Here is a 144,179-nt window from a genome sequence, read left to right as displayed (position 1 = left end):
CTTCCAAGATACTTGAATAAAAATCTGAAAGTAAAAGAATAAAAACAGGATTAGGTATTATCAGTAACCAGCGGAATTAAAAATACTTTTTTTAAAACCTTAAATACTACTGCTGCCTTTTTTATTTATTTCCTGCTTATTTTTCAAGAAAATGTTCGCTTGTGTTTATTGAATATCCTTAACAATAACTTCCAACAATATTTCAATTCCTTCTCCCCTCATTTTATTTATCTTTTATTACGTGGCTACTTCTTATCAGTTATAGTAGTTAGGTAATGATCTCTGGTTTCCTCTTTTGAAGTGTGCTGCCTCCCAAAAAATTCTACAATATGTATTTAAGAGTAAAATTTATAATATAAAATTCCAGCTCAAGTTAATTTTAAGTTTAGGTTTTTTCTTCATGACCTTGAAATTGGTTTCTTACTTTCTTAGCTATAAGGTCTGTGTAATGTATTAAACATGGGTGTTACCCATATGTATTTGTTTTGTGTTGCAGAACTTAATGCAAATAATTATGTATGACACTTCAAAAAGGTGGTAATTAGCTAAAGGATCCCTTTCTGTGATTTTTACTTGAATGACAATATTCAAATAACAGTATTTTCCAACAAGGATGAAAGTTTATTAGACCTTCCTCAATATATTGATAGTATAGTTCAGTCCTTCAGGGTCTCCATAGGATGCCAGTTGTCTTGAGGAAACAAACTTTTAATGAACTATGATATACAGACTTAAAATACTATTTTCTAAAGTTGGATGATTACTGATCTGAATGACAGGAGAATTGAAATAGCATCAAACATGTGGAAACAGATGCCTTAAAATATTCACTGTCTTAATTAACCTGTTAATCTTTAAAATTTGTTTTATAGTTTTTAAAATAAATATTAAATAAGAATTAGATAGTAGGAGCTCAAGTGATCATTTCTGCCATAACATCATCGTATTTGTGATACTTGGACATGTTGTACATACAAATATATAATTATACATATGCTTAGCTATACAACAGGCTTTAGTACCATGGAACTCATCATTGATTGTTCATTTTGAGGTATTTTATTTTGCATAAGTGCAATGGAGGAGGAAAAGAAAACAAGATTCTCCCCTCATTCCCAGGAAGAAAAGATGACTATTCTTCCTAAAGATTGTGAAATCATTAATATGAGAACTAGGAAAAGCAAATAACTTTCATAAAACATAGCATTATAGTATTTGTCGGCTGACTCACAATTTTTTTTTGAGTTGCCAAGAATTTTTTTTTCTTGGAGTTTTGATTTTTTTTCCGTTATGAGAAGCATCTATTTAGAACTAAAAGGTTTCCACCTCTTTACTTCTTTACAAGTATATACCACATTTATTATTTCTGGAGGCTGAATTTTTGATTTTCAGAACCAAAGGATCTGTTTTGATTTCTAAAATGCTTGAGGCTGGAAATATTAGCTCTAGGATTTAAATTTTTCTTGCATTGTGGGACCTGTAAATACATTTTAAGAAAACCATTTAGCATCAAACAGAACCTTTCCCTTTTTCCTGTCTTGCCAGTAGTCTCTAAGGAGGAAAATACAATTAGAGTTTTATAAGTGTCCAAACAAACCATTTTTTCTGCCAAAGGACACCATGGTATTTCCATTTCTATATAAAGACAGAGGTAAAATAATAAATGGAGATTAGATTCAAGGTGAAGAAGAAAAATTAATTTACACATATATATGCTCGCCAAGAATAGAATAAAGCACTGAAGAGGAAATTTTGTAGAAGATTCCCCCCCGATCCTCAACTTGTACCAATGATTTTCCCACAACTTCACCAGTGTTTTTCAATCACTTAAATGAAAGATGAACTCCAGTGACCAGGACTTTAATCCAGATTGACAGAGGATGCAAAGTACAGTGCTGCCTGGAGTAATTTCATCAATACAGTGCTCCCAGACCAGCAGTTAAGTTTAATGAGAATCCAGTTAAGTTTAGGAGAAACCAGAAGCAAGGAAGGAAAGAGATTAATATTTCAAAATCTCTCTTGCCTTCTGAGCTGCTGTACTTCCTTGACTAGGAAGTGAATAAGGCAGAGATATAGTGCAATATTATATATTCATAAATGTATTATATATTCACCATATATATATTCAGTGTACTATTAATGTGTTTCTTCAGGTGAAAAAATGGATCTGTTACATTTGCAGCATCTACTTAATGACCTTCTGAGATTTGGGAAGCAGGAGATTTTCTATGAAAAATTGAAGCCTAGGATTTAAACATGGGTAATTGGTTCATTTATTGATGGCATTGAATTTAATGCTTACATTCATCTGGTATAATCTCTTTCAGTGGTAGTGAGGCTCAAAAATCCAGTCTGGCATCCCATTAATTCCTGACAACTAACAAAAATGTGTAAGGTAATGAACTCTGAACTGGTGTCAGACGTGTGGAAAGCTTCTTTAGCTATTAATTCAGTAGGAATGGTTCATTACCTGCTCTATGCCTGTCACCTTTGGCAAAAGTTTGGAAAATGGAAACCAAGATTTTTTTGAACATTTTTAAAGGCTGATAGCAACTGTTCCAGGCTTTTCAATTGTGGTTTGACAAATGCTTGACTCTAGTACTTGCGTGGCACAATTTTGTGAGTAGTCAGAGTATTTATTTCAAGTTTTTTACCCCTGTTTAATCCCATTGCCATGTGATAGCTAAATAAGAATTTAATTTCTTGGTTTCTTCTACTGGGTTCAAAGGTGTAGAAAATAATGCCAAGATAGTTTTAAAAGATCCAAGTAGGATATAAGATTATTGCAGGCTTTTATAGTATAAAAATGTAGGTATGATGGATACCTACATAGATATCTATAGACATAACTACATGTCTATATTGCATACATGTATTTCTAACAGTGCATCCAAAAATAATAGAATTGCTAGAAAAGACAGGAATTAATTTGAATATGAAAAAAACCTTTCACTCAGTACATTTGCGCTATTCAGACACATCAAAATTAGGCAAAATAATCTATGATCTTTAAGTGACTACTTTAGTGGACTTTTGGTCTGGAGTCAAAAAAATACCACCAAGAAGCCAAAACAAACAAGACCTATAACTTAATTTTGCTGTATTGTTACAAACTTTCTGAAAAGATTTATCTCAGTTTTAATCTGGAATATACCATACACATCACTACTACTTTTCTAAATTTGTGTAGATAAAAGTTCTACATTTGGGTCTCAGTTGTCGAAAACAGTACACATTTCCCTGTGTGAAACAAATCTGTCTCTGCTCTCTATCATTACATAGGTGATAAATGTATATGTCATATAAGCCACTTACTTAACACGGATTTGTGGCATGTAAACAATTACTCTGATAATTACTTTGTGAGTAGATGCCCTACTGTACTATTTGTGTTGCAAGATCAAATTTTAGATGCATGCCAGTGTTTGAGCATATGTAAAATAGAAAACATTCTAAACAAAAAATGTATTGTAAAAAACAGAATTATGTCTCTGGGTTTTTTCTTTGGTTGGCTGTTACAGGACCATCTGTTGTGGAATTTGCTGGGGTTTTTTTCCTTCTATATGTTGTAATTAATGCATAAATTTGGGTCTGTTTTTCATAATGCAATGAGATGTAGAACACTTCATGACCTGATACAGACATCGATGGCAGGATGGGGTCTTAGCTTGCCATCCAATTCACTGGTAAATGCTCCCAGTGTATTATTCTTATTCTGAGCCTCAGAGGGACAATGCATACTAATGATGGCTAGAAGGGTGAGTGAAAGTGATAAAAGATCAAGAATTCTCTTGACTGAGATTTTCTCACACTGAATTACCATGCTGCTCAATTTTCTTACATAGAAAAGAAAGCTGATAACATTGCAGTCAATAGTAACAAAGTGTTTGCCTTTCTCTTATTCTATGCTGTAACCTTACACTTTATTACAGACTCTCCACAACCTTCAAAAATTGAAACTTCCTCAGGCTTTTTTTCCTGTTGAATATGTTTAAATGTATCTTTCTTTTCTCAGCAAGTGTGTGTTCTTAAAAAAATTAACAGCTAGCACTATCAATTTGGTATGATAAAAAAATCCAAGACATCAAAATGCAAAATTATTTCTGATCAAGCACACTAATTTTTGTTTTCATATTGTAATAATTTTAATCAGCACAATAGGGCTCTCTAAGTACAAACGTATAGAACAGATTGAAATAGCTTTAAATCTCTGTGTAAATAAGGCCTTTATCAGATCAATACTGATTTTCGGCCATATGCATTTTACATTTGTTTTAAAAATTGTTGAAATACATTCAATAAATGCAGAAATATCCTATGGGAAATAATCAAGCAAGTCAGGCAAATATTGCCCTCATCTTCAGGAAAAGCAAAAAGGAAGACTTAAGGAACTGCAGACCAGTCAGCATATCAGTCCTAGGGAGATTTTTGAGGAATTTTTATTGTAAATATGTCTAGGCATAGAAAGAAAATAAGGAGTTTTAGGAACAATTAGCATGAATTTGCCAAGGGCATAGACCTCTTGATGAATCTGACAGTTTTCCATGATGAGATGACATACCTAGTGAATAACAGAACACTAGATGTTAATTTAGAAATGTAGAATGCTATAGGTAAAGAAAACTCTATGAATTTGCTCTAAATGTTAATAAAACACTGTTAAGCTCTTAATCAAATCAACTTAAAAATACACTCTTGTATTGCAAATCAATTGCCCACCATAAAAACAAAGAACAGATTTTAACGTTTACTTAAAAATCTGAAAGTATTCCAATATAACAATGCTATACACATTTGCTCTAATATTCCACTTTTGATTTGTTTATCTAGACATTTTCAAATTTTGGACTGATACTGAGAAAATATTGATTCTTTCTATTTTTTTAATCTAGAATAAATACAGATGCCATTCACAAAACCACAGAACAATTCAAACAGATGTTCATCTATCTATATGATTAATGTTTTTCCTTGAATGTTTAGAGATTATTTACTTCTAGCTTTTGAAAGAATAGAATGTTTATAAAAATTTTAATTTAAGATATGCTGACTAAATAAGGGCATGATTTATTAATGATATGAAGTGCCTACAATTAAAGAAAGGTTCTGTTATGGCCCCCTGGTACATCACTTAAAATGTGTATCAAGCTGGAAGATTAAAAAAACAATCAGAGGTTTATGAAGCCATAGTCTTCATTAGACTAGAAAGTATTATCAATTATATGCTACTAAATTTGTTCTTTCAATTCATCTTCTAATCTTCATGCAATGCTGAAAAGGTCAGCTTTAACACAAAGCTTCCTTGAAAGACTTAGGGGATATGTGTTGATGGGTGAAGATGCTGATGTAAGTAGCCATAAATGTTAGAAGGGAAAATATATTTTACAGAAGAAAATGCTGGTCCAAAAATGCAGACAGAGAAATTGACTGCCTGCTGGTGGACTGTGAGCCTAGGAACTAGATGTGAGAACCAGAAGAATGCAGCTGGCATTTTTGAATTGCAGCTAGGTACCAAGAACCTGGACACATCCTGAGAAAGCATTGATAGTCGTAAAAAATACACAAAACTCTAAAAAAAAATATCTCAAGTCAGGACACGTTTTTTCCAGGCTGAACAACACCAGCACCCTCATCTGCTCCTCGTAAATTCTGTGCTCCAGAATTTTCACCAGCTTCATTTCCCTTCTTTGCACATGGTTCAGCAGCTCATTGTCCTTGTCATGAAGGGCCCAAATCTGAAACTGAACACAGCTTTGATGCAGCTGCAGCCTCATCAGTGTCTATGACAACAGTACCCTGGTACTACTGGCCATCTACCTGTGCACACCTGAAGGCTGGATGACCCTCTAGGCCATAAGAGATGCAAAGGGAAATTGACAGATTTCTGCTTTTTTTCTGAATTTCACATTAGAATTACCTCCCCAGAGAAATTATGAATGATGGAAATTTTAGCAATTGATTGCTAAATACTTGTGATTGCTTAAACGTGCTACTTGTTTAAATGATTATAGCTCAATAAGCCACGAAGTACAAAAAAAGGGTTAAAATACTTGATATATAAAAATTTTTAGAACATTTAATATTTCTGTAAAAAGATTACTCTGTACAAAGAGTGGCTCAGGAGAGGACTCTTGTGGGTATAAAATGGAATTTAATAGTTGATACCTGTTTCCTGCAGTATTTTTTCCTGCAGTATTTTCAGTGAAACAGAATTTAAACTGTTACTGAGCAGTGGCATGCAGCCTGCCTAGGCATTGGGGCTGCAGCAATGTGTCAGCCTGTAAGCACCAGATAGCCAGAGCTCCATCATGAAGCACAAAGTAAGCAAAAGCAATAGATGCCATTTTATGCAGGGACTGCATCTGTTACCTCTAAAAAATGATGGAAGCTGTTCTCATTTCATCATTATGGTAGTTAAATTACATTCAGAGCTGAAATAACAGGTATAAACAGTAATGAGAAAGGGAACAGTTGTACCCGTAAAGGCGAGCAAAAATCTGGAACAGTGGAATCTTTTTACTGAGTATTTCCAACATTCATGGAAGAAATACAAAAATTAGAACTGAAAATAAATCATTGTATGAATAGTTTCAGTGCATAGAATAGTAAAAAATTCTGTTGCAATTTCATATTTGGGAATAGAAGACATAAATCAGAAGGCCCTTTACTAGATACCTGCTATTTTTTCCATTTTTTTTTTCCAGGAAGGACTTTGATTTTTTCATTTTTAGTATTTTTTTTAATTTCAGATTAGATGTGGCCTTATTAGAGAAGATAATTAACTATATGTATGATTAAATATAAACCAGAATTTTATAAAATCTTCATTTAGATTAACAACTTGAAAAGGCATGTGAATTGTTCTGTTAATTTTTGATTAAAGGAGGAAAAAAGTGTAGTTAATATCAGATGTTTTATGGCTAAGTTGAAAAGATGTTTTGTTTTTCCCTAATCTTAATTAACTCTTATACAATGTATGCCTATTATAAATTTTGTGGGGTTTTGGTGTTATATACCAATACTCATTTTTTAATAAACCACTGGGTTTATTAAGGGCCACTTTCCAAATTTCAAAGAATCTTCAATTCAGGACTGAAACTATTTCACTGTGAAAATCCAAGTGCAGAATGAACCATATAGCATTTTGCATTTCAGTGACTTTGGACATAGATGAATCATCATCATTCAGCTTTTAATGTGCAGAAAGGACATGCTTTCCTACTGTGACAGAGGAGGTGATGTCTACAGAACTGAGATGGTCTTTTGTCTCCCTTGTGGAACCCTGAAAAAGTCACCAAGAAAGAACAATCCTTAGAGTATGTTCAAAAATACTAACGCTGCATATGTGCCACTGTCTTTTTAAGCACATTCTCAAGAAAAATATAAGTATTAGTGCTGATGGCTATAGTGACTCTTGAAAACAGTTTTCAAACAGGATATAGGATGCATTACAGCTCACCAGAATTTGGATGTCATGTCTCATGCGGAAATAATATTTCAGATGTATTTTTTATAATGACACTAGTAGAAATTGAAGTATTCTCATTGAGACAGGTCTATGGAATGACGATACAAATTTGTTGGTTTCTGAAATTTGACAACTTGACTATATGCATATTTAACATTTGTGGAACCTTCCCATTCCAAGGAGGCTGACCTTAAGACTCCTCCCATGGGACACCTGATAAACCCCACAGCCCTGGGTCTGCTCCCACTCGGCTCTTGGCTCTCTGGGCTCTGCTCAGGCTCCCGGCCTCTGCCCCTGCTCCCCCCGGCATGGTGGGGGAGGGTAGAGGAATAAAATGGATTCCCCTGCTAAACAACAGAAACCTGTCAGTTTTCCCTGCTGATGGTAGTGGCCTCCCTGGATCACAATCAGCACTGCTGCCACACGCTGCTACAAACATTTATGTATTCCTTTAGAGAGAGGACAGAGTAATTTTCAACACACCAGTAGAAAAATCTAAATGTACTATCTATATAATGTATGAGCTTCAGAGAATTGGCAAGATGAATCTGGGTCATAAATGACAGAAAAATTCTATTAATCCAAATTAACAAACACAAGTGTTCAAAAATATAAAAATAATGAGGGTCTTATCAGTTTGGTGGGTTTTGCTTTGGTTGTTTTTTTTGTTTTTTGTTTGGTTGGGTTTTTTTTAGTTTTTTTTTAATATAGAAGAAACTGAAGCAAAATTATGAAAAAAAATTCACCACTAATATCTGGTTTTAGTGTGGCTGTCAAATATGTGCCTCTAATTTGAAACCACGTGGTGGTGCCTAACATATTTGCAAAATCTACACATTTCCTCATGATATGAATTCCTTGTGTTTATCATCCCTGTCATCAGACTCCTGAGCAGATGTCTACAGATCATTTCCTTGGATCATTCATAGGGCAGTTTGGGTTACTCATAGGCTAATAGAGAGAAGACAGCATCATACAATCTAAACCAGATTTTTCAAAAAGTCTGATGTTTAAATCTGAACTTTCTCCAGAAATCCTCTATTGTCCTTTATATTTGGATGAAGACAAACCAGCAGTTGTAGAGAAATGTTTATTTTTTTTAATCTAATCTTAAATACTTATACCAACATGAAGTGAATCATTCTTAAAAGTATGTATACTGACTGCAAACAAAGCTTAGGGGGTCTAGATCAGGCTTCTGTGGACTCATCATGTGCAAAAGAATTAAAACTTTAGTGCTTCTGCAGAAAACAAGAAGCACTTTTTTTTCATAGATCATAAATCCTGAGTTGGCAGGGACCCAGGAGGATCATAAATTCTTGACTTCACACAGGGCAACCTAGAAGTTAAACCATTTGTCTCAGAGCATTGTCCAAATCCTTCTCAAGCACCTACAGACTTGGGCCATGACCACTTCCCTGGGATGCTTGTTCCAATGTTTGACCACCCTCTCAGTCATGGTCCCGGACAGCTATAAGCCATTCCTTCACATCCTCCTCTCACTGAACACCAGAGAGAAGTGGTCACACATCCCTTTTGGCTTCTCCTGGTGTGGAAGTTGTAGACAGCAACATGTCGCCTCAGTTTTCTCCTGTCTAACCTTCTAACCCTAGACTCATAAATCACCCTCTAGTTCTTTCATCATATGTGCTGCCCTATTTTTTGATACATTTTAATATTGCTGTTCTAATCCATTCTTCTTACATAGTGGAACAACAAGCTGCACACAGTACTCAAGGTGAGGCTGCAACAATGCTGAGTATAGCTTGGCAATCTCTTCTCTTCATCAGTCAGCCACACTGGGCCTAAGGCACCCCGGGGTATGCCTGGCTGCCAGACTGATGGCTGCCAGGGCAGACTCTTGACTCATATGGACCTTTCAATCTATTCCCAGAAAGGGAACTCTCAGTTCCCTTTCTGCAGGGCTGTACTTGAGGCTCTTGTCCTCCAGCCTAGAAGTACATCCAAGATTACACTGACCCAGGGACAGAATCCAGTATTTCTTCTTCATTAATTTCATACAGTTAGTTATTGCCCAGCACTCTAATGTATCAAGACCCTCCCTTTAAGGCCTCTCTACCCCTGAGGAAATCAATGCCTCCTTCCTAAATTACTATTATCAAACTTCACGTGCACTCAATTGAAGAGAACTGACCTTAAAACCAGGCCCTGGGGAACATCAGTAGCGACTGATCACCAACCTGTTGTCACCCCATTTGCTACAACACTTTGAGACTGGCCATTCAGGCATGTTCACCCCTCATCTGTTTACATGCCTGGCCGTATGCTGGATAATTGATCCAGGATAGTCTGAGAAGAGACAGTATTAAATCTTTGCTAAAATCTCCCTCCCTTGCCTCATATCCGCTACATTCCCTTCATCCACAAGATGGGTAACCTTGTCAAAAAAGGTTATTAAGTTATTAAAGCATAACTTCTCCTTCATGAACCCATGTTAGCTTTAATCAATGACTGTCTTTCAAGTGTTTTTTAATAAATCCCAAAATAATCTTCTCCATAATTTTTTCCAGGCACTAAATTATAGACAATATGGATTTCCAACATATTAAATACAGAATATGGCTGTACTATATGATAGTCTTGTAATAAATTAATAAGAGGTAAAATATTCTTTGGGGTATAGACTCAAGCATAAAAGTCAGAAAAGGAAGTAAAGAAATAATACACTTTCTTTTTCATTTTACTTTTTTTTTTAACCTTGGAATCTGTTTTTACCTTTGCCTACAAGGGATCAGAAAAGTAGTTCTTAAGTAGTTCAAGAAGGACACTGAAATTTATCCTTCAATGTATGTTTTCAAGATCAAGTTAGACACAACAGTCAGGAAATGTTTACGGATCTTTAAAGTAAAGGTATATTTCTCTGATTCTCCTTGACATTATGAGAGTTTAACTAGACTGTTAAGCTCTTTATTTTAAGGCTTGAATAGTTGATCATTAGGATATATATACTTAAAATTATTTGGAATGACAGATCCCATATTTGTGAACAAAGAAGTAACTTTTTGTATTTCTGCTGGAGTGGCTAATATAAACTGGGAAATCAGGAAAAGTCTGGCACAGACTTTGTGTTTAAGTTTTGTTTTATAAGAGAAATAAAATTGGATACATGATAATATGACAATAGATAAAGCAATACTAATAGTAGAATAATGAGAAATAGATTTACATTCTCTTCACTATTTATCACAGGAAATAAAATGTTAATCATTGGCTGGATTTAATTTAGTCTTGTTTAGATATAAATTAAATAAAAAGTTCATTACTGATGTAAGAGACCATGAAGTAAAAACAACTACCTTATGTTGTAGAACATATCTCCATCAAATCACTTTGATAGTTAAAACAGTCTACTGAGATTTTTAGTGAGTTAGTGTGATGGGGATAAATAACAGCATTGAAATGAACTTTTTTATGAAAAATCCTAATTTTCAGAATCATAATTAGAAAAATCAAATAATAAAAATGTAATGTCATGGATGTTACAGTAAAAAAAGGTCTTCATCAGTTATTGAAAAAATAAGAAGTAATGCTATTTTTGACATACTTTGGGTTTTATGTTTCTAATGATGACATTAGAGGAGGCCCATAAAAACACAATCATGGAGTGTGTGTTGAAGTTTGATTCAGCTTAAATTATACTGAAAAAAAAAAAACAAAAAAACAAAAACAACCCAGGTCTGGAATTAATACTTTGGATTCAAGTAAAGGGCAAGTTTGAGACACCAAACAAAAGAAAACCTAAACTTGAAGTCCTAAAAGTGACATAATAATGAAAAAAACCTTCAAATTGTGGGTCATTTGTACCCAGAAGGCATTCTCTTAAATTTCTGTAATGTTCTGGTCTTTAGATTGATAATACAGTAGTATATGTTAATACACGGTCTTGGATAATGTGATAGGAGAATGAAATAATAAAGATATAGGATTACACATTTGGGACAGTACTTAAAATATTCTTATCTTTCCAAAACTGGGATTGAGATAGGGATGTAAGTTTCTTTTAAAATGAAAGAAAACATTTATTTTAAATTGAAGAATGGTGCAATTAAATATTACCTGCACATTAGGAAATCTAGATATTAAATTAGAAAATGTTTGTAAAAATCAGATTCCAGAATGGTGATGCCAACCCAAGAGAAATTAAGAAAGTCCTTACCTGTGCTTAAAGTTGATTTACAGATTTCCACAAAACTATAGAAAGTTTTATGTGGCTTACTGAAGTTTGAGAATTTTATTGAATATCAGTGTAAATACCTGTTCATGGAGGAGGCAGAAAAACCTAAACTAGACTAAAAAATATTAAGTCCTTTGCACAGACAAGTTAAATTATTTAAATTATTAACTTCCACAAAAAATCAAGTTAGCATAACTTGAATATGAAGGCAGAAAATAAAAAAAGTTTGACTGCCTAAAGCCTTATAAGAGACATATTTTTGTTTTCCCCAAACTAGCAGAAATTTCAAGAGCACTGCAAACCAAAAGACTCAGAACACAAACTTTGTAAATTGGCAGTACTATGAATGCAATGAGAGTTGCTGTTTTCTCACAGAGGAAATATTTTACAGTGATTTAAATTTTGATATAGAGAATATTAACAAAGAGAAAGTGTTAAAACAGTTAGTGTAGTTTTATACCAGCTAAATTAAAGCAGCACCTCTACAATTTATCTGAATCCTGCACTACATTTATTACATCTTAGGAAGAAAAGAAAGGAAAGAAAGCAGTATATAATTCAGTTTGTTAGGTAAATAACTGAAAGTGTTTCAGTGTTTTCACATCTGCAAAAAAAATCAGGAAGCCAGGGAAAGCATTCAAGTTAAATGTTCTCACCCCTAAAACAGGGATTGTTTTCTTGCAATTATATTTACGCACTGTGTTTTCATACACATTTGGAAGAAAAACCTAGCAACCTTGACAATGGTTTTCTACTAAATGCATTAGAAGCAATGATTTATGTTCCAGGAAAAAAAGGAACTACACACATTACAGTATAAAGATTTAGAGGTGCAATGAAGGTGTCTACATTTTAGCAAACACCAGATTCACATAACTTAAAGGTGCCTAATCATAAATCACATTGTCGTGGTGCTCATGCTTATGGAACAACATATTTGCATGATCTTCATTCACTTTAACTCTTCCAAAAGATTTTTATTCTTTAGAAACATTATTTGAACACTACTAGTAGAGTTTGTTTTATGTTTTCTAAGATAGGATGTTTTGTTTTGTCCTGTGGATTTATGAGTAATTCAATTTCATGAATCTTCAGCATGGAAAATCTTGACTGGTGCATTACAATACTGAAGCATCACATTCCAGTGTATATTTTGCATTCCGATGTCTTATTCATAAACCAATATCAAACATTCCCATATAGAAAATAGAATTGCTAGCTTCTTTGTTAATCACAAAGTATTTCAGCTATTTTGCCAAATCTTATTATTTTAATATTTTTCATTTATCTGTAATAATAAATTTTAACAAAGTAAGAACCTTACAAGACACGTTCAGAGAAGAACTGTTTCTGGGAGGTTGTCAATATCACAAACATGGCAGAGTATCATACCATATGTTTACACATTTGCATGAAGAATTCATGTCTTAACTTTTGCTCTCTTTTTTTTTCCTTAAAACAGATCTCTTTTTAAATAATTCATATTTTCTTCTTCCTTTTTATTAAAAGTATATTTTATTTGTTTTACTAATGACATTTTAAATAGCTTTTCTCATTCATGTCTCATTCCCTAGAAAAGGTATTTTTCCTACTTCTTACCAGCCTTTTGGCAGCTTCAAGGCTACAGAGATGATTATTTTGTAAGAACATGTCTCAGTAGATTCACAGGTTTCTAGGTAAAAAACGAAATATTGAAAACAAATTGTTCTGTAGAAAGTTTCAAAACACAGTTATCTAAAAATCCATTTTGAATATGATAGCGAGCATGTGAAATGGAAAGTTACCAGAAAACACATGCTGGGTATAATAACATTAATTTGTAGACTTCACCTAAGTATCTTCAAAACTTGTGTTCATATTATCATATGCAAATGGTACTACCTTGAAAAATTTCAAACTGATTGCATAGCTATGCTCTTTTAGATAATTTTAAGATCATTTTCAAGTATCATTTGTACAGTTGCTTTTATGACTTGAAAATATTTGAGAAATAATGGCCAATTAAAATATAAATTCTCTATCCATGAATTTCTAGCTTTCATGCTTTGAGGCACTTTTGTATGTTATAAAGAATATGCATTTTCCAAAACATCTTTAATTGTTTTCTCAGTGGAAAGAGGAAATAATTTATGATCCATTTGGCAATATAGATAGAATTTTAGATTAGTGAGTTATATTGTTTTAAGTGTAGTTGAAGCTTTAACAGTAACATTTTATGTGCATTTTTGGGTGTTGTGGTTTTTTAACTCATTATTGTAAATAATTGTTCTCTGTGCAAACACATTGAGGACAATGATGGGTAGTACTACGTTTCACTTTGTATTTGTGCACTCCAATGTAAATAGTCAATAATACACAGAGAGATGTCTATAACATCTCCCTATTAGTTAGATATTTTGTATGGTCTGTGCAGTGCAGTTGCTGGATTTGACAGAAATGTTCAGCACATCCTAAAATGCATGTGCATGTTTGGTGAGTTGTACACTTTTTTTAGGCAGCACTGGACACTCTGTATTTGTTCATACATTACCATCTAGTAGTGTTTGATTTGTCCTGTGTTTTCCTGCTTGATCCTCGTTTGCTGTGGACAGGTAAACTTAGTTGTCTGAATTTGAAATTGATTTCATAGAAAGATATTGTAGCTCAGCTTTGGGCTTAGACCATAATAAATTTGAGATTAGATAAAATACAATTTTGCTTCATGGAAGTTGACAAAGACAATTGTCCCTATCTTCAGCTCTTTAGAAAAGAAAATATAGTTATTCAAGCATCTTTTCATTCTAATAGTGATTTAAGGCTTTACTCTAAGATGTTTTCTAAAACAATTCATAGTTTTGGGACTTAAAATAATTCATAAGTGTAAAATATGCTCCTTAGGTCAAATAAATATGGATTTATCTAAAGCAAGTGGTTGGGTTAGGGATAAAAAATGAAAATAGAAAATGAAAATTAAAATAAAATTTCCAGAAAAATAAAATTAACTCCAGATATTTAGAGGTTTGGATGAAATTTTTTCTTGTGGATTCTCTAATGTTGGCTGGCCAAATTATTTCATCCTTATGGAACATAATGGGTACAGGGTTTAAAAGGTTGCAGATTTTCTCTCTTTACTCTTCCTTTTTATGTGGTTAGCTTACCAGTTTCAGATTTTTCTGCCTAATACCAGAATTTTTTTTGCAAAATTTGTTGAACACATGCTCTTTTTCCAGTCTTTCCCACAAGACTACTGTGAGGATTGCCTGAAAACTTTCCATCTGATATGAACACACAAGCAGCATGCTAGGTCAGCAAGCTGCCTTAAAGACTGTTATCCTATTTCTAAGCTACTGACATTGACTAAAATATTTCAGGTCTCTTTTGAAAGGTTTGCAAAATTTCTCCTCTCTTCAAGAATGATTTGTCGTGTCATCATGGTTCAAACTCCACTTAAACACAGAGTGATTTGGATCTTATCAATAAAACAAATGCTATTTTAGATTTTTTTAACAGCACATTAAGTTAAAAAGTAATAAAATTCCTGAAGGCATCCCTTCTTGTGCTTATTTTTATTGCTTGAGTTAAAAAACCCTTAGTCTGAGTAATGTGATTTTCTTAAGAAAATGTCATATACATGTTAGCACATTTATAATTGCAATTTTAAATATGTTTCACTGAAGATGTAGAGTAGCAAATCTTTATGTTCTGTAAAAATACAAGTTTGCAATCCTCCATTAAAGATTTAATTCTACATTAAAAAAGAAAAATAGTCGATATTTTCATTGCTTAATATTTAAAAAAAAAACAATTTTCTGATAGCCTTGTGAAAAACAAATAAAATAGACATTTTAAATTAGTGAAACCCTTTGACAATTACATAGAGAAAAAACAAGACAAGATAATTAGTGTCATAGTTTCTGAGCATAAAATAATGTAAGAGCAGTTATAGCTTTTCAGCTTTATTCCTAAGCTTTCATATTTTATCTTACACAACATATTTAATTAGTGGTGCCTGTATATTTACTCTTGTAATATTCTTTAGCTTATTTGAGTGGTTTATGCATTAGTAAAAGGAAATCTACCAACAGAATGAAATAATGATAGCTATAATAACTATTATTAATAATAAAGTCATCTTAAACCAGGACAAACATTAATAAAGGCAGAGGAAATTGAATAGAAAGAAGTGGCAGCAAAAAATAGAGTTTTGTAGTTGATTTAGTTTTAGGTACTAGGAAAAATCTGTACATTTCTGTCCTAAAGTATGACAAGGAATTTTAACTTTTGCTACAGTGATACCCATAAGGATTTAGGTTTATGCCTAATTGTGCATGCAGTTTACAATGTACTCCATCTATAAAAAGGTAGTATTTTAAAGCAAGCATTCTCTCTGTGGCTTTGAAGAATAAATCATGTCAAAATGTTATAGTTCTACTTTTAATTCTCAGGCAATATTATGTATCTTTTCCTATTATGCCTACATGAGGTATCTTAATATTGTTTATTTTGACTTACTAGAGCTCTGCATGAATAAAACACTCATTCAACAAGGAAACCATATGGCTTGTTGTTTCCAACTGATTGTACACTTACAATAATGCTTTCAAGAAAGGATTTTAATGTTTATAAAAATCACTTTGCTCTATTGCTATGTTGCTATCATCTGGGCACAATTGCACTATTGCATCAATATGTACTGAGCTACTTGCGACATGACATTTGAGATTTACAACTGATATTGGAAATTAATTTTATGATTGCTTTTTTGGGGAATGTGATCAACTATTATATCGTGAATATAATCATATATTGTCAGCTATACTGTCTTCAATTTGTAATTTATAGGGGATGTGATATTTGGGGCTCCAGTACTGTTTTCATTAATTTTCTTCAAGGGCATGAAGGTAAGTGAGAAAAACCTAGCAACATAAATTTCTCATAATATCTTTTCATTCTGAGTCTACGTTAGGTGTTGGCCATTATGATATATGAGATAAGGGAACTAGCACAGCGTATATCACCATGTTGAGGCTTGTGTCCAAGAACATTTCTCTGGCCTGAAAATACTCCATCCAAAATTTCTACATGAAAGAAGATAATATGAATAGCTTGTCCCCTTCTCTGCAATTACTGCATAGGCTGGATGTCTGAAGAAGGTCATCATGGATTCATTATTTTTAATTATATGCACAAAATCCAACATAACTGGTAGAAATGGCTATATGACTTTTATCACCAATAGCTATATTGTCACTACCTTCTGGTTTGTTTGTGGTTTTTTTGGTTCTTTTTTTGTTTTTTTTTCCTTTTTTGCTTGATGGTTGTATTAGCCTTCCATAACAATAATTATGAATTCCAATATAGTTCCAATGAATAATTTTGTACCTCAAGTTTCTTGCAGTTTAAATTACTTTTTTTCCCCCACAGCTTTCTCATTTTCTTAAATCAGTTTTATGGAAAGCACTTCAGAGAAAAACCATGCATTTGTTCCGGAATTTAATCCCAAACCAGTCTGAAGACAATAAAACTCTTTCTTATACGGAGATCAAATAAAAAGAATCAATTGCTTTATGCCATCCTTGTGGGTAACGTCTCTATTTTTAAGTTGCCTAAACAAGGAAAGAAATTGAGGTATTCCTCCTCTCTGAATTATCAATACAAATTAACAATACAAATTAAATCTTCAGACTTTCACCACAAATCCACATACCTTTAATACTGAAAAATAAGGTTCCATGTTTTGATTTCAAGATTACTGGAAGTATTCATTATGATCTTTTTCTTTAATTGATGGAATTAGACTGAGTTATGTATGAAAAAGGAAAAGATAAAATTTATAAATAATCAAAATTCACAATATTTCCATTTAATAGTGGCTTATAATTTTTTCAACATACCATTACTATAACTAGAAATTGCATCTACTTATGAATGTTCCTGTTCTCATTTTGGGGATAGACTTAATTTTCTTCACAGTAGGTCGTATGGGACAATATTTGGGATGTATGCTGGAAAGAGCATTGATAATATAGAGTTATTTTTGTTGCTGAACAATGCTTGCACCCCATTAAGGCCTTTTCTGCTTCTTGTACTGCCCTATCAGCCAGGAGGCAGCAGATGCACAAGAGATTGGGGGGGACACATTTGGCACAGCTGAGCCCAAGAGACCCAAGGGATATTCCAAACCAAATGGTGTCATGCTCAGTATATAGCGGTGAGGGAAGAAGGGATGGAGGATGTTCAGAATGATGGTGCTTGTCTTCCCCAAGTCACAATTAGGCATGATGAAGCCCTGCTTCCCCAGGGATTACTGAACACCTACCTGCCTGTGGGAGTCAGTGAATCTCCTTACAATACAGAACATGCTTTCAGTCTTACAGTTTCCTTCAAAGTCAGGTCATAATTTAGGTAGACTTCCTGGCAATCTAATTGCCTAAGATGTCTAAGAAGTCATTATTATTACTCCACAATTTTCTTTTCTGAGCAAAATATTAAATCTTATTTTAATTTGTCTATTTTTCCATTTCCACTTTATTATGCTAAAGAAGATTTTTTTTTTTTTTTTATGATTTAGGGCTGATTTCCTAAACTTCATATTTAAATGAAGAAGATTTTATATTAAAGAACAAGAAAATATAACCAAAAAAAAAAAAGACATAAGAATAGCCAGTATGTACAGTAAGTGGGGAACTTACTGTGCAGCAAAGAGATTCTCTATACAGAGCATCCATAAAAATGGTATATTTTTCATAAATAAAACTCTAAAACTTGCATTTTTCTGAAAGGGCTGTTATTTCTCTGATATATGCTATGCAATTGATGCCATAAGTTTTAGCTTTCATATTTTATTCAAGCCCAAAAAGTGCAAACAGCAGCAAAGTGAGCAGAGCAAACTGGAAGGGCCTTCATAATCTGAAGCTTATTGAACAATTAACCCGAATATGTAAATGGACCAAAACTTATAAAAGTGTAAAAACTTGTGACCAGTCACCCATCTTGGGTCTCTCGTGGGTAGAGCCATGGCCAGGATCTTGTACTGCCCAAGGTGTTTCCTTTGAAGGCTTTTCAAGAAATACTTTATTCCTTTAACCCTGTCTAGCCTTGGTTCTAGGTAGCATCTCTAGGCATCACAATGACGTTTGAAATAGATAAGACATGAGTTTGCAGTAATAAATCAATTTCTTCCTTTGTTCTTTCACTGCATTTTTTATCTTCCAGATTAAAAAAAAAAAAAGTCACAATAATCATACCATGTCAACACTAATCAGTGAATCAGTATGGAACACAAAGAGTTGCTGAAAATAGTTGATTTAAATAATGACTTTAAGAAGAACAATATTCAATTATGCTTTTCCTCTTTTTCTAAGTATGTAGGATTTCTACAGTACTGATTTAGTACTAAATATCATAATATATTAAACTAGTTATATTTAAGCTATGAGTTTAATTCTGCTAAACATCAAAATTCCTAGTTTTATTCCCCAGAGGGGAATTTAAAATATGTAATTTCACTCTTCTATTCACTATATAATTAATGAAGAGTGATAATCATCACATAGAAAATCCAGAAAGAGCTGAATGATGAAGGGGGAGCCACAATCTTCTTTCTAAAAGGAATGCTAAATAAATTATTCTTTCTCAAATATTTATTTTTCCAAATGCCACTCAATTAACTTCCCATATCCAAGAGCTTGGGCAAATTTTAGCCAGCTGATCATGTCTAGATGCAATCAATGAGCATGCACCAAACTGGGCTACACCCTCTCCTTTGAATTTCTTAAACTAAAAGAAAAGAAAGAAATAATTAGGCTTTTAAGTTAATTGTAAAACATGGTAATCTAGGTTCTGCTCATTGATCTTAATTATTTTTATGTGCTATACACCAATTATCATATTTTTAACTCTACATTAGGGTATTTTCATTACTGTCAAAAATAAAATGTGGATAACACTAATTTACACTTTCCCCTTACATTTATTCACAACAAATGTTAACTGGACCCTAAGTCAAATCCTCTTCATTCAAACACCTGTCAAAGAAACATGTAAGCTGTTATAGGAGTAGAAAAGCAATTCTGAATATCATGGTGCCCACCCACAAAGATTTAAAAATAAATTATGATGAGACATGAAAAGTTGACATTGTGGTATGGATTTTTATTGAAAAAGATATAGTTTGTCTATGCTGGCATCTGCACTCTTTACATTCAAAACTGTATCTGGTGAGTTTGTTTTACACTTTTCTTTGTATCACTTTTTCTGAGAAATTGGATCATAGAATCATAGAAAATGGTTGGGGATGAAAGCCAATTACAATGTTCTCTAATTACCTGAGCTCTCAAAAAAATTTAAAAGTTTCTATTTTTGTATCACCACAAAGTGTGAAAATAGGCACATATAAGACATGGTTCAATTTCTCTTACTTTAGAATTGACCCTTTAACCTTGATTATAAAGAAAATATTAGCTGACTAACTTTATTGTGTATATTGAATCTTTGGACTAAGTTTCAGGCCTTTGAAATGAGAAACATACACTTGACTAAGGTGCCCGTTACTGTTAAAGTAAATAGAAGACCCTAATTCTAAGTCTGCAAGATAAAGTAATAATTTTTTCAGATATGTTCTCTAACATTAAGCACAAATTCTGTGACCCCAGGAAACTCTGGAAGGTTGGTTTCTTTCAATCCATACCAAAGGATTTGTAATGTACTAAATTGAACACCTTATATGGATTCCATTTACTGTTTGTCTAGTTTGGTTTTTGTGTTGTTTGGTAGTTTGTCTTCTTGGTTTTTTCATTTAGGTTTTTTTGGGTGTTTTTTTGGTTGTTGTTTTTTTTTTTTAATAATGGAAGCTTAGTTCTCATTTCAATGCTGTTTATCACAGTCCTTGTTTGGCCATTCAGACTCAAGCACAGAACCTCTGAAACATACAGTTAATGTGTCCATGCATAGGACAAGAAAAATTAGGATCTCTTCCTATTAGTCACATCATATTAACCCTTGTAAATTCCAAGTCTGACAGGATCAATAGGTGCGTACACAAAATTATTGCAGGTTGAAATTTTATCTTATACCTTAGATGAAAATATTTGACCACTTACAGGCATGGACAGCCTGTACATGCACTGGACAATACTTTCTTTTTAACAAGATCACACAGTAATGAAATTCCTTGCAACTGGAAAGTAGTATAAACAGTAGATTATTTCTTTCAAATTAAGGATATACCTAATTAAAACAATGCCAAAATATGACTATGTTAAAAAGGATTTAAAAAAATCAAGATTTCAGACATATCATACATATATGTATACATATTTATATAAATTTTAATACATATTTACATATACATACATATATCATACATGTATCATTACATATATTTCCTCTTTTTTGTTTTGCTTAACATTCTTGATTCATTCAAATCATTACTATATATAATTTTTCAAAAAAGCTTTAATTTTTATATTAACTACCCTGGAGAGCTTTGACAAAAATTAACTTTTGTATGTAATTCAAGCTTTTTTTCTTTAACATCAAATATAATTATTACCCATGTGTGTTGTGTTATTTTCAACGATAAAAGAGGAACAAAAATAAATAAAGACAGGATTAAAGAAGAAATGGGGAATGTAGTGTTCTGATTGATTATTTTTTTTTTTTTACTATAAAAGTAGTAGAAACAGAACAAAAAAAGTAATTTAACTGAGGATTTAACCTTGGACCAGGTCTTAGATAATTTATGTCTGTAGCTTCAGGTTATGTCATAGGAGGCAAAGTAAGAAGTCATTCTAAAAATATTATTGTAGAAAATGTTCACTTACCAAAAATATTAATGAAGATAAATTAAAACGTCTAAAACCAGAGCTTTCAGTAGTATGACTTAAGTCAGCTCTAAGACTAGAATGATAACTAACAGAATTGTGATCCTAAGCTCATGCCTCATGGCATACCTCATGGGGTGCCTCGAATGAGAACTTTTAATGAGTCACTTTGAGCAGTCTGTTTTCATTTGCATCAGAAGTTTCCAAATTCTCCTGAAAGATTCCCTTGTTGCTGTTCCACCCTACATATTATGCTACATTTGATTTAAATGAGCACATAGATCTACAACCTCATCTAACACAGTTCTGAGTCTCCTGAAGAAAACATCATTTCTAATCCTTGAGACGAGTGTCAAGTTTACAGCTTTTAATGGAAACTCATGCCAATTTATTGACTACATCTTCCTAAGAAAACCTGTGTGAGTTTTTAAATGCATGAATAATTGTTTGATTTGTCAAAACTACGCTGAAATGTACTTGACTATTGCTTCACTCTAATAGGTTTTTGTTTTTTTGGCTTTTTTTTTGCCTGAGTTTATTTCATTTCATTAAACTAATTCTGGGAAAAAGACCTGAAATTGATGAATGAGTGATGTCTTGTTATATTGATCGCATTATAGGATTGTGTCTTTTGTATGATTATGTATTGCATATGATAAGTAGATAATAGACATGAAAAGAGGGATTCCGTTATTTGGGCTTGATAGATTCAATTATTTGGGCTTGACAGAGCCAAAAATGACATTTATTATTTAGATTCCATGCAAAAACACTGAATCCCACTCCTACTGAATTATTTTAAGTCAGGTAAACCAAGGAGCAATGTAACTGTGCATTCTAGCAAGCAATGTTCACTGTAGCAGTTCTGGCCTGCAGCCACTGCTCCAAGGACTGAAGGTATTTTATATCAAATTTCAATGGAGTGGAGTGCAGAGCTCCCCCTAAGGAGACACACCAGTATGAAATCTACAGCATCATGTCTGTTGTTTACTCTTTCTTCTGCAAGGAATGTTCAATTATTTCCTGCAAATTTTTAAAGCTTCAGCAGCAGCCGCTGTAGAACAGCCTGTAATTTTCCTCAAGAAAACAACTTGCTTTTGCTTATTGGATTTTGAGTTTAGGGAATTCCCCTGGGGAATTTTCTGACATCCTTGGTTGATTTCATACAAGAAGCATAATGACGATTGCTCTACATTCTAAATAAGCAATTTAGGATGTTTTTAACCCTTGAAAATTAATATGGTGCTGAGTTTCCAGAGAGAGTAGGAATATAAAAATGGCAAACTCATTTAGGTTGACATGGAAAAATTCCAAGTTTCATAATTTTTTAGAAATGCTATTAGGTAACTGAAACTGATAATAAGTAAAAAGATTTTGTATTCATAATGAACAAAGTTTGGTATAATAATGGAAAGGACAACTAAATCAAAAGCAAAAAAAACAAGCAAGATAGAAAACCAAAACTAGGGACTTAAACATAAAGCTTTTCTGTATTCATTCCAATCAATACTGAGAAAAAATGCACAGGAATTTCTTGAAGATATCTGAATTAGAAAAATCAGGGAGGCTATAACAAATAGCACTGCAAATAAATGCCACTGTTTAAACCATCTGAGTGAAGAAAATATTAATCTGTGCTGTTGGAATAAGGTGTAGACAAATGGAAAAAATCAAAACCACAGGTCAAAACCATTTGAATTTTGAAAAAATAACATTTTCCTGCCTGCTGCTGTGAGGCAAATGCTGGAGCTCACCTTGGTGCTGAGCAGTTCCCTTCATAGAGTTAGAAGTACTCTACAGAGTGGAGGAAATTCTCCTCGTTGTATTAATCTGGAAAAAAATGGAATCAATTCCTCTCAAAATATTTCAAGTATCCAATAAAAATATGTTCCTAACCTTTCTCTAGCTTTATATCATAGTGGTTTTGGTAAGAGAAAGAAGAAAAGGGCGGGGAGAGGCAGAAAGAGGGAGGCAGGGGGAGGGGAAAGGAACAGATTGTAATTCAAAATATGATCCTCAAATTCTGCTGAGTAAGAGACCAACTTGGCTAAATTGCAAAGTTTTTTTTTTCAATCTTAAAAAATCTGTTAACACTTGCATCTTGAAAACATGAATAGACAAAATAAATAGGCTGGGGATATATGAGATATCAATATCAAGGGACTACGAACAGCATTTTTTCCCACATATATCTGGTATTTTCCATATCTATCATAATGTACCATAATAATAATAAGAAATTAGCTTCTGACTTCCCAGAAAGATGAATAAAAAATGCTGTGAAGAATTTCATGCTGCTTTGCTGCTTTTAATTTTTTTTCTTTTTTTAGTCTTCAGGACATTACTTATAGCTTTTATTTAATTTAATGTGTTTTCAAGTTCTGTGAAAATTCATTCTTGACCCATAGTTCTCATCCATCGGGGATGGGGAGCAAAGGGAATCAAAACACAACAGCATTGTGAATAAGCCTACTCACAAAATTAACAGACTAATACCACAATATCTCACATTGTTCCAAAGATTAGCAGCATGACCTGAGCTAAACTTTTGAGAGGCCAAATAATTTTATTTTAGACAGTTGCATTGAACACTGAATTACCTTACCCAGTCAACAAACTCAACAGAGCATCTTGAAATCTTTTATTTCCTCACTTCACGATCCACTTTTATCTTACACTTTGCATAACATATATTTTAAATGAATTATGTGAATGAGTTAGGCATTCTCTACCAAGTTTGTAAAACATCTAGGTCATCACTACAAACTGACACTGAAAACTGACAACTTACATGAACATTTGCTGAAATTAAGAGCCAAATGGAGGTAAACACAACATATTCAAAGCTAAAGGCTTTAATTCTAATGTTTCCTCACTTTTTTTTTTAATTTTTCAGTCATTTGCTATCTTATGCTATCTGGTGTCTTCATTGTTAACAATATCTTAGCATGCATCCGTATTCTTTAAAGCAAGAAGTGATCCAAGTTCTCAGATTACGACCCTCTGTGCTTGTACCATCTCAACAATGAAAAATTGCAGTAATTGAGCCAAACTCGAATTTATATGAATGTATTGCAAATAAATTCCTCAAGAGAACTCCTTGTAGAACACCATCTTCTCATTTTTAATTTCATGTTCTCTACTGCATAATAGAGATTGCCTTTCTGTTACTTTAAATAGCAACTTTTAAAAATTGCATGCATAAAATGAAAAGCTTCATATCTATCTACTAGGCAGAAAGGAAGCAAAAGTAAGACATGCAGGTTGTCTGTGAATTAAGGTTATTGGGTTTTGGTAAAAATGCATTCACTTAAAATTGTGAAAGCATAGCCTATGAAATGCTGTGGACAGATAAAAACTCTGGAATTTTCCATTTCACATCAAATCAGAGCAAGAGCAAGAATTTTCTGTGTTTATTCAGAATAAGTCAGTATTAGTTTCTAAGCTGAGAAACATGATCCTTGACTGAGGTCATTGTAGCACTTAACAAGAAGTATGTATTATGCTGCAACTCCCTTCTGCAGTCAGCTTGCTTTAAAGAAAAGAAATCTTTAAAAGAGATATGCCTTAACATCTAATATGTCAAAAACAACAATATTTTTATCCTATATTGTAATATTTATTTGGATTAATATAAACCAATATGTTTTATTTATATGAAATAGATACATGTATTTTATACATTCATAGAAAACAATAGAATGTTGTTATGAATATATATATATATATAATATAGATGTAAAAAATACACTACAACCAAACCACATAGAATTAAAACATGCTTTTCTTTATTTTTTTTTTTTTTTTTAACAAGAGAAATTGAAAGTTCAAAGGTTAATTTCTGAGAGAAAAAGTTAGTGATTAAGACTGGGGAAATCTGTGTTGTATTACCTTTACAGACGATCACAAAAACAATTTTATATTCCTTACTGTTATGCACACATAATAAACAGATTTTTACAAAATTCCTGAGCAAAGATACCATCTAAGTGTCAGGAGAGTACTGTCTCATATTGTTTTTTACCTACAAACTAAGTTGTCCCCTCAGGCATTACAAAGAACTTCATGTCTGTGGTTTAGTTCAGGCTTTTAAATGCATAAATTTCTTTTTCTTTACTGTAGAAAGGAGATTCAGCTGTGAATCAGCCTTTTTTCAACACCATATAAGTTGCTCAAGTTACACCCTTTAGATATATTGAACATAAAGTACATCACAAAACATGTAAATATCTCTTGCTGCTACATTAAAATGAATGTTCCTGACATTTGCACTTTTCTCAAGCTGAACAAATTACTTAATTGATAGCAAGTACGCTTCCCATGATGTATTCTCTACATAAATTACTAGGAGGTTTGAATTCCTCTTTCTAGGATGTCTTTCTAGATGAGTTTGTTCTCAATTCTGTTCATAGGAAACAACAAACAAGGTGATTTTTTTTCCTTTTGGAAAGTAGATTCTAATGTCACAGGTATAATTTTAGAAGAACCCTTGTAAGTGGCTTGGACAAAACTTGCGTGCTTAAAATCATAATAGCTTTCTTTTAAAGATGGTTATTATTTATACTTTGTAAACTCTTCCCTTATCTTTCACAATTAGACTACCTGAATGTGATGATATGTTCTGGTTTTCTGCAAGAATATAAACTTTATTGTTTGAATTTTTAAAACTGTATTTTTGAAACCCACGCAGAAGAACACAGGATTCTGCAAAGGGTAGCCTTTCACAGAGGGTATCTGTCTTGGCAACAGATTTTGTCCAATGAAAGAAATTAATCTGTGAAATCCAAATAGTAAACCAATAAATGCTACTCATTTTTCTGTGGAGCATGATCTCACAGCATTCATTGTGGTGCATACCAGGGGAAGTCAGTCAGAAGTGCAAGACTGAAGTTATATCTTCAGGAGTGTCTGTTGAAAATCCCCACTTCATTGCTGTTTTCCAAGTCAAAGCTGACTGCCGTCTAAGGCAAGTATTTTAAATAATGAAATAATGTAAATGAAAACTTTTGAAAACTGTTTAAAAGTCTATTATCAAGATTAAACTGCTTCAAACACAGTAGAATAATTATGTATAAAAGAAAATGTATTCACTACAGTAATTTACTGAATAATAAAAATATAATGTCATATTTTGAAAAGTAGAAATTTGGAGTACAATAGAAATGGGTTTACAGAGTAGCTTTCCTTGAATTGTGAAAGAGTTTGGAAAATGGTACCATTGTTATTCAGAATCCAATTAAATAGTTCTGAAGAATAAGGGAAATAAATGAAAAATATGAAAACAACAACAACACAATAGTTTCTATAGGTATTTGATTCAGTTCAACCTGATTATGTCTGAAGATTTTAAGTTTTCCATAAAACTAGTGACTATTCTAAATAACTGTTAAGGCAGTTATTGTCTCCTTTCAATGAGTAGAAGACCAGCTATTGTGTGAATCACTAGGACAGAGAAGTTACTAGAAGCCCATAGGAGGGGTATAGTCTGGGAGCATTTCCCAGGTCCAGAAACAACTTCCAGTTTCCTCTCAGCTTCATCCCCAGCTGCTCAGTTTCTGAAGGAAAACAAACAAACAAAATGTAGCTGATATATGATTCCCTTTCATTCAAATTTTAGACAGCAGGGGCCAAGTCACTGGGAAGTGTCTCTGCCTTGTTTATATATAAACAATAATGCTATTGCTTAGTATGTACTTCAGTCTCTCGAGACAGATTCCAATATAAGTCCTATCTCTTCAGGACTTCTCCTTTGTTGTGTCACATTTATTCTAGCCACATTGCTGTGCTGACATCAAGAAAACAGACAGAATTATAAATCAAAAAGTGAGATTCTGAATTCTTCACTGTAAAGCTTTATAAAGCCTGTGTAAGTTTCAGGATTCTGAATACAATTATTTCAATGAATGAGTATAATTATTAAAATATTTGAAAACATGTTAAAGATGTAGTAAAGGAAGGACAAAGATGATATTTTAATGCAAAATATTAGTCAAATATGGTTTTATCACTTTTTGTTTTGTTTTGCTATGGTTTTGTGAATGTATGTGAAGGGATTCGGGAGAGTGTTAACTGTGTGGTTGACTTTTATTTTTCTTACAAAGAAAGGAAGGCAACAAATTAAACTTTTAAATTACTTTACATATGATAATCTTATATTGAAAATAAAAGTGAAAATTATAAGGTGTGGCATAACTCCTGATGCTTATGTGCAAATGTCAGATCCAGAACAAGAATTTATACTTCTTATTTCTGAACTTTATGCATCTAATTGTGAATAATGAACACATTCCAAAAGTTATCAGCAGTATGTGGCTAAGAGATGCTTCAGTTTTGCTCATGGCTCAGAAATATTCTTCTGGGACAGTTCCAATGTCAACTGCCTGCACAAAAATAAACTCATTCCTGCAAACCCAAAAGCATGAGACTGGGAGGGTGTATGAAAAGCAAAGTGAATAGTATCTCCAGGTCTGTCATAAAATTATCCACAAATCCCAGATTCTGGAAATCAGCATATGATGATGGAAAAACAGGTTCAGGGAATCTTGCCATGTACTTTCATTCAAGTCAAAGTGCTTATAAAAATTGGGTTTGCTATGTGTAAAAGAGGATTAGTTACATAATTATAACTCACCAGGGTGCTTTTTTTTTTTTTTTTTTTTTTTTTTGGGAAAGTTTAAGCGTTGTCACAGTGCTGAAGAATATAAGTCCTCAGAATAACTGTAGTCTTAAGAGCTTTCATTCATTCACCAGTGCTCTTTCTATTTTTCTAGGGGACAGAGAAGGACCCTGAAAATCCATATTCAATATCTCTACTATCTATTTATATCAAGTGATTCAGTTACTCTGTGCAGTCTGCTATATTTCCTATCACTTAAAACAGTGTCTGTGGATCGGTTAAATTTGTTTTTGCTGTTGTCCTGCGCCCGGCTGTGTCCGTCCCGGGCGGGCTCCCCGGCTGTCCCGCTCACCGCAGGGCCACACGCTGCGGCCGCCCCGAGGCTCTGCCCAGCCGGGCCGGGCCGGGAGCGCAGCAGGGACAGAGACGGGGAAACCGAGGCACAGCAGCGAGGGAAGGACACTTGGCTGAATCTCCAAATCTTTAATGTCAAAGTCAGGGCAGAGCAAATGACAAATCTGATCCTGAACAGACTACTTTTATAGGGTAGGGGGAACACGGGGAGGACACAACCTGTGACCAACAGGAGACATTAGGGGAGGGGTGCAGGGTTAGGGCTCCCCAGAAGAAGCCAACAAGGGGAGGGAGCAAACCTCACATCCAATTCTGCTCCGAGGAAGGGATGAAAGACAGGGAACACTCCAGAACCAAAGGAGTGTGCTATCTTTGACAGATAAGGGTAAGTCAAGGGTACTAGGGAGGTGTACAGGCGAATTGACATGTGGATTGACACACATTTTGGCAGAGAAACTGTGGTAAACAACTCAGGACTGAACCATTAGGGAAGCCAAATGGGGCTTCAACCATTTAACTCAACCATTACAAACTTATAACAAGGAATATCAAAACCTACTACAGAAGAACCAGCTGTAAGATAACCGACTACCACATTTTCCTATCTAGACTAAATTTCTGAAACTGCTCATGATGAGAAAGGAAATGAACAAGAAAACAGTGATACCACAAACAAATGGTCATCATTCCTGAAAGAGCTCCTCCCCAAGGCTGAGATAAAATCGCCTGTGGTACAGAATGATTGAGGGATTAACTTAAACTCTCTGTATAAAGGGAAATGCTTTCCTGTCTCTCACCTCTGCCCGAACAGCTTATTCCTTCACCTGCTCCTCAAGGTCAGAATACAGGTTTCAGTTTGCCTATTTATTTTATATATTTTGTCATTGATATATTATTTTTCTCAAGACTAAAGAGGAATTATCCCCTGAGCTTCAGACTGACTTTTGAGTGAAATAAGGAGGTTACTCTGTTTTCTCTCAGAAGACTCTGGACTAAGTATACAATTTAACAAGCTTCAGGGACTAATTTCAAAAATTGAACTATTTCCTAATAGCGCTCAGAAAAGGGCTGAGAAAATAGTGTCTCACAGGAACAGCAAAGAGTGGTGTAACAACTCATGCATGCAGATTCCTTTTCCTTGTATAGCAGAAGGTTAATGTGTCCTAAGCATGGGCTGAAAATAATCTTTCTGAAAAAGGAAGAAGTAAAGAAAAGAGTGAAGGCCTGTGTTACTACATTAATTGATAAGGGTACAGGTTAAAAAAACTATGTCACTCACATCTTTTATTTTGACTTGCAAATCAGAGACAATACCAGCAAGCCATTCTTTGGAAAATAGGAATGTTTGGCCAGGTTTGAAAACACTCCCTAAAAAGAGTGAAAATACTTTCTGAAGGGTATAATTTTCTTATTTGAAAATGATACGTATTCTTAAACCATCAAATTGAAAGACTGATATCCCAGCAGACCATGTTTGATTATTTGCCCAGAGTGCAACAAAAAGATAGGCTTGGAATTCTTTTATATTCACAGACTGAAGAGACATAGTGAGGAGCTGAGTGTTTCACTTAATGTATTTCAAAATATCTTGGGAGAAAATCCTATCCTTTAAAATTTTGGCTCTGAGGGTTAGTTGGAGGACAATAGTACTAATAACAGTGTAAGAGGCTCCGTGTCATATCCATTTGTGTGGGATTTCACATCTCATTGTGAAAAGCAGCTGGGTTTTGATCCGATTTGATGCATGCTTATCAAAGAACAGTTAAAAAGATATGTTTATAGATAAGATACCTTCTTTGTCTCTTTTGAGCAGTGAAATCTAATCTTACCTACTTATTTACAGAGTGAGACAGAAGTATTCCTTAGTGAATTACACAGAGAAGCCTGGGCATTTTGCCAAAGAGTATTGGTAGGTCTTCCAACTGGAAATGTATATATATTTTTATAATGAACATCTACTTTTTATAATGCACATCTACTTGCCCTTTCAAGATTATTAAAGTTATTCAAGGAATCTTCTTGCTGTCTTGTCTGTACAAAACTTCAAAATTACAGCTGAGCACCCTGTGCTTTAAACCAGTGCTTAAAATACAGTCATGAAAAAAATTATAGGAATGAAATCAAATAACTAAGTAATTAAATGCATTTTGAAATATTTCAATTTAATTTACAAAATTAAGCCTGTATTACAGTATTTGCTAAAGAGATGATGATGAATTAAGAGGCACAAAATGGCTGCTTCACTCCCCAGAACAAAAACAAAATTTTAAAAATGCAGTCTTAAGTAGAAATATGTTTAGTGTAATATATTTTTTCCTTATATTTTTCATTGTTTATCTCCACTTAGAAGGTCAATTCAGATTCTTTTCATCATTGTTTTCTACATTCAGCAATCTAGAAAGAAGTTTTTTCTTAAATGAGACGGAAAGAAGGCAGAGTTTTCTCTAGGTGAGTATACCCATATATATTTGATAACTGAAGTGAGTATACCCATGTGCATCTGAGAACTAAATTTCTAAATGTATGCTAATAGTTTAGCTAACCTAAAAAGAGAAAATGACAGATTGTTGGTTAATATCCACTTCTCATATTTACAGCAGATTTCAATTCTACACAGAATTTTTCTATTTCAGAAAAATATTGGGTGTATATATAAAAAGGGAAATGATAGAGGACTAGACCACCTTCCCTATCAGGACAGGCTCAGGGAACTGTTGCTATTCAGGGTGGAGAAGATAAGGCTCTGGGCAAATTTTATAGCAGCTTTGCAGTACCTAAAGGGGGACTAGAAAAAAGTTGGAGAGAGGTTTTTCACAAGGGCCAGGAAGAATGACTTCAAAATGAAAGGAAATAGACTTAAATTAAATATTAAGAAGAAAATAGAAAACCTTTGTTATTAGCATGGTTAGGCACTAGAACAGGTTGCCCAGAGAATTTGTGGATGATCCATACCAGGAAGTGTTCAAGGCCACGTTAGATGGGGCTTTGAGAAACCTGGTCTAATGAAAGGTGTCTCTGCCCATGGTGGTATGAGTGGAAGCAGATGATCTCTAAGATCCCTTCCAACACAAAGCATTCTATGTTTCTAATATTCTATGTGTATATGAATGTACTTGTTTATAAAGTTATTTCACTGCTGTCTATTATATTTCATCTAGCATTTTTTTGTAAGATACTATGTATTCATGGTAAAAACATGAATGCATGGTATGTATTCATGTTTCTGAACATCAACGTAGCTGTTTTTATTTCTTGGTATATGAAATTCAGAAAGAACATCTAATATGTGTTATTTACATTACGCTGTTGCACAAAATAAATTTGAGGTAAAATCTGGATTTCCACTTCTTAGCTAAAGTATTTTTAAGATTATGGTTGATTCAAACATTTATTCTTTCTCACCTACAATTTATTAATCTGAAAATGGCACAAGGAATCTATAGTAGCATGAAAAACAGTCTTTTGATTTCAGTAGAAAAGAATCTAAACATTTCTAAACTCTCTGATGGAGAATGTGGGGATGATCTTCATATTCAGGTTTCATTTAATAGAAAAAATAAAATATTATTGTTTAACTTGGAAAATGGCAATCAAACTATTCAATTGGAAATCATCTCTGTTTTACAGTATTTAAAACTCTTTTACCAAAGAAGAATTTTCTTATAAGATCACTTGTACTGGAACAAGGAGAGCTGCTATATGTAACATTAAAACAAACAGAACACAAATTTTCTTGTTAACTACACTAAGTGATTGTCTCTATCATATATTGCATAATGAATTAAATTTAGTAAAAAAAATGTAAAAAAAGCTTACTTGTTAAAGTTTCTTAAACATGGGTCTTTCTCTTCAGTCTTAGAAAAAAGAATTCTAATGAGATGTTTTTCTTTTGTGCTTACATTTGCAGTTATTTTGTACTTCAAAATTAAATTCAGAGAGGTTTTAACAACTGTTCATGTTGCCAAGCTTAATGTATCTCATATAGGTACAAGAAAATAGATGAGAAGCTAGAAACAAAATATTTTGTTGTTTTAAATTCAGAGGAGCTACTGAATTCCAAAACTGATATGGATTTTAGAGAGTTTAAAAATGTCTATCTATATCAACTACATCCAGTAAATATTTTATGACTTCTTTGTTTCCTTTCCAATACAAGATCCTATTGGTAGGGAAAATACATTGCATTCAAGCAAGCCAAGAGAATACAAGAGATAAGGTATGCAGAGAAATATTAGTTGGTGTTTCATTTTGGCTTTTAAAAAACTCAGTAGCTTACACTTATTAATTGCTTTTGCATTTTAAATATCATGTTTTCTTATAAATTGTTATTGTGATGATAATTTTTGACTGCTCCTGACTTTTCCAAGCGTACACAATTGGTTGTCGTAAGGGAGAGAGTGGGGAGGTTATGAAATATCCTCTTTTTTTGTGTCTGAGAAGAAAGATATGAAAAGTAATGTAGTCTGACAATCTTTATAAACCAAACTTCACTGAGGCAGTAAGAAAAATGAGCAACAATGTGCCTGTATGGCAACTCACTCAATGCCCTGCCTGCATCGGACTGCCAGGACACTTAATGTTCTTCATTGTCTGAGAGCAGCTGGCAATTGTGCAAATGCACTTTGAATGCAGATAAGACTCACACCACCCCTTGCTTCCACAATGTCAGTGTGATTTGACAATCCTACCTTACATGGATAATGTGGGCAGCATCTTGCCTACACTGACAATGGCATCAAGGGGCAGAGGGGCAGGAGGCAGGGTGTCTGTGACATTGATCAAGGGTCAGGGAGATAAGACACAACATTTGTCTGTCATTACAAAAACACTTTCAAATAATGAAGAAATGGAAAAAAGGTTAAGTACCCATAGATGTTAAGTGTATTTGGATGCGTTGTAATATATGACCAATTTCCAGAGTGCAGACTATTTTTCATATCAAATATGTCCTAAAAGAACCATAAGAACCACTCTAAACTAAGCAAAAAAAGCTGTGGCAGCCTGAATCACTCTGTGACTACTGAACAACAAACAAAATTATTTTGCTAATTAGATAAAGTACAAATTTAAAGGTGTATAAGGGTATTTGTTAATAAATATGAAATACTTTTTGAGATAAACTTGTGGTTAAAGCTCATGGGGAAAATTCTCAAGTTATTTATAATGCTTACAACTAGTCTGAGTAGTTAAGCCACTGATTCTTCTAATTATAAAAGAAAAAAAGTCTTTATTTGAAAAATTTATTTGTTTATAAACTTAAACCACCAGAGCAATATGTCCTTAATACAAAGGTAGGTATATATTCCCACATTTTTTTAATTTAAAATTCTCAGTCAATTTTTCTGTGCTGCAATTATTAGGTATTTTCTTTATGTGTATATGTGAAAATATGCATATCTCTGTATATTTTCTCTGACATTTTCACAGTCAAGATTTATAAGCATGGCTTATAAAATCAACCAGCTTAATTTTAATCTTAAAATAATCAAATAATTTCAAGTTAAATTATATTTGCTTAACAGTCATTCCAAGAGTATTTCTATCAATATGAAAAGTAACCTGTATAAATGGATTTTTGGAAAAGAAGATGTAGAGAGGTGTCTTTCTTCTACATGTGTACTTTATAGATCCTGGTAAGATATCTGCTCACTGGTGCGAGCAGTCCTATTACTGTGTTTTGCTGTTCTATGCTGAATTTAAAAATACAAATATATTTATATGTGAACTATGCTTTTTGATTTATGATTAAATAGCAGAGTGGATTTCACTTACCTTTTCATTTTTACTAGTTCTGATCACTCATCTGGTCATCTGTACATAATAGACTACAAATAAACATAAGCTTCTGATAAAGCTAGACAAAAAATAACCTTCCAGTCGTTCATCTTTAGGATGTTTCCCTGTGACATTGTTACTATCCCTTATTTCACTGTAAAAGAGTATGTATGGTTTTCTGTTACTCCCCCTGTAGATTCCTCTAGTGTTACACCTATAGTTTTCAATAAAAGAGCAGATGCAAGAAATCAAACCTTGGACTACTAGCCCTTCTTGCTTGTCAATGTAGGAGTTAATGATACAACCACGAGAGACCAAGATTAAATATATTATGGCTCTGGGATAAGGCTAAGGAGGTCAGGTCAGGGACCAAGGCAGTTCTCTATTGTTTTGTAAGTAAGGCAAAATGCCTCAGGTAGGAGCAGATATATTCTGTAAGCCAACATCTGAGTTCACAGCAGGTGTTACATGCAAAGCTTTGGTTTTCACACCACTAACGCTTCTCTGAAGAATGAGCAATTGTTGGAAAATAGAAAACCCCTGACAAAGTAAAATAGTGTCCAGTTTGCCAGTAGGCCTGCTAACCTACTGATTTGGAGTGTAAACTAGGTCTGCCTAGCGCCTAATGTCTGAAGAAAAGTTTAGACTCAAAACATTAAGTCTCTGGAGAAAAGCATTATTGGGGATGATGTTTCAGGTTGCCTGAAAAAAAAAACCTAAACTATAAATCTGTCACTGAGGATGAAGTGAAAAATGCCTGGTTAACAAATGGTTGCAACATGAAAAAAATCAGTTGGACTTAGAACTTTGTGACCAATTACAGAGAAATATTTGCCTGATGATTATGGAGCCATTGTAGAATAATACTTGAGACTAAGATTCTGCAGTTGATGGATAAAAGTAATTTAGGAAGGACAAGACAGGAAAGCAGGGATTCTGCACCTTGCAACTGGTATAAGCCTGTCAGGAGCTTGCTTATAAAGATCTGAGGAAAGATTTAATCACACTGTTTTTTTGCTGAAAGGATAGCAGTAGTCACGGCTACGAAGATTTCTACAATGAGTCAAGGACAATTTTTATGCAAGTGATCAACAGACCTTTAGGTAGGGCATTCTGTTGAATTTACTAATCATAAACAAGGAATAATTTTTCAGGATGAAAAAGCAGATGGAAGCATTTACTGTAATGAACTTAAGGCTTAACATCCTAAGAGAAGTGAACAAGGCCAAAACAAAATTGGAGTATACTATATAAAAAACATTATCTGAGAAATGTCTACATTAGAATTAAAATGAAAACTGGAAAATAGTTTAAATTTTTTGACACTGTTTTATTATCTTTATTAAGGAGGCAAACTAGAAAAGAAAATTCCTCAAATCTACTTGGAATCTCCTAATTTTGCAGTTAATACTTTATACAGATTTTCATTTTGAAGATGCATATCTAGAGAATGATTAAAAAGAAGAAATGTAGTTACAAACTGGAGCAAACCATTCTTGGAAATATGGCTAATATTTTGTCAGAACAAACTCACAGATTCCAGATCTAAAAAAGATGTTTGGGCTGTTTTCCAGATCGACAATCTACATATTCTGTCCCTATGTTAAACAGAGTAAAGACTCCATTATATTTATGTGTTTTATCACAACAGTAGGCAGCAGATCCTGTGACAGGTGAAGCGAGGAATGAGATTTCTGGGATTATTAGTTTATTCTCACAATCATATAACATTAATTGCATAAGAATTTGTAAACTGAGATGCTTGTGGCTTGACTTGGTTTTAATGAATGCTGCATTCTTGTAGTGGTTTTGCATTTTGGGTTCTAAAAATAAGATAAAATGTAATAGTCTCTGTAAAAAGGCAAACCAATACAGGAGATAGCACCCTAATGTGGTCAACATCTTCCATTTATGAGTGGGTCTGCCTGCAGCATCAGATTACAGATACATGTAGGAGTTCATTCACTTCTTGATTTTCTGATTGAAAGAAGAAATCTCAGCCTTTTTCCTTTCATCAAATCATGTGCATAGCTGAAGAATGACAGACATGCTGATATTCTGGTTTTACCCTTCTATATGTAAGACGTGAATGTTTATTTTTTTGGCCTGGCTCATGACTATCTGTCTGTTTGGTATCATCAATTTTGGTGTAAGTAGGTTTGACATGATCAGTTTTTGCAAACACCCTCTAAACCAGATTTTACTGTCCTGTTCATACACGCTTCTGTATCCACATTTGGGTCTTACCAGACATAATTTGTGTAAGAGGTAGCTCTCAGGTCAGCCATGCAAAGAAAGTTTGCCCTGAGAAGGAGAGAAAAAGAAGACAAGATAGAAATCATAAGGGTGGAATAAATGAAATAAACTATGACCATAAAAGATTTGGAAATAAATACTTGGAAATAAATCCTGAGAGTGAAAAAGATTTCTGAAGAGAGAGATAGCTTTATAAGAGAGGGGTAGGTAGTGCATATTTTGTTGCAATAAAAAAAAAATTAGCTAAAATGGGAAACTTTGCTTTCTTAATGCAATATTTTTTCTCTGTTTTGAATAGAGAATTTTGTTTGAATTTAAACATGTACAATATTTTCAAAGAAGAAATCTTTCACAGAAGAATCTGTGAAAGAAAACTGGTGATACAACCAGGTGTTGAATAGCAGGTTTTTTGGCTATTATTTGAACTACTTCATGCTCTGAAGATGCCACTTTCCAATGGTAGAAAGTGGTAGAGTTCCCCAGTGAGTCAGCTTTCTCTCATAGATAAGAGCTATCTAAATCTGTGACCAGACAGTGGTTTGGATGTGTCTTAGAATATACTTTTTGCATAAAAAGAAAGTGCAAATTCTCAAATGATATCCATTCCAGATGAAGGGAAGTATCTCTGTGTCGTTTGCCTACAGCTCTTAAAATGGTTTTTTGGCTCTTACAGCCACCAAATAGTGTTGCCTGAACAGGACAAGTAATCAAATTTTCCCACAAAACAGAAATAGGAGGTTTTCTAAAATCTGTCAGTAAGTAGGTACTACTCCTTAAACAGCTACACAGGGAATTATATGTTTGTCCATAGATTTTAGTGAAGGAATAGTATACGGATCAATATATGTCTTGTATACTACAAGAAGTATTTTAGTACAAGTGGTCTATTTTACCTCAAAGAATTTAACAGTACTCCTAAAAGCTGTGTAAAGTTTATATGGAAATATACTCTGTTTTTTCAGCAGTTTCCTCCATTCCCAGATGTTCTCAGATGCCTCATACTTTGAACAGAATGTGTCATGGTATGTTCATCAATTTGTATATACCATTATACATAAATTGTATTTAAACATGATTTTAAAAAAGAGAAAAATTAGGAAAACCTTAAATGTGAATACATCATTATGCATTTATACAGCATAATATATGTCTTCAGAAAAAAATAATTAACCTGCCTGAAAAACACTCATCATTGCAATATTTCAGCAGCATTTGACATGTGAGTCTGTTAGTAACAATAGCTGGATAAAAATTGCATTGAGGAAGTTGAATGGTTACTTCACTGCCTTTGACTAAAGTTTGCTGATGTGAAGTTTCTAATTGCCAGCTCTAAGCTTTAAGAGTCAGACTGAGTCCTTTCAACTTCCCAAACCATCACCAGTAAATTGGACCTTGTCAGCCATATTATGGTCTGAATAATGTATTTCTTTTCCTAATAATTTCCTTCTTCAATAAAATTCCAAAAGACTTTTCATGAAAAAGCCTCATGTGTTTGGTTTCCAGGATGCTGACTATTTGTGAAATCAAGCTAGATACAAAGAAATGAACAAGTGAGTAGAATTCAACTGTTATGGGGAATATTGCTGCAAAATTATAAGTTAACTCCAGAGAGCAAAGGAAGATCTCATGCTATTGAAGAAAAGGAAAGGTCTGTTTCCCAGAGCTTCCTGCTTTCATCAAGTAAAATCACTGGGCTTGGAAAGCTTTGCATTTACCAGCACAGCAGAAAAGTATTCAGTCATTTATTATATATATTGCTTCACTGTGTAATCTCTTATTGTTTAGCAGTAGTAGAACTGTCAGATTAAAAATAAATATTTCATGACTTGTAACAGTAATGAGTTCTTGCTTTGATGTATAATCCATTATTAAACTCACCAAATGTTTTTTAGGCTAACGTATGTGGGTCAGCATTAGGCCTTTGTAAAATACAGCTTTCTAGCCAGATGGTTAGAGGTTGTCATTAAATTAGCCTGAATCAGTCGGTATCCCATCAGTTAATCTTGTGTACTATAAATGGCAGATGAGTTTTCTTTGTACTGATTATGCAACTTACAGCATCTGCCCATTTTCTGCTTGACTGGGTCCTGTCTGAAATGGTCATTTCCCTAAACCTGCTAGAGCCAATCAAAAACCTGCCCAGTTTGCAAGAAGACTGCGGGCATATGGCTATTCAGCTTATATTTTCACCATAGGGTACTTAGCTATTATGTATGAGTATGGGAAACTATGTACAATAAAGTCATTAAAGTGCTGAACAGGAAGAATTACGGCCATGTTACACATAACCACAGCACTGCAGAAAACGCTCATTTTGTAAATTTTCCAGTTGAACAGTTATTTTATGAATGGCACGTAGTTTCTTATGATGTGGGAGAGGCTGTCATTCCTGAATTATTTGATTCATATGAATGTGGTTAAACTTTCTTGCGATCACAACGTTCTTGTTATGCCATTTGGGAGCATAGATTTGTAGTGTGCACATAGATTCCTAAAATAAAATCATGCAATTTGAGAAAAAAATTACTTGAAAAATAGTAAAAAAGCTGGATGCAACCATCCTTGGATGGTTGCTGCGTAAATAACACACCATCAATTATTTTCCATATTCCTTCCGCAGGAATATTGAACAGATGCAAAACTGCTATATGGATGCTAAGAATACAACCTTAACAAGACAAGTTGCAATCTTATTAACAGAGATAATTACAAGTACTTTCCATATTTTATTTTCCTTAATAATAACTCTTAAGTAGATGTTAAATACCAAAAAAGGAATTTCTGAAGTATGTCTTCTCTTATCCAAATATCGTACTTCCACTATGGTACAGTAGATAGAGTAATTGCAGTATGGTAGCACTCAACAGTCATAGTGGATTAAAGAAGCATTTATAAGACAAAACTGTTGAACTCCTAGTAGAAATAATTTTTTAAAAAAAGAAAAAAATTATGTACTTCCTACTTATATTTCTATCAAAGAAAACAAAATAAAACAATTACTATTGAGTAGGACATAATAGTTAGAGAAAAGACTGTGGTTCAGAGTTCTTAAGATTTATATGTTACATAGTAATTAATATAACAGGTACATGTTGTAATAGTGCTGTATCTGCTTTTAATTAAGTTACTGGAAATAGAAAGCAAAATTTTTTTTCACTGCACTTCATCCTTGGAGCATAAAAATGTCCACAAATTACATTCAGAAGTTTTATTCATATTATTGAACAAATGTGTCTATTTTCTTAAGAAACAGAAACAGACACCTACAGAAAGATTCTTTAAATTTTGAAATTCCAGAAATAAGGGTTAAAGGATTAAATTAAAAATTCTTAGCACAAGAACAGTCTTAGATTGCATGCACATTGAAAATATAACTTCATTTATGCCACTGCTTTCTCTTCTGTGGCAGACCAGTTATGTGGATGAGATGTTTCACAGAGAAATGTTTTTATCCAAAGCAGAGATTCATAGAACAATCTGCCTAAAGGAGACATTGTTGACTCCCAAGTTATACCCTAGAGTAGGAAGTTTAATAACACCTGTGATTCATTTTGTATAATTATTATAAATCAAACTAAATTTCATTTCCTGACACTTTGTGTCTACATCAAATGTCAAGAAATTGCAAAATGAGATAACGAGGGAAAAGAGCTCCTGTATTCCTTTCCATATACTTATTGACAGAATTGTAGACAATAATACACTCCTGCTGGAAGCTTTTATTCCACCTCAAGGATATCTCAAGTAATTAATATTCCAGCTACACATTCACATTTCCCCCCCAAAATCAGTAGTAACTTAATCTGTTGATAAAGTAATGAACTTCCAAGCCCATACCAGGTGGGACTGAAGGCGGAAGGGGTATGAGGAGGCATGAGAGCCACAGAATCATATGATAGTTGAGTTGGAAGGGACCTTAAAGATCACCTAATTCCAACCACCCACCAGAGCATGTTGCTCAGAACCCCATCCAGCCTAGTCTTGAACGTGTTGTATAGGTAACCTGCATGTGAAGGAATTTTTGTGAGCCTTTTTTTCTGTTGCACCATTAAGGAAAGTTCTGAGGAAAACATCCACTGATCTCTGGCATTGATCCTGAGAAAGCTCTCCCCTCTTTTCTTCCTCTGTTCTTTGTATCACACTTCTACTGCAATTCTAGGGTAGTTTTCAGAGGTATTCACTCATAACACAGAAGGGACACATCCTGGACAGCTTTCCCAGGACAGAAATAGATCATGAACACAGCTGCTTTGAGAATTGAGCCCTGAGGGAGCTGAGCAGAGACAGCCATGTCTGTGGTGCCTACAGGGTAACTGCAGTCTGAAGGATAGGAATGTCTAACTGGAGAAATAAAACATCTGAATATATTGAAAGTGACTAAAAAAAATACAGTGTATGAAAATATGTAAGATACTTTAAATCTTTTCCCCAAGATTGAACCTATATGGAAAAAATGCTTTTTCTATAACATCCACAGCTTCAATGACTGCTCGTTAATATACAGATATACATGTAATGTAATATAACCAGAACTTCAAAATCAGAAACAGTGCAATGTGCAGACAGAAATGTGTTCCTGTGTGCTGTCAACAGAATATGAAAACAGATTGTCATCTGTAAAGCAATGCCACCTTATAACAACACAACAGCATACAAATGTCAGCTCTGCTGCACCTAGCAACATATCAGCTACTCCTGAGACCTGATAGTGAACAGTAGAAAATAGGAGCCATTCACTAAAAAGAGATAATCCCCTCTTTGTCCTGATCCAACTCATTTATATTAGGAGTGTATTTACCCAAGTTTTTTCTTGGGTAACTCTCTTTTCCATATGGATACCTTTGATTTTTTTTTTTTTTTGTCTAGTTTTTTTGTTGAGCTTCTCTTAATAATATGATTATCACATATTTTACCATGCTATGACATATAAGAGTTGTTATCAAAAGATTCAAAATTTTGATGGTTTTAAAAAGTCTCCTTTCCTATTCATACAGCAAATGAAATAATGAAATGAACTTATGCAAAATTTTGTTGTTATTAAGCAGATACATAATTTATTAGAGCTTTGTTATTCTTGCAGCTAAATTCACAGAGATCCCAGGACTTTGAAAAATTCTCATCAATAATAGAGAGCAACTAAGAAAACCCAGTATCAGCACAAAAGATAAAAGAATGCAAGAGAAAAAAGTTACTTTCTTTTTGTCTGCTGAAATGAGGAAAATGACCTAGATTAAATTTTTCATTAAAAATTGTGAAATATTAAGTTTTGCTAATTTTTAGGAAGGTATGTTTAAACTCTGTAATTTTTTAGGAATCCATTTAGTGACAGACATATTAGATCAGTCTTACAAAAATCTTTCACTATTTTTAAACTTTATCTGCAAAAATAAATTACTTAAAAGAATGAGCAAAATTTCTTCCCTCCTATGGGTTACTCTTTTCCTACATGACTTCCTCCCATTTCACACTCTAAAATATAAATATTTATTAGGTATATTTAATATTATCCTCTGAAATTATTTTTCATCTGACTGAGGCCTGAATGCCTGAGTGAACTTAATTTTAAGCTCTTAATGAGTGCATAAATTAGAATACTTAGGCTCAAAAGAGAGACTAAGGTGACTAATAACAGGAAGCAGCTTTATAGTATCATACAACAGTTCAACCCATTTGAAATCTTATTCTCCCTCTAAAAGTGATTTATTTTTCTTCACTAGTAGAACGTTCCAAGGGCAACTGTGGTTTTTTTATTTAAGTGTCTCAGCCAAGCACTTCAAGGTAGATGGTTCACTAAAGTGTGTTCACCATCAGGGAGTGAGTCTATTACAATGAAATTGCATTAAGGTATCAATACCACTGAGAAGAGAAAAGCTTTTTCTAATGAAAAGCCTCTACCTAGAGAGCAAATAAATTTCCCGCTTTTCAAGAAGATTTTAGAAAAAGTGACAAACTGCTAGGGACCATTCACAGGTTGTGATCATGAGCAGCATCATGTGGAAGTTAGAATTGGTACAAGACATATGGATTGCTGAAGCTGGAAGAGAAAGTTGCTGAAGATGGGCTAGGTCATTCATTCTTTCACATTCTGTCTGCCTCTATCATTTAATCTGTAAGAAATCAGGTGAACATTCATCTGTACATCTAAAAATAAAATCCCTCATCAATTGGGTTTTATGCTTAAAACCTGCCATCATTATTTTAATAATATTCAACTAATTTAATTTTAGAAACTTGCGTATGTACTGCTTGAAAATTTGGATTTGCAAAAATTCTGACTGTAATGTCAGTATAATAGACAGTCATTTAAGTTCTAAGTCAATTGCTTTAACATGGTAAAAATCCCAACTGTTTTTAGACTCAGCTTTGGTTCCAATTCAAAGCAATAGTTACTCTGAGTAGTTTCATTAAAACCAAAAGTCACTAGTGACTGTAAATTTCCAGTGCCAGGACCAATATCTCGATTACCCAAGTAGTCAAAGTCTAGCATATTGTAAGACTCCACAAGATACTGAGAATCTCTTAGTATCTTCTCTATTTATCTCCTTTACAAATTTTAGGTTATATAATATATGAATACATTGATTTACTAAATGGACAACATATAGAACCTTTAACAGACTAATCAGAAATTATATAACAGTGGCAAGCATCACAAGTTTTATTCTGACAGATATAAATAGAAAAATCTTAATAAATGATCAAAGAAATAATCTTGGGCCACAAGCATGAATAGCATAATCTTGAGCAAAGGAATGCCAGAAATTGTAATATTGCTATGTTATTTTTTATTATTAAAAAACCAGCATATCCAGTACATTTATCCAAATTTCAAGTAAAGCATGTAATATAGCAGGGCTGAATAAATACCTTTACAGAGGTATAAAGTGTATGAAAAATAATAAAAGAGCAGTGGAAATATTTGAATTGTCAAATTTCTTGAAGCCTTAAAAGTAGAAAATAAAGTAAAAATGGTAAATTATTTTGTTGAACAAAGAAAACCATGTGTAACTTTTCAGATTCATAAATAAGAAGAGAAGACATAACGGTGAGATCAGTCACAGTGGATAAAATAAGATGGAGTTTAATCCAAGTATACAAAAACTACAAAACTAGTATTTTACCTCACGTATGTATATAAGGTAATATTTATCTACATGTTAAAATATATGGGTGTAAAACCATTTCAGAAAAAAACAGAATAACTGCAATTGTGAAAGACAGATTGAAATAACATTCGTATTTCTTAATATTACAAAATAATAGTCCACTTATAGAATGATAGTAAGGACTTTTTATGAAATCATCAATTTCTGCTGCCTTACTAGAAAATCAAAAATATTTTTTGCAAATATATAGCCCCTGAAAAATTACAATGCTGTGAATTTGACTTCAAATCTAGCACAGTCATCGAACATATTTTGAATCACAAAGGAATAGACCAGCTGGGTATGAAGAGAAAAGTAAATTACCTCAAGAACGTAATAAAACATTGATGACATTACTTTAACCTATGATTGTTCTTTAATATATTAACTTGTTAGTAATAGTAATCTGCCAAAACTTATCTGGAAATACTGATGATTCAGTCATACTTTCAGACTGGCAGGTAGCTGACACTTCATCTAGTGGACTTCTCATCCCAGTTGAATGCATCCTCTCTGGACCTCTATATGTACAGTTTGCATGAGTAGTCCTAACTTTACTTACTTCACATTTCCAAAGAACATCTTGGGAGGTGCAGAGGCCTGCAGGTCCAAAGGGCAGGCTTTAGAGTGGAAATCCTTTTTTATCCAGGTACTTGGAGTAACCTTCCCTGCCTTTGACATTTCTAAGCTTTGGTTTATGTTCAGTATCTTTCTATTCCTCTTAGGCTGCTCATCTTTGCTTTCACCTTCTGGGAACACTAATTTTTTGATTAAACCTTTCCTGAAATTCCTTGCCCACACTTTCTATTATTTAGCCATGTGTCATGGTTTGACACTGGCACAATGCCAGTGCCCCCATGAAAATGTGAACCCTCCCTTGAATGCTGTGAAGTGGAATCTAGAATAGAGAAAAGCAGGCCCAAGCTTAATAACAGAAAAAAAACTTTATTAAACTACTACTACTAAAGAAAAGAGAAAACTAAAGAAGGGGAAAAAAAAAACCACACAAACATCAAATGAAAGCCTTGCAAAACATTCCTCCCCCCACCACCCAACTCCAACAAACCACAGTGAGACACAATCTGGACCCCAATCAGGTTTCCACCCTCCAAACAACCGATACTCAGTCCATCCATCGAGGGAACAGAGTCTCTCCTGTGCCAAAAACCCCCCAAGAAACACAGCTGCCACATCCTGTGTTTCCATGTCACACGTGGCACCGCCCGGAGAAAAAGTTTGCCATGGTGACCCTTCTCCTTTCCATGCACAGTGCTCTCACCACAATGCATGGATGGACAGACTGCTTTTAGGATTTTTCCTTTCAAGGATGCCCTGCCAAGAGGGGAGAAAACAACAGTTCAGTTTTTCATTGTTTGGGACCACAGTCCCCCCCATTTTCCCCTGGGGCCGAGGGCTCAAGAACAGAGATCTTCTTTTCTTCTCTTTCCTTTCCAGGGCAAGGGGGCGCCACCACAAACCCCCTAACCTTTTCTCTGTTCACTCCAATTTTGTCTTTTTCCCAGCTGAAGCAGGTCTCTTGACTCACTGGCATCCTCCCAAAACACAGTCCCTCTTGAAGGAGAAGATTTGGTTCAGGTTGTGGCTAACACGGAAAAGTCCAGCCAAAAGCCACTCCTTGTCCCCCTCCCATCCAGAATTCCTCCTTCCAACATCCCATCCCAGGGTCCAAGGTGTCCCTCTTCCTCTCTTTCAAACCAAGGAGGGGAAAAGGAAATTCACAAAGCTTTCATTTCTCAAGAAAGGGTTAAAGGTCCGAACTCCCAGGATGGCTCGATGCCCGGACATCCAGCAACTCCCACACAACTGGGCACCTTGCAGCAGCTCCCCCCGTTCCTCCTTCCTTGCGGCTTTCTCTCTCCCTCTCGGGAGAGGAACTCTGGGGGGAGAAATGGAGACATCCTAGATTTCTTCCACCCTTCCATCTGCAGGGGCCAGCCCGGTTCCAGTCCCTCCACCCTTCGGAGTTACCTCCATCAGGCCATGGGGGCTTCCCCTCCCCCACGCAGCTGGGCAGGGGAGGTTTGCACTGCACGCTGACCAGAACCAAAGAGAGCGAGTTTCCCTGGGAATTCTGCTTTCAACCCCTCTGTGTTCTCAGAGGCGTGTCTACTTTCAATTGGTCGACATCTAAATTGACCTCTTCCTTCCGGAAAAAAATTCTCTTTCCGTGTCAAACCACGACACCATGGATGCATGACTTTATGCACTTCAGAATGTACCTTTTAATTTGCAAAGATTATCCTTAAAAATTAGCTCTGGCTTACAAGCAGTCAAGACTGCACTGTCTTCGATCATTCAATCAGTTCATCCTTTTCCCTGTCTGTGTTTAATGGCCTGTGTTAGTATTCTCAGCTACTAATTAGTAAAGTGTGTGTATTTTTCATCAGAAATAATGTCTCTGTCTTTCCTTATTTTATAAAGCACAGTTTCATTCTTACCTTAGTACACCTTAAGATAAAAGATGAAATTGCTTTACAGGCATCTCCTCCATAATATTTCAAATTGGTCTTGCTCTCTGTCTAGAATTAAAATTTCTGAAACTTATTTGGCTCCAACTTGGTTTTCACATTTGGTGCCACTACACATAACACAATTAATAAAATAACAAATAAAACTATAAAAGTACAAAACTACCATTATGACAAGAGTTCTGTTGTCATTCTGTGGAACACATTTTTATAAACAGTTCACCCTTACTTGGATATTTTTTTACTTTACTGGTTTCTCCCTCATTATTTGTCTGCCTAGAGCTATCAAACTGCTAGATTTTTGCTCATTAAAACTGATTGTTCTTACTGGACTGAGATCCACGAAAAAAAATGTTTAAAGGTCTTTTATCTGTAGAATTTTTTTAGTAAAAATCAGCACATGTTTTTCTTTTTTAAAAAAATCAGATCTGGTACATTTTTAAAACTTATTTTTATCATTGCAAACAAACAGAAGTTCCAATGAAATGAAAGGTATAATTATAAGTAACTCTTCTGTAAGCATATTTGTTTGCTTATCTTGTTTGATTTTGTCTACAACTACTTGAGTTTCAGAAACAGGTGTTTTTTATATTTGACCTTGTTAAGTATCTCTAGATGGAATCACTTAATAAGATTACTACTTTATTAACAATACCACTAATATTATAAAAGTGTAGCATTGATACATCCTGTAGGAACACTTTCTGTCAAAAAAAACATGAATAATTTGTATGTAGGCCCAACTAAGAAAAGAAAAGCTAAATATTTTTTGAATTTTCGTATAATATACAATTTTCAAAAAGTTTAGTTTAATGCGAATTGCACTGCATTAGCATATTATTCTAGATAATATGTTTTACACTGAGACAGTCTTTTTTTCTTTACTTCTGTTAAAAAATTTAAATGTACTTTAAATTTAAATCATGTAATTTAGAATTTTGCCAAATAAACTTCAGCTTTGAGGAAAAGAGGAGGCCTTTTAGCCATGGGCTGTTCCCTATATAAAACAGTAGTTTGCTAGTCCAAATCAAAGACTTAAAAGGTTTAAAGAAAATTGGAATCAGTGAGTATTGGAATATATCTTTTATACTATGATAATTTCAGTGCTTGGAATTTTGAACTACTTTCTTAAAAAAAGTAAAATTATGGCTTACAGATATAATTTCAGATATCAACAGTTAAACTAAGCAAGAAAATAGGAGGCCAATATAGATTAAATTATTAAGCATCTGAATTGTTAACACAAATATCAATGGATGTGCATGAATAGATAAGGAATAGTCCACATGAATAGGTGTGTGCATTATGATTATTCTTCAGTTGTGTCATTGTTTGTGTGCATAATAGAATACCACAATACTATTTAATGTTGCCTACCGCAGTTCTCTGATTAAATTACTTATGCTTTCGACTTTGTACCTTTTAGTCTGTATTATGCTGTGAACAAAACTATTAAGGTTTACTTTAAAAGTTAGCTGACTCTGACCCTAGCTAAACAGTGTTTATTTTATTTGTCTTGCTTAAATTTGTAGGTACTATGTACACATTTAAATGCTTTGCTATTTATTTATACATACTAAATGTCAACTTTCCAAGTCTGCTTATATTTATACTCAAAGCAGAATTTTAAAAAAAGAGAATTATATCAAAAACAATAACAGCATGAATTTTGGAGGCTGTCTTCTAATAATGTTTGGGCATATATGTCCAAGAGTTCAATCAGTCTAATTCCATTCAGTTAAATAAATTTTATTTATTATGTGTTTCAAGTATCATGAGATACACAGCAAAAAAAAGCATATGACAGAAAGAAATGGTGAATGAAGAGTTTATTCTTTGGAAAAAAAAATCTAGGTGACAAATTCTGTAAGGTTAAATTTACAGATAATAAGGCAATCCCAAATACATTAAAACACAAGACTTTTCCTTTGATGCCAGATTAAAATTCTAGGACAGAAATTCAGGTCAACAAATCCAGGTCTGACAGAGACCCTGAGGGAATCTACTGTCTTAACCAATCAATTATTTGGTTTTTTTGTGTGTGATATGGGAATGTCTTGATGCATAATACTTTTAAAAATGAAGACACACAGGAGAACTACCAGTTAGTCCATAATGTAAAGTTTTTAGCTTTGACTTTTTAGCCTGAAGACTTTAGTCTAATATCTAGTTAATTTATTTTCAATGCCAAGTGAAGGGAAGAATGGAATGATTTGGAACAAAGATGCCTGAGGCATCACTTGCAAATGCCTTCAGTAGGAATCTACCTAGGACACAGACCTTTCCAGTCTTAAGGTACTTGCTATGATAAACTTTTTCCATGTTGCTGTGGTCACTGGTAGGAAGCAAGCAGGAAGAGTGAAACTAGTAGTTTTAACTGTACAAATAAGTTTCCTTCATAGAATAAAAAAAATAGATAGAAATGGTCAAATTAAATGTATCAGCTAATGTAGTAATTGATAAAAACCTCAACTTTATATGGCTGGAATAACCCGCCACAGACTCCCAGACTTGGAGAGCTAAATCTAATGTGCTGTAAGACAAACTACTATGATTTAGATACAGTGAAACAGATACATATAATTTTTGCCTTTTAATTTATATAGTAAATAAAAGGAAATAAAAGCCATTAAAACTAAAAAATGACACATTATTAAGTGGCAACACTTTTAGTCTAGTGGTTAATAGCAAAACTTTTCTAGGACAAAGAAAATGAATACTGATTTAGGAAGGAAAACAAATCTAAGGATAAAAAGGAAAAAAAAGCTGTGTTCCTGAACTAAATTACATAAATATTTCAGCATTTTTTCTGTAAAGCATGTGAAAACATGTTCAGACCAAATGCATTTTTCTTTATTCTAGATAGAATCATAACAAACTTATTAAACTCTATGTAGCCAAGCCATAAACATCATTATATTCCAAGTTCTCAGTAAGCACAATATTTCTACATTTTTAAAAACACCAGACCTCCTGAGGTTGAGATTATACGGAAGAAACAGAAGAGAATTTATTTACATGAACCACTATGGGTTACATCTTTGTAGCATGAAATTGAAACGCCCAATAGTTTTTTATTAAGAAATGACTGGGTGCCAGACATATATCTTATGTTTTGATATTGGTAACCAATGCTATTTCTCTCAGAATGCATGAGCTGGGCATCTCAATAAGTGAGATCCTCTTCACTTAAGATGGGTATTAAATTTCCTGTCTAAAAGGACATAAGTGACAGAAAAACAAGGTTTCTTTAGCTGCCTATTTATATCATATTTGAAGGCAGAAAGGAAGAAAGTCTAGAAATCAGTGTGGGAGGAACAATACTCTCCACATTTTGTGTTTGAACCAGTATATTTGCAAAAGGCATCAAGAGCAGAGTGAGACAAATAGTTTGATCATTACACAGTAGTTGTATTGTCAAGCTGCAATTTTTTGATATTGGCTTCCAGCTACCTGACATATTTATATATTAAAAAGAAAAAATGAGGGGACAAAAGCAGACAATTCTAGAATAGTATAGACAAAATACTGTATTGCTCCTCATCAGAGGCAAACAAAATGACCTTGCAAGAACTTCAGACAATTAATTACATTATTTTTCATGTTTACATCACCCAGATTAATTAAATTATACCCTTCAATCATAATTGTATGCTGACAACCCTTTGCAATGTTGTTCTAGCCTGTTTTAAAAAATTAAAGTATCATCTTTCCCATGAACTGTATCTTTCTATAGAATAAACTCCATATTTTCAGATACAGATATGCTAAATACTGAAATGGTAACTCTTTGATTTCTAGCCCTCTTTGATACGAGGCATGAAATATATGTACTATTCTCAGAGTATATCAAAGTCCAAGGAAAGCAAAAGGCTGTGAGATTGGTGCCAGGCAGCTATTGTAGAAAATTCTGTGGTTTATAGGTCATGTTTCTGGAAGCAGTGTCAAAGTGAAGTGTTTTCAGTCTGCCTGCTATGCCTTAGGCTCAGAATGAGTTGATTGTGAAAGGGCTATTCAGTCTGTAAAAAATCCCCAACCCATTGTGTCTCTACAGGAGTGAGCACATTTAATTAAAGAAAAATAAAATTACCATAGGGAGCACCAAAAAATGTTCCCTATTCTCTTGAGAGCCTTAAGAAAAATATATCATTGAAGCTGGAGTGATATAATCTTTTTATTAAAGAAATTTTAAAAAAATGAATATTTCAATTGCTTAAATCACAGTTCCTATGTGTACATGAAAACATATAATCTTAACTTCATGTGGAATGTGCTCCATAATGGGAAATAGAAAACTATTTTCTTTAAGGCATATAAATCTGCCAAAGCAATATTAAGATAATATTGTGAATAGTAAAATTAATCAATTTGAAATTTCAAAAAATTTTAATTTTTAAAACTTAGACTCGGTTAAATTAATAATTCAAATTTAATTTAAACACAATATGCTATTCAGGAGTATGGCTGACATTTTTCCAAAGAACTCAAACAAATATCATTATTGTACTATGCTTAATTTTTTCAAAGCTTCATAAGAGATATAAAATGTCTTCAGTTGAAGTATTTTTTAAATTTTCCAGTATATACATAGATATGATTGTCTCCTGAAGCAGTTTACATGTTTCTGTTATTTGGTTAGCAGCATAATCTTTTTTATTTCAATGTAGTACAAATATCCATGTAGCAAACCCCTTTGTAAATATAAAAGGAGTAGTAGAATAATAGCCTTCCTAAAAAATTGAATACCAAAATTTAACTGCATTAAGACTAATACTAGGTTCCTGCTTTAATCCTGTAAAATAGGGACATTCTAGATTACTTTAAAAAAATTCTAACAAGATTTCTTCCTATATATAACTACATCTATCTATCTCTAATGTATCTATCTATATCTATCTATATCTATATCTAATCTATCTATATCTATATCTATATATCTATATCTATATCTATATCTATCTATATCTATATCTATATCTATATCTATATCTATATCTATATCATCTATATCATCTATATCTATATCTATATCTATATCTATATCATCTATATCTATCTATATCTGGATCTATATCATCTATATCTATATCATATATATCTATATCATATATATCTATCTCTATCTCTATCTCTATCTCTATCTATCTCTATCTCTATTACATGACACCTTTGTGAAATTTACAGTCTTTTTGAAGAAGATATTGCATTTAGGATTTTGTGGTGGTGTTTAATGAAAAATTAGTTCAAAATGTGTCAGTAGATCAATATACAGATGAACTCATTTATTGATCTTTCCTGCTAACAGCAAGTCATAAATAGTAGTCTAAAATTCTGAAAATGTAATTATTGTATTTGAATCTAAAGATGATCTCATTTACCTGTGAGAAAATTTTATCATTCTTGTATGATGAAGTATTTTGCTTTATTTTTAAATTATTCATTTCATTAGTTGATTTGTTAGTTTGCTTGCATGTATTTATACTGTCCTTAATATTATCAAAATATAATATTATCATACTATAGTGGCTTACACGCTTAGATGTTCTGACTGAGAATTAAACTAGAATCTTTACTAATTTGTTGAGCTTTGCTTCCTTAACCAGTATTTTCCTTGCTGACTTCAACTGAACAGAAAGTCTGCCCTTCCCTCCCCTATTCCTGTTCTACTCTCCTCCCTCTTTTTCAATTTTTTCTTTTTTCTATTGACAAAGGCAATTCCTGCTAGATCTTGCTTGTGGATACAATCTTTTATCATCAAATTGAAGAATTATGCTATGTCTTAAACAATAAAACAGGCTTTTGAATCTCAGATAATTGCACTTCATTTTATAGAACTGCATTGGCAATATTTCAAAGCCATGTCTGCAAGCATCTTAAAATCTTTCACACTGCTATGATATGATGCATAAAACTTCAGGTGTTTTGGCTTATGTGAAAAGCAGGTGGTCCTTTACTGCAACCTTAATTACTGCCTGAAAAAATCATCCCCCTGAGAGCAGTGAATGAAAGACTAGCTTCTAGAGCTTGCTGTCATGAGGAAGAAGGAAAAAAGAGTGAAAGTAAGAATATTTATGCAAGAACATTGGAACAGGATGGGTACAAAATGTTTGAAAGTTTTGCTTAATTTTGAAAATCTTTAGATTAGCTACTGACTTGTTTTGACAGTCACCATACGGTCTGCTTCTCTAATCCTCATACAACTGTGATTTCGAAGAAACTAACATCTAAATAGAAATAGAGATATAATTCTCCTATCTTAATGATACTTTAAATATTGTGACCAATATAGCTACCTTAGTGTGCTCTTTAAGTCCATTGGAAGGAACAAGACCACAGAATCACAGATTGCTTGAGGTTGGAAAGGATCTCGGGAGGTCATCTGGTCCAATCACTCTGCTTAAAAAAGGCCAACTAGATTTAGCTGTCAAGGACCATTTCCAGATGGATTCTCAACCTCTCTTAAACTACCTCTGTAGGATTCAGTCACCCTTCAATTCAGTGAAAGAGTTCTTCCTGATATTCAGAGGGAATATCCTCTTATTCAACTTGTGCCCATTACCTCCAGACCTGTCACTGGACACCTCTGTAAGAATCTTGCCCTGTCTTCTTTCCAGCCTCCTCTCAGGATTTTGTATGCACTGAAAAAAACCATCCAAGTCTTCTCCTCTGTAGCCTAAGCAGTCCCAGTATCACCCGTTTCTCACAGGGTGCCCACGTCTTGTATAATGAGAAGCTTGGAAATAGACACAGGACTCCAAGTGTGGTCTCATCAGTGTTGAGTAGAAGGGGAAGATACCTCCCTCAACCTTCTGACATCACTCCTAATGCAGCCTAGGATATCATTAGACTCTGTGTGGCAAGGACACATCACTGTCTCATAGTTTGTCTCCTGCTAGACCTTATCTACATTTAAAATTAAAAACTACAATCTAAAACCTCATATTCCTCTCAATTGACAATAAAGAAAATTTAAAGTACAGTAGCAGATATTACAGTATGTAGACAACTTATTACTCTAATGCCAGTTGAAAGTTTGCCTGTATTTCAGAGCATCTCATGTGGGATTAAACATCTGTTTTTAAACACTGAATGTAGTCAGTTGCCTGCATACAGAAATCTCATACCTGCACTATAGGCACCTGATACACCTGCAGGAGGGCATAAAGGACTATTCTCTGGAAAAAAGGATGGTAATCAATGAAAATATTTTTGATATCTAAATTGATCTGTTTTTAAAAAATATGTCTTGATGCTTGGTGTGAAGGTCCAGCAGGTTAAAACTAATATTTCCAACACATATCAAAATTTAATCAACATTCAACTGCATGTGCTGGAGAAATATTATTTTGAAGATGTCCACTGAACCCAGCAGATCTGAATCAGGATTTGAGTAAAACACTTACCTCACAGCAAGGAAACCTGGAGTAATATTCTAGGATCTTTTAAATGGCACTAGACACCATTTTCCTGCAAGTAATGAAATCAAGGAATAGGTATTTATATTTGAGCTCCAGAGGAGAATCAGTCACAGAAACCTGGCTGGTCTCCAACAAGCTTCTCCTCTAACTGCTGCTCCAGAAGGGCACAAGTTTAACATAAATCTTCTGCTTAATCTATTTTGAATAATTCAGACATCTCAAGTAGCACTAATGTTTTAGTCAAAAGTGCGTACATAATAAACACTTTTACCATTTAACTTTTCCCTAGGATATCTGACACAGGACAAGAAGATAGTACTTGGTATGTATGAGAATATCAAGGGAAGGATTTATCTTGAGTGAAACCTGGCTTCTAGTCAGTGCCCCAAATCATCTTAAATTGCCAGAGTATATGTGATCAAATTAATCAAGCCTGCAGGAAATACAGGCAGTAAAGTAAAAGGCTGTCTCAATCAGTTTCATCACAGAAACTATTTATATGCTATTAGCAGCTTTGTAGAACTGTTGGCAGAAGTAAATGTTAGATTAAACCACTGATTTTAGTTGATGTATGATGGGTGTTCAAGACCACAGAACATTACTAGACAGAAAGTTAGGATTGCTACATTCTCCTGGGCAGCAGCTAAAGGTTTGTTAGGATAGCCCACCTCACCCGAAATGGCTGGGCAGATGAAGTTCAATTTTGCCTTAAGTTCATTTCATTACCACTAGACACCTACAAATATGCAACTGCATTGAGCTCAAAATACTGACAAAGCAGGAAGTCAGGTGAATTGCTTGTAGGCACCACTGCACAAATGTATCTTGCTTTAGGTGTGTTTCTCTAGACTTGAATCCAACCCAACATCCTACATATTTGTATTTCTTCAGAAGCTGACAAGAAATTGCTGGTTTATACAGCAAAATCTTTACAAAATCTTTCATTTATGCCTACCTTCTCTACCTCACTGGAAAAATCATACACCTGAAATAGATTTATTTTATTCTGTTGGCAGGGGGTTTGTTTGTATGCAATAAGTGATATTAATAGTAGTGCCAACACTATGAAATTTATCAAAATTTTTATTGTAAAAATAGATTTATTATTTGTATGATGGATGCCATAGTTGCAGAGGCTTTTTAGTATTCAGGTCTTTTTCATAAAAAATTATCTCTTGAGATACTTATACATAGGTAAGGGAAGATGTTAACTTTTCATTTGACAGGGATAAATTTTGGATGTCTCTGTCACAGCAAATTTTTTTAGTAACTGTTACTATCTTATCTAATTTTCTAGAAAAGACAGGTACTCTAAGTAAAATAAAAAAAAACATTTTTTAAATGGCAGCATTCCCTTCCTTGTATTTCAAGTGGCAGGTGCTAATCTTATTTTTAAAGGCAGTAGGTACTTGTTAGCAGGTGTTTGAGTGAATTGATTTGAACTATGCCAGCCTTCTAGTAGAGCAATTATATGCCTGTGGTTTTTTTGATGGCTACAATATGCTAATTAAAACAATATTCCATTTTCTCATCTTATATCAACAATTACAAGACAAGAAGACATGCAAGTGCTTTATGTAGCAGTAGTTATTGTCCCTAAAAGTGCAAATACTTTTATAATATATGTATAAGTAAAAGGCAGAATTTGCTATGTGAAAATTTTCATGCTGTGTCAGTCTATTAATCCTAAAAAAGCTAAATTTGGATAGAAAGCATGCCAAATACCATTATAACGTTAGTTCTTCCAGACCCTTTAGTGCCCAACTAAGAAAGTATTAACTGAATAGACACATGAGAATGTCTCTGAAATTACTATATACTTGATCAGATACCTTTGTGGGGCCTGATTCTAAATATTAACAAGTTGACAGGCTAAAAATTCATTTTGAGTAAGCAGAATTCTAAGGCACATTTTCAGATGTTTCATTTTGTTATTGTAAAGTTCTGAATGTAAATTAGAACATAAACATAGGAAAAATAACTCATATTATTGAAAAGGCATAAGCAAAAAACCCCCAATAAATATGAGATGCTAAGAAATGTTGTACAAAATATAAGTAAACAAAAACTCTGTATAAGGGCAGATATAAATTTTCAGGCTCAAAGAGAATAAGAGTATGGACAAAGATGAAAGAAAATAGAAAACTGATTTAAATTGTTAATGTTTAGGTGTTGTTTGAGAACCAGTACAAGTGATCCTATCAGAAACCAATTAAATTTACTACAGGTTATTTTAGAAGGTTATATAATTCAGATTAGTTTACATCATTCAGATCTAGGAATTTCTAAGTGATATCAAAGTTGAATATCATGAATTTTTAATAAAAGTAAAAGAAAATATCCATGGCCTCAAAAGACATAAGTTGTTAGCAAGCGGTGACTGCAGGCAAGATTCCCTGCTCCATGGCGCACACTTCTTTTCTTTTAACTATAGCTAGTGTGCAAAGTGGGAAGAGTAGTCAGTACTGAATTGTATCGAAGCACACATACCAGTTTTTTGTACAGTAGTCAAGACTTGACCAAAGTGTTTAAAACAAGAAGACAGTATGCTAAAACTAATTAGCATGTCCCCGAGTTGGTGGTCATAACAGCCCAAACACCCCCCACCCCTGACAACATTGGGTGGCCACCACTGATTGGACAGCCCTTCTGTCTGATCCAGAAGTTGCTTGGGCACATTCTTCTGCCTTCTCAAAAATGTCCTGAGGCCATTTTCACAATTCTTAGGGATCGTTATAAAAGTGAGATTAAAAAAAATGTTCATATTATGTTGACAGTCAGGCATCAGGACCCAGGTGTGAACTGAGAAGCCAAGTTATTTAAATGTACCGATTTACACTTTAATATACTCGTTCCAAAGTTCTCCAAACTGTAGTGTACAGAAGAATAGTGTTTGGCATACCACCATACTACTGACACACTGAAAAATACAGGGCAACAACCTGAACTCTGGTACTGATGTGATTTTGATCAGGACTAAACTGGATAGCCGAATACAGAAAGTTATACCAGCTGACCAGACAACAGCCCCTAGCACATTATACACAGTAGACTAGATGGAATCTTGCAGTGTGCTTATATGCGCAGAATGAAAAAATTGCACTTGTAGCATCCTATTTATTTTTATAAGGCCAGTACAGTAATGCATGTAAGGGGAAGTCTTTAGTTGTCTGTTCAGATGTGTTTATCATTTTTATCTTTGACACTTTAATATATTGTTCCATTTATTTAAAACCAAAAATGTTGTATTGCTTCATTACAGCTACTACTTAGCAGCACCTCTACATCTCAGTTTTGCATATGCATTTGCAACTATTACAGTAGCACAATTAGAAGACCTTGATTTCTCTGATATATTTTAATAACCTTACCCCTTTCTTTCTGTTTGGCAAGTCAGCTACATTTTTACATTAGGAAGAGTACAAGGCTGCTCATTAGAATCCCTTAGTTATGCAAAAAAAGTGACTGATAAGCATCTTAAATACAATATCAAAATTGAATATAATCCTCTGACAGGTCCCAAAACATACACTGTCAGCAAAACTTATAGAATATTTAAGTGTTTTAGTATAGTCCTGCTACCAGAAACCTTTAAAGTGAGTTGAGTTTATGTTAGGTTAAAAGATGCACCCAAAAAAGAAGGCAGAGAGAAGCACAGGAGCAATAACTTGTTTAGTAACAAGTCCTTATTGTCCTTATTGCTCCCAGGCTTGCATAGGAGAGCTACCACCTCATAAAAGGTCTTTTTTCACAAACCCAGAAGAGCACAGGGACACAACAGCAGGCAGAAACCAAATTGCCGACTCCCAAGGAATAGGCGCCTTATCTGAGCCATTCCCAGTGCTGTCTCAGCAGATCCATGAACCTTGTAGGCAACCCATGAAACCCATCAGGGTGAATCATCAGAACCACCTTTCCAGTGCACCTTGCCACCTTTCAGAATAATGGGAAGGGTTATGAGATATATCGTGGGGTTTAAGGAAAAAAGCACTTGGAGATTATGCAGAACTAACTTTGGGAGGCTTAAAGGAGACACCAAAGGTGGAAAAAGGACTTTGGGTGCATTTTGGGGATCAAGTATAGGGAAACAGAGGGATAAAAGGAGAAAAAAATGTCCATTTCCATTTAAGAAGAGTCTGAAGAGACTTCTTGTTTGACCATGCCCTATCTACTAAAGTTGCGTGTCTTCCTTTAACTCATTAAACTCCACCTTGACTATTTTCTGGCAAGGAGTTCTGTACTCTCTATGCTCTATTCATGTGTGTGCATGAAGTGTAAGGGGGGGATGGTCTATGCTGTCAGCAAGAGGAATTAATTCAGGTCTGTGAGTTAGTCTGTGATCACTGCTGGAAGGAGATAGTGGGCAAAAATACCTGGGAATGGGATGGAGTGTAGGTCCCTGGACCTCTAAGAGTGACAGCATGGTGGAGGGTGGGTAGAGAGGAAGATGGATTTGAATTATAATAAAACTTTGCAAATAATTTAAAAGCTATTTTTCTGTTAACAGGAGCATCTTTTCAGTTCATACATGTCACTATGAAAACATTGGTAATTTATAACACAGGTATTTTTGTTGCTGGTGCATTTCAATTTTAGCTTCATTCTTTGAATATCTTGCAAGGTCTACCCATATTTTAGAATATTTTATGAGAAGCTGAGGAACTAAGGGTTTATCTCTTCAATTGAAGTGAGTAGTCATTCTGCATGTCATACTATATGTAACTGTTTATAAATCTGTGAGCAGATGGAGATATTTTCCTCTTGACAGATTGTTGTCCTTTCCTTTGAGTAAAAAGCAGTTTAAGACACATCCTTAGCATTTCCATTTTCAACTGACTATATGAAAGGGTGCAGTAGCCTCTCCTGCAAATGCCTTGGAGCACATGACTTGTCTAACAGTGTATATGTTAAATCTTCAAACCATTTCCCTCTTGGTAATTTTGTTCTTAAACTACATCAGACAGCTCCCTCAGTATATTGCTTTTTTTGGATCTTATTCTAAGGCATTTAATCCTTAACTGAATTACAATGACCTATCTACTTATCATGAACACCTTTTTTTTGCAACTTGTCTGTTTATGCTGTGGTTTAACCCCAGCTGGGAGCTAAGCCCCATGTAGCTGCTCCCTCACACCATCATGGTGTTGGGGGGATTATGAGAAAAGTTAAAGTGAGAAAACTCAGGGGCTGAGATTCATAGATAAGCAACAGGTGAACATGCAAGCAAAGTAAGGCACGGAGTTCATTTCCCACCTCTCATGGGCAATCCTGTTCAGCCATCTCCAGGAAAGCACAGCTCCATTTCCCATACCAGTGACTTGGGAAGACAAATATCACCATTACAAACATGCCCGCATTCGCTTTTCTTCCTCCACCTTTATATGCTGGGCATGATACCATATGGTAAGGAATCCCTTGGGTCAGTTGGGGTCAGCTATCCTGGCTGTGTTCATCCTCAACTTCTTGTGTAACCCCTAAACTCTGGACTGGAGACATCATGTGAGAAGCCGAAAAGGTCTTGTGTAAGCACTGATCAGCAATAATGAAAATATCCCTGTGTTATCAACACTGTTTTTAGATAAAAAACCAAACTATGGCCCCATAGTAGCTACTATGAAGAAAATTAATTCCATCCTAGCCAAAACCAACTCACTTCACCATAGGCTAACTAATTTTCCATGATTTAAGAATGGATGAAGTTCATTCTTTAATGTAGTTCTAATGAGTAATTCAAAAGAAAATGATTTAAAATACTAATAAAATATGATTCTAAGAAGAAATAAGAAATCAATTATTATATATTCTGCAGCTACAAATTTACCTAATGAATCTCCAACTGCAATTGCCGATCATACAAACAAATCATATCTAAGCTTCTTTCAATTTTTAATTTTTATTTATAGCTATTTATATGAAACACGTAAAAAATCTTTTTCTGAGTTGTGAATAAATGAGATAATGAGTATTTTAAGTCAAAATATGAAGTCTGTTATTTCAGAGTATGTATTTATTGACATTATTTAATTTTTTTTTACTATTTGTTTTATGTAATATTTGACACTATTGTTTCAACAAAATCTTTATTAAATGCTAGTTACCAAGGTTCAACATATAGAAGACATATTCTAATTCTAGGAATGCAATTTTAACATGTATGTTAACATTTGGCAAATATATAGAAGTATTACATATCTTTAAAATTTTCTCTGGCATTACCATTTTAGATGCTATTAATTTTAAATCTAAAAAATATTATTTAATGTAGAAAATAAATTGTAATACCAGAAGTACTTATTAAAATCCTTTAAAATAAAAATAATAAACAGTAGCAACTTAAAGAGAAAAGCCTTTGCATTCCTACAGCTTTAAAATTATATTCCTTTTGATGTAATTTCAAAAGTACTTCTATATTTTATATATATGGGAGATGGAAAACAACTGATTGAAAACTATTTAGAACAGTTTTCAAGTCCCAGTTTGGTTTTAGTATATATATTACATCATGGTTTGAAAAATAAGAATTCTGTCACAATCAAGAATAATACTACCATTTTAAAGAAGGTTTAGACATCAAAGATCAAATCATTTCATTGTAATGCTCTTAAGTGTAAAAGGATTTAACTGATAGATTATCCAGTTGTTCATAAACCAGTAACTCACTCAGCTTTCTATTTAGTAACTAAAAGAAATTCCTGTCAGCATTTTTCTATTTGTGTGTCTTAAGGCCAAGGCTTTAATTATGAACTCATGTTTATTGATCACATAACAACAACAATGATGAAAACAACAACAGCAACAATAATATTTTTGCAGTTTTGATCCAGGGAGAATGTGCCATTTTATTTATGGATGAATACTGAAAAAATAATTTAACTTTTCCGCCACAATTGATTAATTTAAATAACTATATTTTCAAGTTACATGAAAGTTAAAGTTTCTTATTACTGTTTTGAAAAATAAATTATTTTTTAGTATTAAAAACAATACTTGTATTGTATGTCTATTTTTCTGTAGTCATGGGTTGACATCCCATCTGTAAGGGTGTTTTTTCTTATTTTATTTCTTTTCAAACTACAGTTAGCCTTTTGGAAATTGTTGCCCTACTTACTGAATCATGCAAAGTCATATCTCTACTTTGCCCTGAAAACACAAAGTTTCTTCCTTATAGGCACTATATCTTTGCTTAAAAAAAAACAACAACTCTATAATATCAGTCACTGTCATGTTGATTAAATCAATTATAAGTATATAAATATTATGTAAATGTGACCTTGAATCATGACAGCTTCATCTACTTAAGTCTCAGTTTATATCAGAACAACAGACAAGTATGCTGTATCCTTAAATATATACGATTAAACTGTTCTTTAATACTAAACCTTCTACATAGACTAGGCGATCATAATTGCAGTCCTTTCATGTGACACCAGAGCTTTCCTAAAAGTAAATTTTAAACATAAGATTTGACATGTTTATGAAATGGTTGAAATAATTTATGCAAAAGTCACACAGAAACATAAAGGATTTTGATTCTGAAAATAATAAAAAAGGTAATGAATGTTTGTTTAAGGTCAAATATGTAAGTCTTGACTTCATACAGAATTTTTACATTTTTGGTGTAAAGAAATTTTCTTATATTAAAAAGATGCTCATGAATTCCCATTCCCAATTTTGTTTGCGTTGTCTATACAAATTCAGCTACTGCTTTGCATTTTGTGAAAAGCCTCTAGACTTCAAACAATATATGGAATCTACATCTGGTAGAAATAATTTTTTTTGTCTATTTTTTACTCCTCTTTGGTTTTGGCTTAATAGGTCAAGGAGGCAAGACCAAAAAAAAAAAAAAAAAAATTGGCTTCTGCAATGCATTTCTGAAATACTGCTCCTGCAAACATGTCACAGGAAGTTAAATCATCCCTGTGTGCCAAAATCTTCATCGGTTAATTCTTCCAATATAGAGTGCCTGATCTTTGAAAAGTATCTACTGAGAGATTTCCAGATTACTTTTAGAAGTCTGCTCCTGTGTTGTTTTAGCCTCACTTACTAATCATACTCAGGCAACATTTATGAGAGAGTTTCTAGATATGGTGGACATTTGGTATTGATATATCTGGTAGTGAACCCTTTCAGAATATCCTTTTTTATGTCATTATATAAAGGACAAGTGGAAAATGGAGTATAGAAATATGTTTTCACAGAGGAAAAAGAAATCAACAAAACAAGAAGCCATGAGTGTTTTGTGTTTCAGATGTACACTGATGAGCATTTTTAGAGAACACAAGAAGCCATTATGATTTGTGAACTTATACTTTGATTCTCTTAGGATAGTTTAAGTTCTACACTGAAGATGAAAAGTAATAACATGGGGAAATTAGTCATAACTATTGATTATTATAGAATCTATAGTTTCTGAGAACCTGGGAGAACCTCAGATACCTTCTGACTCCAAATCTAGATGGAGTTCAGATGTACATGAGCATCCCCTTAACCACAAGGAAGGGAGAGCAGTGGTGAAAGGAATATAGCAGCCACAGTGTTCAGTGTTTAAGTAGTCTAGATTTTTCAGTGTACAGTATTTCATTACTTAGTATTCCATTAGTTGTACTTAAAATAGAAAAATTACTTGCTTTAACACTTGAAAGATTTATTTAAGGTGAAAAATTGTCCTTGAGCAACTTTCTCCTGGTCACTCCTGAATTCGAATGTCTAGTACATGTTTTCTCTGAATGTCTTCCTGCAATTTCCCTAACACATCAAAGTTTTTACAAAATTATATGATAGAATGAGTTTGTATCTTTTTCACAGACAAAAGAGCAGTGAATTTTTCTCTAGTACTCTGCAAAGACTGATGAAATAGCTTTCTATACTCCATGTAATTTTATTCTTCTTCATTTATGTCAACATAGCAATGCACCTTTAAAGTAAGGAAAAAAAATATTATTATATATTTTCAAATTCAGTGCACAGTAATTTGGGAAAGACCACAGTTTTATGTAAGTATGTATATAGCTATTAAGACTAGCAGAAGAATAAAGCATGAGAGAAATACAGTTACACATTCCTACTCTTCCTATTTTTCCCTTTGTCCTGACACATCAAATTTTTCCATCAGTATTTTCCATCTCAAAATCAGCAATGGGCTTTTGGGGGGGTTTGGTTTTTTGTTTGCCTTTTTCTTTAATGAGAACTCCCTGCTTTCAAAAGCCTAACGAAAAAAATAGTTTAAATTTATTCTTGAAAAAATTATTATGAGAAATAGAAATTTACAATGCCTTACATATATTTAAAGTATAATATCATTTAGATCAAGTTGTCTCCCACAAGACCATTTGACTATTCTAGGTTAGCAATAATAAAGCTTACTACATTCCTGGGACATGGAGTCTTGTTACTTATAATTCAATAGATCACTAGTTTGGGGAAAAGGTCTCATTACTGTGTTTTAATGAATCTCTTTAGGCTTTTCTGGGACAAATTTTCTAACAGAGAATTTCTAAGCATATTCTTTTTGTTTTCATGAAAAACTTCCCTAGAAATTCTAGCATCCAGAACATAACATACACATTATTACCATGCAAATTACACCCTGTAAGGAGAGGTAGTAAAAGCTCTTTATGGCAGGAAAAGCTAGTGTACACTTTTCTCCTTTATATCTGTAGTATATGAAAGCCATTTGTGAGAAAATGGATGATCATTACACCTGCTTGAGCAAAAGTTACCAGCAGATGTACTAACTAGTAAGATTATAGAATCATAGAGTTAGGATTTAAAAATACCTCCAAGATCGTTGAGTTTGACTGTAGAGTTAAAGAAGGTCTAAATTCCCATTTTTATTAGCAAAAAAACCTGGCAAAGTAACCTAAGTCAGAAAATCATAAATATTCATTGATGCCAGTACCACTCTATTTCGTCTACAAAATCTGAATTTTTTAAAGTCAATTTCTACAAATTAGATAGCAACTTTTTTTTTAATATCACAATATCCTACCTGGTAATATACCTATGAAAAGTTCTTCCATAGATTTTAGGAAATTTGTGCTCTATGAATTGTATTTATTAAATCAAAACCAGTTATTTGGAACATAATTTGTATTTCAACTTTTAACCTTTCGCTCTTGATATGATCTATGATATACATAATCTCTACAACTGTGTGTTTCATTACCGGCTGTCTTAAATGTCTCCATCTGTCTTCATCATGTCTTACTAACTACTTTGTGGATTTAAACCAACTAGTTGGGTTTTTTCTCCCCTTCCCCCTCTCACAACACTTTCTTTGCTTTTTACTTTTTCTTTTTTTTTTTCCCCTTTTGCTTACATTTTTGAGCAGAGTTATTTCTAGGAAACACATGTAGTTGTCATTTTTGAGGAAATGTTTACTATAAATAATGAATTGTCTAAGGATAGCAAGTACTGAGTTTATAGAAAGCAAAGAATTTGTAACCACTCATATATAATTTGTGTCTAAAACATGGCAGAAAATCCAGAAAATGTCTTGCAAGGGTACAGAAAATATTTCTTTGGAGCCATAAATGCAATCTAAAATAAAAACTTCTTTGAAAATATATTGTTACAAGAAAAATGGCAGATGGGAGTGCTCATATACAGAATTGTTTGCTTTTGCATAAAGTTGACAGAAATATTTTTTATGTTATGCCTTGGACATATCGTGGCCAAAAGTTAAAATTTTTCACATTTTTAAATTTTTTTATTCTTCCCTACTTCTGGAATTAAACATAGAAGACACTATATTTCATGGTGCAGGTTCATCCTAGGGACAAATTCTCATTCTGAGTGCAGGATATGCCCAAGTGAAATCTATAAATGCCTCTCTCTGTGATCTCGTTTAAAGCCCAGTCTTGCTGTCATTGCGCCTGGGGGAGGAGGAAAAAATGAATAACATCTAAGCATCAAAGAAAACCTGAAACATTCTCAGTACTAATTATGCAATTCCTTGTTTAGACTTTCATTATTATTTTTCCATTGGCACTGTCTTCTACATAACCATTTTCATCATGTTTTAAAAAATAATGAAATGCTGACATGTGATGGTCCAGCTTTGAATTAGATTGTAGGTTTCTGTCAGACCAATATGATCAAAAAAGAAATGTTAGACTTAAGAATCTGAGAAGTTTATTCTACTAAAAATTTGTGTTCAGTTCAGGAAAAAATCTACTTTCTTGTGTCAAGAATCCTAGACTTTTAATGTGCACTCTAGATTAGAGATTATGTTAATATTTCCTTTCTTTCTTTTCCTAGATAAATTGATGTTCCATGAACATTTCACTGGATTTTAGTTTTAACCAAAAAAAAAAGTAATGCAGAACTGCATAAATCTTTTATTAAGGAATGTTTTAGTGGTAAACACTTGCAAATTTAAACCACTGGACCTTAAATATCTGCTATACAAGCTTCATTTTAATGATATTTACCTGACATAACTAAGGAAGCTGTGTTAATCTATCTGTGCTGGGAAATTTCTGGACAAATAACCCTAAATTTTCCATACTCAGAGAAAATACACCCATCAGATGCCCACACGTACATGTATATATATACACGTATGTGCTATTTTGGAATTTTTAATTTGGCAAGCTTTGGTGATAAGCAGATATCGTGCTCTCTAGGTGCCTGCTTCTTATCAGTTGCATGAGAATGACAAACTTCAGGTTTGTGAATTGTCCAGATGGACATGTGTGTAAATATTGGTGTCCAAATGCTCAGGGACAATGTATGAGCATCTTGAAGAAAGTAACATCTTAATTAATGTATGTTTGACATTTTTATGGCACTTGCTTAGGAAGGAGAGAAGGCTAGGTTTCAATTTGAGCTGTAAGATAGGAAAGAAATATGAAGGAATACTTTTTAATTTAATTTGTATTAAATGCTGTGCAAAAATTAGGATTTTTTTTCTCAGAACATTCCATTATGTAAAATCTCTGCTTTTCAACTATTAATAATGCTGCTGTGTTCTACTACAGGAGAAATTTTTACATGGTTCTCTTTTAAGAGTCTTGAATTTAAAAAAAAATATTCGAGGGTAAGGTAATAATTTGAGTTTAAATATAGTTCCTCTATAAGTATTATAAGCAATAAAGCCATTGTAGATTCAGAACATTACTGGCTTGTTCAAACTTCATGAGTAGAAGTGTTATTAAATAAGTTATAAATAAGTGTTATTAATAAGTTAAGGTTATTAAAATTTTTAATGGTGATGATGTATTAAAAGATACTCTGTACTTTACTCTTGAAGATTCCAGTCATCAAAATCTTCTATATGATGGAAAAAAAAAAATTTACTTATTGCACCATCAGGAGACAATAGAACTTGAACTTCATAGTTACTTTTATTTTTGCTGGGTTGTTTCTTTTTTTTCAGAGAATAGGTATATTTTATCATCATACCCAACTGGATACTTATTTCATTATAAAATTTACAGAATACATAACAGACTTGTTGAAACATCAGCAGTCCTTTTGCCAAATCCTGAAATCTCAGTAGTGGGTCTTGATAACCACATTTTCTGCACATTAGATTTATAGCATAAGCACAGCAATCTGTATTACTTCATTACTGTCATGACTGATGAAAGAAGAAAGGAGTTAATTTAAGCATAAGGATAATAAAATTCATAACATGGAATGTTTGCCCATAGTTGTATGAGATTAATTCTTTTCATCTTTTCTATTAATTTTTCATAAGTGAAATTTTTCTTGTCACCAATTACCAAAACAACATGAAGTTTTGCACATAAGGCTAACTTCTCCTCACAGTTTAAATATACAAGCTTTGACAACAGAGGATACCATCTGAATGCTGACTAGCTAAAAATGTCTGTAGACGTTGAAGCTAGTATACCATCACTTTCAAAAACACGGTAATTTGCTGAGGTGCATGCACCTAAAATGTCAAGAAACACCATTAAAATAAATATTCTAAATAGCAGGAATGTCACTTGCTATAGTTGTCTAAATATTTTTTCCCATTTCTTTAAGCAGAATAATTGAAATTTTGAATCATTTCCTAGTTTGACATCCACTTTATGTTCATTGGTGACAAGAACATCATGGTGCTAATAACAGCATAGTGTTAATATGGTTGTAGGTTTGATCCCTGTACAGGTCATTCACTGAAGAGCTGGACTGTATAATCCTTGTGGGTCACTTCCAATTCAGAATATTCTGTGATTCTGTGATATATTATTTGATGAACTTCAGTTTCTCTTTATTAGTAGTATTTGTATTAATATTAGTATTATGATTATTGATTTTTTCCCTAGCTCTTCCTTTGTATGTTGAAAAAATTACTCAGGCATATTTAATGAAAAGTGTAAGGACTTTAGAATTTTTATTTTGGACTCCTGATCAGAAAACACTGTCATAAGACTTCATCACTCAGAATATGTTTTTATACTGTAATTTATTCTATTTCTAATGTGAAGAGGAAAATATAATAGTTTTCTAGCTAAGTATTATAATGTCAGTGTTTGCTGGGCAGTCAAGTGTACAAGTTCTGAAAATTTCCTGTATTCAGCAGTAACCTTGTGCTGTTACTATGCATATTCAAAATTTCTGTGTATGTGTGCCATGCATACACAATCAAACTTTGAACATAACATGAATTCTACAGAATAAACAAAAATTAAACCTCCATGGCTTTCTAGTGTGAAGAACTGAGAATAATCAGAGTTCATTGAAAAGATAATTAATGGAAAATGCTGATATGATTGCAAAGCATGGGTGCAGCTGTTTGTGCCTATAAGGAAACACAGACATCTGCATGCACAAGGGCTTCATTGCAGTATGACAGCTTTTTCTGAAACCAGCACAGCTAAGCTGGAAGGAAACAGGGCAAAAAAAATCACTTTTTCAATTAGGCTAGTAATTTATTTGTGCTGTAATACTGTAGATTTTTTTTTTTCCCATACTTTTTCAGAATTAATTTGAAGTTCTGTTCCTTTTTTGAAGATGAAGGGGACTAGGCCTGGGGGCTTGCTAGTCTACTCAAATTTCACCACTGCATCTGTTTAGAGCCTTAATGCTTGAACAATGCTTCAGTGTAAAGAATTAATTTTAATAGATATAATTGCATTTAGAATGTAAGTTCTAATATAACTTCCTGAAAAAATCACTTGGTGGCTTTGGAAGAGAGGCCACCTTTCAGACTATAGTTCAGGCTAAAAATGCCTAAGAAAATGTTCAGAAATAAGCAATTCATAACATACACAGGAGTAAAATATTTATTGTTATTGTGAATAAAAACATACCTATATTTTCATTTGAAATTCTGTTGAAATCCTCCTGTCAGAGGACTGTATAAACTAATTATGGATAATTTTAAGTAAACTAGCAGTATTGGCAGAAGAAACAGAACAATAACTCAAACATTGTCTGTCCTATGAGGAGCAATCCGAGTCCTTTCACTATCCATCAGCAAAACAACTGGAATTTATCTTCACAACTCGGTAGAAGAGTAATTTCAAATGAGAAAGTCTAGTTTTGAAAGGTCCTTACGGCCTCCTACGCCAGTGTGTCTGAGTGAAAACCTTCCTTTGCTTTTGGAGGGTGAGGGAATTTCATCCCCACACAAAATATTCATTTAAGCAGAGAAGAAATTTTTATAGAAGAAGGTTTTATACTTCTTAATGAAATAACAAGTAAAAAAAGTCCTTACACCAACCCTCACAGGATTGCAAATGCTATAATAGGTCCTATTGGCTAAAGCAAATCACTTCAGTTCCTACTCAGATATTGTAAAGCCTTTGGTAGTGAACTCAATCCCATTGATTCATTTTTCAAGTAGCAAGAGATGGAGGCACTTCATCCTGTTATTTTCTTATAGTCAAAACTATATTAAGTCCTCAATACTGCCAGGAGTCATCAAAGGATGAGGAATCTTTCTCTGATTATATGGTGGCAGAATCAGGTCTTAGAATACAATGTATTGCTCTACTTTATAAAACCTGCTTTACAATGATTGGTTGTAAAAAGAATACACAGGTCAAAAGAAATAGAAATTGTCAGGAGAAAATACCCAGACAAAATAATAAACAGAAGACACCAAACCTCTTCCACCTACCTGTTGTTACATTATTGAATTACCCTCTATTATTATTATTATTAAAATGTGAATTGAATGAAATAAGAAAATATAATCACAATTATTATTTTATTGTATATAGAAATAATAAATATCTTTCAATATGCATATTTTTATTTTATTAAGTTAATCAGATGCTTCCTACTTAAAACCAGAAAGTTTTAGAGATGCATTCATTTCCCTAGTTTAACAATTCCTTTTTAAACTAGCAGTGTCATGACAAAGCCTAGGTCTTAAAAGAAAGCTACAACTTTTTCCAGACTCTCTCCAAAGTGCTCATTTACTCATTGAAAGGGGCTGATTCAAGCATAGTTCAATTCATTATACACCCATTTCATATTTTTAAGCAGATGCCAGCAAGGCTTTGCACGACATGCAATGTTCCCAATGCCAAAGAACAGTGGGCAATCTGTTCTTCATCTTTTGAAGATGAGTAGATGATTATTCATCTCATTCCATAACTATTAAGGATGAATAAAGGAGTTTAGATTATCAAAAAATGATTCAACCTGCAATTTTCACAAAACTGGGGAGAAAGTTCAAATGCTTTTGAAATCAAAGTAGTATTAGAAAGTATTACCTATAGAAAACAAATATACCAGAAAAAAAACTTTCAATTTTTTGAAAGAATGTATGGCCTCAAAAATATACAGTCCTGCCAGTGTTGTCATTATTCTGTTTTATAAATATTTTGCAAATTTTTAAAGAGTTGTTATAAGGCTTTGCCTTTTGAGATTCATCCATTTCTACTGCATATTGCATCCATGTATTACCTCAGCACTACCCAGTGAGCCCCAGTTTGTATAACTGGAGCATCTTAGAGTATCTGTTATATCTCAGTATAGTGCACATTATAGAATATAATTCATATTTTTAATACTAACTGCTTTTAGAACTATATGACTGGAAAGCTCAAATGGTCATATTATTAAAGGACAATTAAGTCAGAAAATCTATTCCATTCATAACTGGGCTGGAGTTTCATTTTAAGAAAAGAATCAACAGCATATAATAGTACTATTTCTCCACTGATTTTCTAAAATAATAAAATTTTAAAAGAACTCATAGTTACATCACTTGCTGGTGTATTAATGCACAGGAGAGAGATTTTAGATCAGGAAATTACATTTTAATTTGTTTTTAGAGGAAACTGATATTATTTTGTCAATAGCTGTTTTTAAATGTGATGGGGAAGTGTAATTTTTGATGGCTTTTTGTTTTTTTGTTTTGATAGAAAGTTTTCAAGTTTTATGTGAATTTGCAACTTAAATTTACATAGTTTTCGAAAGATTATATATAACAGGCCAGAAAGTTTTATTATACCATTAAGTGTCAATCCTTTTGACTCAATTCAAGACCTTTAGAAATTAGATGGTCTTTCAGAAGTAATTTAAGTCTATCCTTAGTCAATGGAACAAGAATGGTTCCTCCCCAAAGCAAGATTCCTCTTGATACAATATATGGGTCTAACGAGGCACAATGAATTCCTTCTGAGTCAAACTTCCATTTAGGAAGACATATTTGACAGAGAGCCTGATAAACTATTTCAAGCTGGATATCTAATGGATAAAATCAAAGAAGGCTCCTACTCCAAACACAAAGATCTGTAAAAAGGTATATCTTCCACAGTTTCTAAAGGAAAAGATTCCCATTAAGAACTTGAAAATGAATGCTGAATGCTTCACATAGCAAATAATTTTTGACTCTGGAAAGAGTAAATGTTGATATTTTTCAGAACATGTTTTAAAAGTGTTTATTCTTTTTTATACCTTTATATTTTAAATTTTAATTTCATTTGAGCAAATATTCTACTAAAATTTATCTAATTACTAAAATTCATAGTAAAATAGACTACAATTGTTTCACATCACAAAATTAGTTCCTTTAATATTTATTAAAGAAAAATAAAACCTTTATGAAGAATTACATGACATAAAGCAGAAACCTGATTTTGGTCTCATTAAAGCAATGAAATTCTTGCCTGTGATGTCAATTAGAACAGAACTGTACCCTAGAAATAAATGCCTCAGATTTTCTTTGGAAACCTGGGCATTTTGGTCATAGAGTCAATGGAAATGTCAGTATTGGTGCAGCTATTTTGTGCATACCTTGAGTAGAGGTCAGATTAGCTCTTGAGTTACTCGACTTGTTCTGTTTGCTTTTGCTACAGTTGCTTTCAACATGAATTCAAACCTGCTTACTTTATATGCTTAGGAATTGGAAATTTAATCATGTCAGTATAATTATACTTCACAGTGTCACAGGAAGCCCTGCCAGGTAACTTTGTGTGACATGGCCATTCCAGAATATTCTATTTGCTGACTTAACATACCCATTCTGAAAACTCACTTCAAAAAATGTTTTTAATGTATACATTATTGCCTAATACATATTTATTTTTGTCTCTAGGATATAAATAAATACTGAGGCATCCTTGCTGAACAAACAAGGAATGTTAAAATTTTCTCTTCTTTCCATCAAAATGTATGTTTCAAAAGCAGATATGTTTATTATCTTGAATAACAGACCTTATTCACATACATATATCTGTGATTAAAAATATATTTTTTATTGCTCAAATTCTACTCTGCATTGCTATTGCTTTTTGTTATTGCTAGTCTATTGAATATTTGATTCATCACACTTTTTTTTAAAGTTACCGCAACATTTCTTGTTTAGCAAAAATTTTCCTTCAATATGACTTCAAATATTCTGTAACAATGAAGTGGATATAATGCAAATCCTTCTTTCACTTTGTGCTTCCAGTTTTCTCATGTATGTCACCTTTTCTAATCCTGTTTTTCTTAGTGTCTCATACAATTGTAATTCAACTGAAAATCCCTTTTTTTTTAATATTTTCAAAAATATTTTGAAGAATTCAGTCACCCCTATTACTTTTCAGCTTCTTCCAACTATTTTTACAAAAACTGTTTCTAAATTTGGATTAAGACACAACTCTCTGTGCCTCTGTCCATTACATGAATTAATCATGGACAGCATCTAAATGTAATTTATCTATCTCCTTTATATACACTTAATTTGTCTGAAAGTTGTCCGTTATACTGATGAAAGTAGAGTTGATTATGTTGTTCTGTATTTGTTGTATCTGTACCATACATTGTTAGTATTGATAAAAAAAAAAAAAGAAAAAAAAAAGAAAAAAAAGATAAGTATGAAATAAGATGCATGCTCATCTGTCTCTTGATTTATATTCTGTGAAGGCAAACCAGTACTAAGGAAATTCCTTTAGGAGAGTCATCATTATTGCAGCTGTAGTAGAAAGGGTCCAAGGACAGCATAAATTGAAAGTCCACAGAAGAACAAAGATAGGCAGAAGTCCAGAAGTTAATCTGCAGTATAAAAGGACCCAAAGCCAAAAACAGAGATTGTAGAAAGGACTCCTTCCATCCTTTACAAGACACCTAAACTTGTGATTCACTGAAATTATTATGGCATTTGAGATTTTGTCACTTTTACTATCATGTGAATCTTTTTATTAAAAAAAACATTTCAAAAATAATAATGTGTGTCTTTACCCTGCATCATAAATATAAACATCAGGCTCTTAGCAAAGATAATTTGAATAATATTTTAATATTATATTATATAAATTATAATATATATTTAATATATATTATTTATTCAATAGTAGCCAAATGGACATAATACTTTGTTCAAGTCATTGATAAATTAATAGAGCGACAAGAATGTCAGTAAAGAAAATTCTATGCAGCAGAATAGCGAAAAAATATAAACCGTATTTTCTAATTTTTAAAATTAAAGCAGATTATGTAACATTGAGAACTGCTTGTTTACTGGGAAAAAAATAGTTTCTAATATGTGTACTTTACTGGTCCTGCAAGTAGATATGTGGACTCAGCTGTGTTGACCTTGGCAGCATGCTGGCTGCCCACCAGAGGCAGCATCACTCTTCTCTGCAAATGGACAGGGAAGAGAAAATATATAACAAAAGACTCATAAATTGAAACAAAGACAGGGAGAGATCACTCACCAATTATCATCATGGGTCAAACAGACTGGACTTCAATAAATTAGCTTAATGTATTATTAATAGAAACAGAGAAGGGTAATGGGAAATAAAAAAACAAATCTTAAATTTCGTCCAGTCTTCCCTTCTTCCTGTGCTCATTTATACTCCCAATTTTCTCTATCTTCCCCCAGCTGGCACTGATGCACATGAATGGAGGCTGTGATCAGTTCATCACACATTGTCTCTGCCATTCCTTCCTCTTCTGGATGAAGACTCTCTCTGATGCTCCAGCATGGGATCCCTCTCATGGGAGACAGTTTCCCATGAACTTCTCCAATGTAATTCCTTTCAACATCCTGCAGTTCTTCACATATTGCTCCGGCGTGGGTCCTTTCCACAGGGTACGTTCCTTCGGGAGCAGACTGCTCCATCATGAGTTGGCTTCTCATGTGTCACAGTCTCCTTTGGGTACATTTGCCAGCTGCAGCATGGGGTGTTTCATGGGCTCTAGGTGGATATCTGCTCTACCACGGAGCTCCATGGGCAGCAGGGAGTCTCTGCTCTGGCACCCGGAGCACTCTGTCCCCTTCCTTACCCACTAACCTTGATGTATACTGGGTTGATGCTCCCACATATTCTCACATCTCTGCTATTACTGCTGCCCCACATGTGGGTTTCTTCCCTACCTTTTGTCAAATATGTTATGCATGAGGCACTGCCACAATTGCTGATGGTGTCAGCCTTGATCAGCAACAGATCCACTACGAAGCTGGATGGCATTGGTTCTGCCAGACATGGGGGAGTTTCCTAGCAGATTATCACAAAAGCCCCTCTGCTACAAAAAACCTAGCTGTGCAAATGCAATACACATAATTTTTATAAATATCAGAAAATCTTGAATAAGCATAAAAGGAATAATTACTTATATTTGTGTAAAGCTGCTTTGGGTGAATGGAACTGAAACAGCTCAAATTAAAATTTTTACTGTCTATTATGAAATAAAATGTATTAATGATCAAAATTACAAGATCAATATTTAATTGCAAGATTCTTAAATGGAGTAGTTAAAAACAAGACTGAATAAACTACTCACTTCTGCAAGAAATTTGCTTGTTTACCTGTAATTTTAAAGTGGTGCGTCACTTAAAGGATGTGTAAGTAATAAAGAGAAGGCTGCCTGTTTGTCTTTGCAGCACTGCTCCAAATGAGTTATACCTCTCTTGAGCAAGGAAGAGGACTGAGAGGAGAAATTACTCCTACATGGGAAGAAACTTCTGAGGAAATAAGGAGGCTGGCAATGAGGAAGACTGTCAGTGGAGAAACAGGGGAACAAGCACATAAAAGAAAAAGACATAAAATGAGAATCAATCAAGAGGGGGAAGAAAGAATATTTTGCAGTGAATTAGATGGAGCTGTATAGACCTTGTTGATAGAAGGCTGCTTCAAGCTGCTGGAGAGATAACAAGTAAAGAGGAATTCATCTGTCCTCTGAGGGGACAAAAAATGTAAAAACAATCTTTAAATAATTTGTTTTTAGTGTTTTATTTTTAAGTACATGTGTTATTAAACTGTCTACTTCTGGATTAGCTTTTATTGAAGATTAGTTTACAAAACTCAAAGAGGATTGGCCTTCTTTTTTTTTTTTTTTTTTTTAATAAGCACTTGCTTTAACAAAAAGCTACTGGTAAAAGCAGTTCAAGGTCCCAAGCTTGTAAGATATTGTGGTGATATGCAGGAATAGGAAGCACTGGAATGCCAAGTGAAAAACATTTTAGAGGATCCCTGGGCTGGGGCCCTCTGAAAAACAAAATAGAGCCACACCTTCAGTCAGATGCTAGAGTATTATGGTAATGTCATGGACATATTTTGTCAGCATCAAAATATTGGAAAAACAAGATTTGGTGACTGCTACTACCTAGAAAAAGATGGCATTTATGTGGGACAATGGCTCTACGTTGTTTGGACTGTTTCTATATGATCTCTGCTGGTGGAGCTGGGACAGAGCAAGGACCTTGCAAATTCTGGATGATAGTTCACATTATCTCAGCAACAGTGGTGATTCCCATTGCCACCACACTTATACTGGTGGCCATTTTTGATCCATATTAGTGCATCCCACACAGGGATACTAAAATTCTTAGAGGAGAAACCTTGAAAGTGAGCATGTTTTCCCTTTGCTGAGCACCTCTCTGTTTGGGAGGTTTGCCTACTATATCTGTAAGCTAGAGATAATCAGTTCTTTTAAAGATTAATTTTCTCAGACAAAAGTACAGTTTGAAAATAATTAGATTTTTAAGGTTACTAAAATATATGGGAAGAAGAACCCTTTTGTGATGAGCCTATGTCTTCTGATATAGCCTTATCAAATGTATTCAAGGTTTCTGAATAAGAATGATTTTTGATGACTTTAGCCACAGAATAAAAAGTCATTTATAGACCCTGTTTGATAGAATTACATGATTCTCTCACAGGATTCTACAAAATCCTCATCTAAGATCCCAGGAGGTTGCCAAGTTTCTCCATTCAATTGTAACCTTGAGCTGAGTATCCACAGAAGTATGTTAATTATATACAGGTGACCTTGGATTTTCTTCAAAGTTATGGCCTTAGAAATGAAATCTAAATATTGATTAAAGGTTCTTATTTATCAAATAAATCAAACACTTGCTTAAATCCAGTTAAATTAATATTGAGGTTTTTTTCTGAATCCAAATGATAAAAAATTAGGCATAACTTTAATAGTTTTGTTGAATATTTACCTGAGGAAAAATCTCCTTTTAGTTTTGTGGTTTTGTTAGTTTGAGATTTTACAGATGTGTGGTCAGACAGCAATTAAGAATTTTAGAAAAACCTTTGGGAACATTTTTTCCCCTAAATGAGAAGCTAATTTAAAAATAGCATTCTTATCTTTCATTCTATGGTGAAACTGAAAACTACTTCATTTGGCCAGTTATAGAATTTTTTGATAAAAAGCAGCCTTTATATTACTCCAAAATATAAATGTGGGTTCCTTATTTCAGGAAACTGTGCAACAACCCCAAGCCTCATAATTATCAGAAAGTCCTCAGAAGCCAACCACACGAGGAGCCAGCAGGGCTTGTTGACAGAGCTTTAAACTAGCTTGGAAGGGGAAAAGGGGCAAAACGTGCTCACCAGTGATGAGCAACAGGGTGGTGTGACAAAACTTGAGGAAATGAATATTAAAAAGAGCTTTTAATCTGTTTCACAAGGTGTTGGCTAAAATGCACCACACCTTAAATATTTCTACGCTAATGCACACAGCATGAAGAACAAACAGGAGCTCCAGGCTTTGGCTCAGTCCCAGAAATTTGACAACATTGACATAAATGAAACCTGGTGGGATGAGTCCTGTGTGACTGGAGTGGCCTGTTGCATGGTTAAAAGCTCTTTGGAAAGAATAAGAAGGGCAGAAAAGGCAGAGTGGTCATACAAGTGTTAGAATGTATAGAATTCACAGTTGATAAAGACACAGTTGAGAGCCTCTGCATAAGAATCAAGGGGCAAACAAATGCTGCAGGTGTCATTATGAGAGTCCACCACAGACCTTCTAGCGAGGGACAGGACTCTAATTAATCATTCTTTGAGGAACCAAGGAACACTTCCAAGGCAACTGCCCATTTTCTTATGGAGGACTTCAACTTGCCAGAAATTGTGAGAATCAAACAACTGGTATAAGCTGGGACAGAATATTCCTAAAATGGTTGAGTGACAATTATATGGAACAGATCCTAAGGGAGCTGACTTGGAAAGATGCCTTTCTTGATCTACTGCTTGTCAATAGCAAGGATCTCATGAACAAAGTGGAGAATGGCATCCATCTTGGCCACAGCAGTGATGAAGCGATAGAGTTTAAAATATCTTTTGACAGGAGTAAAAGTGTCAGCAAAACCTCAGCTCTGGATATGGGGAGAGCAGACTTCAGTCCGCACAGAGAATTAATAAGTGAGATCCCCTGCTAAAATGTTTTTTGCAGGTACTAGGGTCAATCAGTGCTGGTCACTTTTTAAACATCACTTCTGAAGGGCACAGGAACAGGCAATTCCCAATGTCAGAAATCAAGCATGCGAGGCAAAAGGCCATTTTGGTTGAACAGGGGACTTCTTTTGGAAATAAGGTGAAAATGATGGTGTATGCCCAGTGGAAACAAGGTCAGGTGACATGGGAAGAATATAGAGATGCTGCTTGCCACTGTAGGGAAAAAATTCACGTGGCCAAAGCTCAGCTGAAGTAGAAGCTGGAAAAAAACTGTGAGAGACAGTAAAAAGAATTTTTCCAAATCTGTGAATGACAAGAGGCAGTGTAGAAATAACATTGGCCCATTACAGGATGAAGATGGCCACCTCACAGAGACAAGGCAGAGGTGTCTGTTGAGTTCTTTGCCTCTGTCTTCAGCGTGGATTATTGACCAAGGGAGTGTCAGTGCCCTGAGCTGGAGGACCGTGACTGCAAGAATGATCAACTCCCAGGTGACCCTGAAATTGTACAAGATGTGCTGCTTCAACTGGATCCCTAAAAATCTATGGGGCCTGATAGGATTAATCCCAGAGTTCTCAGTGCTGGATGATACCATGGCAAAATCTTTCTCGGTGATTTTTGGGCAATCTTGGGATCTGGAGAGGCCTCAGCTGACTGGAGGCTGTGAATATTGCCCTGATTTTCAAGAAGGGCAAGAAAGACTACCCTGGAACTACAGAACTGTCAGTCCTTTGGTTTCATATGTATTTGTTCTAATTTTCCTGTTATTTTCATTGTTCTCTTTTTAATCAGATGTCCAGTGTGATTGATTTGCAGTATGGTGCTTATTTGGCAGAGAGAAGCAATTACAAAGAAAAACAGTTATTTAGAAGTACATTTGGTATGAATGATGCAAGCTAATGTCATCTTTCTGGCTTTCCTATTACTCACTTGCTAGCTAATTACCCATATGTCACAGTATTTTGAAAAAGATGTTCAAAACATTTTTGTTTCTTTTTGTGTATTCTGGTTTTCCCCAGAAGATGTGGACTATTTTAGGACATGAAAATGAGAATGCTAAAAAAAAAATGTTGAAAGGTCATGAAAATTATTTGTATCTGTGAGAGCACCTGACAATACAGGTTGTACTGACTCACAGCTTTAGCATGCATGTGTCAGCATACATTTGCTGAGGTCTTAGAAATAATGCTGCCTTGAAAGCAAATTTGTAAAAAGAAAATAATACCACAAAGCAGTAAAAAATGGAGAAAAAATGTGAGAAGCCACAGTGTGAAGAGCAATGCAAGAGAAGAAAGAGGAAGGTACTCTGATACAGAAGCAGATACTCCCTTGCAGCCCATGGAAGACACCACAGCAGAGCAGATCTTTTCCTACATCCTGTGAAAGATTTTGCACTGAAAACACTTTTTCCCTCCAGAACACAGAAAGGAACACTCTACATCCACTGTTTATTTAAATTCTTCCTCTGGAAGAGACTAATGAAGGCCGGGGAAGAAAAGTCTCTTTCAGGACAGTGCAGAAAAGGACAATCCTGTTGCCCTTACTGTGGGCAGCAGTGGTCAGTGCAGACAAGCTGAACCTTGATGGCAATGTTGTGGTAAAGATAATAGTGGAATTCACACAAATAATGAACCTAATTTTAGTAACAGTTTGTTTACTCACCCCTGTCAGCTGATAATGCCAATCTTTGGCATGACTCAAAAGTATACTACAACATTTTGCAGACAGTACTGAAATGGGAGGAGTTGTTGACTTGCTTGAAGGCAGAGGGGACCCACAGAGAGACCCGGACAAATTAGAGGGCTGGGCAATCACATATGAAGTTCAACAAGGGACAGTGCCAGAGTCTGCACCTGGGATGGTAACTCTGGATATGTGTGCAAACAGATGAATGACATGCTGGAGAGCAGTGTCTGCCATGGAAAGGAACCTGGGATCAATGCTGTCAGGCACAAGGTGTGGTTCTCAGGGCTGCCCTCTGAAGGGCCAGGAGTTGGACTTTGATGATCCTAGTGGGTCCCTTCCAAGTTGGGATAGTCTATGATGTTACGTAATTAGCCCTTGGGTTAACATGGGAACAATATAATAATTAGAGCCAGAATTTTTTAAAAAGCCATGACAGATGTAGACTACATACATTGCTTATAGCTGGCCACTGGGCAAAATAAATACCAGCTCATTATGGGATGCCAAGTCTAACTGCATTCTCCAGACAGCTCACAAGGCTACGGGATGGAGCCCCAATGACACTTCACTGCTCTGAGGTCCCATAGGAAGCCAGTGAGCATGAGCACTCTGTGGAAGTGAGGATGTTTACACCCTAGTATATACCAAGCCACTAAGTGCCTCTGGTGTATCAAACATTCTGACAAAGATATTAATAAGTGCCCCAATACATGAAATAGTAACTCATTCAATTGGCCACTAAGGTGCACATCTAGTTGGTACAGGGGTAAGGGCAAAGCACCTCTACCCTAGAACAGCCAACAGAGATTGGATGAAAAGATGTAGCTAAGATGCCCATGCTGTGGCTATATCCATCAGCTCAAGAAGTGCTTCATGCAAAGGTGCTTCTATAACAACAGCATTTATTTACAATACTCTGTCTAAAACTGTTATTAGAAAGCTCACTCTTGCCTTCTCACAACTACCCCAAGCTTGTGATGCTATTGAGTAAGAAATGACACAGACTCACCAAAAGGCTGATTGGTATAACACACCCTATAGTTGGAATTGATCCTTTTTATAGACTGCTCTGATCCAGGTAGTTTGATTGGTCATTTAGTTAATATATTTCACCTGATTGGCTAATTAACAAGATGCCTTTCTTATAAACAATCTTTGAGGAAAACAAGAAAACAGGGTGTAGGAAAACACCACCTGCAGGTTATTTATGATAATAAGCTCTCACAGTTTATCTTCAACTTTCTAAAGTCTCTCAGGCTGATTCTGGGAAAACTTACCTAGTTTTCTCACTCTCTGACCAGGCTGTCACATCCACATGTGACAAACATTATTTGATTATTTTGCTACTGGGCATCTTTGAGTGATACTTTAACCCTTTTGGATGAAGTGCACCAACCTTCTGGGTACCCTTGAGGGAGAGGCCTCCCATGAGAGTATGAATTTATGCATGCTTTGGATCATCATCTCTGTTCATGTGGTAACTACATCCCTGACTGCTACACCAAACCTGTAACCTGTAAAATGCCAAAGGAGTGTCACTGTGGTTACCCTCCTTGTTTATTAGTTTTTCCTCTTGGTTTTTGCTGCTAATTAAATTTTGTTCATTATCTGTGTGAGGTTGTTTTTGTGCACTTCTGTGTCATGTTAATGCTAAGATAAAAAAGAAAAAAGATGTAATGTTTATTACAAGAAATTTTTCACCCCAAATAATTTACTTTTGTTTTTCCAAATGCAAAAGTTACGTGCCTGTTCAAGCTTTTGAAATTTTACAAAACTCTTGTTTTGCTTTTCATTATAATTTAGTCCCCATCTGAACATTTTTTGTGTTTCTACTTTATTAAATAAGACAAAGAGGCTATAAAGATCTGCTGTAAATAACCATTCCTGTTAAAACGTATCTGCAACCTTCAAAGGCTAAGAAGGTTGTGGAACTTGGCTCATGGGAGAGCAAGTTAATAAGCAGAAATGCAAGCTCGCCAGGCTGTCGAATCCAAAACCCTTAATACTTTTTGCATGCTTCTTTTCTTCTACCCTCCTTTTTGCCCAAATAAAAAACCAGCTGTTCAATTAGATTAGTCTGTCTTTCTTTTTCTCTTCATCTGTCCTCATGCAGACTTTCTAGAATAAAATATAAAGAGATTATCATATCTACATAGGGCACTTTAAATATGTTGATTTTTTTTAATCATTGTAGAAAATTTTGCTAGAAGAATACGGTCACATTTTAGATACTATGTTGTATTACAGACAAAAACCTCCACACCCCTTAGATATACAGACACATATTTAATTTCTAAGTCAAAATATTACAGTTGCCATTACTTACCTGCAAAAGATATTAATGAATATTTTATAAACTATTACAGAAAACCTTCATTAATTATACTTTTGGGAGTGTTAAACAAAAGATGTAACAAAGACCAACTGCTCATCTCTGGTGTTATGTGTTCCTGCCTATATCTCTGGAGCTCCCTGGCTGACTGCAATAGTCTTCTTCAAAATGGGGTCATGGGTGTTGTGCTGGGGGTCAGTGCCTTTGACCCATGGCTCCTCTCAGTAAGTTTCTTCAAACACATTGCTGCCCATCAGCTGCCTTTCTTTGCCTTTTCTCCAGGCAACAGCAGCACTACAAAAATATCTTACCACAATTTCAGAAACTGAGAATACTTTGTAGTGTGAAACTTATTGTTTTGTTCATGTTTTTCATAATTTTAAATTTAAACCCATTTTTAGGTCCTACTTGTCAAGATTTAATCTGCTAGTTACTTCAAAGAGAGTGTATTTCCTCATATCCTGTGATACTTCCACTGTGATCACTGAAGCTGCTGTGAGACTATCCACATCCTTCATTATTTTTATGCATTTTCACAACTTTTTAAAAATACTCTATCAGCATTTCAGATTGGTGTGAAACATTTATAATTTTTGGGGAGGTGGGATTTTTGGGTCTGTTTATTTTTGGTTTTATTTTTAATTATTTGAGGGTTTTGTTGTTTGTTGGTTTTTTTGTAGCTTTTTTTTTTCTTTTGGTTTTGTGGGAGTTTTGGTGTTTTTTGTTTGTTTGGTTGGTTTGTTTTCTTGATTTGGAGTTTTTTTGGTGGACTATATAATCTCCATATATTTCTTCCAATGTAAATTATTTTTGCTCCCTCAGAATATTCTTTGCGTATTTCACCTCTCTGGGTTTGTAAACTTGATGATTATCTAAAACTTCTAATCTCATTCTACTTTATTTCTATTTATTTCTGTCACATTTCTCAGCTGAGAGGCTGATAGGTATGAATCCTAAGGGGAAGGCCATTTAGGCTATCAAAAATTTTTAATGATATTACATCTTAGGAAAAAGACTTTGATAATACATAGCATAATATATCTTTTAATTCTTCCCTTTCTTTTCCATATTTTTTGCGAATCCTTCTTCCCATTAGGGAGTTAAACAAGATGGCAAGTCATTTTAATTTTAGAGGCTTGAAGGAGAAATCTAGAGCAATCTGCCAATTTTTCACCCTGGAAGACTTCAGATGCTAAATGTGCAGCTTTGAGTTAAACAATGGTTAAAAATGAACAGCAGCAGGCTGTTGTTTCTGTATCATACCAGTGGATTACTAAGCAGGATTTTGGGGATAAGGATGTCTCTGCTGGGAAAGCCAAGGGAATTGATAGGTCCAAGCTAATAATTGCATGCCCTGGTACTAAAATAATTTGTTGCTTAGGAAGGCTAAGTAAAAAGAAGGAATCTTTTTCTAATGTGTTAGAACTGAAATAGAAAGATTAATCTGCAAGTATATATTTGTCATGTAGTTTCTTGTGATGCCAAAAATACAGCTAGTGACTTTCAGAATTCTAAATTCTATCTTATAGATACATTAGAAACATTTGTGATTATAATTTGCAACAACAAAACAAACAACCAAAAAAAATCCCATCAACAACAAAAATAGGGCGTAATATCTTCAACCTCTTGATTTTCTAGGTTTTTTTCATTTTAAAATTCCATATGAATATTTGTAATTGTGAAGTGTTCATTCAAATTATTTATTTATTAAAATGTAATAAAAATAGGCAAATCTTCATGATATATAAATTTCTAAAGTACACTGAAATACATAACATAAGCTTCATGTTACAGTGCCACAAATGTCTCTAATAAAGTGCTTTGAAAATTGTAATTTCTAGTTGTGTATTAATCAAACTGTGAGGGAAATTCACTCTGTGCTTAATTTTGATAGTGCTCTTCTTAGTAAATAGAACAGGTTAAAATGCTTCCTTTGTGATTTTATTGTGTTGGAAAGGAAGTGTTAAGAAAAATTTACTGCTTTCTATACACAGAGAGAGGAAGTAATTTTCTGCCATGATTACCCTGGCAGGAGACAAATAAGAAAATAAAAGCATAAACTGGATGCTTTCCAATTTCACTGTTCTCAAAATCTGGCTAGGTGGAATAAACATGATGGGATTTTAGATTTTTGCTCTTCAGGTTTTCCAGCCTTTTCCTTATTTGACCTTGCTAAATATGGGGATGTAATCTCTGGCTGTTTCTTAGCAGCAGTTTTCTGTATGTACTTATTCTAATGTCAAAATGTTTTTCATTTTACAAACATACAGTGACAAATGGCTTAGTTTATGCTCCATGCCAGCATTTTAGCAGGTAACTTGCAAACAGTCAGCTCAGCAGATGGTAAGGCAGGTAAACATATCTGTTAATCTATGGAAAATGCAATCAGAATAGATGGTAACAGGATGACTGCTAAGATAAATGCGAAATACTGATTTCTCCATACAAATATTAGTCTGCTCTAATTTCATTTACTTTTAACTTAATTCTCTGTCAAATAGATTTTAAAATCTAGATTACCTGAAGAGTTAATTCATGGTAAGAATTGGCATGTATAAGCATTGGTCATTTCAGCCAGAATTAAGTAAAGCTTTGCAAAAGGCAACCCCTTTTGTATACAGAAAATGTAAGATTCACATGAATATTTTTTAGGAGAGCTGTAACATTTTATTTGCAAATAAAAGTGGTCAATATTTTCTTGCCTTTGGACTTTATTTTCTCTACTTGTAGTTTAGAAATTAAAAATTATAATCCTCCTCCTCCTTATCACCATCATCCTCCATCTTAACTCATGTGCAAAAGATTGTCACATTTCTGTTGAGTACAATGTACCTTACATCTGTTCTCTTCAGTAACAGAGGTGGAAGATATTTTGATTTTCCACAGAGAAAAGAACCAAACACCTGCTACTTTAAATTTCTCTAAAGAGCTTGTACTGAATAACTAAGGTTTGGAATGGATCACTTGTTTATTGATAGAAACAGTCATTATATACTCTTGTATTAAATTTTCATACAAATTCCTTTTGAACTGTACCTGCTGTCATCCATTCAAACCCATAAAATACAACAGATGTAAAATTCAGTGCATCTGAGAAGAAAATGGAGGGAATGTATTCTTCTCTTTTCCTTTGTAAATGTCTGTGCCAATTGTAGTAAAATTACTGTAGATACAATATTATCAAAATTATGTGGGTTCTTCAGATGTTTTTTATATTATTTCATCTAAATCACCTCCTGTTTTTAAGCAGTAGCTGGTGTTACTCATTAACATTATCATTAGTCTGCATACTGCTTCAGTTCCCTTTTTGAAAGACTTAAAACATTTCTAAATGCCTCATTATGAATCAGCAAAAGGTCAATTGTAAATGAAACTCTGAAAATAATGAGGGAGACATGACTGAACTGTGTTTTATCTACACTCCTTCAAGGCAGGTAAGCACAGTGAAAAACATGGGAAAAATTTTGTAGCACTCAGTTTCTTGCAAATATGACATTTTAGCTGAATAAAGAAAATCTCATTGCAGAATAGCTGCACTTTCTCTTGGGAATTTGTTAACAATACTGTATCTGTTTTATTTAGTTTGTATAAAGGATTATACAGTTTACTTCATAGTAATACACTGTGAAATATAACAAAATGAGATTAAACTTTCAAGTTATCAAAATAAGCCATTATTAATAATAAATGGAAGTAACTATGTAACAAATTTGTTATGTAGAGTTTTCTTACCCAAACGTAAAGTTTGAAAATAATTTATTTTCCTCACAAATTTCTGAAAGCCAGGGTTGATATGGTTTAAGATTGTGCTTGTTTGAAGATTTCTCTAGTCAGGTAAGGAAAAGTAAAAAAATATTTTTTAGACAAATTTATCCTAATATATGTAGCACAGGAAAAAAAAAAAATTGTAACATGGAAGCTAAAGTACATAAAAATACTTGATTTGATTCATTACATTAATAGGGATTTTAATTAGAAAAGTAATACTACTGAAAATAATATCTTAGAATATTAATTTCTCAAGTCAGTAAGGAAGAATTACATATTTGAATGTTGTATTCAAGGAGAAAAAATATTTGAGCAATATGATGTGGGAAGAATTTTTGATTTATGATACCAGGTTGTTTGATTTCTAGTGAAATTTTCTCACAGTATTTCACATCTGTGAAATTTATAACAAGTAAAAAGATCTTCTCACCCATATTCCCTCTGGCCACCTGACTCTCCCTGCATCCCCCTTTCCACAAAGAAGGGGAAAATTATGATTTTGTTTTTTGAGAAAAAGATTAAGGATTAAGCTTTCTGCTTTCAGGGGTAATATTTTCACTGTTGATATAATTTTAAGGTTTTTCTGTGCTAGAAGAGTCTTGTACATTTTAAGTTGTATTAAAAGTAGAAAGATCATTTTGCTTTCCTGCATTTCTTTGCTTTATCCTGAATTTTTAGGTTTTGGGGTTTTTTGTTAATTAATTGGAAGTCACTAATAACTGAAATTTATTGTTTATTGAGGGCCTGTAAGAATGAATTTAATTGACACAGAGTAATTCCCAAGGGGTACTTATGGTCATCCCCTAAACAATAATTGTATTTTGTGCTAACTTTCAGTCTCACCAGCAGTGTCATCAAAGGTCATGAATTGAAATGGTTATTGAAATCTAAGTTACACTTTAGGATATTTATACATAAAAACTGCTTTCCAGGCTTTTATTTTACTATAGATTCTTTCTTAACTCTGCATTTGTGGCTCCATTTGTATTCTGTGTGGTCCATATGACCTCCCCATGTAGTTCTTGACAGATAGAAATTCCCATACTTTAGAATTGTTTTAAGATTAAGAGATAGGAAAGAACGTTGAGAGTGTATATCCATGTTTTGAAGAAGAACAGCTGTTGGTAAATGACATCTTACCCTCTTTGAAATGCCTGTTTAGCAGAGACACAAGGATACTTTCAAACTCTTTAGAGCCTTTGAAAAGAGCTTGTGCATACTTCATATGCAAGACCTATTTTTCATGTTTGATGTCAAAGCCTGATCACAAGAAACCACACCTTGTACATGGTTAAACTCTAAAAATATTGTGCTGAACACATGTCTGTGCCAGAACATTGGCTGGTGCTTCCTGCTATAGAGTGGTTTTCACATTTTGGCTTCCTTCTTTGTTTTTGAGCAGGCAACCAGAAGCTCTTGAAGTAAAGGATGGTAGAGATTGAGATGGAAAGGCAAGGCTTGCAGTTTGCAGCTTAGATGGAGAATGGTCCTAGGAACAGCATCTCTGTCAGAGCCTAATTATGTACAAGCACATATCTCCAGGGGTCTGGAAGTAGCAGTCAGTATTTACTGCCTGTTTACATATTGAGAAGTTCAAGCAAAAGTTCACTCATTTTTATAGAAGAGTGGTATTGGAAATGCCCTTTTTATTGCTTTTACTCAAATAAGGTAAAAGGAACATCTGCTTGTAATACCTTTGTCTCTGAGATCATAGTGACTAAAGCATATCATAATCCCAAGAATAAATATCAACACCACACACACACACAAAAAAGTATCTAAAGAAGGAAATGACAGTATTGTAAATGCTGCGCATGTCCATGTATATCCCAGTGTGATTGCTGAAGAAACAGATACAAAAGCTTCATGATAGAGTAGCAGTCTGTGCACTATTTTTGTTAGATTTTTATGAGCTCAGCGTACCTCTCAATGCAGAGCAGTATTGCAGAAGTGAGAGTGAAAGGACTGAAATCAGAGGAACAGTTTGTTCTTCAGTTGCCTCAATTTCTCCGTCTGTATGTTAGTGAAATGATAGCTCCCTTAAAGGCTTTGAGGCATACTTCCAGCACGCAGGACAAAAAGCATGATCCTTACTCTTTTTGTAGCACAGTAACATCAGTAAAGAGGTTGTGACCCTTTTTGAAGACATCAGTATGCAACAGTAAAATATTTAAACAAATGTTTAAATGTAAAACTCCCTTTGCCAAGTTAGAGGAAACATTATAACATTTCAAAGTAGCAATAGTGCATCATGCCACCTCAGCTTGTGTTACTAAACTTTGAAACGCTTGGAGATTTAAAACATCAAGTCCAGATGTAGCAGCACAGAGTCAGACCAGGAACGTGGGAGTTCTCTGTCCTCTTGGCGCAGCAACTTTGCTGTTACAGGTATGAAATAAGAGAGAGGCAAACTGCAAAATGCGATTGCATTTAGTCATGAATACTTGCAGTGAATGAACATGAATACTGTGTTTCATCTTTGTAGGAGCCCTTTGAGTCTCTAACTGAAGTATCAACTTAATTTTGAAGAAAACTTCCCAGAGTTCCCAACGCCACTATCTATAATATAGACACTAACTTAGAAATACTGTTATACAAGAAGTAAAAATGAAAATTTGTAAAGCTCAGTACTTTAAATTAAATTTAAAGGATTTTATTAACATGACATAGAACACTGACTGTTAATGGAAATGAGTGAACATGATAAGCTTAAATTAAAATATTAGATCAAAAATTTGGATATTATGGGTCTTGGGGTTTTTTTTGGGTTTTTTTTGGTAAGTTGAACATGAACAGGAGGAAAGAACTAACCATACTTGTATGCATGTATATGAGCTCCTAATAAAATTCTTTTTCTCAAACTTTAGTTATATATTTGCATTATGACAATAAAATTTTGGTTAAGATGTTTTCATACTTCCTTGTTTCTCCAAAATAAAAAAGAAAATAACATTTAGAAAACTTGTGAATCTCTTTTGTTTTACTTTTTTTTTTCCCTTTTACATCCTGTTGTTTGAAGTGTGATTTTGAGAAACAGAGAGTCTCCAAAGGTCAAGAGATGAATTGGTGTTTGATGGAATTTAAAAGAACTGAAATTCTTTACAGATCTCATGTGGAGTAACTGCAAATTAAAGACCATCAATGGGCAATGTGATGTTCCTTTAACCTATTGAAGGAAAAGCCCTAAGTCCTCCTGAACTAAAGATTAGCATGAAAAAGATGCATCTAAAGCAGAGATAACAGAAAAGTTATGTTGGTCTGTGAGTTATGTACAAGGAAGATAGAAATACAATCAATGAGAAAGAAAAAAGAAAAATCTAGTACCAAGTATCTTATACATGATTTGCAGAGAGTATTATGGGGTTTGGTATTTATATTCATGGGAAAAGTAACTTAAAGGGCTATCAAAATTATATTGGAACAGCAAGATTGTGAGAAATATAAGTAAATAATAATTTGTCATACATTCTTTTCAGTCATTTCCTTTCTTATTGAAAATTTACCTCATCTCTTAGAGAGAATTTTTGGTTGAGAATATATTGTTTTAAAAACATATTTACCAGCCATCAGGGAGTAGGGAAATAGAGACTACATGCTCTTTCACATGCATTTACATTGTTAGTTTAAGCAGATGAACACTGACAATTTAGATACTAAGTACTGAAGTAAGAAAATATTACTCTTTCAGAGAAGTCTTTATAAAATAACTGAGTTGGATGAATATGATTCGACAAAATGTCATTAGCAATGAAATAATAGAATCATAGAATCATTTGGGTAGGAGGGGACCTTCAAAGATCATCAGTCGTGTATTTGAGTAGTGATACAGGTACAAAAATGCATCCATTACTATATTCAGTGTTATTACATGAACAACTGTATGTTAAGAAATCCATCTGCAAACTGTTTCAGAACCTTGTGCTCTGGAAGCAGCACCCTACTGAATTTACTGCTTGAGTTTACTACTGACCAATTTATGACCATCTGTTTGAGTAAGTTTGTTTATGGCCCACTAGCTAAACCACAAGCCTATTTGTTTTTCTTACCTGAAACAAACTCTACCAGAGTGTTGGTCTTAATAATTTGCAGATATTACTAGCTAGGTTTAAGTGTCTTTAATCCTGGCTGATAAAAATAATTCCAGAACAGGTTTACAGAATAGATGGCTGTGTTTTTGCAACAGTCAAAATCTGGCATTGTGCTAAACTTCAGACGAAATACCTTATATACATTTTTCTCTCTTTAGGCTCATCGTTGAAAATATATGTTCCATTATGCTGCCTTTTGATATTGATTTCCAGATATTTTGGTCAAATTCTCTATTAATATTACAAGCATTATAGTTTTTTCCAAAGACTGAAACAAGCTGTGGGCAAATATAAAATGCTACATGATAAGTGATCTATGTGATAAATAACAGATAATTTCTCAGGTACAGCTGTCTGGAAACTTTGGACAAATATCTATTGCACTGGCAGCTAGAACAGCAAGAAAGATGATCAAATTGTGGCTTTTATGTGGTGGGAGAAAAAGAAGAAGACAGATACCTATTCTATTGTTAATTGTTTACTGATGAGAATCTTCTCTGTTCTCAAGGTATCGTTGCAAGAAACAGTAGATATTTTTATTTTGGTTTGGTTTGGTTTTGCTTTTCCCCAAAGCAGATACTGCATTGTTTACATGGATGAAAAACTAAAGATCTCTTTGGAAAGCAGTTGATTTGAAGAATTCTCTGAACATATAGCAATATCTTTTCAATTGCAAATGTTTGAGGCAAATAAAACTCTAAACTACATTGTTTCATATAATTTGATTTGAAAAAAAGAATATGAGATGATGGCTATAGTATAATTTCTGAGAAGTCATCAGCTTCTTTTAAGGAAAGAGTTGGCTTGTTAGTGTTTATTTTTACAGTAAAGAGCTTCATGTCCTTCAGGAACTGCTCTTAGTGATTTTATTTTTATAACCATCATAACATTTCTCCAACCAGTATTACAAACTGGCATTATCACAAAAACGATACAGCTCTTCCCAAATGGAAGAAATGGAGGAAACATACAGCTCTTGTATCAGTAACATGACAATTTTTTACCTACTAAGTTGAAAATAAAGGAAAGAAAACTGATTTGTTATCCTCCAAAATCCTTGTTGGAGTTCTTTGTAAAATGAAGAAGCCTATGTTGAATCTAGGATTGCTTGTAATCTTGAAATTTAAAGAAAAGAGAAATCAGTTTTTCATATTGAAAAAACATGAATTATATGCAGAACAGTTTTGATTTCAGTCTCATCCCCAGTAAAACATGAACAAATAGGGGACGAGTATATGTTTTTCAAGATCTTAGATCTGTGTTATTTCTCTTATGTTCCAAGTTCATCATCATCATTGTCTACATGTTATCCTGATGGTAGATAAATGATGTGATAAATATATTGCTAAAAATGAATTTTTTGAAATATAAAAATTCTTCACAAATACTCACAAGTCTTGTGCTAGCAAAATTTACCTGTATATTCATAAATTAATTCTAGTGTTTCACATTTTTAAGTATAGATAAAAAGCAGCAAGTGAAATCAATTCCTTAGTAGAATAATTCTCTCTCCACTAAATATTGAGGAAGTCTCTGCAGCTGACTTAGATCCTAAATTCTGAATATCCAAAACAGACATAATTTTCCCTTACATTTAAATCTCTTTAGCCTGAAAGACTATAATATTGCTAGAGTTTTTAAACTCATCAAGACCCAAACTACTTGTAGATAAAGACACAGCTGGATCCAGTCCTAGAATTTCCTTCTTTCATTATATATGTCTCAGTGTTTCTAGAAATACCTTTTTCAACCTTCATTTTTATTACATTTTATCAATTCTTCAGTTATTTGGAAACCATGCCCTTTTTTTGCCTACATGAGTTTTACTTTAAAACATGACCTTTGCAAAGAAATTCACATTTTTCATGTTAGATGAAGGACATGACTGACTGGTCTCCAAAGGTTTTGCTATTATTACACCAGATTAAATGTCAGCTCTCCCCTGGCAAGTATATATATTGCATTAGACATGTTAAAAGAACTTAAAAGGAAAATTGCTTATCTGCCACCCAACAACTCCAAACCCTTTCCCTTTAGAAGGTACAGACTCCTATGGATATGAAACAGTATCTGAATTATTCAAAAACTTCAAAATGTTCTGGCGATGCACATTCCTTTATTGTTTAAATTAAGATAGTTCTGAAGTGTTCTTTTTGTAAGGTCTGCAGTGACAAAACAAAAGGAGTATTACCTGAGACTGATACAAAATTAGAAAGTGAGTTACATGTGTAGAAATATTGCACAGATATTATTTAGTGGATATGATACTTGAGGGAGAAATAGAAATTCCCTCCTCAAAAGCAAAGACAGAGAAAAGCTGAAAAACAAAAGCTATCACTTGTCAAATCCAAATGTATGACTGTTTCTAGCAGTTTTGGATTAGGGTTTCTGTGGTCATAATTCCAAAACACTTTTGATCTGATTTGTGCAGTGTTCAGCATTAAAACAAATTTTGTCTAAAAACAAACAGGACTGCATAATATTAAAGTTTCTTAGAGAAATTTCTTCTTATAATTGATAGAATCGGCTGGACTCCAAAAGATAGCTCATAGCATACATCCAAAAGAGGAATATTCTCATGCTTTTAACAAGTCACCATGACTGACCACCTTGGATTGCTCATCTAGACTATTTTATAGACATTAAGTGTGAAATATTATATTCTGTGTCAAGCGAAGGGACCTGTTACTGATGTTTCTGACTTCAAACGGATAGTTACACTTCCTATGGCAGCTTTAATTTAGCACAGCAGAAAAATAATAGAAGTTAAGAAAGAAAATAAATTTCTTACTACAAGGTTACCAACTCACATAATCTAAATGATGGATCAGTGCCAGAAACCAAGGGCATGAGACAAAATTTTCCATTATCTGAAATTATTTTAAATATTGGAAGTTGGAACATCATGTTTCTTTAGCAAGAACTGATATAACTAATTGTTTTCTTTAGGCCTTTTTCTTTTCCTAAGACAGCAACATTTAAAATAGCATCATTTTTATAAATTATGGAGAATTTACAGTCTTGTACACTATAAATATCCTTGACTCAAATATCTTGTTAGTTTTGAAGACAGGAATATCACAGACGTTAAATTAAAGAACAATTTTATTTCCAGATAGCCTTCATATCACCAGGATTAAGATTTTTGAAGATAGAATGTTTCCTTCTTTCCATATTTGTTCTTCAGTACTTATTTAAATATTGGTCTGGAAAGAAGAGAACAAGCTGCAGAAGAAGCAACTGTTGTCCTTACAGGTTTTTTATATATTTTTGTCTAAACTGTCATTAAAAAAAAAAAACAGCTTGAGAAAGATGAATTTATACTACCTGAATATTATTTAAAAATATTTATTTTGCTCCAGGAGAGGAACAGAATTCAAATGACACCATGCTTGAGTAATTATGATGAAAAGTTCTGAGAACATTTTCTGGAAGAGGATCAGTTGGGAGGAGAGGGATTGGGAGGAAACACAAAACTTGTGATTGTTCTGTAACAGAAGGCTTCTACTAAAAGATCAGGGAATACAGTGTATACTTGCCCCAGATGTGTACCATATTCATTAGCAGTGCTGGAAAACCCAAATAAATGATTCAAGACTGGAAAGTCTAGCAGCTTCTAATGCAAACAGGAATTGATGAAGACACATGAGAATGTTCTGTTTACTGTTCAAGAAGATGTGTAATCAAACAAGAAAATAGAGCAAAAACATGAATTAAATTTCAGCATAATTCTAAAATTATATTTGGATGTTTTGGTTCAAGATGTTTGCTTCAAGTTCTCACTTAAAGTGAATGAGTACAAGCCAATCCATAAGCCCATGCAGAAATGTTCCATAGAACATAAACAATCTATCTAGTAAGATGGAGGGAACACTCTCATTTTGCCCTTAATTTAACCTAGTATCCTAATTTCTCCTTTTCCTGCTGTCTATAAGAAAGTATTTCTGTCAAGTAATTATTTTTCACTTAAAATGCCTCCAAAATATCTTTCTCCTCTTTCCTGTGATGATGTGCTTATGTCTCAAAAATTAATGAGAATTTAGAAAGGAAAAAGTAGTCAAGGAATTTATTGACAACTTGTAGCCAAGTTGCAAAGAAATTTTCCCCTGTAGTTTAAGAGTGTTTCATAATTTATTAATAATTCAAAATATGGATGAAAATGAAAGAGGAAGAAGTTTTATTGAGACAAAAATAAAACAATGTGTTAATTTTATAGTAGCTAATTTGTAAAGTTGAATATCACGATGGCAATCCCAAACTCTTGTCAATGCAATAATCAGTTTGCATTTCTATATGGAAAACCATATAGCATATTGTAGTCCTATATCTGCTAGATTCTTATCTCCTACCTCATTCACTAGACAATGAAGGAAAAAGTTTTAAAAACAAGAAATTTTCAAACTGTTTTTGAGGGAAATATAAAGTATTCAACAATTACCACACAGGGTTCTTCACTCAGGAAAAAATGTTGCCTGCAGCGCTACAGATGCTTTTAGAATAAACACTCAATGACAGGCAAGAATAGAAACATTTGCCAAAGGTCCCAGCTGTTCTCTCAGTTCCAGTAAATTGTATGATTTTCTTCTGAATCTACACATTTGTTATTCCAAGATTATTATTCTGCTATTAAGAAATGGAAAGCAATCCTGGTGGTGCCATACCATTCCCAGCAGGTGAGGTCCATACCATCAAATCTGTTAATCTGTATGGACAGAAATCCATCCATTATGCAACTACATATAATTATGGTAGAAATTAATGTGGTTTCAGACTGGGTTTAAGAATTTTTTAACAATGGAAGGAGAAACCAAGAAATGGAAAAAATCTTGCCGAGGTTCGAAGCTGAATGCTAAATCTCATTTTAGTTGACAATTTCACAACATTTTATGTAAGGATAGTAATACTTAGCTTGCTGCTGAGGGCATAATAGTTAAGGCCTTATTTTAAACTATTTTTCAAGTTCATTGTAAGTGATTGACAACATTGGGAGAATAGCTTGTTTAATTCTGTTTTATTGTAAATTAGTATACATATTTATTTGCATATTATAGACATATATACAATGTATGTATATGTGTAAAATATATTTATATATCTGTAAGCAACCTTAGATAAAATATAGTTCTAATTACCTATAATGTAATTGGATCTAAGGATTAGAGTAAAAGTCTGTGGTAGCTTTTTCCTTCAGTAAAGAAATGAACTAAAATTTAATTTGGTTTTTTTATAGGTTATACTGTTAGTAAATAAGTTTGTCTTGAAATATTTTTTTATTAAATAAATTCAATAATACAGTTGATTACTGGACATAAATTAGGCAGCAATAAAGCAGATTTTTTAATATACACTTCTTAATAGCAATAGCAATATATTTTACCTTATCCTCACAATATATTTTATACAGTATGATTACAAAAAGGGTATCAGGATGACTGTAAATAAAGCAAGAGTGAATGTAAGACTGTATTGAGATTCTGAAGGAAATTTGAGTTGTTATGGTGAAATCCACAGTAAAAAGATTATGATGACTAAATAGTCATGTTGTACATTTCTCCTGTGTTAGAGGGAGAAGTGAATATGTATCAACAAAGTGATTTCTTTACTTGGTTCTGATTTGTCATGAAATGCATGTGCATGGTATATACATGGACTTCCTTGGAATGACCAGAAAAATTACAGATTTATCCAGTATATTTTGTGGAGTGCAGGAACGACTAATTTGAGAAAACCTGTATTTAAAGAAGGAATTTTATGGTATTCCTTTAAGACAATTTCAGAAGGCTTTAATGTATTGTTATACTTAGCTTTATTATAAGCTAGTAAGTGGAAAACTTGAATTCTATATATGGAAGCTGATGGATATTATTCAAGACCTTGGTAGTTTTAGAAATGATCCAAATATGTGCTTGTGTAAGGCATACAAGCCAGGCAAGAAATTAAAATTTTGAAATTATTATCTATGATTTCAGCTTCCAATACAAAAGACAGTTTTTACATTCCTAGTCAAAGTGATGAAATCTTTTTACAGAGAGTTCTTATAACAGAAAAAAAAAATACTAGTGTTTGTTTTGCTTTGGGTTTTGAACTTTTTAATTCAGAAGTGTAATGAGATTTCAGTTGAGTTTGAAAATACCTCCAAGGAATTAGCTGCATCTGACTTCCTGTGTTAACTACCACAACAACTACCAACATTAATGAAAAAGTGTATCTATTTGCTTTTCCCTTCCATACAATAAACTAATCCTGATGCTATTTGGTGATTTGGGCCCTCCTAGGTGACTGGATTCTTCTGAAAACTCCTGACAATTGTCAATGTCTCTGCACAAATTCTTTCCATTTTTCCAAATAAGACCTACATAGCATACAAAAAGGGAAACCAACAGATTTTTAAATATCATGGGAATTAAACGGAAATTAATATGAAGGTCACAATCACTCTCTAGAACATTATAATTAGGGGTATGAAAAACTTTTGTTTTCATGGATTTTTTGAACTCATAATGTACTCTTCCTTGAATATTTTCCATTCATGCATTTTTTTGGTTTTTTTTCTTTGTTTGCTTGGTTGATTTTTTGGTTGGTTGGTTGATTGGTTTGTTTGTTTTTGTTTTTTCTGTGGAAGAATGATGTCAGGTATTTATATTGACATCAATAAACAAGAAGATGACATGTAATGAAAGCTGGATTGCTCTTGTATGTTGTGAAGAGTAGTAGTCATAGGTAAGATCTGCTTAAAAGTATTAAAATGTCCTTTGCAATCCTAACAGTAATGCAAGTATACATTATTTTAAAAAGCACACATTATTAAAATATAAAAGACTTTAATATTAATGTCTGAATTTTTCATATTATTGCAATTTTTCAGTACCTGGATTGAAGGGTGCTGAAAACTATGAAATATATCCATTCATAAATGAATTTCATTAACTCAGCACAAAGGCAAGCTAAAGTTTTGGTAAGGAAGTTTCTATAGTCAATAGTTAATAAAAGGTAATTAAACCGATTTAATATTATGATATTGTGTTAGAGCAAACAAATGCAATTATAGATACAATCCCCATTAACTGTTGATGATGTTGGTAAACTATACATGGCTAGCTGATTTACAGAGAAGTAGTTTTTGCATTCTTTGCTTTTACAGACTGGCTTTCAGCAGCTGCAAATTTGTGGTTCTCCAAAATTAAAATTAATTTATTAATTTGTTAGTTGTTTTCAAACACAAGTGATGAATCATTGTGCTCCAAAACATATTGGCCAAAATATGGGAAAATGAAAGATGTTTAAGATAATCATTAATCCTCAAAAATCATGGCCATGCATGTGAATGTGACTCAGGGACTGCATTTCTAGATATATTTAGTTAATAAAGGGCTATAGAGTTAAAAAAAAAAAAAAAAAAAAAAAGCTAAAAAAAAATCTATGGAAAAGGAATACATAAATAAATGAAATACTGAGAGTAAAAAATGAAGGAAAGCCTCAAAAAATATTGGTGATGTACTGGGTGACAACAGGAATTCAAACAAATTCTGCTGCTAATACATTTGATCAGAAAATGTATCCTTTAAGAAAATTCTAGAATTTCAGATTTCTAGAAAGAATTAGATTGTTATTTTAGCTAAATGTGTTTCTTTCTTTTCCTTTCAATTGTCTCCACAGAAGTGTGAACATGAACTTGGATGTGACTACTATTCCTTGTAGGCTTTGATCACAGAAAAGGTATTGTCTGACAAAAAGGTCTGATGTTGAAAGGCTCGGTCCCAGGCTTTCTACAGTAAGATGAGCTGTATTCTCCTCTGTCAAGCAAACAACAAAGGGAGTTTTGTCTAAGACCACATAAGCATAAAAATGGCAGATGTCTTTACTTTCAGCAGCTTCAAATGATCAGCCTGAAAACACATTCATCAGCAAACACACAATAGCAACTGCTAGATATCAAACCCGAGATGGTCAGAGTGATCAGTGTTCCTGTGTTTCATCAAGCAGTGGCACTATCTCCTCCTCTGGCTGTGCAGTCTGGCCTTTCTCACTGCAGTGATACTTATTCCACTACTTTCAACAATTAAAAGAAGCCAAACCTTTTGATTCTAAAAGTTATTTTAGAACAATTGACCAAGAGATATTAAATAAATAAAATATTAAAACTGATAAATAGGGAGGTAATTTCCTGAAATTATTAACACCCTGATCTGAAGTTTCGGTGCTGCAATTTATGTATTTGGTTGTTTTGGTTTCTTTCCCAAATGTGCATTTTAGATAAAGCAACATCTATACTTCACAGGTTTACACTGTAATGTTCAATCCTATGTTAGACAACCTAGAATAAATTTTAGCAACATTAGCTAATGAAAATGAGATTTAAACTAGTTGTTCAATGAGAATCCATATTCTCAGTACTGGAAAGAAAAGGTTGTATAGGACAGAGACAGGTTTGTCTCTACATCACAGCACTGACAATTAAGGATAATTTTTTCTGGTACATTGTAAACCTGGTATGATCCTTGCCATAACGCTGTATAACTTGAATGGATTGGACAAAAAAGTAAGTGAGCAAAATCCCAATATCACAAAAAGACCTTCGCTAAAACAAGAAGAGCCAGATAAAATAGAAATATTTCTTTCAGGTAGTTTATTTGCCTTTAAGTTGCAAGATGGTTTACCTTTGTTTATTTTTACATTGTACTCACTTCAGGATGGTCAGGCACTGAAACAGGTTGCCCAGAGAAGCTGTGAACACCCCATCCCTGGAAGTGTTTAAGGCCAAGTTGTACAGGGTTTTAAACAACCTGGTCTAGTGGAAAGTGTTCCTGCCCATGGCAGAGGGATGGGAATCATTAAAGTTTCTTCCAACCCAAACCATTCTATGAGTCTATGGTTCTGTGCACCAGCTTCTTCTCAGTTCATGAATCATATTCCTAAGCTACAAGTATAATCAGGGTAGAGTACCCAGTTCTGCCACTGTTTCTCTCTTTCAGACTGTTCAAACTGTAAAGGTGTAGAGGTATTTTTGAATTTTGTGGGGTTCTTTTTGTTTGTTTTTGTTTGTTTGTTTTGGTTTTGTTTTTTTGTAATTGACTTCAGTGGAATTCCTTAACCTCCTATTTGAGAATTGAAGCCATTCCTCCAGAATGTCATTTTACAAGTCTTTAGTACACTTTTATACATATGGCCCTCAGCTGCTCCCAATATCAACCAATATTTTCTTCCCTACCTACCCCTTTAGCTTCAGATAGAGCCTGTTTTCTGTTCATCTTGAGGATTATTAGGTTTTGCTGGATTTTTGCTGAGTGTCCTGTTGCTGGCTCATAACATTTCCTTTCTTAATCATAATCTCATTCAACTTTCTCCATAGAATCCATTTTTATCCTTAGCACCTACAGAAAGCAAATGCAACAAATCATTTTATATGTCAGTAAGAAAGATTTAAAGAAAAAATTAACTTCTCATTGTACAAATTCTTCTAAAAATAGGTGATCAACATACTAAAATCTTTATATACACATAGACACACTTGAAAAATATCACAAAGACCAGAGGAAAATACTTCACAGATAATATCCCTACAAGTCACAAGTTGCTGTGTCAGGGAGATAGAACATTTATACAACTTTTTGGGTGACCTGAAAATGTAGACTTTTTCAGTCCCTCACAAAGAATGAGATTAGGGATTCAGATCAGCTGTTTGTCTGATGCAACTGCACGAAGGATAATGCAGTAGGCATCATTCTGCACTATGTGCAATTCAAATAAGTATGTAAAAACGTCTTCCATGTAAGAATCTTAAATGGTCTACAAAAAAAAAATTGTCTGGGTGAAAATTAAATAAGAGCAAGAAATTAAAACCATTAGCATGCCAAATTCAGCATCCTACTCAACAGACACTTAATGGGATATGATGTGCAATTTATAAATAACATTAATTTTTCCGATACCCATGCTGATCTTATACTTCTGAATCTACAGACTCCATTATGTGAATTACACACAGTTACAGTTAAGTGCTTTGGAGAAACATAATTTCACTGTATGCCTAAATAGTATACTTGAATCTATAATATACTTGGAGCTCTCCTTTCCCCTTCTGAACTTGCTCTCAATAGGTGAATCCATTATATTTCTTAGTCAACTTTAAAGAAATTTATCAAATAATGAAATCAGAGAATTTATAAATATTAAAATATGGTGTTCCTATAAATTTTAAAACTTCAACTAATTTAGATACAGCAGGAAAATTATTCAGTGCTCAACCTTTAGTCAGAATGACAGTTCTGCTAGTTGTAATTCTAAGTTGAATCCAACATTTAACAACGCACAGCAAGAATTCATTGCTTCCAGGAGGATAGAGTAAAAGATGCATAGAGTAATGCCTAGGGAAGCCTCCAGGCCAGAATATTAACCTTCCTGCATGACTTCACAGTTGGCACTCTTGAGTGTGGCTGTACGGACGTTTGGATTACAGATTCCTGGGATGGTCTGTCCTGGGCTTATAGCATTCTCCAAGGATGCTAGAAGATTAAAATCTTTAAAGTTTTCTGACAATGTTCTGATGTTGTTTGATGCAACAGTGGATGGGATTTGTAGTCAGACATAACTCAGGATGTATGTCAGCAGTTTACAAAATGCCTTACCCATTAATGATTCCAGAACCCAATGGAATCAGGGGTTTCAGAGTGCTTGCAGAAACATTTTAGCTATTATAGAAGGGACAGAATTCCATAAACTCTAGAATTCAACAAATCTCTGTATCCACTGAACTGGAAAAAGGGGACATCCCATCTTTGAGCCTTTTACATCAAATCACCATGTAGAAGTATTGTGCTGCAAACAGAGGGAAATAACTTTCCAATTGCTTTTCTGTGTTCTAAAATCCCATACAAGATCAAAAGCATTAAGGACTCAAACACACCCAGGGAAGAGACAGTGAAGGCATAGCTTTATAAGCTTTCAGCAACATAAGCTATTTGAGAATGTAGAATCTGCTCTTATTTGAATGTAAAAAACAAGTCAATTGGTAATCAAGTATATTAATGTAAAAATGGAATAATTTAAATTAAAGAGAATAATCCAATGCTTAATTCAACACTCCCATGCTAATTGTTAGCCTCAGTGCTGAGGCATTGACATTACTTTAGAAAAATCTAGCATGAGCTAACTGTGGCTACCAATAAAATGTATACCATTCTTAGTTCTACAGATGGAATATTTCACCCCTGGTGAGGCTAAAGCACTTCTGTATATTACTGAAAACAAAATCTTTGCAGCATAGCTGCATCACTGTTGGAACTTCATTTAGTATCAGTAAGCATTTTGAGCCCCAGATTAAAAAAATATTACATAATACTCCAAATGTCCTGACTAGAATTCAGTATTTAAAAAACTCCTGAATAAAAAATAGCATTTGTATTTTAAAACAGTAGGTGATAATAGGGATATTTGCTCCCATCTTAATTAGTTAAATTATCATTCACATTAAAAGCCCAGGGAGACAAAAAAGCTGACTACAGTTAAGAGATCACAGTTACCTCCATAGAAATAAATTACTAACAGGAACCTAGTGCAAATCTTACTTTTTGAACAGCAAAGCAATATTTTTTTGCTGCAAGAACACATGAGCAAGGAATGATGTGACTGTTAAGATTGGATACGTGTTGTGACCTCTGCTGGAAGTGAATTCTCCATTTTAAGAAGTTTGACTTCACATACAGAAACTATTATTTATTTTTACTACGGGTAATAAACTCAGGTGCAAAAGTCTAAGAGCCTGGAGAAGGTTCCCAATGTTCCTGTCTTTTATCAGATTTGTGGTTCTTTCAGCCAAAGAATTCTACTTGTACAGATATACCTATTAAGAAGACTATTTGTGGAAACTCCAGACAGAATATCAGAACACATTAGCTAATACAATTTACAGTTTACTATTCTAAAATGAATAGAATAGAATAGAATAGAATAGAATACAATACAATACAATGCAATGCAATACAATACAATACAATACAATACAATACAAAATAATACAATACAATACAATACAATATATATTGTTACAGCTTTAGAACAGAAGATAAAGTGTTGTCAGGATGGCTTAGGTAGCCTTAGACTCTTTGATTTCTAGACTAGATTTCTAGATTTCTCTTTTGAAATTCTAGCCAAATTGTACTAGAGTTATATGCTAAGCATTGAACTGTACTTCTTTATTTTTCATGTCAAGCAATTTTAAACCCATAAGCACCCTAATTTTAACTTCTAATTAGGAATACAAAACAGTTGGGTGCAGAAAAATCTACAGCATGTCTCAGGCAAGTTCTGTAGCTTAAATGACCTCAGTTTATATAGAGTGCTGAGGCATAGAGTATGCTGAGGCATATAGAGTAGATTAAGGCAGATAAGATTTTTTAGTATACTCACAGCCCTGAAAAGCAAACTGTTAAAAATAGAAAATTTTAATATGCAGATAGTAGAATTAAAAGCTGCACTTATTAAATTTGTTATTGATTCACCTCTGCAGGAGAATAAAGAATTTTAAAGTCTGTTGGGGGCTTGAACTGCTATAAGGTACTTAATTTCTGATATTATTAAGAATGTTTCTATATCTGATAAATGCTGAAATATTCTTGTTTCATATTTATGAGGAAAAAATTTTGCTTCGTTTTCACTGACATGCCAAGACCAGATTGGCCATGCATTAGATAAAGGTGGCATTACAAGAGCTTACTGCTTTTATGCACAGCTGTACTACCATTCCATGAATTCCTTTTTCACATCCATGTGCTAAATTTATTAATGTCCATCTGGTTTGAGTATTACATACCACACCATGCCAAATATGAATGAATTGACATACACCAAAGAGTAGATGTGTTGTTTTGACATGCTTGATAAGCTTCTAGAAAAAATGAGATCTTTATGTTACTCAAGGCAGAGGGATTATACAAGGAAATAATGAAAACACCATGCTCTGCTGTGCATAATGTTCCACTTTTACTGCAGAAATCAGGAAAAAGGGAAAAGGAAAAGGGAAAAAAAAATGTGTGGATACTGTAAATTATACACCCTTACTTCCAGAAATTTTGCCACTGGGAGAAAAAAAATCTGCCTTTAACCTGAAATTGCTTTTGTTCTGCAAAATTAAAGACAAAAGAAGCTGTGCCAGGAATTCATGCACTGATGAATGCCAGATTCTGAAGTTATTCTATGCACATAAATGCAGCACAAGATCTTTTACATGCACCTTTTTTTTTTCAATATTAGTCATCTTTGATGTTTAATAGTATTGCATGTGCCAGCAGCCAAGCACAATTTACAAGATTTCCTGATTTCTGAAATTCTGTTTGTTCTTCAGAGGCCTGGAATCTTGCAATTTTCACCATTCATCAAACAAAAAGCAGAATACTGTTGAAAAAAACAGCAGGGGACAGAGACAGGAAGCAAAGATCAAAATGCAGCATCAGGGAAGCAAGTGAAAACAGTACAGACAACTAGGTAACAGTACTAATGAAGAGGAGAAGAAAGGGGAGCTAAGACAAACCACTTCAAGTGAGCAACCAGTCTATACTTGCATGTTTGTCCACAGCATTTGTACACTTTTTTCTGTTCAGTCTTTTTTATTGTGCCCAGATGTGAAATAATGCTTTTTGCAATTTGAGCAAGTTTGCATTAACTCCCTTTCTTCTTATCTTTCTCTCCCCTTGTCAGAATGCATATTTGTTTGCTGAAGAAAACTTGCTAAAAACACAAACATTTTGTGATTGTCTTGTTAATGATATATATCCATATACAAAGCTTGTAGTAGTCATAAATGAGAGTATCTCATTAACAATTATATTTGATTTTGCCATTACAAGTATTGTTAATTCATCTGATAATTTGAATTAATACAATGGTTTTAGTACTTTTAATCATAACTGACTTTCTGGTCAAATACATATAAAATAAGATGTCTTTCAACTGACAACAAGAATTCCAAAGGAGCTCCAATTTATATTCACTTTTTATTTTTTTAATTTATTCTACTCTACAGTATGTTTATAAGTGAAACAATTGATTGTGTCTGAACCAAAAATTACTCTTCATGGCATTCTCAATGTACATGAAAAGAAATAGTAATTTTTAAGTCCAGGTTTTGAAAATACTGAATTCATGAAAGCATCAAGAAATAAAATATTCCAAAACTTTTTCACTCTTTAGCTGTTCTCACAACCCTGCTGTGCTGTCTCCCAGCAGAGAGCAGGACTAGCGATCATGAACAAGAGGCCACTTCTGTCTGTAAAGGGCCTCATCCACTCTTTTTTTATTCTTGATCAGGTGTCCTGTAGCACACATCCATTGTAATGCCACCTTTGCCTGTCCGTTTTTTAATTTTAACCCATAACCTCTATCAGATAATCCATCCCTAAGGCAGAGTTTAATGTACTCCACCCGCTCACATAAAGAACATGAGATTTCAAAGACTGAGACACTTCTACTGGTCTACAATGTCCTGGTGAGGTGGAAGAACAGATGCAAAAGTAGCATAGGACAACCTCCCAATACTGAATACAGTTTTTTAACATGAGAAAACTAAAGCAAAATAAAACAATGAAAAGAAATTCTGAGAATTCTTTCATTTCATGAATGCATTTTTTTCAGTCAATTACAGTCACATTTCAAATTAAGTACAACAATCTCAACGGAAAAGTCTGCATTTCATTGTTTGTAAGAAGCAGGAATTCTCACAGAATAGGGTAAATTTTCATTACTTTTATTGTATACTCCAAATGAGTTATTTCTTTCTCTGCAAATGATGTGATTTAATGTGCCTGTTAATATAAATGTTCTTTTTACTTAGCTTTTTTGCACCATAGATAAGATTTATACATTCAGATTAGGTTGTTTTGACATTTTTCTCATCTAGCTTCAGACATGAAAATAGTTTAAATATCTACGTTTAGACACCTAATGTGTCTAAATTACCACTGCAGATAGACTTATTCTCCTCAAGGAAATAATAATGTAATTTACATCCGAATATTTTCAGTTCTGCTTATAACTGTGTGGTTTTTTCCACATTTTGTGAGCTGTTCTGCTAAATGTATTACTGTGTTATTTTGGGGGGTTTTGTCTTTGGAAACTTAGATTTACTATATCCTCATAATGACTTGCCATCATGTTTGCCTGGTAAATTTGAAATGAAGATATATGATGACAAAAATCTTCTATAAATACTCTACTAAATGCAAATTGGTAAATAACCAATTGTTTTCAATACAGAGAATTAGAAGTATGTGTCATTCCTTCTACAGCATTTTGAGTTAATGCAGTAATCACCATTTCTTGTGTTCACAGATGTTCACAGATGGCCACCAATGTTTCACCTTTTTTTTCCCAGTCTAGAAAATTTATGAGTTCCCTGAGACTTGCTCAGAATTTCTTGCTGTAATCCTTTCAGACAAGGTTTTATTCTTTTAATTACTATGGAATCTTGTTGGGGCAGGGTGGGAGGGGGGCGGGGCGGGGAGTTCTATTTTTAGTTGCTCAGAGGGTTTTGTGTGGTTTTGGTTTTGTTTCTTTTGGATAAGCTGACTGGTTTTGATTTTGGAAGGTACAGAACATTATCACTGTCAACAATTTTCTCATCATTTTCAATAGCTTACTTGCAGACACTAGTAAGTGTTTTAGGGCTCTATGAACATTTTCCTTCAGGGTTTTTTTTCCCTTTTTTCATCTTTTGTGTTATGTAAAATACATTTGTCTTCAAGATTTTCTATTCTAGTTGTGCATTTTCTCCCTTAAAGGATATGGTGCAGTCATTATTTAAATGCACGCAAAAAAAACGAGTGGTTCCATGGGTCAGTAATTTTTCATGATAGAGTGAGAGAAATTTAGAGAAATATCTTGGGAAATGTGCTATATTATGCCATACAATTTCAGTTCTCTGTATTACTTACAGTATTGAGACTTTGGTCAATATAAGAACTATGTTGTTTTGCCTTAGCAAGAACTTTTGACACTGAATATAACAGAGAACTTTTTGTTCTTGAATGAGTTCTAAACAATGCCTTCAGCCAGTACACCACAAAAATCTGCAGAAGACCAGCCTGCACCTCTAGGAGTAAGGACAATAGAATTAATGGTAAGCAAAAGAAAAAGAAATGTTCTCAGAAAGCTGGGATGATGAATTTGGATCCACATTATCAAATCCATACCATTATTTATGGATTTGTTGTTGCAGTAGGACCAGAAGAATAATCACAATTGCCGCATACATTTCTATAGTAAAACCATGTTCCTCTGTTGTATGCAATAAAATAAATCTGTTGTGGAACACATAATGAATACCAAGACTGAAGTTATATTTCAGAGCATATGTATCTTAAAACTTGACAAATGGAAGAAAAGAAGGAAGCAGAAAGCTGAGAACATGGGCAGCAGTATTTAGTCAAGTGCATAAGAACATGAATTTAACATAAATTACCAATTCCCTGGTAAATCTCACACTCTGAATATTAGAGATCTGTCATTTTGTAGCTGCATTATTGAATGAACATTTCAGAAAAAATCTTCAGATGGCTGTCTGGCCTGAATAAATTCTGGCAATTAAATAGGCAAAAAATAGTGTATCATGTGATGGATGTGAGGACAAGCAATTGGGTGCAAGGGAAATTGGTGCTTCAAACAGATAGAAGGATCTTACAAGGGAAGCAGAGAGTAAGAGTGCTGAAAAACTGATACCCCAAAATAAAAGGCTGTGCTGAAATTCTATAAAAATTAGCAATAGACTACGAGGAGGAAGATTAATATAGATATTTGTGAGTGTAGCAGAATAAGAAAAATAAAATCTAAGAGAAGAAGAAATACAGAGTAATTATCCAATAAAGAAGGAGTCTAAGAGACAGTGATGCTGCTTGTCACTGTAGGGAAAATATTCATGTGGCCAAAGCTCAACTGGAGTTGAAGCTGGCCAGAACTGTGAGAGACAATAAAAAGAGTTTTCCCAAATCTATGAATGACAAAAGGCAGTGTAGAAATAACATTGGCCCATTACAGGATGAAGATGGCCACCTCACAGAGACAAGGCAGAGGTGTCTATTGCGTTCTTTGCCTCTGTCTTCAGTGTGGATTATTGACCAAGGGAGTGTCAGTGCCCTGAGCTGGAGGACTATGACTGCAAGAATTATCAACTCCCAGTTGCCCTTGAATTTGTGCAGGATCAAGATGGATCTCTAAAAATCTATGGGACCCGATGGGATTCATCCAGGAGTCCTCAAATGACAGACTATGTAATGGCAAAAGATCTCTCAATGAATTTTGAGTGGTCCTAGAATTCAGAGTGGTCCCTGTTGACTGGAAGCTGATGAATGTTCTCCCAGTTTTCAAGAAGGGCAAGGACCATCCTGTCAGTCAGGATGTCAGTCTCACTTTAGTGCCTGATAAATTTATGGCAAAGATTATTCTGCGAGATATTGAAAAACAATGCAGTCATTGGTCACAGCCAGCACAACTTTATGAGGGGTAAATCTTGCTTATCATACCTGATTTCCTTTTATGGCAAGGTAATCCACATAGCTGATCAAGAGAAGCCAGTTGATGTAATCTGTTGGGATTTCAGCAAAGCTTTTGATACTTCTGAACAAAATGTCCAGCATTCAGGTGGATAACCATGTCAAGTGATGGGTGAGCAACTGGCTCATGAGGTGGGCACAAATGATTATAGTGAATGGAGTGACATCAGACTGGTGACAAGAAAACAGAAAAGGATGTAAAATTTATCCCACAAATATTCTATTTAACACTGTGAAACATCTCTAAGACACAATATAATTTTTTTCTTTACCTTTTTTTTTAATTTGAAAAAGTCAATGACATTAAAAATTTCATGCTTCATCCAACAGAATCACTAATTAAAAACTAAAAGTCAACATGATATACTAATGATAAAACTCTTAAGAAACAGCTAAGAATAATACTAAAAAATTGTGAAATCATTTTTTCCTTGATTAACTACAAAAAACTTGTACCTTAATGTTTTTCTTTTCATAATTTCATGTAACCCCTTCGTAAAAAGGAACTTTCACAAATGAGTAGCAGACCACTATTTACAGCAGTGGCTTTTCATGAAGCAATACTAAAAATCCTTACAAGTAATAAAGTCAATGATAATTTTTTTCTCTCAAATATAGAAAAACAGAAACTATGTCTAATGTTTTCATTATAGCCTTTTATTCTTGCTATTTAAATGTCTACTACATTTCTGCTCAAATATTTGTTGATCAATTTTTAGTGCCAAAACAACCAGTGTGTTTTTCCTAAGTAGAAGGCATTCCTTAGGATTTGGTTTTTTTCTTGACGTGATGAAGTACAGTGTTCATTTCATATAAATAACATTTCTTTTATACTTCCAGTTATAGTCATCTGTTAAAAAAAGAAATATCACATCTATTGTATTTTTTTCCCTTCAAAGAATATGGGTAATTGGCACATAATAAAACCAGAAGTTTTGGGTTAGAAATTTTAGTGTGTTTAGACCTCACACAGAAACTTCATGGTTGTTATTGCCAGGAAAACTCAACATAAATATTTAGCATGAAAATTATACCACTACAAAAATCTTATTTTTTGAAGTTGCTGTTGGCATGCACGGTGTAAACATGATGATTCAGTTTTTATTTATCCACAGAAAAAACAGAGAATTTCTGAGCACCAGCATATTTACACCATAAAATTATATTAGTAATTGGTTCCAAGTCTCTCTAGGATTCCATTTATATTTATAAATAATGTGTGTTGCCTGCCTATAGAGCATTGTTAGTAATTTCCAAAATGTCTCTTCTAGTTCATTCAAAAGTAATTATACACTTATTGCTGTGCTCTAAGGATGGCACTAGTCACAATTTTCCATAGGGTCATCCTACTACTCTGGACTATTTTAACTAATAGCTGGCCAGAACTCATCTATATTCTGTCAAACAGGTAGATAGATTAAAAAATAAATGAAGAAAAGTCATAAAATGTTTACATATCCCTTTCAACAGAGGTGAAAGACTGGAAAGCATCCAGGTCCTGCTGATGTCAGAGATTGCTAGTACTTATTCAGTCCCCTGATATTTAGAAAACTTTGGCAATGAATGAAAGTATTCACCAGAGAGGAAGCAGTACTTGAAAAGTCTAAAAATAAGCACAGGCTATGTTTATTTCACTGAAATTGGTACTTCCAAGTATCTCAGAAATTTTATGAGGAGAATATTTATGTTTTGACAGTTTTATGATAGTAGGGAAAAAATTGCAACACTATTTCAAGCTATCTGAATATTTCACAAGGGTAATTATCTTTGCAACACCAAAAAAAGATCCAAAACAAACAAAACTTTAAAAATCTGAAAAAATACCTTAGGTGTCCATTTGCCTCCTTCTCTTGCCTGAAGGCAAAAATCACAATACATGTACTTGTCTAGGAAGTTTCTAAAGATTTCCTATGACATAAATATAACAGTTTCCCAAATAATCTAACCCATTACTACCTTATATTTCCTGAGAAACTCTCTCCCTCTCTCCCTAAGTTAATGTATCCTTTGTGCTGTCTACCACTTGTTTGAAGAACAGAATATTCTCTTCATCTGTGCTGCAGGCCTTTACATCTAGCATTTTTCTTTCTTTAAACTAAATATCCTTAGTTCTCCAATCCATTTTGTGCATCATGTTTTCTAGAATTTGGATCATTTTCTTTCTTTTGCTGGGTTCTTTTGCTGGGCTCTGAGTATCCCAAAATAAAATACATGATTGGAACTCATGACTTACCACTTTCCATGTGACATGGAAAAATCAATTAATTTTGTTTCAGAAAATACATCTATTGTACATGTTGTACACACAACAGAATAAAAAACATTTGACTTATTAATCATTGTAACTTGCAGTTCCCTTGCTCATTTCTACTGCTTACTTACTAATGCTACTTCTTCTATTTCTTCACCCAGTTATTGATAAGTATAAAGAGTTTGGGATTTTTCCTTATCAAATATAATCTCTTGAATATCAGACTGAATGGTTGATACGTATTTTACTTAAACCTTAACTGCTTTCAAATCTTATCCTGCATGTCAACACCAAAATTGATTAAATTCTTTCTTTTTATACAAGTTGCAAATTAAGTATTATGGGATGCAGGGCCAAAGAATAATCTTGCAGTTTAACTCTATGTAAGAAATACCTAATTGCAGAATATAGTGTTCACCTAATGGTGGTTTATATTCCATGAAACAGAACATTTGTTTCTGTGGTGGGTAAGCCTGGGCTAAAATAGATCCGACTAGGGGAAAATTAACTTAATCTATTCCAGTTAAAAATAGATTCTAATAGTATGAACAAAGACAAACATTAAATCAACATTGCTTCTGCTCATCTCCTCTTTCCCATGACCAAATTCTTTTCTTCTCTTTTCCTTCCTACCCTTTCATTCCTGAGTCTTAGACACACAAAATAGCACAGGTGAAGGACACTTGGGAAATTATGTTTTTAGTTTTCCCTCCCACACCTTTCTCTGTAGAGGACTCTTGCACTGATTTGAGCTTTTCAGGTAAATATTTCCCTCCATTGTGTCTTCTCCATGAACTGCAGCAGTATCTGGTGCAATGCTACAGGCTTGGGGCTGGGTGGAAAGATACTGGTGGGGAAAGAATCTGGAGGTGCTTCTCCACAGCCATCTGAATATGAGCTGTCAGTGCTGGATTAACAGCTGAACTAAATGATCGTAAAGGTCTTTCTCAAACTAAATGATTCTATGACTCTATGAAGGGATGATAGGTACCAAATTTTAAAAAATTGGTTTAAATATAGTGTAGATATATTTGAGTTGGTTTGCTGGTAGTTAATAAAGAAGTCATTTTAGACAATAATTAAGAAGACCTTGGTTTTGACATATATATTGAGAAGGCTAAAAAAAATGTTGCATAGAAATATTTTACCACTGTTCATGCAGAACTAAGGAGAAATGTAGGTTCTCTGAAGATTTCAGAGTGGCATTTAGTGTTTCTCATTTGACTCATTGCTAGTACCCTGTCAACCATTCTTTCAAAGAGCTGCCTCCAATCACCTCATACATTAATGTTCCTTCACCACAAGCAACCTTGATATTTTTTAGGGGCAATATACCAGCTAAGCTTTCCTCAGCAAACACTGATTTCCACACCTCTTGCTGCATGATTCATGAAAAGTCAGTGAAAACAGATTACACATCCTGGCTTAATGGATGGACATACTTTATCCTGTTTAGCAGATTTATCGTGGAGACAAGGTGAAGGATGGTTTTAAAAGAAATAGTCCCACACTAGGTATAAAACTCGCACCACCTCAGCATGTTAAAAAATGCTAAATTAAGTGATTTCCTCAACATTACTTGTAATTATGCTGCTGAACAAATAAATTTTAAGGATAAAGTCTCTATAATGCAAATTCTAGCTTAATGCTATACTTAATGTCATTAAAATGCAAAGGCCAGTTAGTGAATTGCTGATATTTCTGCTTCTGTTCAGCTCCATACAGATGAGCCTGCAATACCTTAGAGTTACCTTCAAGAAACACAGAGGGGACAGGGTTTTGATCTCAGAGTCATCCAATCTATAAAATGAACAGAAAATGCCAGTTCTTGTTCAAAGTGTGTATTTCACTAAGCCTAATTATTTTATAAGATTTCTAAATCACTAACATATACAAGGAAGAACCCCTTAGTATTGGAGTATTGCATTAGTGGATTCAGTGGGTTGCATTTGGAGTATCTTTCTCAGTATAATTTTTGCTGCAGCATTAGCTTGTCAATAAATGAATATAGACTATTAGATAATAGACTATTATAAAATATTTTTTTTTCCATTGAAGTTTCCTACCATCTTGTGATGGACAGAATAAATACATGATATGTTATGGTATAAAATTTCTGCTGACATGGAGTTAGAATATCTAGAACTCCTGAATTGTTCATGTCAATCCCAATAAGTGCTTTATATCCTTCTACTAAAAATAATAAAGAAATAACTACATTAAAAAGTAAATACAAAAAATGCATGTGTGATGCACAATTTCCATGATAATTTAGTAATTATAGAATTTGCAAAACAAAAAGCAATTTTATCAGCCTTACTTATCCACACTCCTCATCTGTAAATTCATATCTTTTGAATATTTATTTTAAAGCACTGTAAGAACACAAAGATAGAAAAAAATTGAATTCTTTCTCATGTACCCCACCAACAAAAATTCAAGGTGTTGCTGACTGCTAGGTGACACTATGATGGTTGTAGGGATGACAGAGATTTACAGGTCATACCCCAAAATCAGAGGCACTTAAATTTTAATAAAAAAGATCTTCCTCCAAGCATGGACTATCAACTAAGTAACTAAATAAGTAAGCAGTGAAAGCAAGCCTCTAATATTGCAGATCAATGACCTTCAGATGGAACCCTATGTTAGATTACTTTATTTGTATGTTGTGATCAATATTTACAAACTTGTATTAAAAATGTATGGTTTTTAAAAATAAATATGCTGATTTCAGAACTTTGGGAGTACCAAGATAAATGCCAAAGTTCTAGAGAATTTTTAATGAGATGAGTCTGTGAAATTAGAGTTCATTTCAAAATAGATTTATTATATAAAATATAAAATAAGGTAAAGAAAGTTTATACATTTGATGTGATTTTATAAATTTTGAATCTTCTAACTTATTTTTACTACAGTAATAGACAATTTAAGATTTTAAGACTGACTAGTTAAGAATTTGAAAAATTCATGATATATATGGATTGAGACAGTAAAGATATCCAGGGAACCTGTGCACTACAACAATAACTTAAGTTTTTCTGGAAATCTTTAACCTGGCATGAGTAATAAAAAGTATTATATAAGTAATTTGAACTGTCCATCTTCAGTTTTAGCTCACACCTTTTTCTCACTTTTGCTTTCCTTTAATTCTGTTCTTTTTGTTCTTTTTTGTTCTTTTTCCATATTTAATCCCTAGTCTAGCTCAGGTTCTATTTTTTTTCTCTTCTTTTGTTGCCTATATTTATTCCTATTTTATATCCTTTTCCTGCTTTGAAATCTTTGTTGGTTCTTCTTTCTTTTAATATCACTTTTCCAGTTTTCTTTTTCTCAAGCTCTATTCTTTTTTAGGTGGTATTTCTGTTGCTGTCAGTTCACTTGTCTTAGATTTTTTTTTTAAATTTAATTCTTAAGTTTGCACTAGCCTGTTTTCTAAAGAAGCTTTGCTTGTGCAAACACCATACTTTTCCAGCTGTCTATCTGTCTTACATCAGTAACTTCTGAATCTGATGGCTCATTAACTAAAGCTGACAGAACATCGCAGAGTCTTAGAGATAAGGCACTTCCCAACAGGTTTGGGAAACTTGGCGGTTGGCTGGAGGGCAGGGATCCAAATCAATGTCCCATCAAACGAGAGGCGGCTCCTACTTGACCTCGTTGCGAGCAGCAGCAGCCGAGGATGCTGGCGCTGCTCCCAGCCAGCCCCGCGCACGCTGCAGCTTGCCTCGCCGCGCAGCCGAGGAGTGGTGGGCGGCAGCGCCAGACCTGGGCAAGGGAAGGATCAGTGCCAGCAATCTGCACCCGTCAGACAGCTTCTTCAGTTTCCTTGCTCATGGACTTTTATTTTCCCCTCTTCCTCCTACACTGCCAAAGTTAAACTAAGCCCAATGTTTTGACTCTGCAGTAAGCTGGTACAGCGCTCAAGCTGTCCGACTTGTCCCTGATATTTATGACAACTGACTTTGATGACCAGACCTATTCCCCAGCATACAAAGTTGACTTATTTACTAATGCTGGATGAAATGAACAGGACTTATGCCTTTATTAATGTTCAGCTCCTTATTTAAAAGTTTAGCTGGGCAGGGGGCTTGACGTGGAGCTCGCCCCCGCTGTTGCAGCTTTCCCGGCAGCCGAAGGGGGAGAAGGCAGCAGGGTCTGCCCCTGGAGTCTCCGTGGCACGCTGGTAGCCGGAGGTGCAGAGGTGTCCAGTCTGTATCTGGAGCCCCGATCAGCAGTCTGTCCTCTCTCCTTTCCTCCTGGCACACTGGTAGCCCAAGGGATGTGCAGAGCCTGCTGCCGAGGTCCAGCAGCAGCTATCCCTCTCCTTCCCTCCTGGTAACCCCAGGAAGAGCTGCTCCTTTGTTCCTGCTTCCCACAGCCCTGTCCAGTCCGGTCCTCTGGAGGCTATGGTGACAGGTCAGACATAAACTAGGGGTGTGGTTCCCTTTTCCCCAGCCAGCGCACCCGTCCAGCCCCCTCCACTGTGCCCAGCCTTCCATTTAGGGGTGTTTTCATCCCCAAAACCCCCTCCCATGATTCCACAGGCTCCTCTATTTGCATCCCAGTCCTAGAATGGCAGTGTGGGTGGGGGGGTGTAGGTGATTCCCAGGAGTAATTAGCTAATTAACATTTCAATATCAGTACTTAGCTCAAGCCCAGCAGTGTCCCAGCAAGGCTGTTTTGTTCATAACACTTGATGAAGAAATAGAAATAGAGACAGAATTATGGTTATCAAGTTGATACTTTTAGAAATAAAGATCCTAAGTTACTGCATAAGAGAAGCCAAGTCAGTACAACAGTTTCTAAAGGCAGGAACATCTGAATTTCTGTGTTTCCACTGAACCAATAATAAGAATTTTATGTTGTTCAATTTTTCAACATTTGTCTTTATTTGTAGGGGTATTTAGTAATCCTATTCATTCCAATCAGTGAAACAAACAAACCCCAAATCATCTGTCACAACAGAGGAAGCACAGTAGAAGGAGAAAAAATATGCACAATCTACACTAAATTGCTCAGGGAAAGAGATGCTTCAGCTAAAGATACATGCCTAAATCTTCACGTCAAGTATATTGTCCACAAGAAGTAAACAAGCTGCAACAGGAAACCCAGGTAACAAAACACTATATAAATTCAGCTTTTTATAAATTAAAAAAAAGGCACAGCCTGCCCCCACACCTACCCCACTAAGGCAACACTGCTGGAAGGGGCCAAAATTATTTTCTCTGTGGGAAACAGCACAAGTACAAGCCTGCTGTCTTTCAAACTCCCAGTGATTCTGTGAAACTGTACTTATTTTTCCATAACAATATTTAGCTGTAGGTTCCTCTCATATCCCACTTAGATCCTAATTAATAACTTAGCTGATACAGACTCTGGTGTAAGGAAGTAGTTTTCTATTTAGGCTGTATGCACCAGAGATGGCATCTAATTAAAGTTCCTTACCCTTGGCCAAAAACCATAGGTATAAACTGTAAAAAGGGGCATAATCTACTCTTCTTTCAGTTACTCTATTCAGAAAAAAATGCATCCAAGTATTTTTAAGAACATATTTTATTCAATATGCAACCCAGTCAGTATAAATGAGGTGTATACAGATTTTATCTGAAAACAGATGCCCCAAGAGAAGAACAATATTTTGTTTACTTTCTGGATCATTTTATGGCTCACCTGAGAGCCAGACAACTTCATCTAGATAGGGATGAAAGCACTGGAGAAAGACCTAGTAAGTTTATTAAACATTGAGAGCCGAAGTGTGTCAGTATTTTCTGTATTTTGGAGATATCTGTGACCTTTAGTCTTACCTTTTTTTACATCGAAAAAAAATTATTGCAAACTACATGTCATTTAAACAGCAATCTCTAGAGCTACAGAAGAAATGAGAATATACCTGGCAAACAATATTAAAGGCAACCTCTTAAATTAGATGATCAGGAAGTAAATACATAACATGCATATATATAACCAGTGCCTTGGAGAAATTATTTTCAGTTAGGTTTCTATTCACACTTATCTCAATAATTCTAAGTCCTCTTTCCCAAATCCCTGGAGGTTTTTTTTTTCTTTCTGTCATAAATAACTATAATGGTTTTTTTCAATCATCCTCTTCTCTACTATCTTCAATCCCACTTTATCAGAAATGTTCATAAGAATGTATTAATCGAATAGTCTTCTTAGCCACTGCTCCTGCTAGCATGACCTACAATTCTGGATCAAAGTAATTTTTTTTTTAAAGTCCATTATTTTGGTATAATGTACTTAATTCTAGGTTGATAACTACCAAAAGGTTGTTTGTCATAATGAAGCTGTTGAGAAAGCCATGGTGAAAACTCTTTTAATATACCTTTAAAAACACTGGAAAGCCTGAAATTCCTCCTCAAATATTTCCTCTATTTGCATTTCATTTTTCTACTCTGAAGTCTAATAAATGTACTTTCAGTAGTCATAATTTAATATAATCTAGATCATGTCCTTAAAAAAATTAACTTTTAAATTTCATAAATTTTTCAAGCTGTGATGAATTCATTCAAGTAAATGACACATCTTGGATACCAGTCTTTCCAGATTAGAAACAATAGGATATCTGATGTTTACTGAAAAATCCTAGGAAGTAATGTGGAAATAAGCCTGTGTGATCAAATTTTCAGGTAGAAGAGATATGAAACTTTGTTACAAATTAATTTAAACCACTGAATTTGGATTCTATACTTAAAGCTTAATCTGGATTTAAAATTAAAGCAAATGAACAAAAAAAATAGGATAAAATTTAATTTAAAGAAGCGTCAAAATATCCCCACACCAAACCACAAACACACAAACCCTAAAACCAAACAATGAGAACCCCATAAAACCATCGGGGGAGATTATCAATCACTGTGCCTCCAGCTAAACAAAGCTCTCATTTTATCTCCAGCAACAAAGGCAGGAACTACTCCCAGTAATTTACATCCTTGCAGTTTACAGTTGTAAAATCTTCATTCCTATGTTCTTTTAAACATTGGCTCTTTGAAAAGAGCTCATTTTCCTCTTTTAGATCAAAAGAGCAGGAAACTGTGTATTGAATTTCAAAAAATCTTTCTGCTGGAGTTTAAGTAATGACTAAATGAGAAGCCATGAAGTAATGGCTTTATTCAGCCTGTTTACACACTGAACTGAATTACCTCTGGTACAGTATCTTTGTGTGACTCCAGCAAAACAGCCATAGCTGAGACTTGTTTCACTGCAGAGTCAGAGATTAGCTAATGTGCCTGGAAATGCTCTTTGCCAACTGCTCTTGATCTGGTGCTAACAGATATAGGAAAAAATCACTGCACAGTTTAGCTAGAAATTCACATGCCACTGGGGCAAGCCCAAGAGGCACTGACAACTGAGGCATTCCTCTTGTAAGTCATGAAACAACAGGGCAATTGAGAGCAAAGATCATGGTATGGTGATCTCACTGTGACCATAATTTAGATTTTTGTTTTGTGTACTGAAAGAGAACACATAGCTGAGAAAAAACTTTGTAAGAGAGGAGAAATTATTTTCTAATAAAATAGCTCATGCAAGTTCTGTCTTGTTTTTTTTCTTAAAACTGAAGTCAGCCCCAAAACCACAAAGTTAAACATCTAATGTAGGTTAAGTGACATGAGCATTAAGTAATGACTACAGGAACACAGAAATGCCATTGTGTCAGTAAAATAGAAACTTATCTACATTTTAATTAAGTTAGGGGATTTGGTGTGCACCTTTTAAAATATTTAATAAGTATATTTTTATATTAAAAAACCTATACTATAGAAGTGCCTTCCTCTCAGGTAAGAAGAAGTGCACCACAAAATAAGCTAGAAGAAGCCCCTTTTCTCCAATTATATACATATCTGGAGGAACAACAAAAAAGCAAAACCCACTGGAATTGCAATCTTGTACTTGGTTTGTAGTGGTACTGCTACTTTCTTTGTATCTTGCTTCTTCTTTGTCATTGTCAGTCATAAATTGTTGATTTTTTCTTAAACTGTGGAGTTGTATAACATTCTTATGTAAATGTTTCCTTATCCTCCAAAGCAGCAGACCTCTGCTGAGAAGACAAGCAATACTGCAGAGCTCTGCAACAAGATTTGAGGGCTTGAGATGTGACCTCTGGGTGAGTACATTTTAACAAGGAAATTTGATTATCATGCATAACACCATTAGGGACTGCTTCTCCTTTTCTTGATTTAAAAAAGGCATAGAGAAACTCCTCCATTATGCTCAAGTTATTAGTGCCTATCTTTGAAAATTCTGCTCTGAATTCCTGAAGTTATATAATGCTAGGTTTGTCAACCCTCACACACAGCCATAATGAGAAATATGGCGCAGGCCTCCAACAACCTGTTGGGCAGTTCCACCCATATGACTGACCATGCTCAGTCCATCAATCAAATTTTTTATGTAAGGCATCATCCTCAACCACTGAAGCACAGGTAAGAGCATCTATGTTGTAATTGAAGCTCCTATGTTGTAATAGTTCTTGAGGTTTAAAAGCCACATTTCAGGCAATGCTCAGAAGTTTACTAGTTTTACAATGAAGAGGAGAAAGGATGTAATAAGAAAGCAGTTCTCAGTCTTGCCCTGCTCATTACCTTATATTTTTGATTCATCCTTCAGAAGTTGAATAGCTTGAGACAAAGCTAAATAATTCTTGGCATCTGATTTAGGTTCAGCCTTCCTCTAGTCCTTATTAGTGCTACAGTTCTTTGCTTGAAAGGGTACAAGCAGCTTAGATTCTCCCTTAATTCATTCCAGAGCATGTTAACCTTAGAGACGTTTATTTGAAGTGAGTTGGGGAAAAGTACTTTTTTTCTTTTGTTCAACAAAGTAAAGCTATGATGTTTATCCTCATGCAGTCCATACTCGTAACTGATTTTAGAAGAAGAGAAAATTACATCAAATTCATCTGGAGGCTTCAGCCAAATCAAATACTTCCCATCTCATAAAATATGCTTTTAGGCTCTTATTTTTAATTTACCATTAGAAAATTTTAAATTGTCCATTAAAAACACTACTGAGGGGAAAAGAAAAAGCAAAATGAATGATTTTGTAGAACTTATTGCTGGAGTTATAATTATGTCCTCAGAACATAATTATTTAGAACTTTTGCTTTAGTGAATCTTCTGAATAGGCAGAATTATTAAGATTCTGAATTAATTAACATCAAGCTTTTAACAGTTTTAATATATAACTCTGGAGAACAGAGGGGGTCAAGGTAAGGCCAGGACTTTGTAGTTTAACATGCTCTTTTCTTTTAGGCTTCTGAGGTGCCAGTAGTTTTGACAAGTAGCTTTTTTGTAGAAAAACACAAAAGCTGCCATGTACAAGCCCTAGAATGATTAACATGCATTTGATGAGTGAAAGGTTTTAGAAGATTTTCAAACCAATATTAATGTTAATATCATGCCAAACTATAAAAGTAAGCAGGTTTGATCATAAGAAAATGACACAAAGTTCAAACAGTCTAGCCAGTGAGAACATTGCCAATGGAGTTGCAGGATCATAAAAAAGCAGACATCTGAATATGAAGCTTTCAGTTAATTTTCCAATATCTCTTCCTAAGTTTCTCAATAGACTTCAGCAATTACAATAAATGAATAGCAGTGTAAATGAGGTCCCAGACATAAGAGAAATAAGAGGGAGATTGTCACATTTCTATAGAAAAGCAAAAATGAAATTAAATTGTGCACATTAAAATAAAATATATTTGTCATCATCTGAAAAACAATAAGCATTATTGATAAGATAGCATGGCCTGGTAAAAACTCATGAAAGCTCCGAAATTAGGATTTTACAATTCATATACCAGCTGCACTACCTCATTCAATGCTTTTACTATCTAATTACCTTAGGTCTTGTTTTATTTAGTGACTTCAAAGTACATGGCCTTTCTATTGATTTTTGAAGTGGCACTAAACAACTTCCTCTCACAAACTGTTCATCCATAACTCGATGTACATCAGAAATTCCTATGGTTTATTTCACTTATTTTGTACACTTTTAAGAACAGAAGAGGATATTCCCTGGAAGAGTTTTTTCACTGTCTTCTAAAGGGGCCAAAACACTTGTGTCAATGTAATTTCTGTAAATTACACTAGAAGGGGGTTGGATCATGTTCATAAAGTCTTATGGACTTGTCAGAATTGTAATGGGGAAGACACTCCTCCATTCCCTTTTGATGTTTCCCGTACTATCAAGCTAGGGATTCATCTTTCTTGCTACAGCCTTTATATCTATATTCTTTAATGAGTATTTGACTATCCACAAAGATGACCAGCATTTTTTTTTTTTTTTTGAGTCTGAAAAAAAGCACTGAAATGAGATTCAGCCATAGGATCTTCACTAACACATTCTGGTTTTCAAAAGTGGGGGAACTTTCTCCCAGACTGCTGCATAGGAAAAGTCAAGGTAGTTTTGTCCTTGTGTTGTATAGCAGCTGCAACAGAAAAATCTAAATATCATTAAACCAACAGTGGTATATTTTTTTCCAAATATTCAGCTATCACCTTCTGATTGGAAGGAAATTGAGAGGAAGTTTAATTATTTCTTCTTTTCCTTAAGGATAAAATTCTGAGCCCAAAGTTATGTTAAAAAGAAAAAAAATCACATTAGAACAAAAATATGACTGAAGAATCAAGTCCAAGTAAGGAAACATGACATTATTTAATTTTATTTGTGGTATTCTAAATATATCTATAATTTGTTAAAATAATTTAATAAAAGTATTTTTTCCTCCCTAAACTTCATGTTTATATTGAAATCAGTTATGCTAGACAACAAGATATTGTTTTCTAAAAGATTTGGTGACAGAAAATTATAAACATTATATGTAAACCTTACTTTGACTACTTTAGAAATGAAATTGAGTATTGCCTTTCCTTCCTTTCATCCAAAACTTTCCTAAAAATTTTTCTTTGCATGTAGAAATGTGAAGTGTCATTAAAAAAGACCCTGAAATATATTCCTGAAATTGAAGAATTCCTTCATACTTCAGAAATTTGTCACTGGAAGATTAGTTCAAAACAATCATATCAGACTTTAACCATTGACCTTTCTTTGGTGAAGGAATGATTTCTCTTTACGGCTTATCTACAAATGAGACTTGTACTGACCCCAGTACATCATGTCTGCCTTATTACTGTGAGTTAATAGTATTCTAAGGACTCCTTTTGTTCTCAGCTCCACTGTTTATTCATGTTACCCAGGGGTCAGTGCTTGCTCAAACCATCAGTAATTGCTGAAAATCTTCATATTTTCTTTTGAACCAGCTGCTTATTCTGAGACAAAAGGCCTAATATGGAAATAGCAGTGAAGACGTATAAAAAATATTTTCCAAGCATATGTTAGAGGAATAACATAAGGTCTGACAGATTTCCTAGGATTTATAATAGAACTAGACACTGTTCAAAAAAAAACAAAGGTATTTTATATAGAAATGGATTAATAATACAAACTAGGGCTGACCGATATAGTTACAGGTACAGTGATATCATTCAATGAGTCTAATTTTCCCAAAAGAACATGTTCAAACAATTTTCTTTATTATTGCAGATAGAAGAATAAGTAAAAATAACACTGTTTTCTAGTACTGTGGACAATTCTGAAGTAATGAATTTGTCTTTAAAAAGTAAAATAAAAGGAAAATGACTGAAGGGTCTTCCTATTGAAAACCCATAACTGAATATTCTTTCTGTCTTTTCAGTTACACAGGTTGTCTGATTTTAAATAGTAAAGGAAAATGTGTCTTCAAGAACAGGCTTATTAAAAGTGTTTTATAAACCATTTAAGTTAGAGTTTTTCATGTAAATGAAAGGGACAAGACTTTAAAACCATCCCTTCAATGCAAAAATAACACTATTACATTATATGATTCCAAATGTATTACTTACAGCTCACTGAAGGTCAGAGTAAATACCGGTGGCATAGAACTCCCCAACCCTGAACTGTCTGGAAAGTTGCCTGAGTAAGGACTAGTTTTAAGTTCTAACATTAGTTTAAAGGCATACTTCAGAGATGAATCCAGAAAAAAGTTCTATGTCTATCAAGTGAAACTCAGATGAAAAGTAGGTCCAAGAGCCCACATTCTGACAAGTCTGAGGACATGGGTGTTCTGCCCTCATGTGCTTTTGAGATCACCTCAGTAAAAGTGCCTCTGCCAAGGTGGAACACAATGATCACTAACTGGCCCCTATGAGGTCCCAGAGGAGGTTGCTTAATGTATGTGTAGCACATCAGTTCAATCAGGGCCACTGCAGGAGGGTGCTATATCAGCAGGAGGCATTACTTTCCAGGCTTTTTGCTCTAGCTAAATTCAGTAGCACAGCAGTAATTTCCCCTGAAGTTTGTTATCTCATAGAGATTGCCTGTGTTTAAAAGATGGGCTTACGAAATAACCGGAGCGAAGTAATTCTCTCCCTAAAACGCATCTCTGAAAGGCTGCTTATTGCCCTGAAACATGCTACTCTTGTCTTCTTACGTATTTTAGTTGACTGATTTATTATATATCCTTTAGGTGAGAGAAAACTGACAGTTCATGGACTGCAAAATATTTTATCTGGTTAGAAGTTCTGGCTTACTGAAATCAAAACAGTTAAGAGTGAAATGTGTTTTACCAAAAGGGTTTTGTTTGGTTTGTTGGTTTAGTTTGTTTATTTTTTTAAGGGCAAAAAAGAATTGCAGAAATGTTGGCATTTTGTTAATACTTTGACTTTTAATGAAATTTAATTTTTTTCTTTAACTTTTCACTTTAAAACACCTGTCATAACAACTAGAAAGTTTTTAATTCCTCTGAAAAGCATTTTCTTCCAAATTTTACTCTGAAAATATTTGACATTTAGTATTTCTTTAAAAAAAAAAAACAAAAAAAAAAACACCACAGGATTTGCACTGAAGATAAAATTCTTATCTGTCTGTATTTTCCAACATCACCTGGAAATGGGCACTTGCAGTCTGCAAAGCCAAATACATCTTGGAATGCATCAAAAGATATGTAGCCAGCAGGTTGAGGGAGGTGATTCTGGTCCTCTGCTCTGCTTCTGTGAGACCCTTCCTGGAGTACTGCATCCAACTATAGGATCCTCAATGTGAGGACATGGATATGCTGGAGCATATCCAGAGGAGGGCCACAAAGATGCTCAAAGAGCTGGACTACCCCTGTTATGCAGACAGACTGAGATTTGGGATTGTACAGCCTAGAGAAGATTCTAAGGAGACTATAGCAGCTTTCCAGTACCTAAAATATAGCTTATAATAAAGCTGCAGAGGGACTTTTCAGAAGGACATATAAAGGTACGACACCAGGGAATGGTTTTCAGTTGAAAGAGGATATATTTAGGCTAGATATGAGAGTAGTAAAACAGTGGAACAACTTGCCCAGTAAAGCTGTGGATGATCTGGAATCACCCACATCCATTCCAGGGATGATCCCTGGAAGTGTTCAAGGCTGGGTTGGATGAGTCTCTGAGAAACTTGGTCTTTAGAAGGTCTCACCACCTCTAGCAGAGTGCTTGGAACTAGATGATCATTAAGATCTCTCCCAACCTGAACTACTCTATGATCTTATGATTCTATAATAAATGTTAAAGAAGAACTGAAGTCTATTTTTTTCATAGTTAAGTAATCTGTCATTCTTATTGAATACTGCTGGGGCAGCAGTATCAGTAAAAAACTAAATAACAGGAACAGCAATAGCATTTTCAGTATTGTGTTATGCAACTCTGTTCTGAAACTTCAATTAATGTACCATGATGATAAAATGTATGAGAAGTGTTTACACCTCCAGTGGTTCTTCCCTTGAGCAGCTGCACAGCAGAATTATAAGCCACAGAGAGACAAGTTATAGGATTCATGACAGACAGAGAGGGAATTGTCTTGTCAGTCTCACAAGTGTGAGGATTGCAAACGGAATCTCATCAAATGTAATTTCTATTCCTCTTTGTACATCAAATGCCTCAACTAAAATTCCACATTCTACTGTGACTGAGTGAACTTGCTCCTTTTGGACAGCTGCATTCCCTGAGCCTTCCAGTACTCTGAAAAGATAACAAAACTGTCCATAAGAATTAGAAGTGAAAGATGAGATAAATAGCAAGAATTTGGTGGTCGTTAGTGCCATGGTTTTGCCTATCTTATTGCAAACAAAGAAAGACAGGTTTCTTCAGCTTGCACTAAGCATCTTTTCATCATGACCATTGTACTCTTTGGTGAAATGGTGGGAAATACTTTATATTACAATAAATTTAATTTCAAGCAAATACCAAAAAGAAAACAATACCCTCCCATCCTGTCTGTTTTGTTTCTGTTTTACAAAAGCTTACACATTTTTGTATCTTTAGAGAACAAAAAGTATTTCTCGGTTCCTTGTAAATGTAGGTCTATTTGAGGTAGTCTCAGGTACTATTAAAGGTGCTAGCTATTTTTAAAATCACCAGCAATACCAAATAATGCTGTCTTTACACGTACAGTAATTCTAAATGTAACCTGGACATTCCTAGGAACCCCATGATGAGAGCGAGCAATGTTGAATTTCACCTTCAATCTAATTGCGAAATGGTAGCTAAGCAGTGTCTAGCAGGTCTTGTGAGGTCCGGACCAGCACATGTATGTTTGTGTTTCATTTATTACAACATGAAATGGGATTTCCTGGTGATCCTAACTAGTTCTGATTCAATAATGTCTAGGTTATTATTTCAGTCCATGTTCTGCAAGTCCCATGATGGTCTGACAAACCCTTTGAAGCAGGCAGCTTTGCTCTGCAGCAACTTGCCACCAATGGCATCTCTGTCGTACAAAGAGAGAAGATGTCACTACTTAGGTCTCAGAGATTTGTATCTTCTCTGAACACAGTAATTCTGTGCTTCTCATTATTGTTCTTTGGAAGTCTGTGGTTTTAGCCACAAACAAAAGTAATTCTGATTTTCAGCAACCTTGCACAGATAATGCTGAATAAATGTGCCTATGTTCTATTAAAATGTATATTCATATACAAATGCAATAGTTAAACATGTAAATAGTATTGAAATATATATAGGTAAAATAAACAAATAACTCTTCACTAAAAATGGAGAGCACAACCAAGGGACTATTATGGTAAGCTGGAATCAAGATTTAAAGCAGACAATATTAGTGTAGGGGTTAAAAAAATGAACGTTATCCTGCAGCAACTGCCAAAACCCAGGCTAGCTCTTAGAACTCCAGCACCATGCCAGGAGTGGGGAACTGCCTTGGTATGGGGATTTACCAGAGGCAGAACCTTTAGGGGTAATTGCTCTATGGTGTCAGACACAAGCCATGAGAGGGACCAGGCAGAAGAGAAAGGAGGAGGCTCTCCGTCTTGAGTTTCCACAAGGAACAGATTATTCCAGGTGAAGGGAACAGGACACATCACTGTATAGTCCAAGGGGTTTTGTACCAGTCAGGGGGAGGATACAAACAGCTAACCAATGGGAATCCTCAGGGGAGGAGTGAGGGGATTACATCAGGGGTCTGGGGCCAGTTGGGGTAAGAGGGTAGAGAAGATGGGTTACATGGGACAATGGGGCTTTGAGGAGAAGCGGAATTACAAGAGGCTGTGGCTGTCAGGGATTGGGCCGGGGTTTCAGTGGCAGCGAAGGTTCAGGAATCAAGGGCTGGGTTGCCTTGATGGGCAGGGAAAGAGCTGGAACAAGGGGCAGGGAATGGCATGAGGGACAGCTTTGAGGGAGGGTAAAACCCAGGTGTAAACCAGCTTAGGGAGAGCATGGGGGTACAACAGAATGAACCACTTAACAAGGAATTAGTAAAATAAATTCGAACCGCAACTTAATGCTAAAAGACAAATCTAGGAAATTCTGTGGTTACTTAATCCTGAAAATACATATTGTGTTAATGTATGAAGATGTATTTTCAACAGCTGCAATTTTAGCAGATAGTTTGAATCTCTCTGATGTCACAAACCAATCATTTTGAATGAGAGTTTAACTAATTTTGCATTTAATTATAATATACAGCTGTTGAGATTTAAGACATTTTTTATTTAAATTTAGTTTCTACTAGAGTGGCAGTGTGAAGAAGATACTATAAGTATGGTATTTCTTAAAATTATATATTTTTAATATTAAATATGACATTTAAAATGACATAATTTTAATTAATTTATAACATAAATAGCAGTCCTAAATTCTCAGAATCTTTTTTTCTGAAGTTAGCATTCTCAATTTAGGCAAAATGCAACATGTGCGACATCTGTTCATTTAAAACAAAAAGACTTATTCAAAGCTTGTATTGACATATTTTTGACATTTGACATACAATATGCATGAGGATGACATTCAGATTGCTAATTTATAGATGAAAAAGTTAGAAGAAGGAAAACTGAAGATTACTCTAGTAGTACTAAGTGTTATTCTTATGGAATGTATTGAAAAATAAGTTTAGATGCCTTCCCAAACTGACAACTAAAAAATGTTTCCCAAGTGATCTTTTGTTTTTTTCCTGAAGAAAGCATATAGTTCTACTGTGAGTGTTTTGAGCTTTTTTCAGGCAGTCAGTTCTGCTTCTACCTATTTATAAACAATTATCAGAGCTCTGTGAGATTAATCAAAATGAATCTTGAATGATTTCAGTTAATTATACCGAGCAGAAACTTGGCTGAGAGGGTCAAGTGTCTTAATATGCACTCAAAGTGCTCAGCATTCTGGAATAAAATTACTTTGATCTTTGAAAAAATTAATAAAAAAGGAATGAATGTTGCTAACTGCACAGTTATATATTTTTCCAATATATGTATTTTTCTCTAAAAGAATTTAATAGAGGTCTGGAACTTCACAGGATAAAATTAAACTATTCACAAGAAGCTTACTTTCTTTATAATCTAAGCTGAATGTTGCAGATCTATAAAGAACCAGAAAAAAAAAAAAAAACCCTGAAAATTGAAAAACATCCTCCCTAGAAAAGACTTAAGTGTGCTATAAATGAGTTGCCTTATGGACTCAAACTGAAAATATGGAGAGGGAAACAGAGTTGCCTGTTATTTGTCTTTACTTCCAAGAGAATAAATACACTGAATCATTTGGAAATCTTGTGTTTTGCCATTTGTTTGGTTTGATATGGTATTCATTTGAGAGTACAGAGACTTGGGAAGAAGTGCTCTGTAATCCATGTGCTCACAGCCAAGATGGATACAGACATCACCTGTATCTGTGCTTATGGCAGAGCAAAAATAAAATTGGTTCTTCATTAGAGCATGAGACATATGGGTAAAAAATGAATTGTATATTCTTAGTATTTAACCAGGTTTAATTTTACACATTATTTTCACAACATGGACATTTGCTTAAAATGTTTAATTTCTTGTATGAATTATTTTAGATATAAAGAAATGTATGTGGTTTGTTCATTTAATACTAATGAAAAACTGACAAAGACAAAATGTTATTAATCTGTTTGCATTTATGAAACATCAGTGCACAAAACATATTTTGGCTCTATTTCCTTAGCTATCTAGGACATTATCAGCCATGCAGAACCATATGTCACCAGAAACAGTTATAAATTATCAGCTCCTTATTCTTTTAGCACTGAGAAGGAAAAAAAAAAAAAAAAAAAGCTCAAAAACCTAAACTGAAAAACCTCAGGGGAAAAAAGTAAAAATTCTTTATATACATTTAATGGATGTCTTAAAAATTTCATTTTAGGTCTCACACTCGTTTCAAGATTTAGGTTCTGCATCTAAACATCTAACATCTAAGCAGCTACTTTGTCTGTACTATTCATCTTCTGTATCAGAGACTCTCCACAGATTGCTTTCCATAGGGGTGTACATCACCATAGAGAAAACTTAGGAGCAGTTCCATAATTAAATGGCTCAAAGAGTTGCCCCAACAAGCAATTTGAACAGCATGGTTACTACACTTTTAGAAGTGGAATTAAAATTCAGACCCCTAAATATAGATGTCTACAAAGGAGTTCTCTACATGAGATTTCGCCAAGAATTCATTAGCTCCAAGAAAGGTTTGCAGAGATGCCAGGCTCTCCATAAGCTTGGTCAAAGTTGGTTGTGTCACCCCTAGTGATTAGAAGGCATCCACCTGTAGAAAGTTTTAGGTCTTTCTTCAGAGGTGCCAAGTGTTGCAATTACAAACCACAAGTTTGTAAGGTAGACAACTTTTACATAAGCAGTTTCTAGTCTCAGGAACTCAAGTTACTGTTTAGCAAATGTATTTATGCAAGACAGTAAGAAATGCCAATTGTCCTTAAGTCTTTTTTTTTTCCTGTGACACACTAATACAGAATATGTTTGTTTGGGGAACCTACAAGAATGATTTCTCCAGTATGTGCATTATTTGTAGATATTAGTCTTTAAATATGCTAAATAAAATAACTCCTTTTGAAAACTGTGTTACCAGTCAACTTTGCCTGGATAAAAAGCACAAGCAAAGCCTAATCCTGAGCTAATATTGCAATACATTAAAAGTTAAAGAATGAATATGTTTCTCTCTACAGGTCAGAGTTTCAGTACTGAAAAGTATTTCTCTTTTTTTCTTCCCCAAAATAACTTTTCACTATTTCACTGGGAGAATCAGATTTGCATCACAGAATTCTGTAAAGTTAGACTTCAAGGTTTTTTTAAGGATATAGATTGTACCTCTTGAGTTTTTAAATTAGCATGTTCACGTATTGTTTTGCTCAGTTAAAAAGCACAGACAAGAAAGTGATGAAATAAGTACACTCCCAAAATGCATTAGTGAAAAGGGTATTGCATAGGGCTGAGCTGGGATGTCAATCTTAGAAAGAAACATTGAGTTAACAAGATAAGAAGAGTTTTCTTCCATGAATTCCTGAGACAAAGATTTATCACTAGCTTGTTGAGCTTGACTGACTATGAAAAGAAACAAGCAATTTCACCTCAGAGACAGCACATCTTCAGAATTTACTGTGACACCCTGACTTTCAAATTTTTCAGTCAAGTCCTCCCGGAAGAGCCCGATGATTCTGCTTGCCAGAACTCAGGCTCAAAGTTAAAATTAATGCCAGAAGTTAAGTTTCAAATTTTCAGCTGGAACTGGACCAATTAAATAGATTCTGTCTTTAAATTTCATCAGGGTGGTTATATTTAAATTGTTTTACTAGCTTCAAAAGATATACTGCTTACTCTTAATGTAATATATTTTGGGGCTTTTTTAGCACTCCTATTTTGTTTCCAGAGCTGAAAAGAAGCTTTTATCAAGACACAAGATTTTAAAGAGAATTTTTTAGGGATTATTTGGTTTTTTAAAAAAGCCTGTGCTGTATGTACTGCAGAGCCAGAGAGTTGAGATTTTTATGCATTTGAATTAGAATTAGGTTTCATGGGAGCTCAGCCAGTGAAGCCTACAGAAGTTCTCTAGAGAGCACTTACAGAAAATTATTTTCCTCAAATCATATGCTTTTTATGGTTGAATACTGAGAGTCTGATTTTATTTCCTATGGAAATCAGGGTCAATATGGTTTTTTTTATATTCAGAATATGACAGGCCCTGGAAGGTAGTTTCTCAATGTCTACTAAATCCCTGTGGGGGATACTGTGGAAGGCAAAGGAAAGGCAAAATCATTGAGATAAAAATGAGTTTGCTTTTTCTGCATATTTTTCTGCTTCTTAAAGATAAATCACTCTTTATTTTTCTATCGTATAGCTATAAGGCAGACAGAGAGCATATATTATGTTTAATTTCTTACTGACTTTATGGCACTCAAACAAATGGTACTTTGCTTTTGAATTATTTAAAATTGATTATTTCTCTGCATTATCCCCTAGGCTATGAATCCTAATTCAAAATGATAATGCTGCTCTAACACTAAGAATATTTCAGGTATGATCAAAACCCTTTTGATGAAGTTACCCCTGAGCCTAAGGTTCTCATCTGTGCTGCCGTTTGTTGCTGACATTTTGGACACTGACTCTACTCTGAAATTCTTTGCCAGGAGTAAGGATTTCACCATAGTGAAAGAAAATTAAATAAGAAAGAAAATTGTCAATTATATCAAATAATGGTAAACAAAAATAATTGCCTTTGGATCTTTTCTATGAATGGTCTTGCGCTAGTATCATTACAGGACTTGAACAAACTATAATAATGGTGATTAGAGTTTTATATTGAAAAATATACATAATAATGAATAATGCAGAAAAGATTTTGTCTTTAGGACAATGATTAAGTTCATACACAAGATATAAGGCTGATATAGTGAGGGAAGAAACAGAGTAAAGGGGAAAGATATTCTTCCAAATCCATGTATAAAATAAAGGAAATCAAGGTTTTCTTAAAAAGAAAAAACCCTCAATTCTTTTATTCTTTTCATTTTAGAGGTTGCTAGCTAAAAATGTCAGCGGAAAATACTTTTAAAGCAACTTCAATTGTGATAACCATTTCTTTGGTTAATATACTGCTGTGCTAAAGCTCTGGTTTCAGAGATAAATTTGGTCATAAATCCTGTGTCAAAAATATTTAAGTTAAAATTTAATAAGAAGAAACATTCTAATATTTAATTTGTTCACTAAAAGAAAGGAACAGCTTCAGCTTCTGAACTGAAATTTAGGTTTGCATTGCTCTGATTTGTGCAGAAGTTTCATTTTTTCAACTTACCTGTCAGAATAGTATCGTAACTATGAACCCAGATTAGAGATCTGTGGGTGAGTTTAGCATAGTGTTTATGAAAGATTCTTTTAACAGTCCTCAGCTCTGACCATAGGATAATTTGTCTGTGCAACTTTTGTGCAATAGTATCTGCTTCCTTTTTCCTGCAAATACTTAATAAATTCATCAGAAAGTTCATACTTAAATGTATTCAGCTTTTATGCATGTAGTTGAATATGTTAGAGGGAAGGAAATGAAGCATGCAGCTCTTAAATGAGAAAACTTCAATGAGATAATCACAGATTATACTGCATAAGATCTTTTCACACTCTCTTTCTACTCATTAATTTTTCAGAAGTAGACTTTAAAAGACATAATATTTTTCTTTGGCATGAGTAAATTATTCAGCTTTTAATATAAACTGTAATGTAGCATGCACCATTTGAGCCTACATAATCAAATTCTGAGACATAAATGGAGTATTTCAAAATGTTCACAAAGTTTGCATTTGAGAGTCATTGATCTCTATGTTTATTTATTGTTTATTTTCACCTTATGTACATACTTTTAAGTAACCATTTTTAACATAGGTGTTACTATCCCACATATTTATTACTCATTTACTTTTTTCTCACACATCACCTTCTTTGTAATTACCTTGTTTAAAATACTACTTTTATACTTTAGGGGTAAAAGTAGCATTTTTTTTTTATGTTTAGTCTGCCAGTGAAGGTGCATGTTAGTGATTTCCTTCAACAAATTCACTTAAGGTATGTAATACGTCAATCTCCAGCCAAAACAGAAGTCTTATTTTGAGTAGATTTTAGTTTCCGTATGGGCAGACCAATACATTTCTTGTGTATTCCTAATGCCTTTGGAACTCATTCATTATTTAGACTTTCAATTAGAAAAATAAAGGGAAACTCTTTTTCTTTCATGGATTTCTTCCATTAAACTAGTTGAAATTTTGGTTCAAACTATGAAGTGAGAATTTAGTCAAGTAATGGATACACTTGTTTACATTTTGAATAACTGGATGAATTTCCAGGTCACTATTCAAGTGAACTGAAGGCAGACTTGCCAGCTGGTAACATTTCCTATCAGCTGGCTTGTGGTAGTGCCTGGTATCAAAGTGACGCCTGCAAAGCAAGCAACACTGTTGATTTTAAAATAACTGTTTTACAGTTTAAAAAGACATCATGAAAAGACCTATTCTTTTCTTGACTCCAGTTCAGAGCTCCCTCCAGGCCTGAAACAGTTTCTTCCTCTTTCATGCCATTGTCAGAATTAAAATCTTCCTCCTTTTTAATTTGAGAAGTAAAATTAGTTTGAATACCACATCAGAAGGAAAATTCCACTCAGGAACACAATGAACTGTACTTTCTTTTGGGGATGTATTAAAGATAGCTAAAAAAAGGTTAATAGTGAGTGATAAAGAAAAAGGATATGAGTTTATTCCTATGCAACTGACATCAAAGGGTGATATTTGAGACTAAAATAAAAACTACAACACTTATCTCATAAACTATTTTTGGGGTGTGTGTGAGAAAGTAAGGTTTTTGTTCTACAGTGACAGCAAAATAAAACAAGCCTCAATTGATTCGTACTTGATTGTTAACTGGCTAATTCAAAGAGGCTCATTATTGACTTCAATACTCAATGGTACTAAAGATACTTTGTGGTTAATACTGAAAGAGTGCTAATGTGTGTGTCTGCACTTCAGACTAGTAAATATTGATGCTCACCTTAGCTGTAGGCACAGTTAAAACCAGGCCTTTTGATTTTCTTTCTTATGAGGTATGTGCAGCTGTGTGTATAAGGACATGATTTTCTGTGGCATGTGATGTGGAAGTTAATATTATATTCTATTGCATCCTCCTTGTACACTGTAACTAATGTGATTGTGTAGATTATTTTTGGTGGAAAATATTTTTAAATATGGAATGGCACGCCAAAAAGTATGCCCTCTGATCTTAAACAGAAAATCAAACACTTGGGTGTAAATTCACGAAACTAGACTATAGGTTGTGTGTTCTTCAGTGTGGAGACATCCAAAAACAGATGTTTAAGCCTCTTGCAGCATCTCCACCTTCTACCTGCCTTGCTAGAGATCTTAACTGTTGCAAAGTCACTATAATTTTTTTACTTTGAGCACACTTTCTAACTTTAAAAGCTCTCTTTCTGGTCACATACCTTATTAGTATGTTTAGTCATATGATTTTGTAGACATAAATACATGTATGAATCCATTTCATTTGTTCTGTGTGAACTAGATAATTATATTACATAACCAATTCAATCTGCAAAAAAGGATACATTTATTGAAGAAAAACTTCTCATATCATGGTTCAGTATGTATCTCAGTAAAAACAAATATTGGTACTTATTTGGAACATGAGGGAAGATTAGCAGACTTTTCTACAGAAGCCAGCTTGGACAGACTAAATAGTAGGATTTGTCACCAAAGCAGTGCCAACAGTTGCCTCCGTGATCCTGTGACAGTAAACTTTTGGAAAGTCCAAAATCAGACCCTGTCTCCTTCTGTACTGGGTAAGTAAGTATCAAGCACAAGTCTAACGCTGATAAGGAAATATCAGGTATAAGTTTCAGGAAAAAAATAAAAGATGTAGCCTTAGAAAGGGAAGGTAGATTTTTAAATTATGCTGTATTCTTAAAAGAAGAACTGGTTTTTTATGCTCACTGTGCCAAGTGAAAGAAAATTATAATTTCACTATAAGAATAGCTCAAATCTGTGCAATAGAAATGTACATTTAGTAGGTTTTACATCAATTATTTAAAGCTGTTGGATTAGACAATACAAAGTAAGAGTTGAAGCTGCTGTCTAACTCTAGTGTTGAAACCATGCTCCAATGTGATTTTGCTGCTTGAAGGGCATTTCTATAAAATCTTTACATATAAAGAGAAATTTCACTGAAGATACATAATGAAATTTTAAGATTTATTCATGAACAGTGTATTTCTGTTCTAAATCAGTCTTGTTGATTATAAATATAGTTTATAAAGTCCAATGATCTGAAAAGTGTTCAAAGAAAAGGAAACAGAACAGTTCAAATACATATGCCTTGAAATTACTTCAGAGGCTTAGCTAACAGGAGTAAGAGTTTCCATTATATAAGCATACATTTGCCATCCAAATGAGGGACACATTAGAAAATAAAAAACACATGTTGGAGCAGTCTGCAATGCACTTCTTTTTATCACAGAGCCTTTGATTATGCCAACCATGTAATTCTATCTTGATCCTTCCCACAACAGTTCAGATGGGTTACTGTCCAGACATTCATATATTTATTGACTACAAAAAAACTACTCTGACTGCAAAAATTTAGTCCATTTTGTTTGTGGAAAACCAGGTCTGATGCAGAGGTTAACAGTGAAGATTCAGAGAACAAAACATAAACAGAGAAATTCAGGAGTAATATGCTAAGTGACAATAAGTATGAACTAATGTATGTGAAGATAGCTGAAAAGATTTTGGGATTTGATTGTGATCACTCCAGATACTTTTTAAAATATAGAAATATAGATAGAGTAACAGCAGTCATTCTCAAACAACCAATCTGCAGATTCAAATAGTAGCAGAGAAATTTTTAATCTGTCATTGTTAGAAATTACAGAAGGAAAAAGATCATATGCATAACTGCTATTGATTTCTCAAATTAAGAGAGTTAAAGAAAAATCTTAAATTATGTGCATAGGAGTGCACAGGGAATCCTGGTTTCAGTGCCATGCAGAGGAAATATACAGGAGTTTTATAAGTCATAAAAAAACCCCAAATCAATAAATTATTTGAAGGGCAGGGTAATCAGACAATTCAGAAAATAAACAATTCTGATAAGTTCTGTAAAAAGTAGAAGGAGACAGTAGCATGTGCAATATCAAAAACAACACAAAAATTATTTCAAATAAGATTCTAGTATATTTGGATTATTTTCCATTATATGGGTATTCTAAATTACTACCATGTATATTAAATGAGATAAGAATATGACAAACAATTTAAATATTTAACTACAGATGATTTATTATTCAAAGTTTAGACTATGAAATATACAAACATTTTCTAATGGGAAATTTATGCTGATAATTTACAAATTAATGGAATGGTTCTACTTCTCAATAAAATAGTATATTTTGAAATTTATGTGCATTTCTAAATCTTAGATCCATAGAAAGGATTAAAAACATTTTAGGTTTTGATTTTATGAATTTCCTGTATTTACATGTCAATCAAATAAGAATATTATTATTTAAAACTCTTTATCATTGAGACTCCAAGGAATAAATTCTGTTTTCAAATTTCTTTAGTTTTTAAGACACGTCTGCATCTGGGCCATGTGGAGTGATTTTCTGCCTTTTTGATGACAATGACGTCTGCTGCTCTGCTGCTGGTGCTGAATGCAAATACTAGGACTAAAGAATTTGTTTTCAACTTCTATCTTTTAAAATGCATTTAAGTTTATTTACCAAATGTATATGATTCTCTAGTGTAACTTAAAAATTCAAATAATTTGTTTTAAAGAGCATTTTAGTTAAACTCAGTGATGCCTGAAATGTCACCATTGCAAATAACTTTTTGAAGTCAAACTCAGACACTCATTTTATCTCTAAAAAGCATAAGTGTACATGGAAACCATTTGTGTTTTGTCAAAGACATTAAAGTACATTTTTTGTACTTATTGTTCTGTGAGCAATTCTGCTTTGAACTGCTTTGCATAATGGAAAGAAGTACTTTTAAAATTCATGGCAAGAAAATTCTTTACCATCTTTAGAAGAAGCAAATAACAATGAGACTTTTATTCTAAATGTTTGTAAGGTGTCTATTCTGAGTATCTACTCTTTAGCATTTTTTTGCTTTGATTTGTTCCTTTTTAAAGATTTCAGAAATCAGGACACTCGGAAAATATTCAGGAACCTTTGGTATATATTTGTCTATATTTCCTTCCTTCCTTCCTTCCTTCCTTCCTTCCTTCCTTCCTTCCTTCCTTCCTTCCTTCCTTCCTTCCTTCCTTCCTTCCTTCCTTCCTTCCTTCCCTCCTTCCTTCCTTCTTCTTGCCTTTGCATTGCAGCTCTTTCTCCCTGAGCCCTCTCCAGACTGACCAGCCCCAGCTCTTTCAGGCCTCCTCAGATGTCAGATAATCCAGTCCCCCGGTCATATTCTTGGCCCTTCACTGAACTGCCTTCAGCATGTCCAGATCTCTCCTGCATTGAGAAGCCTGAGCATGGACAAGAAATCCAAATGCGTTCTCAGTATGGCTGAGCAGAGGGACGATTGCCTCCCTTGACCTGCTGAAAATGCTTTTCCTAAGGCAAAGCAAGAAATCACTGACTTTGTGATGAGGCTCATTACATGCTCATGCTATATTTTCATGCTATTGCTTCAGATTTGATTGCCTCTCATTTCTTCTAACCCAGATGCTGTTATGTTTTGGGTTTTTTCTTCTCCTGACCTTATATGAATTATAATTGTTGAAAACTATTGTAAGCATTCCCTTTCTTCCTATTAATGGTAACATTCAATTTTTTTTCTGATTATAATCAAAGGAATAACATGCAGAAACAAAATAGGTCATCAAAATGAACTGAATTACTAACACTCATTGCTTTGACATGTCACTTTACATATGCATTTCTACTACCTTACTGTTATCATTGTTTCTAATTCTACCATAAAGTTACAACACCTATGGGACTCCACAGACTGCTTCTTTCCTGTATTTTGAAGACCATGTAACAAGGGGAATAAAAATGGACTAATATTTTTTTTGCTTGCAGTAGAATATACTTTCTTTAGGAAGACATTACTGAAAATTTTGTCACTCTCTTGTGAAAAATCAAGGATGTTTCAAGGAATTTGATGTTTATAAGGAGTCATATAAAAATATTTTTCAGACACTATTCGAAAGTCATTTAAACATAGATGTAGTTTCTGTCTTCCATAATCTAAAATTCTTATATCAGACTTAATAAGAATAATTTAATCTATGTATTAAAAGGAGCAGAATCTGGAAATGAGTGGATAAGGTTTTTTCTTTATAGTTTTTACTTTTTTAAAAATTTATGGCCTCTGAGAGGCTCTTTTTGCATTTGTAACAACAGTTAATCTGTGACATGTGTGACAACCAATATATTGTGACATTTAAGCAAATTTTGCATTCATAATAAAATTGTGCCCCTTCTTAGGGTTATTTGATCTATAAAGTTGGGTGACTTATATATTTTGCTAATATTTTTTACTAACTGCTACAGAATATGTGCCATTATGTTGTGATATTTACTAGAAAGTAAGTTGAAAAACAAATGAAAAAAACTTTTTCTATTAAATCCCTATGCAGAGTTGATGTGAGTTTTTTTCACTTTTTTCTTTGTTTAGTTGCTATAGAAGAGGAAGAGGAAGTCATCCTCAAGAAACAAATAAAAGAAAATACAGAGGATGACTCTTAGCCATCAGACACAAATCAAATCTACATAACACAATTCTTTTACAAAAACTAAGGGGTTTTTTGAGAAAATCCTGTTTACAACATATTATTCATTTAAATGGGACCTTAGGAGAAGCACCACAGTGTGTGCATTTAATAATGCATCACACACTGCTCTGGAGCACTCCTGGGCCCTGAAATACAACTTAATACCCCACTACCCAGTTGTAAAGGCCTCGAGCATATTTTGTCTAAATGTTAATAGCATTGTCCCTCAGTTTCCGGGCACAATCTGGGAGTTTGGATTTTCCAGGGACTGTTCAACATAGTTGGTTCTCATGCAGTAACCTAATGCCAGAAGCAAAAAGAGTATCCTACAGCAGATGCAGACTACTCTGTTTAGCCAGCTTCTTGAGTGCTCTTGGGCATATTTAGTTTACTAGTATAGGCATAGCCAAATATTTTCCACCAGTTTTCCAGTAAAATATCAGTGATATTTATTAAGGTATCTCTGAGAGAAAATAATAATGGTTCATTTTAAGAAAGATCCAATAGTTGCAGCAGACAAAGTGGAAGATATCAAGCAGTTGAGCTGTTACTGTTAATGACAGATGAGTTTGAATAGGTTTATTTATGACACATAAACCAACAACAACATGAGTTACTTATGAACTCACAAGAAGTGGTTGGTAGAAGGACTACCTGCAGTGACTCACAAATAAGTTATATTAACACTATCTTCAAATATTTATGGATTTTTCTTTGACAGCTGTGTCAGGGGTGGGTTTTTTCCTCCTTGAAAGTGTAATAGTGCTCATTCAATTAGAGTTCCATCACACAGGCCAGGTTTACAAAGATCTGAATATATTTCAAAAATATCACATAACTTTGTGTTATTTGCCTGTCAAAAAGCATGGTTCAAAGAACTTTTCAGCTATGTGATCTACGATTTTGTACTTGTCTGTCTAAAACACAGAAGGTCTGCAATCTAGGTACCCTGATGTTTGATTTACACACATGCTATTATCTCAAAATGTATATGCATGCACATTACAGTCTCCATTTCTTTCTGTCTTTGGAACAAATGCAATAAAGCTAGAGTTTTTCTTGTTTACTTTTAAAATAAATTAATGAATGGACATTTTTCAGGGTAAAGGCACCAACAATTTAGAGTCTGCTCTAACAAAAAAAAGCAGGTTAAGAAATGCAGAGCGAAGACTTGAAAATTTACTTGCTAGGGCCACATCATGTGTTAATGTAAATAATTTTGTGGCTTGTTTCCATCACTTACTTCAAATCTTGAGTACTGGTCACAGCACGTCTCCAAAAGTGATACAGACAATTACTATTACATGCATGATAATATATTGCCTGAACAATTTCCAAAGTATTCCAAAGATGGAGTGGATGGCCCATCCTTGAAGTGTTCAAGGCCAGGTTGGATGGGGCCTTGAACAACCTGATCTAGTGGAAGGTGTTGTTGGCTATGACAAGAGGCTGGAGCGAGATGACCTTTAAAGTCCCTTCCAGCCCAGGCCCTTTTATGATAGTGTGAATAAAAACTGAAAGCAAGTGTGATGACTCTAAAGTTATTATATAAGAATATTTAATTTTGTAAGTCAACGTGAAACTTCAATGTACTAGTGCTATTTGCAAAGATGTAGAATTTAATTATATTTGGATTGAAACTGTGGAACAGGCATTGAATATGATAACATGGCAATGATATTTAAAAGTGATCAAAAGTCATTATTTAAATGGGTTTTTTAAATTAAAAGTTGTCACATACTATCTAAATTTGTTCTGATTCATTAATTTAAAAAATTATATACCTATGTCTATATCTATATATATTGCTCTACAATATGTACATTCTAATCCAGTTGCAGGATTTACCGCCAATTTGGAGATAATTTTAAAGAACCTTATTGACTGTTGAAGGATGTAAATGTAAAATTTCTTAGTGTCTTTGGAGACACCTTATTGAGGTTTTCAGCATGACAGGGTTGATAAGAATGAGGATTTGTACCGAGGCTTACAATGAGAAAAAAAGGGGCAATGGTTTTAAACTGAAAGGGGATAGGTTTAGTTTTGGTTAGGAGACAAGAAAGAATATTTTTACAATAACAGTGGTGAAGCACTGGAAGCTGCTGCCCAGAGAAGTTGTGGATGCCCCGTCACTGAAAGAACCAAAGATAAATTGAATGGGGATTTGCATGTGGAAGGCGGCCTTGCCCATGGCAAGGGAGTTGAAATAAGTGATCTTTAAAGATCCTCTCCAACTCAAGATTTTATGATTCTATGAAAATCTGGCCCAATATTTAGCTACTGTGTAATCTCTGTAAAGGCACAGAGAACAACTGACAATAAGTGAACAGGTATACCAGAAAGAAATGTTATGAGGTTTTTAATCTGTATTTAGGATTTTTTCTTAATATGTTTTTATGTGCATAATTTCAGCTTTCTAAAGTGGAAAGCCGCTATGTTTTATTTAAACATATTGTTTGTTTTCTGTACACTTCTATATTTTGGAAACAGTAAACCTGGTCATTCAGGAAACAAGATATTACCTACCCAAAGGACATCTGCTGCAGATGGTTTGTCTTTGACAACCATATGTCATATGCATTTTGGCAAAAATGTATATGACTTTTAATTTGCCAGCTATTGTGCAGTAGCCAGATTTTTAAAAGCAGATCTATAAATAATACATTTCTCCATCTCTTTGTCTCTCTCTGTTGTTCCTTCGCTCTTTGTTTTAAGCCTAATAATATTCTCTGTGAAAAAAAAAATGTGGTCTGCAAAAAAAACAGAAGTTGAAGGTCATATAAATGCAAAAGGAAAAAATTCAAACTTTTTAATTCTTCTGGTTTTTCCCTACAAATTCTCCCTCACAGAACTGGAAATATTGAAAGGAAATGTCTCAAACCTGACAATACATGATTTCTTGTAAGCATATAGAAAATGTTTCAACAAGGTCAAAACAGATTATTTTGTTTTGCAAGGTGTCTCTAATAGGCTGCATGCATGTAACTGGATCTATAGAGACAATTTAAGATACACATTTTAGTCATGCCATTACTTCATGCCAGGATATAACTTGGATAATGTAATTCCTTTTAACTCCTCCTCTGTGGGAGGGAAAATCACCTATGATTTTAACACTCTGTGATAGACATTCTGAGAGAAGGTGTGAGAGCCCCAGCCTTGCTCTGGGGTCTCATATGGTGGTGAAATTCCTCCTCCAACCCGTGCTTCCAAAGAAAAACTGCACAGGCTCTTGCTGTTCAGTCTCAAGGCAGTTTATTGTTGGTTATCAAAAAGATTGTCTTCTCGGGCTGCGGCTGCTTGGTCAGCGACCCAGGCAGAGGCACACACACACCCTGACATCCTCTCTGTTTTCTTCTTCTTCTCTCTGCCCGCCCAGGGCTGCTGCTATCTCTTATATTACGTGTTACATGTTTACAGCTTTTCCCCAATATCTACTACCTATGTTAAAAGGTGCTTTTCTACTCTAAACCAATCTGTGAGTGCCAACATCACCAAAAACATGGGGGCAAGGAAAAGGAAGGAGGAAGAACAGGATCAGCTCACTTTCCTCCACCTTAGAACTTCTGACCCCCATGTATAAAGTAAAAACCCCCCTGTATAAGTGTTAAAACCCCCCTTTACAATACTAAAAAAATTTCCCCTCTGTTTTGTAACTACTTTTACAATACTATCTAACCCTTTGTGACTGCTTGTTCCACCTCCAAAGTTGGTAACTCATTCCATGGCTCAAATTCAAAATCACAGCTGTTTTTCAGCTGCCTGCCAGGGTCTTAAATGCTTCTGACCAAGGCCTGGAACCTCCAAAAATGTCTGAGAGACATTTTGAGTTCCGACAAGAAGGCAAAGTATTAGAAATTAAATGTAGGAAATATTGCTTTGTGACTCAGAGCTGCAGTACAACCTTCCCATTTTTGAGGTGAATAGAGATCGTAACACTGAAATCACTAAAGCAACACCATGATCGTTCCTAAGATTACTTGAGATGGTTGGGCAGGGGCATGATCCTGTTCTTCCACCTTTGCCATGTACATCTGAGGTACCTAGACAAACTTGATGTTGATTCACTCTTTAGAGCACCATGCCTTTCTTAGAGCAGCTAAAATAAGTTAGATAATTCACACCCAAAAATTAAGGGATTTTTTCCTACACAGGTCTTGTAGTTCAGAAGTAAACGGCACTATTGAAATGTAAAAGACCTGAACTCCCTTGATACCATTTCCAAATAAATTTTTTTGAAATCTGTTTATTATAATTTTGTAAACAAGTGCCTTTGAGCAACTGCATTTCATAAGATGTTATCTGAGGGCTTTTAAAACTATAATATACTTTTAACTCTAAGGAGGGTAAAAGTTAGAAGGGCTGCACCTTTGTGTAATTACAAAAACAGAACAGCTGAGTGTGAAAAACAGTATTTTGTTTGAAGACTTTTCTTGATAAAGAAAATGTTGAAATTAAATTTAATTTTTAGTTACAAATAGATTTTTTTCCAGGCAGGTTTCTGAAACAATTTAGTTCACCAAAAAGAAATTTCAGTTTTGTATAAAACATGCATAAAATATGAGCTCTTCTGGAAATATGTATTTTTAGTATGTTTTCTTTTATCTTTCACACTTTTTCTTATTTTTTGTTCTACTTTATAAACAAAACCCTTGCCATATTTCTCTTCTTATTTCCATGTAGTGTGGATCCAGCAAAGAGTAACGTTTTATTAGTACTGGACACTTTCATCTGGGAACCATCACAAGCGCTCATATCTTTCTGAGCTTCTTTGTATTCATATACCTGTTGTTGGGATAGCACAATTAGCTTTTCTTTTCAAGTACCTGCATGAATAAAAATAGATATGAAAGGACCAAAGCATTAAATTAAAAAGCAGGAAACAGCCATCAGGTTATATTTCTCTCATGTAAAATTTAAAAAGTTAACCTTATATAACCTAGGGAGTAAAATATGTATAACAGAACAGCAAACACAAAAATCATCTTCTCTGTCTAACCCTCATGACAATTGTCAGCTTCACTGCCAACTGGATCCAACTCATGGTTTCCAAAGCTGTATATTCCTACAACCCTCTAAGGTCTTCCTCAACTTTAACATAGTCAGTTTTTCCTCACTTAGTTTCAGTGATACATTCTTTATCCTCATTCTGGGGAAAAAAAGCCACTCAGAAGTGAGAAATAGCAGTACACAGATAAAGCTTACCAGACAGTGCCTTGGGAAGCAAGGAAGCATGATGAAGCAAAACTATCTTTATGCTCTCAAATTATTTCAAACATTGTGCCTGTTGCCCTTATTACCAGCATGTTATCCATGCTGGTACTTCTGGATGATCAGACTAGGTCAGACCTTTCCTGCTTACCATCCTCTGAGGAAAATATCTCAGTGAATGCACATTTCAGACTTTTTCCATGGGAAATCCACAAACTCATTTGAGTGGAAATGATTGAAGGAGTTTTGAATTCCAGTAGGCAAGTCCAGGACATTTTACAGATGTTACATGTATTTATGCTTACTTTTATGAAAGAACTGAAAAATTATACTGAATGATGAACAAATAAGATAAATCTAGTAGGAATTCGTTATTGTGAAGTAGTAATTTTAAGAAATTAAAATTTTTATAAATTAATTGCATTTAAAATAATGCAATTATTACCCTTTAATGCAGTTAATCTTTATTCACTGTGCTATTATTATTGTTATTGCTAGTTTATTGTTATTGTTATTATTATATATTAATTATATTTATTATATTATATTATATTATATTAATTTTATTATATTATATTTATTATATTATATTTATTATATTACATTATATTTATTATGTTGTATTATATTTATTATATTACATTATATTATATTACATTTATTATACATTATTTTCTGTGAGGGAAGTTAAGGTACCTGAAAAAAAAATTGAAGATAGGATTGAGATTTTCTAAGTAAAGCTCTGTGATAAGAAGGTGAATAAAACTTCTCTATTTCCCTTTCACAAAATCATGTAACATCTCAGTTTTATTAACATACATGATATGATAATAATCTGTTAAAATAATTATTTGAAAGTAAAGGTTCATCCATTTCTCCTTTTTACCATAAACATAATATTTTTTACAAGGAAAAGCACAGCTGTAATATTTGTTATTGTTGTTGTATTTGATAACAAATACAACTGAATATGTCTAAATTCAATAAATGTGTCCTTTAGCTGTGATTACAATTCTCCCCCAAAAGGCTATATAATTTTCTTTTGAAACAAATTGAAGTAGTATCACCAATCCATGTTCAAAGGTTTTAAATAACAAATTGTTTTACCCAAAGGGTTTGGATAATTTCCACATAAAATTGGCCCTTAAAAAATGTCAGAACTATTTAGAGTGATTAATGAAAAAAGCACTTTTAGCGCTCCTAATATTTTACAATGCCAATTGCTTCAGCATGTTTCAATAAATCAGTTATGCAAATGCCTTTCTTTTGGAACACAGGATATTACTGTTTTCACTATCCATCAAAACTGTAAGGTAACCTAGAGATAAAAGGTTGTTAGAGAGAGAAAAACGACTAAAATAAAAAAAAATTGTCTTTTTTTTAACATTTTATTACTGAAAACCATTAAATGTGGAATGGAAGAGTAACTTATTTCAAAAGTGAAAACAAGAGCTTTTCCATTTGTTTTGCAAACAGCATGAGATAAAGTTTCAAATGCCATTATTTAAATACACAACTAACTCTTTTTAAAGGATTGTACCAAAAGCATTTTTCAGCAATCTGTCTTGAATACAAAGCAAACCAGAAGTTTAAAAATTTGTATCTTTTATCCATTTACCAGAGAATTCATTACTACCTTGTGCAAAGCTTGTGATGTTAATGGTTATCCTTGCAAAACAATGCAAGTCAACAGATTTATGTCTGAAGTGTTCATGCTACATAAGAAATTAGTTTTTACAGAGTCCTCTGACTCATTGCCTGAAGCACCTGGCTGGTCTCTCTCACAATATCTCACTAGGTGGGGCAGTATTATGGTGTGCCCGTTTCTGTAACAAGAGATCTTAGGAACCGGGTATTTTTTATGGTTTAGACAAAATTTTGATGATGGGAAATCATTCAGTGGATTTTCTTTTGTTACCATCTGCTAGCTGCAGACTAGCCTGCTACTTTGTCTCCTCTTTGTTTTGTCCACACAGATAACGTGTACCTTCTGTAGCACATATAATAAAGGCAAACAATCCATGTTTGCCCACAGTAACACAGCTGAAGTGTATGAGACTTGTTGCTACACAGCAGTGCACACTCTTTCAGTCCTATCCCTGGATGCTCACTTCAGGGAGGCCACTGGGCAGTGTCAAGTGGTTGCCTTAAGGTCTCTGTGCAGTGAGTGACCTGGTAACCCAGGTGTGACTGAAGTGGGCACTCCTGCAGGTCTTACAGATAAAACCTTGTGGTTTTGTTGTGTATGGAATCCATTAGGCTCTCTGCAGAGTTTTTGAAACAAATAATGAAGGACCTAGGACTCAAACATATTTTGATGCATTTTATGAGTTATGGAGCCTCCCTCTTGACTAATAGTAGATAAGATGCAGAAAACCCAGAAAGGTGAAATGTTATTAATCCAGTAACATATAACTTAATGGCAGTAGGACTGAAATTCTTCCTGACTATCTATCGTTATAAAGCTGCTGAACTGCAGAATCATATAATAATTTAGCTTGGACTCCAACCTTTATCCCAGCACTGCCAAGTGCACCACCAAAACATGACCCTAAACATCATATCTACATTTCTTTTTCATTCCTCCAGGAATGGTGACTCCACCACTTCCCTATTACTTGGGAGAAGAGATCTATGTTTTATTATCCAAGATCTCATCTCCTAGTGGTTAGTAGGATCTGTGTGTGTGTGTTATTTTTTTTTTTTACTTTAACAGCATTTGGCATGTTTCTGAACTTCTATGCCTGTAAAGCATCCAGATAGTTCTTGCATGCTCTACTTCTGGTAGTAAATAAAGTCCAGCAAATTTCAACCAATTGCCTTGTTCATAATATTGCGTAGGGTTAAAAGAAAGGGACTAAAGCCAGTTTTCATTGTATTCTATTATTTCAACCAGAGTCACAATGGCCTTTTCTACTCTCTTTATATTACAGTTTAAAATACTTAATCTCACTCAGATTCTGTTACTCTGAATAAGTCTGCATAAGTTAAATGAAGATATGTGAATTTACATTAATTCATCTGTTTTAAATACACTAAGATATAGTCTGTAATTAATTACCCTCAAAAAGTAAATACATTTATGTGCCTGCAAACCATATGCCTTCTTACATGTTTGTATGTATCCATGTGTGTATATAAAATTTTAAAATGTTAAATATATCCTCACAGCAACCAGTAAATCGATCATCTATATGGAACCCTTTTTCATCCAAGTAATACTAAATTGGTGTATTGAAAAATGATGTTAAACAACCCAGAATGCAGGATCAGCTTAAACATAACAGTAGCTCTGGGAAACCTTTTATTATTTAGTTTTTAGATGCAGTGAAATATATTCTCAAGCTTTTTTACACTGAAATATAAGGTAGAAATTTAATTTTATTCATGGCAGAATGCTCATTTATTATATGGATTTGAGCAAGGAGACATTGAGAAAAAAATAGGTCTTGTAATGAGGTCTGGCAATGTTACAACTTCTGCCTTCAAAGAAAAGAGAGAAAATATTGTAGCATATGTGATCTACCTTCAGGCACATAACAAAGAGATTTAGTATTAAAATAAAATACATTTTCAATCAATCAGCTTGTAATAAATTGTCTCATTCAG

The sequence above is a fragment of the Lonchura striata genome, chromosome 2, assembly GCF_046129695.1.
Source record: "Lonchura striata isolate bLonStr1 chromosome 2, bLonStr1.mat, whole genome shotgun sequence".
Lineage (NCBI taxonomy): Eukaryota > Metazoa > Chordata > Aves > Passeriformes > Estrildidae > Lonchura > Lonchura striata.
Note: the sequence above shows the minus strand (reverse complement) of the source record.